Genomic DNA, 141329 nt, shown 5'->3' on the forward strand with positions numbered 1-141329 from the left:
TCAGGAGTGTAATCAAAGTGAAATGATATGAACACTAAACAACACCAAAAAGAAAGGGTTTCTTTTTTTCCACGTTATTTTTCTGCTTATACATGAATTGATATCAGCAAACTCTAACTGATATTGATCCTGTGCATATCCTAAAGCAGTCTGAATAGATGTGAAAATCCTGAGCCTTCATGTTCCACAACCTATGGTCAGTCTTCATCCCTACCCCCAACCTACCATGTCTCTCATCAGCCACCTGGGACTTGGAGCAGCCCTGTTCCAATCTGAGCTTTTGCCACTGAAGGCTGCAGCTGCGTGTTTCAGCCTGTTGGCACCAATTCCCAGCTGTTTTACTTGGAGAATGAGTGACACACAGACACAAAAGGCTGTTTCTTAACTGCCAACAAGCAAAACCAAAAGAAGGCATAGTTCAGTAAAAACTAAAAGCCATTCCTCAGCTAAGTATTAAGTCCGCATTACCTCCACTGAAACCTGCTTCCTACAGAGAAAGAACTTAGACCAACAGGAAACACATTTTTTGTTTAGTCACAGATGCCAGGACCTCCCCAAAAGTTCCCTGTCCTTGATTTTTTTTGTTTGTTTGTCCATGTTCGCTCTTTTGCAGACAGCGTGTCACACACTGAAGTCACGAGCTCCCTCAAGGCTCAGAGGAAAGCAAAGAGACAAAGGGAATGAAAAGCTCCCTTCTGAACAGCCAAATCTGCACCAACCAACCTCGACGTGTCTGGGTTATAGGCATGTCTTTAAGCAGACTCTGCATCATCTAGACACGCTTATTTTCCATTCACTGCTTGGAAAATTACAGGTGACTCCCTTGTAGGTGAAGGCAGGGATGAGAGTGATCACCTCTAAAACTAGACACCTTGGGTGCAATTGCCCAGGCTTCCCTTTCCAGTCAAGGGAGAGAAATCACTTGTCTCAGCCAAGAGGCTTTGATGCAACCTGCCTGTCCACCAGCTCATGCTCCAGGTATTCTGCCATTGGTCCTGCCTCACGTTTCTCTGTTCCATGAGAGGTCTTCAGCTACCTCAGGGTATCTTGCAGGCAGTGGCCACCCCCAGGTCAGCAACTGCATCAACCCGTGAGTGGAGATGATAGGTAGATGTTGAAACATATGCAGAAAAGTGCTTGGTGTAATAAGTGTGTAAGAAGTCATCATTTTCAGAGTTTTGAGAGTTTTCTATAAATCCTCATCGTTGTTTTCTCTATTGTCCATTGGTGTGGAAGAGCAAGCTGATTACCCTTTCTCTCCCTCTACATAAATCTAGATTTATACAGTCATTTCTGAAATGCATTACCTATGAAGACTTTGAATGGTGCAGCTGTTCTCAGGACAAGTTTATATTAAAACATTTGACATCTGCATTTTATATCTAAACAGAGCTGAGAGCAATGGAGGTTGGGTACAGTCCACTTTATTTCTTTGCTATCAAGCAATGTCCAAAATTGGTAGCACTTACCACCTATCATCCCTTTTTTGAGGTGGCCAGATCACTATGGGCTCTACAGCGGCATAACATCATGGCCCTCCAAGTGCCAGACCCCAGCTGATACACCACAGAGGCCCAGAGCGCAGCCGATGAAAAGAAATGCCATTCCTATTTGATAACCTGATAAACTTCTCCAATGCAATGGCTGCCTTGGTAGATGAGTAAGGCTTTTGACACTGTCTCCCATAAAATCCTATAGAGAAGCTGCTGAAGCAGATACTGGATGAGCAGACAGTGAGGTGGATTGCAAAACTGGCTGAATGGCCGGCCCACAGAATGGTGATCAGTGGCACGAGGTCTCCGTGCAGGCAGGTTACCAGTGGTGCACTGAAGGGGTCAATACTGGGTCCAGTCCTGTCCCTTTAAACCTCTACTGTAGTTTTGAGGTCCTGTGATACTCTTTCAGTAAAATCAGTGCTGCCGGGCACCTCTCTGAAGTGTCAGTGCCCATGAATCAGCAGGCATTCTCCATCTCCTAGGCATGCACACAACATGGAAAAATCTCTTTCATCCCTGACTTGCAGAAGAGGGGTCTTCCTTCCTGACATCTTCCCAAGACACACCTCCTCCTCTTCCCCATCCACAGACATCCACTGCTTTCCATGTCTGGCCTCAGAGAGGGTTTCAGGATTTGCTAAAGCCATGTGCCACCTCCTTGTTTCTCACTGGCATCCCTCAACCCTCTCTCTGAGCCCTACATATAGCCAATCACTGCTGCTCAGAGCCACTCACTCTTCAGAAGAGGCCTTGAGATTCTTACATATTCTTGGTGCTTATTAACTATCTTCCTGAATCCCTCCAGAGCTCATGGCAAATGTTGTTGTCTACAACAGGGCCTTTATGCCCATCTTTTATGAAATCATTCTCTTTTTAAGATCTTCTTTGCAGAAAGAGTAGTTACAGAAAAACACCAAATACAGAAAAACAGAGTCTGAGTAAAGTGCCAGTAAGAAGCAGCTGAGCAACACCCAAAGCTCTGGCTTCCTGGCAAGGAGTCTCTCCTGTTTGTCACCTCTTCTCATGAAAGGAACAGGAAAACTGTCCATCTCACAGAGCTCTGCAGAAGGAAGTTGGAGCTGTGCGTTGTGTGAGATGATACAAGGAGGATCAGCAGGTAGAGAAGACTTTTGTAGGGAAGGCTTTATGAGGGAGCACCCTGACTTCACCCAGGTAAAAAAGAGACCAAGTAGTCCGCTGACATGATGGTTAGAAGTGTCCTGGGATAAAAGAGTGTGGATGAAAGAAGGTGGGAGAGATTTGGTTTGCAGAGCTTTGAGGTAGCACTTTCCGTGTCTGAGCAGCCTGAGGTTTGGAACCAAGGAAAAATATCAAAGCTCTCAAGGACATTTTGGAATTAGTGGAACTATCACTACTACCATTAACAAGACAGTGCTGAAAGAGAACTCCTTTGAATTCTCAAAGATGAACTAAAACTTTATAATTTTCTTTTTACTTGACAAAATAGCTATAAGTTCTCAGTGATGAGCCTCTGGTATGCAACTGTGAGAACAAGTGTCCATGATGGCACCTCCTGGCAGCTGCTTCATGGCCCCTGTCAGCGCTCTGTCCCTGTACTGGACCAGCCCTGCTGCCCATACATGGTCCCACAGCCCCACTCTGCAGGCACAGCATGGGCAAGGGTAGAGTCAGGGGCAGGGAAAGTTCCCCCATTTGTGATCCCAATTGTTGAGGATTTCTTGGCTGCGCAAAGGCATGTGAGCAATCCAGCCTTTAGCTGGGAACAAAGCATAAGTTTACAAAGTGCTGAAGCAGACAAGGACGCTGTGCCCTTGTACACTGGGAAAAAGGAAGATAAGAAGAGCCTGACAAACAACACCTGGATGCTGAAGAATGAGATAAGTAACTGCTGGACACCTTGTGAAGAAGCTTGCACAGCCAATAGAGAATAAGGTAGTGTCACGTGAAACGGGGTATTGTACCAATTAGAGTATTGTATAAGGCGCGTGGACAAGTCAGTCTTGTCAAGACATCTGAACAGTAAACGAGCAAGATGTTAACTCATACTGAGTGTGATTCTTGACTCCTGCTGTTCTTCCCGACATTTGGCACCCGAACAGGGACCCTCAAATCTGTTATAACTGGGCCAAGAACAGACGGAGGGCTTCTCAAATCTTCTCACAAGACTCGGCGGAGCAGACGGAGGCGGGAGGAGTGGAGCAGGAGGCATCTGCGAGAATTTGGCCAGAAAGCTGGATCCAACTGCGTGCACCAGTTTGGACCTGCATCGGTAAGACCGCTTTTATTTACTTTGGATCGAGAAGTGGCACTCACACTGTTAATGGAAATTCTCGCAAAGCGAGAGGCCAGTGTGAGCACACGAAAGCTCCAAGAGCTCTGTCATTGGGGAAAAGAGAGAGGATGTTTTAAGACTCCTGAGACTATGTTCAGTGTCACAGAGTGGCGTGAACTGGGAGATAAATTGTGGGATGAGACGATTAAGGGGAGTCGTACCACAAAAGCTTTCGGACAGACTTGGCGAGAAGTAATGAATCACCTTCTACAAATGGTAGCAGAAAAAAAAATGGCCTAGGCTGCCTCCACAATGTTGGGCACTGAGACTACTATTCCTGAGTCCACACGTATTTTCAACTTGGAAACCACGAAAACCGCTAGAGGGGTTGTTGCCCCTATGAAAGCGTCAGCTACTGAGCTTTTAAGTAATTCACCTGGCGACCCGGAAACAGGACAGTGCGATCCTAAACAAGGGAGTGCCAATTGCGGCCCGAGGGAATCTCAGCCCCGATCAGTATCGGCAATAGACACTGAGCCTTCCTCCTCTGAGGACGAGGGAAGCCCGGGAGACGATCAAGAACCGCCGCGTTCCTCCCCTCCCTCCTCCCCCCTCTTTCCGCCCCCCCGCCTCCTTGCAGCGGCGCATGTCAGCTGGCCATGGAATGGCCACCGCCAGCTGCGGCCACGGCCAGCCCTGGGCAGAACCACCTGCGCCCCCGCCACCGCCCTTTAATCCATCCTGCCTCTCGGAACCACAGATGGTGAAACCAACAGCACCAGCTGCGCAGAAGGATGACTCATACTCCTGACTTGCACGATCACTTCAGAAACTGCAGATATCTGACTCCGTCCCTGTGAGAGATGTACAAATCACGGCTGCTGGGGGGGTAACAATGCGACCCGCTGCTCCACAAAGCCGATGGCATGCACTTCTCCAAGATGATATCTTAGAAGGGGATTGGGAAGCTGCCTCTGCAGTAGCATGCCCCGTTGTGGTAACACGATTGCCAAATGGCCGGCCAGGGGCAGAATGGAAGCCATTTGATTGGAAACTCATGCAGCAAGTTTGGGCTACAGTTACTCAATATGGGTTATTCTCCGAAGCATCTAGACATTTGATAACATACGTGTTTGGGGCCAATGTAATGACCCCTAGCGATTGTATGTCTGTGGTGAGATTGATTTTATCCCCATCCCAGTATTTGTTGTGGGAAAAGGAGCGGGAACAACAATGCCAGCGAGTCGTGGCGAAACTGCGAGCCGCCGGAGATCCCCTTCACGGGGTACAAATAGATATGCTTCTAGGCCAAGGGCCGTATGCGGACCCGAACATACAACTCACTTTTCTGACAGAAATGCATAACACTGCAGCAGATGCTGCCCGACAGGCATTGTTCCTCGTTCCCTATGAAAAGAGACCACCTTCTTTTACGAGCATTAAGCAAGGGGTGCAAGATCCCTATGGGAATTTTGTTAATTGTTTGGTGCAGGCATTAGAACGGGCTCCTGATTTAACCGATGAGATGAGGGCACAATTATTGCACATGTTAGCACATGAAAATGCCAACTCAAAGGCAAAATTTTTTTATCAACCTTACCTAAGGCTGCGCCGATAGAAGAGATGTTAGAGAGAGTATCCAATAGTGAGGTAGGGCAACAGGCTGCCTTTGCCACTGAAGCATTAAAGGAAACAGTGCAAGCACAAACCAAAAGCCTTGGCAGCCACATTAAAACCTGTTTTAGGGAGTTCAAAGCCCTGTAGTCGAAATGGGAATGCACGACCACCAAACAATAATTGGGGGGGGTGTTACCGATGCAGACAGTCAGGACACATGCGTCGTGCCTGTCGCGCATCCATATGGTGTAAACGTAGCCAATCTGGAACACACTCTAGTATTGTTTGTAAGCAGTCGGGAAACGGGAAAATGAGCGTGGAGGGGAGCTGCGTGCAGACAACAATGGCAGCCCCACAAAGCTTGAACAATCAGACACAAGGGGGAGCCTGGGTGTTGACTTGGCAACAGCAATAGACGTTACATTAGTTAATAATCGGCCAGTCAAGATCCCTACGACCACTCATGGTCCTTTACATAGCTCGCATTACAAGCTAGGAGCCCTGTTAGTAGGGCGCTCATCCTCGGGGCTAAAAGGTATCCTAGTACTCCCAGGTATTATTGATGCAGATTTTACAGGCATAGTACAAATAGTTGCCTATACCTTATATCCACCATTGTTTATCCCTAGTGGTAGTAAAATTGCACAGCTTGTACCCTTGGCTAATCTCACCCAACAAATTACAGGAGAGACACAGATATTCCAGCCACTCAGAAGTAACTCTGGCTTTGGCTCAACGGGAGATATTGTATGTCTTACATTAAACATGTCACAATGGCCTGTCACGACGGTTACCTTATCAAGCAGCTCAGACACTCTTAGATTAAAAGCCTTGCTAGACACAGGAGCCGATGTTACTATTGTTTCTATTAGAGTATGGCCTTCACACTGGCCAATGAAACCGAGCCTTAGCGGAGTGGATGGAATAGGAGGAACATCAACGGCAATGGTCAGTGCACAACCTGTCAAAATTAGTTCGGAAAAAAGGACAGCCACCCTGTCAGTAATGATTTTACCTCTTCCTGACGGCGTAAATATGTTGATTGGCAGAGAGTGTATGACCCAGTGGGGGGTGATACTTACTACCCCCGATACGGTTGTCTGGCAGCGGCCCCTGCACGGCAGCCCCCCACCCTGAAATTGGCCTGGATTACGGATGAGCCTGTATGGGTGGAGCAGTGGCCGCTAAGCCAGGAATGGCTGCTTATAGCACATCAATTAATACAAGAGCAGTTAGCTGCACATCATATCAAACCCTCTACCAGCCCCTGGAATACTCCCGTTTTTGTCATACCAAAAAAATCGGGCAAGTATCGGCTGTTACATGATTTGCGCAAGGTTAATGAAAAGATGCAAGCCATGGGTGCCTTGCAACCAGGTTTGCCGTCTCCCTCGACGTTACCGGAACATTGGCCACTGTTAATAGTAGATTTGAAAGACTGTTTTTTCACCATACTCCTGCACCCGTCTGACACACAACGCTTTGCTTTTACATTACCTGCCACCAATAAGGATAGACCAGCCAAGCGCTATGAATGGGTTGTGCTCCCCCAGGGCATGAAAAATAGTCCAACAATGTGTCAACTTTTTGTTGCCTCAGCACTACTACCGTTAAGACAATTATGGCCTGCTGCGATGATTTATCATTACATGGATGATATCCTTGTAGCATGAGAACAACCATTTTCAGAGCTAGACTTGCAACAGCTATCCGCCGTTTTAATAAAAGCTGGGTTGCAAGTGGCACCCAAAAAGGTACAGCGTCAAGCCCCTTGGAAGTATCTGGGATGGCAATAACAGACAGTATTATCACACCTCAGAAGGTTACAATTATGACAGACATTCATACACTTACGGACGTTCCAGCCTTGATGGGTGATTTGCAGTGGATTTGACCCGTTACGGGCATTACAAATGATGACTTAGCTCCGTTACGCACATTACTTCGCGGTACTGATGCTGCACAGAGAATCCATCTCACCACTGAACAGCAGGAGTGCGTTTGGCAATTGGGTGAAATGATTGCCTCACGGTGGGCTTCACGAACACGACTAGATATACCGATCCAATTATTAATTATCTCCTGGTCCCGCTCTATTTTTTCAGTCATCACGCAGTGGAAAAAACAAAAAGGGGAAGGAGGAGCGGTTAAAGAGAGACTTCGAATCTTAGAATGGGTATTTTTGGCCAGTCAACCCAGAACAAGTGTACAACCACGGCTGGAAGCAGTAGGAGAGGCTATCAAGAAAGGACGTACTAGGGTCCTAGCTATGACAGGTGCTGAACCAGATAGTATACATGTTCCTATGTCAGCAGCCAACTGGGAGTGGGCCTTGCGTCATTCCACTCCATTGCAATTGGCATTTCTGGATTATTCTGGCATTCTTTTGACCGATATGCCAACGGGCAAGAATGGTCACATGTTTGTAAACTATACATGGGTTCCAATACCTCGATGTTCAGAAATACCTGTTAAAAATGGTCTGACTGTATTCACCGATGCAGGGCGGGCCTCTCAACAAGCCGCGGCAACATGGTACAAAGGTGGACAGTGGCATGAACATATATGATTGTTGCCCAGTCAAGTGACACCCTTCAAACATTAGAATTAGCAGCTGTATGTTGGACATTGACAAACTGGATGGCCATGCCACTAAACATAGTGACAGACTCTTTACATGTAGCCGGGGTGGTTCAGCGAATCGAGGATGCCTTTTTGCGGGAAATACAAAACCAACGACTTTTTAAGCTTTTTCAACACCTTCAAAGAGCCCTTATGCAAAGAACAGCACCATATGGTGTCATCCATATTCGTAGCCACAAATGGCAGGAGGGCCTTGGTGAAGGCAACTATCGAGCAGACCAACTAGTCAGTGTGTCTCGACTACGTGCTCCTTTGAATCAGTTTGAAGCTGCTAGAACAATTCTACCAGAATTCAAAAGGCCTGCACCACCAATTTAACATTTCTGTGAATGAAGCACAGGGTATAGTGTGTAGCTGTCCCCAGTGTAGCCACCACGGGCCAGGTCTTGGAATCAGAGTAAACCCTAGGGGACTAAAGGCCTTGGAATTATGGCAGATGGATGTTATTCATGTGCTTGAGTTTGGACGGTTAAAATATGTTTCAGTGGATACCTTTTCAGAGTTTGTATGGGCCACAGCTCAACCAGGAGAACGAGCTATACATGTGTGTCGACATTTAATTGCTTGTTTTGCGGTGATGGGTGTACCAGAGGCAATAAAACCAGACAATGGCCCAGCGTATAGCAGCAACAGCTTTCGACAATTTATGACAACCTGGGGAGCTGAGCACGAAACAGGTCTCCCCAACTCTCCAACAGGGCAGGTGATTGTAGAAAGAACGAAGAGAACATTGAAGGACTATCTGCACAAATATATGAGTTATACTGGCCCTAAAGAGTGTTTACATAAGGCATTATTTGTAATGAATCACTTATGTGTTCTGGGGGATAGTAATGAGCCACCAGCAATTGTACACAACACTTGTGCAAACACAGACCTTCCCAAATTGGATATGTCAGTATACTATCGTAATCCTAAAACGGGCATATGGGAGGGTCCTGCACCAGTAATGTTTAATGGCCATGGTTATATGTGTGTCTCTACTCCAACAGGACCGCTGTGGGTGCCTAGCAAGTGGACGGCGTGAGTCCATCTGGCGGGGCAGGACCAGCAACCAAAGATGGAGAAAGATAAAGGTCTATGGTGGTTGATTGGATGGTTAGGGCTGTGTAGTATAACAAGCGGGAAAGTTTTAGACTTGTTTTCACGCAAATTACATGGTCCTAGAGAAAATGTGTGGGTATCCTTGGCACGAGCTCTTAATACAACCAAGCTTAGCCACTCCTAGTACCCCTTTTTTGACATGTTTGGTGGGTGTGCCATTGACTAGTGAGGCATGGGGGAATTTTGTAGATGCCGCAAACATTTCCCAGCTTGCTCTCAAACCCACCATGAGCAAGGCCATGGAGGATTATGATAAGTGGGATGGTAGACTTCCTATTGGACCAGAGCCACAAGAAATAGAATTATGGGACTCGCTAAATGCCAGTTTTTGCCTCTTTATAAATGCATCATCGCCCAACTGTCAAGAAGGCTCGCAAAAGGGATGTGTAGATAACATCACAGTAGCTACACGGGTTAGTCCGAGAGGTAGCGATAGTTTTTGGCAAAATGCTTGGTGTTCAATCAAGTCTAGAAATAGCTCTAATCCTGCCCCAGGTACAAGATATCCCCGACAATTGCCCTCAGGTAATCGGGCATGGTCTGGAATACCCTCTGTCCCTGTAGGTGGTCCTTGTACCATTGGGAAATTAAGCTTGGCTCTCCCTCACCATCGCCTGAATAGTTCGCATCACATTCGCTGGAAGCGCGATGTTGCCCAGACGTTGTCTAATAACTGTAATGATACAGTAAGCCTGTGGGGTCAATTTGAGGTCTGGGCTGCCTCCTTCTTCACACCAGGAGTTGCAGCAGCGAAAGCACACAGTACCCTGGCTCGACTTGTCTGTTGGGTGATAAAGCAAGCGAATGGGACCAGTCAAGTGCTGTCTGCGCTCACAGAAGATCTTTCGGCAACGCAACATGTGGTATTGCAGAATCAGGCTGCTATCGGCTTTCTCTTATTAGCACACGGTCATGGTTGTGAAGATTTTGATGGACTCTGTTGTATAACCATAACAGACCACTCACATTCTATTCATAAGGAAATACAAGGTTTGATAGAACACACAAAAAAGATCCAGCAAGATGTCGGATTTTTTGGGTTGGAAGCTTTGACAAATTGGTTAGGATTATCAGGTTGGTTTAAAGGGCTGCTACAATCTGGCCTTATCATTATTTTCATGGTATTAATTTGGCTTTGTTTAGTGGGATGTGTGATGTCTTGTATTAAGCAATTGATATTCCGCCTCACCAGCCAGGCTTGGATAGTGCAAAAACAAAAAGGGGGAGTTGTGGAGAGTTGGTTGATAGAAAGAGGACATGGACTTCCCATGGGAACACATAACACAGGTTTGGAAATAGAATAAGAGTGTCCTTGAGCTCTCCCTGACATAAGTAAAACAAGAAACTTGGCATTAAGAAAATCCATTTTCATTAACAACCTGGGGGCGAGATTATGCTTGTGTTTCCACAGATGCAGGCCCACAATGGACTTCCGTTCGATCTGTACGACCATCATCATCTGGAACATCATAGATGGTGTGGCAATATGAATACCACGTCAGTCAAAAACTAACGTATAGGTCACCTTGGCTAACATAACAGGTCAAGATTCTCTGTGCATTGCAACCGCATCACAAAGCCCATGAACCAATAGACAAGATGGCTATGACTCGTGCAGCGCGCCTGGCCAGCGAGCGCATGCGTCATAGATTGCAACCGAGGCGGACTTTTGGCACCCGCTGGCCACGTGTGCTAAAACCTGTTCCTCTGCAAATGTATAAATACCGGGATTTTCCGAAGAGCATCGGGCTGGTGTACGGTGAGGCCATCATTGCCTCTGTGGGGACGCCCACGGAAAGCTGGCACCTACCGATTGCTGGGCTGAGTTTGCGGAGCAAGATGGCACAAGAATGTATGGATGGTTCATCTTCCTCATAGTCCTCATGGTCTGGGTCATTAGGGGTAACGGGTTGGCTCAAAGAATTATGGGCATTGTTGTAGATATTGTGATTTTAGCTATTGTAATAATTTTACCTTGTTCAGCTTATTAAGGAAAATGGCATCCCAAGTTATTAAGCAAGCCTGGACTACTCAAAAACAAAAAGGGGGAATTGTTGAGGATTTCTTGGCTGGGCGAAGGCATGTGAGCAATCCAGCCTTTAGCTGGGAACGAAGCATAAGTTTACAAAGTGCTGAAGCAGACAAGGATGCTGTGTCCCTGTACACTGGGAAAAAGGAAGATAAGAAGAGCCTGACAACACTTGGATGCTGAAGAATGAGATAAGTAACTGCTGGACACCTTGTGAAGAAGCTTGCACAGCCAATAGAGAATAAGGTAGTGTCACGTGAAACGGGGTATTGTACCAATCAGAGTATTGTATAAGGCGTGTGGACAAGTCAGTCTTGAGTCTTGTCAAGACGCCTGAACAGTAAACGAGCAAGATGTTAACTCATATTGAGTGTGATTCTTGACTCTGGCCGTTCTTCCCGACACCAATGATGGCCTTCAGATCACAGTTCCCCCATGGCCCTCCTACTTTGCAGCTGCCCCAGCACCTGAACCCTCCCCTGCCCCAGCCTTGTCCCAGGTGGGGCTTTGCAGAAAGCTCTGCTCCAGGGTCTGCCAGAGTCTGGGGAAGGAAGGAAGCTGGGGAGGGCTGTCTGTTCCCCCAAACCAGCCCTTGGCCCAGGAGGAAGGTGGAGATGGCCTAACAGCAAAACTCACTTGCAAACCTGGGACGACCAGCAAGTGCTGGAAATGGACAAAAATTGGGGTGACGAAGGCCCCGAGCCACCTTCCTCATCTGTCCACACCACCAAGGGCACAGACCAGCCTCCTCCTCTCTCCTGCACCTGCATGTCTTCCATGTTTGCCACAAGCCCTGGCTCTGCACCACAAACCCCCGGAGTCAGTCCTTGCCCTGCATGGTCACACACTACAAGCTATACACTGATATTTTTCTCTCCTGGGGGCTTTCCAGCCCAGCACAGCCCCCCTAAACTCTTCCCACTGTTAGGGATGCGCAACTAACCATATCCAATAGGCGTTAAAGCTCAGATTTATTCTTCAGCAAAAGTCAGAAGTCCGGTAACATTTTATAAAACCACAGGCTCGATGTAAAGAGAATTAATACTACATGGCCGACTTAAGAATCCCCAAGATTTAAAGCGATGGCTCAAAATGTGCATATCACTCACCGAAAAACTGAGGGCTCTCTCCCTCAAGGAGTAACCTCGGGCAGTGCTGAGGTTGCAGGATGTTTTTCTGAGTACAATGGCCTTGCTGTTTCTTTGACCGATTGTTTGCTGATCAGTGGTGGATGGGGGTTCTGTATGTTGCAAAATATGTGACAAATTGCTTTTGGATGGCCTTGCAGTTTCTGAAGAAGATAAGTACTTTAGCCCTCTTAGGTAACTGAGCTTAGAAGTATCCATATGGATTATGTCAAAATGCAAGCATAGATAATAGAAGCACTAACAAGCATTCTTTAGGATAAGATGTATCAAACATGCAGAAGATCACACTGCACAGAATCATCTGAGAAGGGTCAAGTAGCAGACAAGAGAGGAAGACTATGGAAGACCACCAGAGGACTCTTGAAGACCACCAGAGACCTTCAATATGCCTGCATAATGGACATTTGCATATGCTAATATTTTCCCCAGAAAACTAATGAATATGTATAACATTTCTCAGAAATCTAGTGAATATATATGTAGAACATGTACTTAACCTGCACAATTAGGCCTGACAGTGTGCATGAAAGGTGGAGCAATCCCCCGTGCACCCAGTGCTGCAATAAAGAATGCCTGCTTTCTAAAACTCCAAAATTGAGTCTTAGAGAGTTTCTTTGACTGGCTTTTTCGGTATCACACTCACCCAAAAGCGGAGGGCTCTCTCCCTCGAGGAGTTACCTTGGGTGGTGCCCTGACCCGATGGGGAGTCCCTGACTGCAGACCCACTGCTCCGAGGAGGAATGTTTCCAACATGTCCTCCAGCAGGACCCTGTTTATACCCCTGTTGAATCTGACCTGTGGTCATTCAATTCTATTGGCTAGGAGGGCCACCTCGGTGTACCTGGCACGTCTCAATTGGCCAGTTCAAATTTCAACATGCAGCTTCCAGGGTTTCCTTTCCCTTCTCCCTTCCTGGAGAAGTTCTGTTTCCTGCTGGCAGGATGGGGGTGGGGGGAATGTACTACCACATTGGGTTAAACAATGACAAACTAACAGTGCTGTGTTCACCAATGAACCATATCTCTAAGTGCCACATCCACACATCTTTTAAGTAACTCCAGGGATGGTGACTTAAACACTTCCCTGGGCAGCCTGTTCTCATATTTGATAACCCTTCCACAGAAGAAATTTTTCCTAATATCCAAGCTAGAATCATGAAATCACAGAATCATAGAATGGTTTGGGTTGGAAGGGACCATAAAGTTCATCTAGTTCCAACCCCCTTGCAATGGGCAGGGACACCTTCCACTAGAGCAGGTTGCTCAAAGCCCCATCCAACCTAGCCTTGAACACTTCCAGGGAGGGGGCAGCCATAACTTCTCTAGGCAACCTGTTCCAGTGTCTCACCACCCACACAGTAAAGATTTTTTCCTAATAGCTCATCTAAACCTACCCTCTTTCAGTATAAAACCAATACCCTCCATCCTATCACTACATTCCCTGTTAAAGAGTCCCTCCCTCCCTTTTCTGTAGGCCCCCTTTAAGTACTGGAAGGCTGCTATAAGGTGTCCCTGGAGCCTGCTCTTCTCCAGGCTAAACAACCTCTACTCTCACAGCCTGTCCTCATAGGAGAGGTGCTCTAGCCACCCAGTCATCTTTGTGGCCCTCCTCTGGAACCCTTCCAACAGGTCTATGTCTTGCTTCTGTTGGGGGTCCAGAGCTGAAAGCAGTACTCCAGGTGGGATCACAGCAGAGCAGAGTAGAGGGGGAGAATCCCCTCCCTGGACCTGCTGGCCACACTTCCTTTGATGCAGTCCAGGATGCGATTGGCTTTCTGGGCTGTGAGCACACATTGCTGGCCCATGTCCAGCTTTTCACCCAGCAGTATCCCCAAGTCCTTCTCCACAGGGCTGCTCTCAGTCCCTTCATCCCCCAGCCTGTATTGATACCAGGGATTCCCTGACCCCGGTCCTGCACCAATGTTCAACACGTGGTCTTGTCGAACTTCATGAGATTTGCACAACATCACTTCTCAAGCCTGTCACGGTCCCTCTGGATGACATCTCTTCCCTCCAGCATGTCCACCGTACCACACAGCTTGGTGTCGTTGGCAAACTGGCTGAGGGTGCACTCAGTCCCACAGCCCATGTCACCGGCAAAGATTATAAACAGCACCAGGGTTGATTGTGCCTGGCCAACCTTTTTCTTTTCTCTGATGTAAGGACAGAATTGCTGGACTTAGGGAGAGCAGTGGTGGCTTTTTACCTGGAAGTCATGTATTCAGCAATATCCCCCACAATATTCTTGTGTCCAAGATAGGCTAATATAGTCTTCATGTGTGTTTAAGTAGATGGGTAAAAAACAAGCTGCATGGTTGGGCTTGGAAGGATGCTAGATAAAGGGAGAAACTTTTCAATCATGAGCACAGTAGCCCACTGGAAGCTGTTTACCAGGGAGCATCCACCAGCTCTATCCCAGAAAGTGACCAAGGCATGTTTGGATAAAGCCCTGAGTGAGCTGGTCGGATCCTGCTTTGTGCAGGAGGTTGCTTGAGACACTTCCCAAGGCCCCTTCCAGCCTGAACAATCCTGTCCTTCCTTCCCCTTCATGTTTTCAAATTAGAGAAAGCTCTCAGGCTCTCCCTGAACACAAAAATAATTCACATCAGGTGAGTTTACAAGTATTTACAAGTATTCCCAAACAGCCCTGACCACATCCTCTGCTTCTCTTTTCATTTGCCACAACCCAAGGTCTTTCTTCCTATCTTAATACCTTTCCAAAAAGAACAGCCTACCTTGTTAATCCTTTCAGAGCAGGGTGCTCAATTACTGTCACCTTCTTTGTACGGAGTCTGCACATGAACCAGAGCTCTGTTTCATTGCAGAAACAGAGATGAGGCATTTGACCAGCTCCTTGAACTCAGGAATCTGTATGCCGTGCACCCTGAGATTCCTGGGAACACCTAAGCTTTTGTCCAGAGAAGTGGGATTCCCTCTTAGGTGTCCTCACCTGTCTCCTGGCCCATGTGGTACTTCTGGCTCTGAAGAGAATCAAAACACACTTTTTGACTAGGTTCGTTTCATTTTACGTGCTGACATACAGGGCACATGAAGGGAGCTCACAACTCCGGGCTCTTTGCTGAACAGTTAGGACTTGGGACACTGGAAATGCAGGTAACGGTGCTGTGTCCGTGTACACCACATAAAAATCCTGGCTTCCTTTGTTCCTAACCTGGGATGTGTCCCTTGGCCTTCTCTGGCCAAAAAAGAAACAACTCCCCTATGCCACGTCCCCCTCGCCCCTGAGAAAAGGGAGAAAATATATGGAAGAGGGGTGATTTGGGGGCAATTCTGTCTAAGAGGTGTAATCTTTAAATGACAGCAAAGAGGTAGAAGTGAGAGAAAAAACACTGTTCTAAAACTTCATGGAAGAGGCTAACTACTGAAGTGTAGTAGCCCTTTTGCCAAGTAAGAATGACCGTTGGGGATGAAATTAAAGAGCTTTAATTCATCATCATCATCATCATCGAGAATGAGAAGGAATTCCCTTATAGCACTGTCATGTTACTGTTATCAGTGATAGTACCACTAATTCAAAAGCATCCTTGAGAGCGTCTCTGTTTTTCCTTGGCTCCAAAGCTCAGCCCGCTCAAATTTTAGAAAGACTACTTCAAAACTCTGCAACCCAGATCTCTACAACCTTCTCTCCTTGAAGGTCTTTTACCCCAGAATGGGGAAAACTTCCAATTCAGGCATCAAACCATTGCCCAACCTGCCTGGAGAGCCAGGACAGTTGTGCCACACAGCAGCCAGCCTCAGAGGGAAGCTGGATGTAGTGTGAAGTGGTTCTGACTCAAATGGAAGCTGAAATCCTGAGCTGGCAAGCCAACACTGGCTGCAGTTAGACATCAGATACTTGTCATGACTGTGAGTTCTGACCTCGTTGGCAGAGTTTCTCACACCCCTCACCGAGGAGGGCAGGGTGTTGGGGAGATGGGAGCTTCAGTTTCCCAGATGCCAGGACAGTCCCCAGACCATCCTCCCCTTGGCCACTGGTGTCCCATTTCCTGAGATGTAAAGCTGGTGGACCTTCTGTTGATAATCATGTTAAAATGCATCAATAATCCTTCAAGTATTTGCATGAGTTGCCTAAGGGTATCAGTATTTAAAAAAAAAAAAAATGTTTAATCTGCCTAAATATAAATATCTGCAACAAAGGAGTCCACATCAGTGGTGGCCATTCTGGGCAGTGCCAATTATATAGGTGCTTGCACTATAAAGGCATGATACCCTATCAACAAGTACATAATCTAAGTGGTTCAGATGAAGGGTGGTCTTGCAAAAGTTACCTTTTTTCTCCAAAGGTGACATGGACACTGCTGGTTTCCGTCTCCAGAGAGTGGCACAGGCTGGATCCCTTTCTCATGACAGACCCTTTGCCAGACAGACACAGCCTCGAGGGTACCTCATCAGGTTTTTAGGGCATTTCACTCAGCATCCATTTTGATGTATTTGGTGCTTTTCTGAGTCTACTCTTTCTGCACACATAATCATAAAAAGACAACCATTTCATAAGAAATTGTCATAAAAGCCCTATTATGGCCAGGAAAGCCCATCATGAGCTCTGGAGGGAGCAAGGAAGTTTATAATAAGTGCCAGGAAGAACCAAGAAGCTCAAGGCCTCTTCTGAAGAGCGAGAGGCCCCGAGCAGCAGTGATTGGTCATGTGTAGGTCTGGGAGAGAGGGTCGAGGAGAAACAAGGCGATGGCAGATGGCTTAGGAAAATCCTTACAATCATGTCTGAGCCCAGAAATGGAAAGGGTTGATGTCTGTGTGTGGAGCAGGAAGAAGAGGAAGATCGTCCTGGGAAGATGGCAGAAAGGAAGGCCCTTCCTCTGCTAACAGCGATGATAAGAGACTTTTCCATCCGGTGTGCATGGCTCAGCCTGGCAGAAGGGCAATGCCCACTGCTGGGGGTGAATGTGCTCAGTAATGACCCATGAGCTGAATTGCTTTCTTTTCTTCCTTCACTTCCCACATTTGGATTGACCTCAGGAAAACATCCATGAGCCTGGAGAATGCACAGACCTCCTGGGCTGATGTCCCATCACTGCAGGAGAAGAGGAAGGGTTTCTGAGACACAAGGGCATGCAGAGAGGGGGGGGGGGGGAGGGGGGAGGGGGTGGTGTTAAAGGCAGGAAGATGATGTGAAACAGCAGGGAGTGGGAGGGTATCATGCTGTAGTGAAATAGGTTGAGTTGCTGAAGTGAAATAGGTTGAGTTTTGATTTTGAGGCAGCAGAAGGAGGAGGATGTGCAGTTTACTGCTGGGATGTGGAGATAAAAAGAGGATTCAACTGGGCTTGGGGGCTGGGACATCTTGAGTGACTGAGGAGCATTAACAGGGCTCTGGAAGAAGCTGCACAGGTTATCAAGAATGCACAGCCTTTGGCAAAACCTCAGAAAACTACAGCTTTCCGTTTGAAGGAGTCATCCATAAAGCTTGGGACATCATGGGGTCAGAATGCGGTGAGGAAGCAGGAGTGGTGGTTAAAATCTGCAGAGAAAGAGGCACGGGCATAGAACTGTGTAGGTCAGGCTGTGGTGGGGATGGCCACTTTGCAAGGTCAGGCATCCCCCAGCAGAACTGAAATCCTTGTCCTTTTGCCTATGGCTGCTGTCTCTTCCACTGTAGCCCCTGAGAGGACACCAGTTCCTTACAACCCCAGCGCTTTGTTGCCTCCTCACCCAGCTACCATAGAGCCTGGGAAGAGTCTTATCACTGTCCTGCACTTGGCCTCATCGCACAACCCCACATCTCACTGCTCCCTGGAAGAGTCCCGAGCATGCCATGAGGGAAAGGATCCCCATTCCTAGGGTATGGGGGTCAGCACTTGAACATCCTGCTTGATGAAACACATCAAGGCCATTCACAGCTGCTTGCACGGTTGATTTTCAACCTCTAACCAGTGCCTCTGCGTCCCTGCTTCACCAGCCCCCAGGGACAGTCACCTTGTCATCTCATTCCCTCCATGATCACTTCACTATGGCCCTCAGTGGGACTAAATAACACCTTCAGAAACTTGGAGACGTGCTGCTGACTTGTACTTCTCTAGAGCCCAGTGAAATTTTCTTTCAGTATCTGCAGTTCAGGAACTTGGCACCAGAGGGCTCATTAACATGCCAAATGCCCTAACAAGCCAAGCCTCTGGGCATAACTTTCCTTCCTTCCTCAGTTCTTAGGTGGTTAGTTTGAGTGGTTTCAGGAGTGCAGTCCAACTGAAAACTTTTCAGTACCACATACCAGTAAGAAACAATTTCATCTTTTTCGACTTCTTATTTTTCTGTTTACACATTAAGGGATACCAGCAAACTCCAACTGATACCAACCCTCAGCATCTCCTAACGCAGTCTGACTATGCAGAGAAGCCAAGACCCTGTATGTCAGACACTCTATGGGCAGTCTTTGTCCCTACCTCCAACCCCACCACTTCTCTCATCAGCCACCTGGGACTTACAGCACCTTTGTTCGATTCTAAGCTTTCTCCACTACAGTCTGTAGCTGCATGTTTCAACCCCTTGACACTAGTTGCCACCTGCTACACTTGGAGAACAAGCTGCACACAGACACAGAAGCACGTTTCTTAATTGCCAAAAACCAAAACCAAAGGGAAGCATGGTTCACTAAGAAATAAACCACCCTCCTCTGACCTAGATTAAGTCCACCTTACCTTCTCTGACGGCTGCTTTCCACAGTGGATAGTCTCAGAGGAATAGAAAACACATTTTTGTGTCAAGCACAGATCCCAAGAACCCCAGAAGACCTCCCTGCCCCAGGCTCTGTTTGTCCATATTCACTCACAACGAGTCACACGCTGAAGTCAGAAGCTCCCTCCATTCACAGAAGGAAGCAAAGAGACAAAGTGAACTAAATGCTCTCTTTTGAAGAGCCCAATCTGCACTAAAACCAATATATCTGGGTTACAGAAGCATCTTCAAGTAGACTCTGCAGCATCTAGACCCACTCATTTCTCATTCTCCTCCAATGCTGGACACCTTGGGTTGAATTCTCCAGGCTTGCCTTTCTATTCACAGGAAAGAAATCAGTTGTGTCAACTGAGATGCTTTGGCCTACCCTGCCTGTCCACCAGCTCTTCCAGAAAGGTTCCTGACAGCCCTGGGTCACATTTCCCCATGCCATGTGGCATCTTCAGCTACCCCTGGGAACCCTGGAGGCTGTGGCCATCTTTATGTGGGCAACTGCATCAACCCCTGAAAGAAGATGTCAGGTAGAATTTGAAACATACACAGAAAAGACCTCGGTGTAATAAGTGTGTAAGAAGTCTTCATTTCCAGAACTTTGATGTTGGTCTGTAAAATATCCTTTTTTTTTCATAGGCCATGGACATGGATTAGCAAGCTGATGGAATTTTCTCTCCCTCTATGTAAATACACATTTATACTTCCGGTCCCTTTTGACTGGTAGCATTTGAGGTTGCCCAAGTAGCCCCTGATTTGATTCCTATCCACCGTTGCTTGTTTTCCTCTAGAGTCCTGCCTTGAGGCACCAAGGCCTGGGAGACCTTGCCGGTGATAACCAAGTCAAAGAGCACACAAAAAATGTCAGGTCTACCTATATCTAGTCGTTAGGAGTGATCACATATTGTCTTTGCTTTTTCTTTAACTGTCCCTGAAGTAGTAACAGCTCATTATGGTGGCCTTGAATTTACTTTCAAGTTTCAACTCAGTCTTGATACAGGTCATTTCTGTGCTTGGAGGATGCTGTCCTTGAAGAGCACTCTATGAAGTTCTGCTGCCTTTCAATGCTGATGACCATGCGACCCCACTAAAAGTCCCCAGAATAGGCCAAAGTCTGCTCTCCTAATGTCTGGCATCTGCAGTCTTCTGTTTTCCTTCCTCACTCCCCTCGGGAGCTGGGAACTCACTAGTTCATTTTCATCACAGAAAAGGCTTGCACTGACCTTCACTTCCCTGCCCAGCTCTGCCTTGCTGGCAAGTATCAGAGCCGAGTTTGCATTACCCTTGTTGGCCCATCTGGCAGCTGTGTGAAGATGTTCTCCGAAGACACTTCAGAAACTGCCTGGACTGTTTGCATGCTGCAGTGTTCCCCGTCCAGAAAATGCCAGGGTCCTTAAAGTCCCCAGTGAGGCCCAAGCTTCTAAATCAAGAGACTTCCTTGGGGTGCTTAGAAAAGACTGTGACCACTTCCCCACCCTGACTGTGGGTTCCTCAACTCCAACCACAATGTCACCTTTACTGGCCCCTCCTCTGACCCTCACTCACAAGGGCTGGCCCAACTTCTCACTGGCCCCAGTAAGGAGCTCCATACATCCAAGCAACTTCTTCACTTTGAGGGAACCCCACTCCTGATCCTTCCAGCCTGTCTCTCCTGAGAACCAATACCCATCCATTGCAGCACCCCAAGCTGTGTCACTTGTCCCGCCATGCCTTGGCATGTCAAAAAGCACAGGCTCCAGCTCGTCCTTGTTATGCCCCTGGCTGAGGGCATCAGTGCACATTTGGGCTGTAGCACCTCAGTTGTAACAGCAGACGAGGCTCTGACTTGTCTTAGAGCAGCTGGTCCAAGCATCTAAGACCCCCTGTGTGCAAAGACTTGGCTTCAGAGCAGTGCCAGAGTGGTTGGCGGATGGAAACATAAAGCTGAAACTGGATGCCAAGACAGTGAGCAAACTCTGCTATCGCCAAGGACAGAAAAAAAAGGGCTGGGAAGGGCAGCCCTGCCAGGGAATGGGGTTTTGTCAGTGGTGGCTCTGCTGCCCGTGAGGGCCTGTGGTCGAGGTGAAGCTGATCTCTAGGAATGACAAGGTGTTACAGACAGGCTGACTGTCAAAACTAGTGGTCATATCCTCGACTATATTTTCAAGGGGGTAAATAAAGGTAGGTGGAGAGGAAAAAACAGAAATCTGAAAGTGTAGGCATTTGCATGGTGACCCCAGTGTGATGTGCTTACTCTCTAAAGATGGGACAATGAAAAGGGGATTCATGGACCTCACTCTTTCAGATAGGAGAAATATCACTGCTGAAAGAAGTGTCCCCTACCCAGCTGAGAGAGGGAACATGAGCGATTTCTTCAGCCTGTTTCACAACATGTTACCCCAGAGGCCCAGGGACACCTGGAGGGAGCCCAGAGGGGGCAGAGAAAGGGCTGCCTTGGGCTGGTCCTCTGCTGCTGAGCTGGGCTGGGCTCCTGGGCTGCAGGGAGCTCATGGCAAGCAGGCAGCACTGCCGAGAGACAGCTCTGCCCAGGAGCAGCTCCTCTGCAAAGCGCAGCAGGGCTGAGGGCACTGCCTGCAGGCACCGAGGTGACAGAAGTGAGGCAGAGAGAGATGCTAAAGGCAGCCTGGGGTGGGAGGACAGAGAAGTGTTGACTTGGAGACAATTTTTCATCGCCCTTAACAGGGTAAGTGTCTTGCTTCAGGGCAATGCAGCTGTGGTTCCTGGAATGACCTCCTAAAGCTGGCACACCCCACAGCCTATGGGATCTCTCAGGAAAACTCTCACAGTTTCTCCAGTGTAGAGAAAAAGGCCGTGCTTTGGAGCACAGCTTCCCTGCTGCACCCTCAGAGGGACAGGGCATGTCAGCTGCCTTCACCCGGGGATGGCTGCAGAGTGTGAAGGTGGGTGTGCAGCCAGGGGTGCCCAGGGCTGTCCTTCTGAGCAGGGTCCTTGCGGCCAGGGGGCTGTGTGCTGGGACAGGGACTCTGCTGCTGGTCAAAGTACTCTGCCTTCCTGGGGAACTCCAGCAGCAGAGTGGGGAGAAGCTGTGGGTGGAAAACCAACTTGCAGTAGGGGAGGGTCCTTCTGCTGACAAGAGGGTGCTGTGTGGATCGGGGCTGCTCACAGCTCCAGATCATCCCCAGGAGATTTCCAAGGGCACTTTCCAAGGGCAAGGTCAAAGTAGGGATTACTATGAATTTAAGGAGCTTTCCTGAGTTTGGTTTTCTGTTTCCTACTCTTGGAGAATTTTCAGGGGAAATGGAAAATGAGCTGTCGTGCTTGAACAAGTCAGAGACTCCTGAGGTGACACTCTGAGGGATCAGTAAGTCTGACAGGAGCCTCCTGAAGTAGAGCACAGGGACTGAGAAGAACTGCCTGGCTGTGTTGGTGCCTGGGAGGTGGCATGTACAGCTGGGTAAGGGTAACTCTTTCCTGACTGCCCAGCTGCCTCTTGCATCTCTGAGCCAGTCAGTCACTGCATTTTTTCTTGATTCTCCACTAGTGTGTTATTGCTACTATTGCCTTATTCTGGCTGTTTCTCTTGGCTGGGAGTTTCAACTGCAGAGTCACAGGCTGATCTTTGGGTCCTCCCATGCAGCTGTGTCCATGGGAACAAGATTACAGGTGTCCAAGCTTTCCTCCAAGCTGTGGGGCTGTGGGCAATGCAGCCTGTGTCATTCCCTAGGAAATGAGCTGACTCTCCCTTCCTGAGATACCATCATCAGGACACTTGGCTATTTTCTTGGGGTGTCCTTCCAAGCTGTGAGCTGCCCTCCAGAATGCAGGTCTGTCCCATAGCATCTTGGTGTTACCTGAATGCCCCATGGAAAAGCACAGAGACTCCATGAGCGAGGAAATGCTGCTGGGTTTGTGAAATGAACCATGTGTGTCCTTGGCAAGAGGTGGGGTGCAGAGACATTCAGGAAGGGGGAGTCACTTGGTGCTGGGCAGTGGATCTCTCTGCGCTCAGTAGTACCTGGAGTCTCTTCAGGTTAACACAGGAGTGTTATTACCCTCCATCTCAGAAAGTTAAGAGCTAAGGGTAGCTAGAAAGAAGACAGAGTGACGGATCAGCTCTCCTCACACTGCACTATGCCACAGGCAGTACTTTTTCCCCGCAGGACCCACTTTGTTTTATCTGAATGCAGCAGAAATGATGAGGATTTCTGAAGTGCAAGAATATTACCCAGTAATGCAAGAATATTACCTCTCAGGGGGAGAGCTTTAACCCCCCCCTCTCTCAATCAATGCTTTGATTGTGTTTCTTAGCCCTGGCAGTGCAGATGTTGACAAACACTTTTACATTAGGAGTAGTTTCATCTGACCAATTCAAACACCAGAACTAACTGGCACCATTCCCAGAAAGCCACTGCTGCAGAGCAGGGCTGACTCTTTGGCAGCCAGTAGACAGAGGTCCTGCTAGTCATGGCACACCCAGCCAGCACCAACCAGAGCTCCATCCACACAGCTGAACAGAGATCTCGTTGAAATGGTAAAAATCTGGTGAACATGTATTATGAGAAATGGATTTGATTTTGGTCAGAGAATAATACCCTAACTTGTCACTGCCCTTGCCTCCTTGTTCAGTGCTCCACAGTCAGAGGCAGCAGATGTCCAACAGCAGCTCCATCACCCAGTTCCTCCTCCTGGCATTTGCAGACACACGGGAGCTGCAGCTCTTGCACTTCTGGCTCTTCCTGGGCATCTACCTGGCTGCCCTGTTGGCCAACACCCTCATCATCACCACCGTAGCCTGTGACCACCGCCTCCACACACCCATGAACTTCTTCCTCCTCAACCTCTCCCTCCTTGACCTGGGCTCCATCTCCACCACTGTCCCCAAAGCTATGGCCAACTCCCTCTGGGACACCAGGGCCATCTCCTATGCAGGATGTGCTGCACAGGTCTTACTGTTTGTCTTTTTGATGTCAGCAGAGTATTTTCTTCTCACTGTCATGGCCTACGACCGCTACATCGCCATCTGCAAACCCCTGCACTACGGGACCCTCCTGGGCAGCAGAGCTTGTGTCCACATGGCAGCAGCTGCCTGGGGCAGTGGGTTCCTCTATGCTGTGCTGCACACTGCCAATACATTTTCACTACCCCTCTGCCGAGGCAATGCGGTGGACCAGTTTTTCTGTGAAATCCCCCGGATCCTCAAGCTCGCCTGCTCAGATGCCTACCTCAGGGAAGCTGGGGTACTTGTAGTTGCTGTCTGTTTAGCTGTTGGGTGTTTTGTTCTCATTGTGCTGTCCTATGTGCAGATCTTCAGGGCCGTGCTGAGGATCCCCTCTGAGCAGGGACGGCACAAAGCCTTTTCCACCTGCCTCCCTCACCTCGCCGTGGTCTCCTTGTTTGTAAGCACTGGAATAATTTCCTACCTGAAGCCCCCCTCTATCTCCTCCCCATCCCTGGACCTGCTGGTGGCAGTTCTGTACTCAGTGGTGCCTCCAGCCTTGAACCCCCTCATCTACAGCATGAGAAACCATGAGATCAAGGATGCCCTGAGAAAACTAATCACTGGATGTTTTTCCAAAGAAGTAAACTGCCTCTTGTCTTCTGCATAGTACTTATCTCATTATAGGCCCAGCCTTTCTTCTGGTTTCTTTTACGGTGATTTCAGGGTTTGAATCTCATTTTTCTTTGCTCTTCTTGCTTTCTTTTATTTATTTGAATGCTTTCCACAAAGAAATGTCTGTCTTTCTCTGGATTCTAATTCACAATATACCCAGGCTTTCTGTGACCTGGAAGATGTGCAAATGAAGAGCTGTACTCTCTGTGAGTTTAAGCAAAATAAAGGGCCCTGCAGAGACTTGTTTTTCTGAGATCCTCCCTCCAAGACCTGCTCTGCAGCTGCAGGGAGCAGTGCCTGTGTGCAGAGGGGAAGAAGAAAAGAGTCCTGGCACAGCAGCACTGCCAGGGAGCACCAGCGCTTGGTCTTTCCCGAGCTGCTCTCTTCCCACTTCCATGCTTTCCTTCTGAACCCTTTGGTTGGTGGAAGGCCTGAGTGCTCTTCAAGCATGGTTAGAGTCCTGCTGTGTGGCAGGCCTGTGGTCGCAGGCAAGGACAGGCAGTGGGCACTTGTGTGACACAGAGCTGGCGTCCATTGCAGCATTTCCATCATAGATGGGGGTCTTCTCAGGCTTTGTGCCTCGGATGCCCCTACATCCTGAGCTCACCCCTCTCCACTCCCGAGGAGCTGCTGTGCCCTTCAGTGGATCTGGGGCTGTGGGGTGAGTGCCCAGAGCTCTGCCGCACCCTGTGGTGGGCACTGCTGTGGGGCCATGCCAGACTGGGCCACATTGGGAAAAGGGCAGGGGAGGTGCAGCAAAGTCAAGGGAGGTGTTAAGAGTTTAGGGGGAGCTGTGCTGGGCTGGAAAATGACCAGTAGAGAAAAATACCACTGTATAACTAGCAGTGTGTGACCATGCAGGGCAAGGACTCACACTGAAGATTTGTGGTGCAGAGGCAGAGCTTGTGGAAAGCATGGAAGACATGCAGGTGCAGGTGAGAAGAGGAGGCCAGTTTTTGCCCTTGGTGGTGTGGAGAGACAGGGGAGGTGGCTCAGGGTCTTTGTCACTCCCAGTGTCTCTCACTGGCCAGTTCCAGCACCTGCTGGTCACCCCAAATTTACAGGTGAGTTTTGCTGTGAGGCCATCTCCATCTTCCTGCTGGTCCAAGGGCTGGTTTGGGGGAATGGACAGCCCTGTCCAGCCTCTCTACTTTCACAGACCCTGGAGCAGAACTATCCGCAAAGTGCCATCTGGTACAAGACTGCAGCAGGGGTCAGAACAGGTAGAAAGCATGAATTTCTATTGTCTTTGTTGTGGAGGTATGTGTGTAGGAAAAGAAAAGCTTACCTGGACATGGTGCTTGCAAGGGAATTCAGAAGCAAACAGAAGACCTTTGGTCACTTCTGAGAGACCAAGGCTGAACAAGGGAAATGCAGGGCTGCTGCTGAATGGGGAAGGTGATTTAAGAACAGCAGACACAGCTGGGGCTGAAGGAATGAATGCCTGCTGTGCCTGAGTCTTTCCTGAAATGGTCTCCAGGCCCCTGTGCTCAGGGAAAGGCTTCAAGGGAGAGGAGAGCATGCGTTGGCATGAAAGTCAGGAATTCCCACAAGGACTGATGCCAGTTTCTGCCCCTGCAGGGGATGAACCCTGGCAGTGACACAGGCTGGGGGCTGCCTGGCTGGGAGGAGGCCTTTTGGAAAGGTCTTGGTGGGCAGCGAGATGGACAGGAAGCAGCCTTGTGCCTTGGAAGAAAGGAAGGACAGGAGCACCCTGGGCTTTATGAACAGGACCATGGGCAGGTGATGGAGGGAAGGGATTATAGAAAACACTGTGTCCAGATTTCAGATTCCAATATAGGAACGAAACACTTTAGCGAAGGGCCCCAATAATGGTCCGAGGCAGGAAGACTTTGCCTGTGAGGAGAGGCTGAATGAGCTGGGCTTGTCCAGCCTGGAGAAAAGAAGATCTTGGGCAAAACATGTAGCAGCATTGCAGTGTTCCCTGGAAGACTGAGTCAGGCTCGTGTCCATGGTACAAGACACAAGGACAAGAGGCAACGGGCTGAACGAAGGGGGTTAGTGCACATATTTTTCCAACGTGAGGATGGCCAAATGCTGGAAGCTGTTTCCCAGGGAGTTTGTGCCAGCTCTATCCCAGAAAGTGAGTAAGGTGCCTTTGGATAAAGCCCTGAGTAATTTGGTCTGGCCCTGGTTTGAGCAGGAGGTGTTTCAAAAAACTCCTGAGGTCCCTTCCAGCCTGAATGATGCTGCCCTTCTTTCCCCTTCATGCATTCAAATGAGGGAGAGCTCTAAGCATCTCCCTGACCATAGAAATAATTCACATCAGGTGCAGAGATGATTTATATGTGCCCCCATACATACAGCCCTGACCATATCTGGTATCCATCAATATGTGTTTTTGAGATTTCCCCAGGTCTATCAGTATCTATTAAAAAAAAAAAAAAAGGAAAAAAAAAGAAGCATTGACTCTTCCAAAACATAAATATATGCAACACAGCAGTCCACATCTTTGGTAGCAGACTGGAAGTGGTGGCAGGGGTAGCGGGGCATCCTGCTGAAGTGAAATAAGTTGAGTTTTGATTTTGAGGTGGCAAAAGGAGGACAGGTATTTTAGTGCTTGCATACAGAGAGAAATAGAAGATTCAAGCAAGTGTGGGGTTGTAATAGTTTGGGTGCAGGAGGAGCATGATCAGTGTATTGGAAGAAGGCAGACAGGTTGTGGGCAACTCACAGGCCTTGACCAATCCTTGCTTAACCACAGCTTTGTGTTTGAAGCAACAGCCAGTAAGGACAGAAGGGCATCAGTATGGCTTGGGAGTTCCCAAGGTCCAAGTGTGGTGGGGAAAAGGGGATGCAGCTAAAGTCTGCCGGGAAACCAGCACAGGCATAGGACAGTGTAGGACAGCCTGCAATGGGGATGATCAAGGACATTGCTGAGCTCTGGTGCTGCAATGGAGGATACAGGGTCTGCCCAGGGAGCAGCCGGGAGGATGAGGACTATGTCCCCTGTATGAAGGGGAAGCTTGGATTTGTTGGGGTCCTCTATGTGACAGACAACAGGTTGGACTAGCTTTTGTCATTTAGGATCAGAGGAGTCAGCAAGAGCTGTGACCTTGTGTTGGAAGTTGTAAACTGCTTGCTCAGGGAGAGGAAACAGAAAAAGTCTTTTGTCAGCAACCCCAGGAAGTCTCCAGGTTCATGAGCAGGCTCTGTGGAGGGTGGGTGAGGAGGCAACGAGGCACTGGAGGTGTAAGGACCTCATGTCCTTTTGCATGTACAGAGTGTTTACTGCTGGTGACCACATCCTATGATCAGTACTGGGCTGTGTGCCACCTCCTGCCCTCTACAAGACTCAGGAACTGACAGCTCTATCTCCTTTGCTAGGGGGATTTCTGTCAGCTACAGTAATCATTTCAGTCATGACCCAGATACTGTTCTGTGGCCCCAGTGGAGTGGACCATTTCTTCTGTGATTTCACCCCATTGCTGGAGCTTTCACACGCTGGCAATATGACACTCATGCTCTTTGTTATCATGACCTGCTTTTTAGATCCCATTTTCCCCTTCCTGTTCACATGGTCATCCTGTGTGCATCAGAGCTGCCACCCTGAGGAACGTCTCCCATCCAGCACGGGCAAGCAGAAAGACTTCTCCACCTGCTCCTGCCACCTCACTAGTGCCACGCTTTTCTACGACACCCTCATCCTTGGGTGTGTGATGCCCAGAAGAACCCTCCTGAGAGAGGCTGACAAAGCCCCTTATCTACACCATCCTCACATCCCTGTTCAATCCTCTCATCTACAGCCTGTGGACTAGAAAGTTTGGGGGAGGGGGACACTGAGAAAAATGCTCAGGGAAGCTGTGAGCTGCACGGAGAGCCCATGGGAGTTGCTGGCCTGCAGGAAGAGATCACTTCTGGTTCTCTTTTGAACCAGCCCAGAGGACCTGGCCTGGCATGTGTGGTGTCCTGGGCACTCCCCAGCAAGTGTGGGATATAGAGACAGCTTTTGGTGTGCGATGCAGCAGAGAGGTGCTGGTGGAGCTGGCTGGTGTCATCCTGAGGCCTCTCTCAAACATCTTGGAAGGGGCAGAGAGAGCAGGGTGTTTCCAAGATCCTCAGAAAAGGCAAATCTCAAGCCCATCTTCAAGAAGGGCAAAAAGGAGGATTGGGAGTGTTACAGGTTGGCCAACTTCATCTCAGTCCCTGGCAAGGTGACAGGGAAAATGATCTTGCAGCCATCTCCATTGCTTGAAGAACAAGAAAAGGATTGCTGAGTCCATGTGGGAGGGGAAAGGAGGGCATGCTGTGTATGTGGACTTTTGCAAGTCCTTGGTTTCCTATAGTCTCCTTAGAGCAGATTGTTGACATCTTGACTGAAGACTTTGACGATGCAGTGCATGGGAAGTTGGCCGGACGATCAGGAATGAATTCCATCAGTGGTACAAAGTCCTCTGAGAAGCCAGCAGCATCCCTCCGTGATGAGCAAAATTTCATAAAATATCTTTAAAAGCTGGAAATCAAGACTTTTTCTGCTATTACATAGATTTCTTTTTGTGCATAGGCTTCCACATTGTTTTAAAATTTACATTCTGCTCTTGATTCAGTTGTCTGCACAGAGGTGGCCATGGCATCCAAGCTGTCCTGTGGTAACTAAAGCAGCCATTTGGGAAAAGTGATGCAGGAATCCTTCGGATGTATAAGTGGGTTTGCAGGCAGGGAACCTCGAGGGTGGTGCAGGGCATCACCTTCCTCCAGTGCTGCTGGGTAGGCTGTGAAGAGGTCTCTCAAGCACGGCAGACAGTATATCCCCTTGGATGGTGGCTGTGAGGTCACTTCTGACTGGTCAGCAGCAACAGGGAGAGAGATACTCTGAGGTCATGAAGGTCATCAGGAAGCTGCCCTCAACAAGATGACTCATTTGGGGAGGGCAGGAGGAGCCTGGGCAAAAGAAATGGGAGATTTGGGGCAGGGAAGAGGACCTTGACCAACAGACATGAAAGATTTTGAAGAGGTAAAATGGGTTAAGGACGTTGCTGTGAAAACACTGACTGTGAAAAAGTTCCTGCTAAGCCTTTACGCTATCTCTACCTAGTAGCCTTAAGCCCTAACCCTACGCCTAAACACAACTTCTTCCCATGACAGTAATCCACTGTTACTAACCTAACTGAGCTTAGGCTATCCCTAACCTCAAAGCTGACATCTAAGCCAAATCCCAAACCCATAAACCCTTACGCTTACACCTACCAGGTTGCTCAGCCTAGTCCCTAGCCTCTACCCCTAGTCTTAACATGTTGGCCTTAATCCTAGCCCTCACCCCAGACCTAAACAAAACCCTAACCCACCATGCTAGCCCGCACCTTAATCACTAGCCAGGGAACCTCAGCAGAACACCAACCTCTCTGCCTAAGCTTTTGCCTGATCCCCAACCCTGAAAGGTAAGCTCTAATCCCTAAGCTCCAACCTGAACACTGAATCCCTGAAGCTCACTTTCCCATGCTCTACTGCCCTCATCTTGGTCACCTCTCCTCAACCTTACTTAAGCTGTTTGGACCCGTGGGACCGGGAAAGGGATTGTGAGGTCCCAGAAGAGTTGCATGGCATTGGGAGAGGAATGTGAGGTGACCTGTATCTGATGAGCTCGTAGGCCACAAGGAGGAGATGGGTGGGAATGGCTTTGGTGAGGTCAGCTGTGCCTCAGGATCTCATGGGACAGCAGGAGGCACAAGGCTGGGAAGGTGGCTGGGAGGTCCCTTCTGTCCTTGAAGTTGATAGGCCAGCAGCAGGAACAAGGCTGGGAAAGGGACTGTGAGGTCACTTCTTTCTGAAGGAGCTGATAGGTCAGCCCTTGACTCATGGCTGGGATATGTGCTTTTATGCTCACATCTGCCAGTGCCTCTGGCAGACCAGCAGAAGCATGTTGATTGTGAGAATCCCTTTCCGTAAGTACCTGGTAGGCCCGTCCAGGACAAGGCCTCGGATATGGGTTCTCACACCTCTTCTGCCTGAGTACATGACGGGACAGCAGCAGGCACGTGGCTTGGTGGTTGTTCTGTACCTGGAGGTTCTGGTTTCTTACGTCCCCAGTAAGAAAGGCACACAGCCTCTGTGCAGTATCATTTGAAATGCCGTTTGATAGAGCAAACACTACAAACAGTGAATAAGGCCAACTGCATACAGGGCTGTATTAGTAGGAGTGTGGCCACCCAGACAAGGGTGTTCTCATCCCTCTGGCCTCAGCACTGGTGTGGCCAAATCTGGAGTAGTGTGCCTGGGTGTGGAGTTCTTACCCAGTCTGTAGGAGCGCGGAAGAACTGGAGTGGTCCCAGAGGACATCTGCCAGGATGGGGCCTCTTTGGAGAGGCTGAGGGACTTGGGCTTCTTTCGCCTGGTAAAACGGAGGCTCAGGACACTATAGTAGTAGAGTGAAGCTGCTTGAAGGGTGGCTTCAGAGATGATGGAGCTTTTCTTGGTAGTGGGAAGAGAAGGAAATTTGCGCAAAGTGCAGCTTGGAAGGTTCAGACTGGATGTGTTGAGAAAGAAATGCCACTCAAAGGGTAGCCTTGTGGTGCAAGAGGTCACCCAGAGAGAGCCCAGATCAGCCCATGGCCTTGTGTTTCAAGGAAAATCCAGCCAGGCTGGAGAGACATCTGTGAAGGAACAGAAATGCTGGGGTGAGACCTAGGTGGGAAAGCAAGATGGACATCAACAGCCTGAAGGGAAGGAGGTAAGGCATGGGACAGATTATGACAGCCTGCAGGAGAGATGGCCAAGTGCTCTGGCAAGGCTGAGAGGCCAAACAGGTCCAAGGGATTTGTCACCTTGGATTTGACAGTAGCTTCTGCCACTGAGGCCTACCAGGTAAAACTTGTTTTGAGGCTCTGGACTTAGTTTCTTCCTCACCACTGCTTGGGGAAACCAGGATACACTGTGCAGTTTTCCTACACTTGGCATTGCTCACCCTCACATCCTGCTGCCCCCAGGAAGAGCCCTGACACACCTGTGAGGGACAGGATCTGTCTTCCCAAGGCCTGCAGATCAGGGTTGGCCTTTCTGCTTCATAAAACAAAGCAAATCTTTTCTCAGCATTGTAGCCACCTTCACAGTGCTTTTGCCTACCTGCAATCACAGCCTCCAAGTATCTGCTCTAACGAGTCCCTGGGGAGGCTTTGTCAGGAATGGCCCTCAGTGGGGTCCATTAATGCTTCAAGGTACTTTGTTTCTGACTTTGACTTCTTGAGAAGTTTCTTTCAGTCTGCTCTCAGTATCTTAGGTTCATGGACTCAGCCTCAAATACACCATGGGGCTCATTAGGATACAGAAAGTTTTAACGAGCCTTGTTTCTTCCTGAAATTTTCTCCTAGTCTGCAAGACTTGTACAGCTAATTAGAAAAATTTCATAGTGTAGTTAAGGAGGAAGATTTCAAACTACACCTATACCCATGGTTTTGGTTTTTTTTTAAAGAACAGTTTTTGTTACTCTTCAGTTTAGAGAAGAGGTGATAGAAGCATTCTCCAAGTGATAATGATCCAGAGTGTCTCCTCAGGAGGTCTGGACAGCTACAAAAAGCAGTCCCTTGAGGTCTGACACTGTATGGACACCCTTGCTCCTCACCTCTCAAACCTCAGCACTTCTGACATTGGCCACCTGGGGCTTACATCTCTGTTCCTTGCCTCAGACTTCTCCACTGATCTCTACAGCTGGAGGTTACAGCTCCTTTGCACCATCTCCCCCCTGCTCTCCTTAGAGAACTGGCTGCACACAGGCCCAGAATAAATATTCCTATTTGCAAGCAAAGCAAAGAAAATCATGAAGAAATTTCATAAACAATAAGTCGCACTCCTCAACAACTTGGGAAGTACAAGCTGCCCCTAATGAGGCTGCCTTTCTACACGGGCTAATCTTATGAGAAATGTTTGTGTTGGAGATGAAAAAGTTAGATATAAACACAATTAAAGAATTGGCTAAAGAGACTATTAGACTACTGGTAGACAGGCAAGCTTGTAACTCCCTGAAGCTCAAAGCAGCTGCATAGCGGGAGAGGTATCTGAATAAACAAAGAGCAAGGGAAGGAGAGAAGTGGAGCATCATGGAAAGGGCCTTTGCCTAGGCAGTCTGCATCTGAAAAGATGACTTTCACAGATGCTCATTTTGCCACGACAGCTGCAACTACATGAAAGACTAAAGAAACTAAATACACCGAAGAACAGGCAGAATAGTGGTAACAAAGTTACATGGGAGGACTAATATTTCTTTGGAATGTCCTCTGTAAAGGGTCATGGAATTGGTAGGGGCCTCTTGAGAGTGAGGACAAACCAAAGTTGCACCCATCTTCTAAAGAGGCCAGAAGTGCAACCCAGGGAGCCACAGGCTGTACAAGGTCACTTGGAGATGGAGGGATCTCAGAGCTGCCAGGTTCCTCTGAAGATTTAAGGCCTCTGAGACAGCAGCAGAAGATAACAGTTTTGAACTGGCCTAGCCTTTAGATCCTTTCACATGTAATGGCTATGCTCCCCCAGTTCAATCATTGGCACCTGGAAACCAGCCCTGCTTTTCCTTCCTCTCCTCCCAAAACCTGACCAAGGGATGAAAGGAAGGAAGGAAGGAAGCAGAAAGGCCCTAGGCCTCCATGAATCAGCTCGGTTCTGGCACTTGGAGGGCCACGGAGTCCTTCCATTGTGCAACCCATAAAGAATCAAGGTGGGAAGTGAGCCTGCAAATCTGAATCAACAAGGTCCATGGACAGGCAAGGCTGCGTCTATGGTTGTGTCTGGAGACCAGTAGCCCTACAGCATAGATCAAGCTGGGGCTGAAACTCAGGCCTAGGCTTCAATCGTCTCCTGGGCCCATGCACACAGGTGTGGGTGGAGGCCGCAGGTGATGCTGCTCAGGGCCCTGACACTGCCATCTTAGACCCCACCTGCCAGTGCCCTCAATAGGCCAAATTCTCATTCCCTGATGTGCAGGGTCTGCTCTCTGCTACTCTTCTTTTCCCATCTCTGGGGATCTGGGGGACCAAAATTTCATGGTCACTATGGCCAAAGCTGACAATGGACTTCACATCCCTGACCAGCTCTTCCTCTTCTGGGACTTGCAGGTCCAGGTGAGCATCAGACTGGATGGCCTACTTAGAAGCTGACCCACAAGGAAGCTCCCACCTAATCAGTTGCCTGTCCCGCATAGAATGTCCACACATATCTGACCTGCCCTGACATCACACAAGGAATCCCCCACTTCTCCTCTGTCAGTATCTCCGAAGCATGTTGTGTCTCCATTCACCAATTAACCCATGGGAGCTATCCTTCCTCACCTCAGGTTATACCACTTATCTCACAGCTCTGCCATGGTATGCAGAGCTCTCCCTGTCCACGCCCAAGGTGTTAGGAATTGATGCCCATTAGGACTGCAGCACCTCAGATGTGGCACCAGGGCCAAGGGCAGACTTGTAACAAGGAAAGCTTCTACCATGTGATGGGAGCCCTTGTCTAGAAAGGCTTTGCTTCTCAGCAGAGGCATGCTGGAGTAGATGGCAGGTGGCAACATCATGATGAATGAGGTTCCCATAAAGAGCAAAATCTGCAGTCCCCATGGCCAGAGAGAAAGACACCTGGGTTATGCAGCCCTGGCAGGAGAGGGGTTTGCTGTCCCAGGCAACTCTGCAGCACTGTGGGACTTGTGCCAGTGGTGAAGGTCATCTTCAAGAAAGACAAGTCCCACGGAGAGGACAGCCTGTGATCCAACCACACTGTGGACATCATGCTGGAGTCAACCACCTAGATAGCAGCTCCACAGAGAAGGACCTTGAGGTCCCAGAGGACCCAAGCTGTTGAGCATGATCATGCAATGCACCCTCATGGTGAAGGCCAACAGCCTCCTGGGTTGCATTAGGAAAAGCATTGCTGGCAGATGGATGGAAGTGATCCTTCCTCTCTACTGAGCACTGCTGAGGCCACAGCTGGAATTCTGTGTCAAGTGCTGGGCTGTCCATGCATCGTACTTGTTGACCTACTCAAGCAAGTCCAGCAAAGGGCCACAGAGCTGGTTTACGGGACTGAAGCATCTTTCCTAGGAGGAAAGGCTGAGAGATGTGGGACTGTTCAGCCTGGAGAAGAAAAGGCTGAGGAGGATCTTATTGATGTGTATAAAATTCCATCTGAACCCAAGGAAAAACTATTTGACCGTGTGGGTGGTTAAACACTGGAACAGGCTGCCCGGAGAGGTTGTGGAGTCCCCCTCCATGAAGTTATTCCATACTCACCTAGATAAAGTGCTGAGCAACATACTCCAGCTGAGCCTTCCTCAGCTGAGGGGGTTGAACTGGAGGGTCTCCAGAGGTCCCTTCCAATCTCAACATGTCAGTGATTCTCTGAGTATAAAGGAGAAAGGTAATACAGAAAGAAATGAACACCACTTAGCCTTGACCACAACTATTGTGGGATCCCGTGGAGGAGACCCAAGCTTGAACAGGGGGAGAACTGTGAGGAGGAAGAGTTGTTCTTTTGTGACTGTTAACCCCCTCTTCACCATCACCCATGCTCCTCTTGGGTCTGGGATGATTAGAAGAATTTGAAGCAAGGGAGTAATTTGAGCCTGGGGGAAAGTGTGAGGGCAATGGACTTGAATAAGTTTGCCATGGTTTCTCACAATCCAAACCTTTTTTACATGGCATAAATTAAATTGATCTTCCCCAAGTCAACTCTTCTTTGCCTGTGACAGTAATTAGTAAGTGATGTCCCTGTCTTCATGGTGACCCATGAGCTATTCCATCTTATTTTCTCCCTTCGTCCTTGTAAGTTGGAGGTGTGACTGGGCAGCTGGGTGGGGGTTAGGGTACTGCGCAAGGCTAACCCACTACAGGATGACCACCTCAGGACTGCTGTGTCCAGTATGGGGTCACCACCACAAGGAAAACCCTGACAGAGTGGAGAGAAAGTTGCAGAGGCCAGAAGGATGGTTGGGGCCCGGAGCACATTGTGTACAAGGAGAGGCTGAGAATGCCGGGGTTTGGAAAAATCCCTCAGAGCCAAACACTGGAGGAAGGACCCAGGCCAGGTGGTGAGAACTCTGTCAGTGGAGATTTTCAACATCTGTCGAGACAAGCACCTGATCTAGCTGGAGGTGTCTGAGAATGGGCTTGGCTGAGAGTCTCGCTGTGGCAAGAGCTATGGGACTTGATGTGTAATGAGTGTTGGTAGGAAACTGGTTCCCTTTGTATGTATAATGGCAGTAGAGCTGGGTATCCTAGAGACCTGGAGGAAGACAGGGGTGACCATGCAGCAAAGGTCCTTCCTCAGGGTTGGGCTGTATGGCCACTCACTCTCTGGCTCTTCTTTGTTCATACAATAGGTGATCCCAAACACTGACTGCATTTGCCCCTTCTCTGTCCCCACCAGCCCCCACGACCCAGGGCAGCATGACAGTCCTGGCCCTGGAGCTCCTCAGCCAGCTCTTGCATCTCTTCAGCCTCTTTCCCTTGTGCCAGATGGGTTCCCGCTGCCTGTCCTGTGATTGCAGAGTCCTCCTTTCCCTCTGAATACTTGGAATTAACACTTTTGTGTGATTCCACCTGGGCAATCTCTCACTTTGTGGAGCTCCAGTCACAGGCCAGGCTCACGCTGCCCATGGAGATCACCTGGGATATCCAGGCAGCTACAGATTCCCCTCCTGGAGGATGGCTTCTGCCCTGTCACATGTGGGAAAGGGCTGGGCTTGTATCTCAGTGACCGTTCACCATCTCCTCTGTTACCAGGCACCAACAGGTGAGTCCTAAGTCCACGCCTCTAGCAGGTCACAAGATGACAATGAGTTTTTTGCCCTTGAAAACATGGATCAATAGGCCTTTTTGAAGTGCAGTATCTCGGGCCTGTTCCTGACACGAGGCTTGGAAAAACACCCCTACTATCAGGCAGTGCACAGGGAAGATCCCTTTTTATTACAGAGATGCTGTGAGGGAGTCAGCTTGGACCCAGTGTTACAAAGACACATTTTTCTGTGGTCCTCCAGGTGAGACAGAGGAGGTTCATGCTTCACATGAAGTACGGGAAGTCCAAGTATTGGTCTACGAACATGAAACCCCAAAGAGCAATAACAGCAACAATAATGAAACAAAGCATGGGCCTAGTATGGGAGTCACTTGTGGAAAAAGACTGGAAGTTTACTGGTATTGAAAAATGTCCATGAAATCACTTTCCTCAGGGCATTTTTGAGCTCCCTGTTCCTCCTGCTATTGATGAGGGAGTTCACAACTGGAGGCACCAGCGAGCACAGCACTGCCACCGCTAGATCCAGGGATGGGGAGCAGATGGATGGGGGCTTCAGATAGGCAATCATGCCAGTGCTGACATACATGGAGACCACTCAGCCCACAAGGCAACAGCCCTAGCCAAGAGAACAAGGACCTCAGTTCTGGGTCCCAGCCCTACCAAAGCCCTTGGCTTTCCCCACCACAGGCTGTCCTATACTGCCCTATGTCAGTGAATATTTCTCTGCAGATTTTAACTCTCCTCCCTGCTTCCCCAACTCACTCTGACCCCATGATATCCCAAGGTTTACTGAAAACTCTCTGTCCTCACTGTTCTTCAAACATAAAGCTGCAGTTTTCTGAGGGTTAGACAATGTCTCTGAGTTCCCCCAAACCCATCTGTCTTCTTTCAAAGCCTTGTTTATGTTCCTCTAGCACCCAAGATGTGCTCCTCTAGCCCCAGGCTCGCCTGAATTCTTACATGCACAGCTCTCTCCCCTCACTACCTCGTGTCTCACAAACCCTTCCTTCTTCCCCCGCAGTGATGAATCTTCACCCCAGGAGGTCTGTGCATCCTCCACACTCATAGATGTTTCCTGAGGTCCACCCAAGTCTGGGAAGTGAAGCAGGAAAAGAGCAAGGTCAGCTCATTTGGCATGATAGCCACCCTCAGCAGCGGGCATTCTCCATTTTCTAGGCATGCACATATGATAGAATAATCTCTTTCATCCCTGACTTGCAGAAGGGTCTTCCTTCCTGACATCTTCCCAGGACACACCTCCTCCTCTTCCCCATCCACAGACATCCACTGCTTTCCATTTCTGGCCTCAGAGAGAGTTTCAGGATTTGCTAAAGCCATCAGTCACCTCCTTGTTTCTCACTGACATCCCTTGACCCTGTCTCTGAGCCCTACACATCGCCCATGACTGCTGCTCAGACCTGCTCACTCTTCAGAAGAGGCCTTGAGATTCTTGCATATTCCTGGAGCTTATTAACTCTCTTCCTGGCTTTCTCCAGAGCTCACGGCAAACGTTGTTGTCTACAACAGGGCCTTTATGACCATCTTTTATGAAATCATTCTCTTTTTAATATATTCTCTGCAGAAAGAGGAGCCAGAGAACAGCACCAAAGACACCACAACAGAATCTGAGTGAAGTGCCAGTAAGAAGCAGCTGAGCAACACCCAAGCCTCTGGTTTCCTGGCAAGGAGTCTCTCCTGTTTGTCACCTCTTCTCATGAAAGGAACAGGAAAACTGTCCATCCCATGGAGCTCTGCAGAAGGAAGATTGAGCTGTACATAGTGTGAGGCATTACAAGTGGGATGAGCAGGTAGACATGAATTTTGTAGGAAAGGCTTTGCGAGGGAGTACGCTGATGTCACCCAGATAAGGAAGTGGAGGCTGGGTCGTCTGCTGATGTGATGGTTACAAGTGTCCTGGGATAAAAGAACGTGGATGAGAGCAGGTGGGAGAGATTTGGTTTGCAGAGATTTGAGGTAGTACTTTCCGTGTCTGAGTAGCCTGAGTTTTAGAGCCAAGGAAAAATATAGAAGCTCTCAAGAACCTTTTGGAATTAGTGGAACTATCACTACTAGCAGTAAGAGGACAGTGCTGAAAGGGAACTCCTTTGTATTTAAAATTATGAACTAAAGGTTTTTAATTTTCTTTTTACATGACAAAAATAGCTATGCGTTCTCAGTGATTAGCCTCTGGTGTACAATTCTTAGAACAAGTGTCCATGATGGCACCTTCTGCAGCTGCTTCATGGCCCCTGTCAGCATGCTGTCCCAGTGCTGGCCCAGCCCTACTGCCCATAAATGGACCCACGGTCCCACTATGAAGGCACAGCACGGGATAGGGGAGAGTCAGGGTTGTAGACCTTCCCACCATTGTGACCCCAATGATGGCTTTCAGATCACAGTTCTGCCATGATCTTCATACTTTGCAGCTTCCCCAGCAGCCGACCCATGCCCTGCTGCAGCATTGTCCCAAATGGGGTTTTGCAGACAGCTCTGCTCCAGGGTCCACCAGGGTCTGGGGAAGGAGAGAAGCTGGGCAGGTCTGTCTGTTCTCCCAAACCAGCCGTTGGATCAGCAGGAAGATAGAGATGGCCTCAGCAAAACTCACCCGTAAACCTGGAGTGACCAGCAAGAGCTGGAAATGGCTAATGAGAGATGCTTGGGGTGACAAAGACCCTGAGCCAAATTTGCCGTCTGTCCACACCACCAAGTGTACAGAGCAGACTCCTCTCCCAAACACCTGCATGTCTTCCATGCTTTCAGTAAGCCCTGCCTGTGCACCAGAAAAACCCAGTGTCAGTCCTCACAATGCATGCTCACACACTACAAGCTATACACCTATATTGTTCTCTCCTGGGCACTTTCCAGGCAAAAAGGCTCAACCTAAACTCTTCCCACTGTTCTTGACCTCTCTCTACCTCCACCGCCCTCTCCCCACCACAGCCCAATCTGTGCTGGCCCCACAGCAGTGCCAACCACAGGGTGCGGCAGAGCTCTGGGCACTCACATCACAGCCGCAGACCCTCTGAAGGGCACAGCAGCTCCTCGGGAGTGGAGAGAGCTGAGTCCCAGGGCTGGGGGCATCTGTGGCACAAGGCCTGAGGAGATCCCCTTGTATGATAGAAATGCTGCAGTGGAGGCCAGCTCTGTCACACAAGTGGCCACTGCTTGTCCTTGCCTGTGGTCACAGGCCTGCCACAAAGCAGGACTGTAGCCATGCTTGAAGAGCACTCAGGCCTTCCACCAACCAAAGGGTTCAGAAGGAAAGCATGGAAGTGGGAAGAGAGCAGCTCAGGAAAGACCAAGCGCTGGTGCTCCCAGGCAGTGCTGCTGTGCTGGGACTCTATTCTTCTTCCCCTCTGCACATGGGCACTGCTCCCTGGAGCTGCAGAGAAGGTCTTGGAGGAAGGATCTCAGAAAAACAAGTCACTGCAGGGCCATTTATTTTGTTTAAACTCACAGAGGGTACGGTTCCTCATTTGCACAGTGTACAGGTCACACAAAAGCTGGATAGGCTGTGAAATAGAAACCAGTAAAAAGAGAGACATTTCTTTGTGGAAAGCATTCAGATAAGTAAACTAAAGCAAACCAAACCAAACCAAAAAAAACCCCCAGAAGAATTAAAGAAGCCACTAAAACCAAAATCTTTGTAAAAGAAACACCAGAAAGACTAGGCCTGTAGTGAGATATTTTATGAGTCCTATGAAAAGGACAAGTAGTTTATTCCTACTCAAAAGCATCCAGTGATTAGTTTTCTCAGGGCATCCTTGATCTCATGGTTTCTCATGCTGTAGATGAGGGGGTTCACAGCTGGAGGCACCACTGAGTACAGAACTGCTACCGCCAGGTCCAGGGATGGCGAGGAGATGGAGGGGGGCTTCAGGTAGGCAAACATGCCAGTGCTTACGAACAAGGAGACCACGGCGAGGTGAGGGAGGCAGGTGGAAAAGGATTTGTGCCGTCCCTGCTCAGAGGGGATCCTCAGTACCGCCCTGAAGATCTGCACATAGGACAGCAAAATGAAAACAAAACACCCAAATCCAAAACAGACAGCAACTACAAGTACCCCAGCTTCCCTGAGGTAGGCATCTGAGCAGGCAAGCTTGAGGATCTGGGGGATTTCGCAGAAGAACTGGTCCACAGCATTGCCTCGGCAGAGAGGTAGTGAAAATGTACTGGCAGTGTGCAGCACAGCAGCGAGAAACCCACTGCCCCAGGCAGCTGCTGCCATGTGGACACAAGCTCTGCTGCCCAGGAGGGTCCCGTAGTGCAGGGGTTTGCAGATGGCAACATAGCGGTCATAGGCCATGACAGTGAGAAGAAAATACTCTGCTGAGATCAAAAAGATGAACAGAAAGACCTGTGCAGCGCATCCTGCATAGGAGATGGCCCTGGTGTCCCAGAGGGAGTTGGCCATGGCTTTGGGGACAGTGGTGGAGATGGAGCCCAAGTCAAGGAGGGAGAGGTTGAGGAGGAAGAAGTTCATGGGTGTGTGGAGGCGGTGGTCACAGGCTACTGTGGTGATGATGAGGCCGTTGGCCAGGAGGGCAGCCAGGTAGATACCCAGGAAGAGCCAGAAGTGCAAGAGCTGCAGCTCCCGTGCGTCTGCAAATGCCAGGAGGAGGAACTGGGTGGTGGAGCTGCCATTGGACATCTCCTGCCTCTGGGTGTGGAGCACTGAACAAGGAGGCAAGGGCAGAGACAAGTTAGGGCATTATTCTCTGACCAAAATCAAAGCCATTTCTCATAATACATTCACTGCCTTTTTTCCATTTCAATGAGATCTCTGTTCAGCTCTGTGGATGGAGCTCTGTTGCTGGCTGAGTGTGCTGTGAGGAGTAGGACTGCCTAATGGGTGCCAAGGAATCAGACCTGCTCTGCCGCAGTGGGTTCTGGGAATGGTGTCAGTCAGTCCTGGTGTTTGAATTGGTGAGATGAATCTGCTCCTAAAGTAAAAGTGCTTGTCTACATCTGCACTCCCAGGGCTAGGAAAACACAACTAAAGCATTGTTTGAGAGAGAGGGGAGTTTTTACAGCTCTCCCCCATCACACCTCGTAATATTCTTGGATTTCAGAAAACCTCATCATTTCTGCTTCACTCAGAGAAAACAAAGTGTGTCCTGCGAGGAAAGAGTACTGCCTGCAGCTTAGTGCAGAGTGAGGAGAGCTTTTCTGTCACTCTGTCTTGTTGCCTGCTACCCTGAGCTCTCACATTACTGAGTTGGAGTGAATTCACACCCTGTGTTAACCTGAAAAGACTCTGGGCACTACTGAAATCAGTGATACCTACTGTCCAACAACAAGTGGCTCCCTCTTTCTCAAGGACTCCGCACCCCACCTCTTGCCAAGGACACACATGGTTCATTTAACAAACCCAGCAGCATTTCCACAACCATAGTGTGTCTGTGCTTCTCCATGCGGCATTCAGAAACACCAAGACGCTATGGGACACATCGGCATCCTGGAGGGCAGCTCACAACTATGAAGGCCACCCCAAGAAAATAGCCAAGTGTCCTGATGATGGTAACTCAGGAAGGGAGAGTCAGTTCATTTCCTAGGGAGTGACACAGGCTGCATTGCCCACAGCCCCACAGCTTGGAGGGAAGCTTGGACACCTGTGACTTTGTTCCCATGGACACAGCTGCATGGGAGGACCCACAAGATCAGCCTGTGACTCTGCAGCTGAGACTCAAACCCCACAGAAACAGACAGCCAGAACAAGATAACTATAGCAATAACACACTAGTGGAGAATCAAAAAAAAAATGCAGTGACTGACTGGCTCAGAGAGGCAAAGGCAGAGGCAGCTGGGCAGTCAGGAAAGAGTTACCCTTACCCAGCTGTACATGCCACCTCCCAGGCACCAACACAGCCAGGCAGTTGTTCTCATTCCCTGTGCTCTACTTCAGGAGGCTCCTATCAGACTTACTGATCCCTCAGAGTGTCACCTCAGGAGTCTCTGACTTGTTCAAGCAAGACAGCTCATTTTCCATTTGCCCTGAAAATTCTCCAAGAGTAGGAAACAGAAAACCAAACTCAGGAAAGCTCCTTAACTTTATAGCAATCCCTGCTTTGACCTTGCCCTTGGAAAGTGCCCTTGAAAATCTCCTGGGGATGATCTGGAGCTGTGAGCAGCCCCGATCCACACAGCACCCTCTTGTCAGCAGAAGGACCCTCCCCTACTGCAAGTTGGTTTTCCACCCACAGCTTCTCCCGACTCTGCTTCTGGAGTTCCCCAGGAAGGCAGAGTACTTTGACCAGCGGCAGAGTCCCTGCCCCAGCACACAGCCCCCTGGCCGCAAGGACCCTGCTCAGAAGGACAGCCCTGGGCACCCCTGGCTGCACACCCACCTTCACACTCTGCAGCCATCCCCGGGTGAAGGCAGCTGACATGCCCTGTCCCTCTGAGGGTGCAGCAGGGAAGCTGTGCTCCAAAGTGCATCCTTTTTCTCTACACTGGAGAAACTGTAAGAGTCCTCCTGAGAGGTTCTCTAGGCTGTGGGATGTGCCAGCTTTAGGAGGTCATTCCAGGAACCACAGCTGCATTGCCCTGCATCAAGACACTTACCCTGTTAAGGGCTGTGAGGTTTTTTTCTCCAGGTCAGCTCTCCTCTCTACTCCCACCCCACAATGCATTTAACAGCTCTCTCTGCCTCACTTCTCTCACCTCGGTGCCTGTGCTTTGCAGAGGAGCTGCTCCTGGGCAGAGCTGTCTCTCGGCAGTGCTGCCTGCTTACTATGAGCTCCCTCCAGCCCAGGAGCCCAGCCCAGCTCAGCAGCAGAGGACCAGCCCAAGGCAGCCCTTTCTCTGCCCCCTCTGGGCTCCCTCCTGGTGTCCCTGGGTCTCCAGGGGAACCTGCTGGGAAACAGGCTGAAGCAAACACTGGTGTTGCCTACCTCATCTAGGGAGAGACACTTCTTTCCTGAAATAAAATTCTCCTCTCAAAGTTACATGTACATGCCACATTTTTTGGTTGTATTGTTAGACAGGATACCCAGAGAGAGGCAGACAGGGATCTCCTTTACCCCTGCTGAGGGAAGGGATCCATGGGTCAATGGAGGCATCTCATCCTGCATTTCTACTGAGGGCATTTGAAGGAGGTTCAACTCCCTCCCATGCACACTACAAAGCCACAGGAGGTGGGATTCCTCTTGCCTCAGTTCAGGTGTGAGCAAAATAGACACCTGCATGGGAGCTCCTTGTCTCAGCTCCCATCTGAATTAATGGAGAGCAAAGGCAGGAGTCAGGTGTTCAGACAGAAATACCTGGTGACATTTGAACTGCCAGAGATGGTCCAAGATACAAGTAGGTAACAGCAAAGTGTAATGGAGAAGTTCATTGACACAGGGCAACCTCTTGGGAATCCTGTATGATTCTGGTGGGAAATTGCCTTGGCCAAGTGACAGGGCAGCTTATGCCCAACTAAAGGCCAAAAGTACCTTCTCCTACTCCTTATCTTCATGGCACTTGATACAGGTATTCATATGAACGACTGCAGTCAAGTACTGTTGGAGCGGCGGAGGAATGCACATAAGTTGACCCAATATGAGTGATAGAAGTGATTCAACTTTATTTGCATGGATAGCTCATGTTTATACAGTTTGCGATAATTATGCCTACTAGTCCTAATATGATTGGTACATTGCTAATGTTTATTCATTACTAAAGCACACCCACTTGTGATTTGCAGCTATGCGTGTTCTGTAACTTTCTCATGGGGAACTTCTTCAAAAGTTACTTGTGAAGTTATGCCAAGGTCACACCGTCCCTGTCTTTCTCCTGATAACAGCAAGACCAGCTGTTGTTTTTCTCCTGATATCAGTAAGGCCAGCTATTTTCGGCCAACGCCTAATCTTGCTGCTCAAACTGACATTCTTTCACACAGAACTCTGCTCGCACAACTTTTCTATAGACCCATGTCCTTTTTCATCAAGCCAATTCCCAACAATTCCCCCTTTTTTCTTTTTGTGCGAGTAGAGCTTGGTGCGTCAGCTTTGAGACTCCTTTTATCATGCGCCCATACACAATTCTAACTATTACACAGATTAATATCAATATACCCAACCACCGTAAGGCTTCTTTAATCCATGCCATTAGCCATGGTGTTATTCCGCCGAATAGTCATGACATACGGACACGTCGTAATGTGTTCACCATCGGGGAACACAAATGTAATCGGTAGCTGACTTACTAAGGTGGCTTGTGTGCCCCCTATCCCTGCAATACCAAAGTTTGGATTGATCGATGGCCATGATGGAGGCCAAATGCATTGTGAAATAATCATAACATCAGCACCTGTATTGATTGTCATCGGTTTCTTGACAACAACTCCATCGGGCCTTTCCAATTGCACTACCTTTTCTGGTTTACCTCTTGTTGTGTCCATGGCAAAGTATACCTGCGGTTTCCCTGTGGAGCCGAATCCACCATCTCCATGTTGTACTTCACCTGGGTTCGGAACACATGACCTGAATGGAACTAATTGTGCTATTCTGGTACCTTTAGGAATAGAAACAGGAGGGATTGAAACATGAATCATAATTTTCACAGTCCCACAATAATCTGCATCAATAAGCCCTGGGAGCACCAGAATTCCTTCTAGAGCTGTTGAAGATTGCCCCATTAAAAATGCACTAAGTCCAAACCCCAATGGTCCCTTTATGTTGACTGCGGTTTCCACATCCACTCCGGAGCTTCCTGCGGTGGCGGATCTGGTGGTTGCGAGGCTGCCTGAGGGCTGGCAGCTCAAGCCCCTTGCATTCGTGTCATCGCGCGAGGGGCCTTCGCGGTCGGTGTAAAGTTTCCCTTCTTCCTGTATTCTTGGTGGTATGGTTATCTTTCTTACACTTGTTGCAGCACTTACTGTTAACAGTACCTGTACATTTGCTCCTAATGTGTCCACGTTTGCCACAGTTAAAACACTTGTCCAAGGGTGTCTTACTGGCCTTGTGTTTCTTTGTAGCTCCTTGGAGAGCTGTGGCAGCGTAGGCTACTTTCTGTGAGTCCACTGATCAATCCATGTATTCTATCATATCAACGACGTCTGCATTTTTCGGCAAATTACACAATGCTTTGCGTGTCTTTTCAGTAGCATTTTCAAAAGCGAGTATTTTGAACATGTTTTCTTTCATGCCCTCGTTCATGTCAGGGTGGTCATAAATTGTATTCTCCTGTTTCACCTGGGTAAAAGCATGGCTGTACATATTGTCTGGTATGGTAAGAAAAGCTTGATACGCCAAGATCTGTGATTGATGATGAACCTCAGTGACACATTGTAACTGAGCGTTCCCTGATGCGAAGGGTCCAGTACCCATCAGCATCTGCGTGTTTACTCCCCATAGGGGATCTGTTTGTTGTTGTGATGTTGCTTGTTCCTTATCAATGCTTCTCCCACTGCCGGAAAAACACTAACATTTGGGCGGGTGTCAAAATCAACTGTGCTAGCTGTTTAATATCTTGAGGTATCAGCGTATCAGCAGAAAAAATGAATTGCAGTATTTGGTGAGTTAACGCAGATTTGATTCCGTACTGACTCACAGCATTCCTTAATTTCTCAATGACCTTCCAGTCAAACACCTCCCATTTTTTCTGTCCATTTGATGCAATAACTGGGAATGCTTGGAGCATAGTGCCTTCTATAATGGCCTCTTTTATTACTCCCCTCCGATGTCTCTGCCTTTCTGACATCTGCCGATGTCTCTGCAGCGGCTATTACAAGCGGCTCCACGTCTATCACGGGTGCGGTTGGTTTCCCCGTCTCTTTTCCCCATTTCCTTTAACAATTCTAACATTGTCTCTTTTTTGTTCTATTATTAGAGTAGCCAAGTCCTTGTTTGCATTATTTGAATCAGGGTATATGCTAGGTATAATTTGTTCATGTTGAACGGTGGTATCTGAGGGCTGGTTTTTCGTAGGCGGATTTTTACTCACTTCCTGATTCTGTAGAGTTTCCTTTAATCGTACGGTTACGGAGGCTTAGGAACTGTCAGATGGCTGATTAATAGCGGCAGTTTTAGGGAGTTGAGCAGAAGTCAAGGGCACAAGAGCAGGCAAACAAGCTCCAAAAAGTCTCGCTGCATTATGTTTTTCTCCCCGCTTTTCCCTTTTGCTTGCGGTTGGAGAAAGAGCAGCAAAAGCAGACACAGACGCTTTACAATCTGCTTTCATTTCCTACAGAGTTGTCTTAATCAATTTCCATAAAGTTGCAAGACCTTTAACTTCTTTAGACCCGTCACTAATTTCATCCCATAGGGAGGTTCCGATAGCATTCCAGGTACTAAGCTCAAAAGCTGTACCCACACTAATTGAAAGGTTTCTGTCCTTGCTTCATTAGTTTTTTAGCTGATTTATCATCGTCAATTACCATGTCACACAATACGTCTCCTAATCTACGCCATTCACTCTCCTCAAATAATAAATGCGGATTCTTAAAGCATCCCTTAACACGACCTAAAGCAACTAATCCCGAAACTTGCTTAACGAAATTTACCCCCCGCTTTTCTAAAAAGCACTGTAATAATTTTAGGGCTACCTCTTGATCCATTGCCGGCCGGCTTCTTGATACTCCTGGGTGCTACCTTGATTAAGGCACCTCGGTTAAAAAGTCTTTGCAGCCTTTTTCCAGTAGCCCTCACTGACGGCGAACCCCTTTTGGACGGTCCAGGCACAAGAGTTAACACACCAACCAAGACGATCAGCGTTCGGTTAATCTTTTGCCCCCCGGTCGCTGCTACCGGTGCTTCTCAGTGTCCGTCGCTCCAATTCCCCTTTCTTCGGTCCCCGTTCGGGCGCCATTTGTTGGAGCGGCGGAGGAATGCACATAAGTCGACTCAATATGAGTGATAGAAGTGATTCAACTTTATTTGCACGGATAGCTCATATTTATACAGTTTGCGATAATTATGCCTACTAGTCCTAATATGATTGGTACATTGCTAATGTTTATTCATTACTAAAACACACCCACTTGTGGCTGGCAGCTATGCGTGTTCAAGTAACTTTCTCATGAGAACTTCTTCAAAAGTTACTTGTGAAGTTATGTCAAGGTCACACCGTCCCTGTCTTTCTCCTGATAACAGCGAGACCAGCTGTTGTTTTTCTCCTGATATCAGTAAAGCCAGCTATTTTCAGCCAAGGCCTAGTCTTGTTGCTCAAACCGGCATTCTTTCACACAAAACTCTGCTCGCACAACTTTTCCACAGGCCCCTGTCCTTTTTCATCAAGCCAATTCCCAACAGTGAATGGTCACTGAGATACAAACCCAGTCCTTTCCCACGTGTGACAGGGCAGAAGACATCCTCCAGGAGGGGAATCTGTAGCTGCCTGGATATCCCAGGGGACCTCCATGGGCAGCATGTGCCTGCGGTGTGACCGGAGCTCCACAAAGTGAGAGATTGCCCAGGTGGAACCACACAAAAGTGTTAATTCCAGGTATTCACAGGGAAAGGAGGACTCTGCAATCACAGGACAGGCAGTGGGAACCCATCTGGCACAGGGGAAGGGGGCTGGAGAGATGCAAGAGTTGGCTGAGGAGCTCCGGAGCCAAGACTGTCATGCCGCCCTGGGGTGTGGGACTGCAGGGGGCAGAGAAGGGGCAAATGCAGTCAGTGTTGGGGATCACCTATCATAGGAACACAGAAGAGCCAGAGAGTGAGTGGCCATACAGCCCAACCCTGAGGAAGGACCTCTGCTGCATGGTCACCCCTGTCTTCCTCCAGGTCTCTAGGATACCCAGCTCTTCTGCCATTATTCATACAAAGGGAACGAGTTTCCTACCAACACTCATTACACATCAAGTCCCAGAGCTCTTGCCACAGCCAGACTCTCAGCCAAGCCCATTCTCAGACACCTCCGGCTAGATGAGGTGCTTGTCTTGACAGATGTTGAAAATCTCCATTGATAGAGATCTCACCAACTGGCCTGCGTCCTTGCTGCAGTTAGTGTCTCTGAGGCTTTTTTCCAAACCCCGGCTTTCTCAGCCTCTCCTTGTACACAATGTGCTCCAGGCCCCAACCATCCTTCTGGCCCCTGCAACTTTCTCTCCACTCTGTCAGGGTCTTCCTTGTACTGGTGACCCCCATACTGGACACAGCAGTCCTGAGGTGGTCGTCTTGTAGTGGGTTAGCCTTGCGCAACACCCTGACACCCACCCAGCTGTCCAGTCACACCTCCAACTCAAAAGGTTGAAGGGAGAAAATAAGATGGAATAGCTCATGGGTCACGATAACGACCGGGACATCACTTACTAATTACAGTCACAGGCAAAGAAGGGTTGACTTGGGGAACACCAATTTAATTTATGCCAAGTTAAAATGGTTTGGATTGTGAGAAACAATGACAATATTATTTTGAAGCTGGGACTCTAACCCAGAATCCTCAAAAGTTGTGGGACTCTAACCCACTCCCAAATTGTCCAACCCAGCAATAGCTTTTGCTTATGTCTTACGGGCAGACGCCTAGGCTTCCACTTTAGGATCCTTTAGTCCAACCCTGCGCAGGTTTCGCCGCGTCTGACAGGCAGATGATATGGTGGGACTCTAACCCACTCGGTGGGTCTCTAAACCACTTTAGTGGGACTCTAACCCACTATCCCTAATATTTCAGAAAAAAAGAAGTGTCTTACCAAAATCCAGGGGACGTCGCAAAGAGCCTTCTGGATCGGGGATTGATGGGTATCCCCAAGAAATCTCGGTGCCGGCTGGAACCGATCAGTTCCCCGACTCCTCCGGTCTCTCTCAGCGAGGTCCCATCTGGGTCGCCAGAAACTGTTGCCGAAAAACTCGTAATAAAGATCTTATCAACACCAATTTAGTGTAGATAAGCAGACACTTCTTTATTGATGGCCAGGTGCACGGGTGAGTTCTCTCAAAAAAACCACGCACACCTGAACACCAAAATCATACACCTTATATCAAACTTATTCACTCATATTCATCAGGTTTCCGAGAAAGGTTATGCATATTCATTAGATTTCTGGGACGTTATTAGCATATGCAAATGTCCTTCTATGCAGGCGTGATGAACCCTCTGGTGGTCTTCAGAAGCCCTCTGGTGGTCTTTCGTAGTCTTCCTCGCTTTGTCCGATAGTTGACCTCTCAGGTGATTCTGCGCTTCTCACCATCTTTTACATAAAAATGCATACTATGTCCATTCTTAAATATAACCTTTCTAATGATTGGTCTTTCTGTCACACCATCTCATTAATATTCTTATGTTAAAACAATCATTGGTTAATCTCACTTAACTCTACTGATTGGAATCCTCAATAATTAGATCAAGGTGGGAAGGGTAAGGGGTTTCCAAGCAGCAAACTGGTGTCCATAACGGTTTCCTTAATTTCCTAAAACAAAACACTACTGATCAACAAATCTTTCTCAAAGTTTCTGTGCTTAAATGATTTTAGACAATACTTGAATTCTTATGGTTACACACAATACATTTTCTAAAGTTCCCAAGTTCCTATGACTATATCTCAAACCTAACACTCCCATGGTTGAATGTGTAAAATGAAATAGATATGTATAGCTTTGTTAAAATATTTCTTATAATTCTACATTCTTATTAAAATTGAATATGATTAATTCTAACTAATAACAAATCAATAACAAATCAGTAACATTGCTGCCTCTATCCTCCCCTGCATCTCTCAAGACAATGGGACTTCTGGCTTTGGCATCATGCCTACATCCTGGGACAAGGTTTGTACATTCTGTCGGCAGCTTTCCCTGCTTCCACCTCCTGCCTGCTGCCTTTTTGCCCTGGAGTTCAGTCAGCTCACACAAGCAGCCTCCAGAGATGGTTGCTTCTCTTCAAGGGTATTTGGGGAGATCCTTCTTGTGCTTGGAAGTGGCTGTCCTGTAAGGCCTATCAGACTTCCCATGCTTCTTCACCCAGCAAAGCTGCTTCCCATGGCACCACTTGTCTCAGTCTCCTGAGTGTGTCCAAGTCTTCTCCTCTGGAGTCCCAGGTCTGTGCCCTGCTGCTGGCCTTGCTCACTGCCCTTTGGTGTCACATCCCCCACTAATTCATGGCCATGACAGCCAAGGGTGACACTGAACATCATCACATCCCTAACCAGCTGTTCCTTCTTGGCCAGGATCAGGTCCAGGTGAGAAGCACCCTTGGTGGCCTACCTGGCAGCTGCCTGAAGAATTTGTCCAAATAGCCAACTTCAGGCTGTTGGCACCCTGTTGCTTTGCCTTGCCAGGGAATGCCAGGGCACTTGAAGTTGTTCACCACAGGAACCTGCTCGTGAACCTGGAGACTTCCTGGGGTTGCTGACAAAAGACCTTTTCTGTTTCCTCTTCCTGAGCAAGCAGTTTGCAACTGCAAACACAAGGTCACTCCTGCTGACTCCTGCTCTGATCCCAAATGACAAAAGCTAGTCCAATCTGTTGTCTGTCACATAAAGGACCTCCACAAATCCAAGGTTCCCCTTCATACAGGGGGCATAGTCCTTGTCCTCCCTGCTGCTCCCTGAGCAGAGCCTGGATCCTTCCATTGCAGCACCACAGCTCAGCAAGCTGTCTCACCATGTGTAATTTAATCCAAAACCATCACAATTCTGTGACAAGCCATGGGTCTCCAGCTCCTCCTGGCAGTGCACATTTGGGCCACGGCATCTCAGCTGTGGCAGCGTACTGGACCACAGACTTCTCACAGGGAAACCTGAACACTGGTCCTGACCAGGAAAATATTGTATATCGAGTTATTAGGGCTGCGCTGCGCTGCACCCTGCTGCACGTACAGCACAGCCATCAAACCTGTGTTATGCTGCACAGATCCCTTGGCCACAGGAGAATCTCAGCAGGATATTATCACACAACAGCCGGCAGGCAGGTCGCACTCTGTACTGGACATCATGCCTCCTGCGTGGCCTTGCCTGTATCTAACAGTGCAACAAAACATTCCCATGAAAATGACACCTCTGTTTGACTGTTGAGACAATGAGTAGAGTTGTTCCCTGTAAGAAAATCCTACAGTAGCTTGAATGACCAAAACAGGAGACTGTCTTCTACAGATGGGGTGTGCATGGTTTCCTGCATTCACCTAGAAGGCCTGTTCAGTGCTACACCACCTGGGGTTCCCACCATCTAAAGAGGCCTAAGATGATCTGCAAGATTCTCTTATAGTGTTAACGACGATGAACATAATTTTAAAACACAGCTCACAGTATCCGAGTTCCTTTCTTACTGGTGTCGTAACAGACCAGCACCTCCTCGAGAAAAAAACAACTCTCTCGGCACCCTTGGATGCAGCCCCTATGGTTCCCATGGACTGGTAAGGGTGTAGTTTGCTTGAGTAACCCCGCACTTGATCCCCATCCACTGCTGGTTGTTCTCCTCCAGAATCCTGCCTCACAGCTCAAAGGCCTGGGACACCTTGCTGGTATTAACCGAGGCTGTGATCCAGAGTACCTCAGATCTATGTAGACCTACTCTTCTTCATTTCAGCAGTGGTCCTACCTTATCTCTTTTTCTTCTGTAACAGTTCCCGAAGTATCAAAAGTTCATCCTGGTGCCCTTGAAATCCTTTTTGAGCCTCCACCAAGTTTTGATATGGACTATTGCTGTTCTTGGAGGATGATGTGCTTGAGGACAAGACCACAGTCTGAAAATTCTTGGTCTTTTCATTGATTGGATCATTAAGGGAGTGAGTAAAAACCCCTGTGTGACATGCTTCCTCTTCATGCATTTCCTGCAGCTCTTGGGTGGAGAAGGAGCAGACCTTGCCTCTCTGTTGACTGATGCCTCTGACTGATGGCTTTAGTGTATGGCAAACGGGCACCAAATCACACTCTCTGTGATGCCGTCTGGAGTGTTTGTGATATACCACCCACCCTGAACGGGAATTGCTTTCCTGTAGCTCCTGTGAGGTCCCTGCCAGCCTTGTCATCTCATATACCTCTGTGGCCCTGGAGTTGGACATTAAATAGAGGACAAGCCCTGAATTCTGTTAGGCAGTGTGGGAATGAACATGGGGCACATGCCATTATAGTCAGTGGAGGTATAAAAATTTCAGATGACGGAAAATAGAGAGACGCAGCTCTCGCTATGGTACATGCCTGCAATTGTTCATATGACTACCTGTATCAGGTGCCATGGAAATAAGGAGTAGGAAAAGGTTCTTTTGGCCTTTAGTTGGGCATAAGGTGTCCTGTCACTTGGCCATGGCAATTTCCCAGCAGGCTCATACATGTTTCCCAAGATGTTGCCCTGTCTCTATGAACTTCTTCATTACAGTTTGCTGTTACCTACATGTACCTTGGACCACCTCTAGCAGTTCAAATGTCACCAGGGATTTGAATCTGAACACCTGACTCCTACCTTTCCTCTCCTTTAATTCAGATGGGAGCTGAGACAAGGAGCTCAGCTGCAGGTGTCTATTTTGCTCACACCTGAAGTGAGGCAAGAGGAATCCCACCTCCTGTGGCTTTGTGGTGTGCATGGGAGGGAGCTGAGCCTCCTTCAAATGCCATGAGTAGAAACGCAGGATGAGATGCCTCCATTGACCCATGGATCCCTTCTCTCAGCAGGGGTAAAGGAGATCCCTGCCTGCCTCTCTCTAGGTATCCTGTCTAACAATAACACTAAAAACTGTGGAATATAGATATAACTTTGACAGGAGAATTTTATTTCAGGAACGAAATGTCTGTCCCTAGATGAGGTAGTCAACACCAGTGTTTGCTTCAGTCTGTTTCCCAGCAGGTTCCCCTGGAGCCCCAGGGACACCAGGAGGGAGCCCAGAGGGGGCAGAGAAAGGGATGCCTTGGGCTGGTCCTCTGCTGCTGAGCTGGGCTGGGCTCCTGGGCTGGAGGGAGCTCATGGCAAGCAGGCAGCACTGCCGAGAGACAGCTCTGCCCAGGAGCAGCTCCTCTACAAAGTGCAGCAGGGCTGAGGGCAGTGTCTGCATGAATCGATTTGAGAGAAGTGAGGTAGAGAGAGATGCTAAAGGCAGCCTGGGGGGGGAGGACAGAGAAGAGCTGACTTGCAGAAAAATCTTCACAGCCCTGAACAGGGTAAGTGTCTTGCTGCAGGGCAATGCAGCTGTGGTTCCTGGAATGATCTCCTAAAGCTGGCACATCCCACAGCCTATGGGATCTGTCAGGAGGACTCTCACAGTTTCTCCAGTGTAGAAAAAAGCATGCGCTTTGGAGCACAGCTTCCCTGCTGCACCCTCAGAGGGACAGGGCATGTCAGCTGCCTTCACCCGGGGATGGCTGCAGAGTGTGAAGGTGGGTGTGCAGCCAGGGGTGCCCAGGGCTGTCCTTCTGAGCAGGGTCCATTCAGCCCAGGGGGCTGTGTGTTAGGGCAGGAACTCTGCCGCTGGTCAGGGTAAGTACTCAGCCTGCCTGGGGAACTCCAACAGCGGAGTGGGGAGAATCTGTGGGTGGAAGAAGCAACTTGCAGCATGGCAGAGTGCTTTTGCTGACAAGAGGGTGTTGTGTGGATCAGGGCTGCTTGCAGCTCCAGAACATCCCCCAGGACATTTCCGAGGGCACTTTTCAAGGGCAAGGTCAAAGCAAGGATTGCTATAAAGTTAAGGAGTTTTCCTGCATTTGTGTTTTCTGTTTTCCTACTCTTGGGGAGTTTTCGGGAGAAATGGAAAAGGGGCTGTCTTGCTTGAACAGCTCACTGAGACTCCTGAGGTGACACTCTGAGGGGTCAGTAAGTCTGATAGGAGTCTCCTGAAGTAGAGCACAGGGACTGAGAACAACTGCCTGGCTGTGTTGGTGCCTGGGAGGTGGCATGTACAGCTGGGTAAGGGTAAGTCTTCCCTGACACTTCAGCTGCCGCTGCCTTTGCCTCTCTGAGCCAGACTCCCACAGCATATTCTTTTGATTCTTCACTAGTGTGTGTTATTGCTATAGTTCTCTTGTTCTGGCTGTCTGTTTCTCTTGGATGGGAGTTTCAGCTGCAGAGACACACACTGATCTTGTGGGTACTCCCATGCAGGATCTGTCCATGGGAACAAGGTTACAGGTGTCCAAGCTCTCCTCAAGGCTGTAGGGCTGTGGGCAATGCAGCCTGTGTCATTCTCTAGGAAATGAGCTGACTCTCCCTTCCTGAGATACCATCATCAAGACACTTGGCTATTTTCTTTGGGTGACTTTCAAATATATGTGCTACACTCTAGGATGCAGCTCTGTCCCATAGCCTCTTGGTGTTCCTGAAAGCCCCATGGAAAAGCACAAACACATCATGAGTGAGGAAATGCTGGTGGGTTTGTGAAATGAACCATGTGTGTCCTTGACAAGAAGTGGGGTGCAGAGACCTTGAGAAAGGGGGAGGCACTCACTGTTGGACAGTGGTTCTCTCTGCTTTCAGTTGTGCCTGGAGTCTTTTCAGGTTAATATGGGAATGTGATACCTGCCATCTCGGAATGGACCAAGTCCAGGTTAGCTGGTAACATGACAGAGTGACAGATCACCTCACTCTGCACTAAGCCACAGGCCATACTCTTTCCTCACAGGACTCACTTTATTTTCTCTGAGTAAAGCAGAAGTGATGAGGGTTTCTCAAATCCAAGAAAATCTCTCGGTGAGAGAGTGGAGAGTTCTAACCCCCCCACCTCTCACTCAAACACTGTTTTCATTGTTGTTTCTTAGCCCTGGCAGTGCAGATGCTGACAAGCACTTTTACATTAGGAGCAGTTTCATCTGACCAATTCAAACACAAGGACTGAGCCCCCTGGTCGACAAGAAACCCACTGCTACAGAGCAGGGCTAACTCCTTGACAGCCAGTAGGCAGAGGTCCTCCTCCTCATGGCACACCGAGTCAGGACCAGCCAGAGCTCCAACAATGGAGCTGAACATAGATCTCTTTGAAATGAAAATGGTTCAGTAAGCATGCAGTGTGAGAAATGGCTTTGGTTTTGGTCAGAGAATAATGCCCTAACTTGTCACTGTCCTTTCCTCCCTGTTTAGTGCTCCACAGCCAGAGGCAGCACATGTCCAACAGCAGCTCCATCACTGAATTCCTCCTCCTGGCATTTGCAGACACGCAGGAGCTGCAGCTCTTGCACTTCTGGCTCTTCCTGGGCATCTACCTGGTTGCCCTCCTAGCCAACGGCCTCATCATCACCGCCATAGCCTGTGACCACCGCCTCCATACACCCATGTACTTCTTACTCCTCAACCTCTCCCTCCTTGACTTGGGCTCCATCTCCATCACTGTCCCCAAAGCCATGGCCAACTCCCTCTGGGACAGCAGGGCCATCTCCTACCCAGGATGTGCTGCACAGTTCTTTCTGTTTCTGATGTCAGCAGAGTATTTTCTTCTCACTGTCATGGCTTATGAACGCTACGTTGCCATCTGCAAATCCCTGCATTACGGGACCCTCCTGGGCAGCAGAGCTTGTGTCCACATGGCAGCAGCTGCCTGGGGCAGTGGGTTCCTCTATGCTGTGCTGCACACTGCCAATACATTTTCACTACCCCTCTGCCAAGGCAATGCTGTGGACCAGTTCTTCTGCGAAATCCCCCAGATCCTCAAGCTCACCTGCTCAGATGCCTACTTCAGGGAAGCTTGGGTACTTGCAGTTGGTGTCTCTTTTGCATTTGGGTGTTTTGTTTTCATTGTGCTATCTTATGGGCAGATCTTCAAGGCCGTGCTGAGGGTCCCCTCTGAGCAGGGACAGCACAAACCCTTTTCCACCTGCTTCCCTCATCTCACCGTGGTCTCCTTGTTTGTAAGCACAGTCATGATTGCCTACCTGAAGCCCCCCTCCCTGTCCTCCCGATCCCTGGACCTGGCAGTGGCATTGCTATACTCAGTGGTGCCTCCAGCCTTGAACCCCCTAATCTAAAGCATGAGAAAGCATGAGATCAGGGATGCCCTGAGAAAACTAATCACTGGATAATTTTCAGTAGAAATAAACTGCCTGTTGTCTTCTGCATAGTACTTATCTCATTACAGGCCCAGCCTTTCTTGTGATTTTTTTAGTGTGATTTTGGGGTTGGAATGTGATTTTTGTTTGCTCTTTTTGCTTTGTTTTACTTATTTGAATGTTTTCCACAAAGAAATGTCTGTCTGTCTCTGGTTTCTAATTCTCAACCTATGCAGCTTTTCTGTGACCTGGAGGCTATGCAAATGAAGCGCCGTACCCTCTCTGAGTTTAAATAAAATAAAGGGCCCTGCAGTGACTTGTTTTTCTGAGATCCTTCCTCCAAGACCTTCTCTGCAGCTGCAGGGAGCAGTACCTGTATGCAGAGGGAATGAAGAAGAAGAGTCCTGGCACAGCAGCACTGCCAGGGACCAGCAGAGCTTGGTCTTTCCTGAGCTGCTCTCTTCCCACTTCCATGCTTTCCTTCTGAACCCTTTGGTTTGTGTAAAGCCTCAGTGCTCTTCAAGCATGGTTACAGTCCTGTTGTGTGGCAGGCCTATGAAAATGGGGATGTAGCTAAATTCTGCAGGGAAACCAGCACAGGCATAGGACAGTGTAGGACAGCCTGCAATGGGGATAATCAAGGGCATTGCAGCTGCTGTGACCACCACCAGCCAACACAACTGAGATCCTTATCGTCCCCACCCTGGCTTCTGTCTCTTCCACTGAGGCCCATGAGAAGACACCAGGTCCTTACAGCCCCAGGGTATTCTTGCCTCCTTACCCACCTTCTGTCGAACCTGTCCTGCACTCAGCATTGCACACCCCCACATCCCACTGCTTCTTTGAGAAGCTGCAAGCATTCTGTGAGGTAACATGTCCCCTTTCCCAGAGGATGGGGGTCAGGGCTTGGCTGTCCTGCTTTCTGAAATACATTAAGGGTTTTCACAGCCACATTCCAAGCATGATTTTCCACCTCTAAGCAGTCCCTGTGACTTTGTCCTTCACCACCTCCCAGGGATGGTCCCTTTTCTGGTCATTCCCTTCATGACCTTTTCAGGAATGGCCCTCGCTGGAGCCCACTAACATGCTCGGAAACTTGGAGGCCTGCTGCTGACTTTTAATTCTCTAGGGGCTTCTTCAATCTTTGAGGATCTGCAGTTCGGGAAGTCAGCACCAGAGGGCTCATTAACATGCAAAGCACCCTGACAAGTCCAGTTGCTGTGCATCATTTTCCTTTAAGTCTTCAATTCTGATGTGGTTAATTAGAGCAGTTTCAGGAGTGTAATCAAAGTGAAATGCTATGAACACTAAGCAACACCAAAAAGAAAGGGTTTCTTTTTTTCCACGTTATTTTTCTGCTTATACATAGAATCACAGAATCACAGATTTCTAGAATCATTTAGGCTAGAAAACACCTTCAAGATCATCGAGTCCAACCAACCATCATCCATGCCCATTAAACCATGTTATGGAGTACCCCATCTACACGCTCTTTCAATACCTCCAGGGATGGTAAGTCAAACGCTTCCCTGGGCAGCCTATTCCGATGTCTGACAACCCTCTCAGTAACGAAATTTTTCCTAATATCTAACCTAAATCTCCCTTGCTACAACTTGAGGCCATTTCCTCTCATCCTATCTCCAGCCACCTGACAGAAGAGATCATCACCCACCTCACTACAATCCCCCTTTCGGTAGTTGTAGAGAGTGATAAGGTCTCCCCTCAGCCTCCTCTTCTCTAGACCAAACAGCCCCAGCTCCCTCAGCCTCTCCTCATAAGACTTACGCTCCAGACCCCTCACCAATGTGGTTGCCCTCCTCTGAACACACTCCAGCAACTCAATGTCCTTCCTGTAGTGAGGGGCCCAAAACTGAACCCAGTACTCAAGTTGCGGCCTCACCAGTGCCGAATACAGGGGAACAATCACCTCCCTGCTCCTGCTGGCCACACTATTTCTGATACAGGCCAGGATGCCGTTGGCCTTCTTGGCCCCCTGGACACACTGCTGGCTCATATTCAGCTGGCTGTCAACCAACACCCCCAGGTCTTTCTCTGCCGGACAGCTTTCCAGCCACTCTTCCCTAAGTCTGTAGCGCTGCATGGGGTTGCTGAGACCAAAGTGCAGGACGTGGCACTTGGCCTTGTTGACTTCATACAATTGGCCTTGGCCCATCGATCCAGCCTGTCCAGATCTCTCTGTAGAGCCTCCTTACCCTCAAGCAGATTGACCCTGCCTCCCAGCTTGGTGTTGTCTGCAAACTTTCTGAGGGTGCACTCAATCTCCTCATCCAAATCACTGATAAAGATATTAAACAGAATGGGTGCCAACACCGAGACCTGGGGAACACCACTTGTGACCTGGAGCCAGCTGGATTCCACCCCATTCACCACAACCCTCTGGGCTCGTCGATCCAGCCAGTTTTTCACCCAGCAAAGAGTACACTTGTCCAAGCCATGAGACACCAGCTTCTCTAGGAGTTTGCCATGAAAGACAGTGTCAAAGGCCTTGCTGAAGTCAAGGAAGACAACCTCCACAGCCTTCTGCTCATCCACTAGGCAGGTCACCTGCTCATAGAAGGAGATCAGGTTGGCCAAGCAGGACCTGTCTTTCATAAACCCGTACTGACTGGGCCTGATCCCCTGCTTGTCCTGGACTTGCCATGTGAGTGCTCTTAAAAAAATCCCTTTCCATAATCCTCCCCGGTACCGAGGTCAGGCTGACAGGCCTGTAGGTCCCCGGATCCTCCCTCCGACCCTTCTTGTAAATGGGAGTCACACTGGCAAGCCTCCAGTCCTCTGGGACCTTCCCTGTTGACCAGGAATGCTGATAGATGATGGAGAGTGGCTTGGCAAGGACCTCTGCCAGTTCCCTCAGTACTCTTGGATGGATCCCATCAGGTCCCATAGATTTGTGAGTGTCCAGATGGCGTAGCAGGTCACTAACTATTTCCTCCTGGATTAAGGGGGGTATATTCTGCTCTTCATCCTCACCTTCCAGCTCAGGGGGCAGAGTACCCTGAGGATAACTGGTCTCCCAATTAAATACTGAGGCAAAGAAGGCATTAAGTACCTCGGCCTTTTTCTCATCTCTGGTGGCTACGTTCCATGCTGTATCCATTAAAGGATAGATCTTCTCCTTGGGATTCTTTTACTGTTAACATATTTGTAAAACCATTTTTTGTCGTCCCTTACAATAGTGGCCAAATTGAGTTCTAGCTGAGCTTTTGCCTTTCTAATTTTCTCCCTGTATGATCTAACAAGATCCCTGTACTCCTCCCAGGATGCCCGCCCTTTCTTCCAGAGAAGGTAAACTTCTTTTTTTCTTGATTCCTAGCAAAAGCTCCCTGTTCAGCCAGGACGGTCGTTTTCCTCGGCGGGTCGACTTGTGGCACACGGGAATAATCTGGTCCTGAGCCATTAAGATTTCCTTCTTAACAAATGTCCATCCCTCCTGGACCCCTTTGCCCTTCAGCACCGTCTCCCAAGGGACTCTCTCAACCAGTGCCTCAAAGAGGCCAAAGTTTGCCCTCCAGAAGTCCATAGCAGTGGTTTTGCTGACCACCTTCCTTGCCTCACCAAGAATTGAGAATTCTATCATTTCACTGTCGCTAAGCCCAAGATGGCCTCCGACCATCACACCTCCCACCACTCCTTCCCTGTGCGTAAGCAATAGATCTAGCAAGGATCCTCCCCTGGTTGGCTCACCTACCACCTGTGTCAGGAAGTTATCTTCCACACACTCCAGGAACCTCCTAGATTGTTTACTCACCGCTGTGTTGTATTTCCTGCAGACGTCTGGAAAGTTAAAATCCCCCACGAGGACAAGGGCACACGATTCTGAGACTACTGCCAGCAGCTTGTAGAATGATTCATCCGTCTCTTCAACCTGGTCAGGTCATCTACAACAGACTTCCGGTACAATATCTGCCTTATTGGCTTTCCCTCTCATCCTCACCCATAAGCACTCCACCTTGTCATCAGAATCGTGTAGCTCTGCACATTCAAAACATTCCCTAACATAGATGGCACCCCACCACCTCTTCTACCTTGCCTATCCCTTCTGAAGAGCTTGTAGCCAGCCATTGCAGCACTCCAGTCATGGGAGTCGTCCCACCATGTTCCCCTGATAGAGACTAAGTCATATCTATCCTGCTGCACGATTTCCAGCTCCTCCTGTTTATCACCCATGCTGCGTGCATTGGCATAGATGAATTTGAGCTGGGTTATCGAATCCACCCCTAACATTGGCATTCTGCCCTCAGGCTCACCTCTGGTGCATCTAGTTTTATTCCTTACCCCCTTCAAACCTAGTTTAAAGCCCTCTCTATGAGTTCCACCATCTCATGAACGAGAATTCTTTTACCCCTGTGAGTTAACTGGAAACCATCTGTCACTAGCAAGTCTGGCACCATGTAGACCTCCCCATGATGAAAAAAAACCAAAATTCCACCAATGGCACCACCTTCTGAGCCACGTATTAACCAGGTGTGTTTTCCTGTTCCTTTCAGTGTATTTCCCTGCCCCTGAAGGGATTGAAGAAAACACTACCTGTGCTCCTGATACTGCCACTAATCGCCCCAGTGCCCTCAAGTCCCTTTTGATGGCCTTTGGATTTCTCTCTGCAATCTCATCACTGCCAACCTGCACAACCAGCAATGGGTAATAATCAGAGGTCTGAAGCAGACCAGGGAGTGCCCTGGTAATGCCTTTTACCCAGGCACCAGGAAGACAGTAGACTTCCCTGTGGGATGGGTCAGGTCTGCATATTGGGCCCTCTGTCCCCCTCAGAAGGGAGTCACCTATGACAATTACCCTCCTTTTCCTCTTTTTTTCCTTTTCTTTTGCCTGACTGAGCCTAGGCACCTCCCTAGATAGGGCTTCATCTACACCCTGATCTTCACTGACCTAGTCCTCAAGTTCCAGAGCCCCATACCTGTTGTGTAGTGGCAACTGCGAAGGTGAGGGAGACCGGGAGGGGATTCGCCTGTGTCCCCAGACAGGGACCTGTATCCATTCCCCTCCATCTCTTAGGTCCCCTCCTGCCTGGTGGCAAGATGGCAGGGGAACCTCCACTTCTTGTGGAGCCTCCATCTGCTGCCTCTGCCTCGGGCATGGTAGGGTGTGGGCCCACCAATCTATCTCCCTCTCACAATCCCTGATACTCCTCAATCTTTCCACTTCCTCCTTCACCTCTATCACCAGGCTGAGCAGATCATTCACCTGGTCACATCTCACACGACGCTGCCCTCCGTCGTCAGTGATAGACTCAGGCAGTTCCTGCAGCCAGAGACCTGGACAGATGCATGTTTGCATGGGAGCTCTGCGTCGCCACATTTTTCCTAGCAATGGCTTTCATCCGAGTGGCAACCATACTTGTGTCTCCCTCTGGGCTGATGCCCACTGCTTGAGTAGCCTTCTCGAGCTGGGAAGAGGGGGGGGCTGTGACCCACCTGCACGCCCTGCCTGCACAAACAGATGCACAAACTGCCACGCCACACCCTTTCTGATGTGCCACGCCCTGTTCGCCACACTTCTGGTCTCTGGTGCTCTTCAGGGCCATTCAAATCTCCCACAGCTCCCCTGGCAATGCCCACACTGCGTCAACCTCTCTCGCAAGAGCTGCCAGCTCTGGATGGGTCCATCTGCTCTTCCCTGGGGGTCCTGGGCCTAGTGAACCTCCCAGTCCACCTCAATCTACTGCTTAGCCGCAGACTTACCATTGCCTCTGGTGACCTCACCGCTGACTGAATGCTGCTGACGGTTACGCTGGTATCCTGTGACCCGGCCTGGGAGGCCCCCACATCCCAGCCCAGCCCAGCAGGATGGCCATGCAGAGTTACTGGGGAAGACTCTGAGATTTCCTCAGAGATGCAAGACACAGGCAACGCCATCTGCAAACATGGAAAGGTAGGACAAAATGCCAACTTCAGAAGAATACGTGCATGGGGACAATATGGAAAAGACCCAAAGAGGATCTCAAAAGAGACCATGTGGATGAGAAGAACTAGCCAGTGAGCCCAGGAACTGCAAAGTGGCTTTTGAGGTTCCAAGCAGAGAGGGAGGGTGGTAGTGGGGAACTCCCTTTCCCCATGGGGTTGTGGGGGATCTCACAGCTACCTGTAAGACCACTGTGGGGTGCAGACTGGTGCTATACACATTTTCTTGTCCTTTAGGTCGACAACCTGATTGAATGTTTCAAACAGCTCTGGCTGACTGAGAGGGAAGAGGTCAGGAGTGTGCTGGCACTTGTCCAGGTTCACCTGAGCCACCCCAGCAAAATCCAGTATGCTGCGGGTACGTCCTGTCAAAGGGTGGGGAAGGGGGTGGTGGCAGTGGATGTAAATGTATGGAATCCTGTAGGACCTGAGCAGGATGTAAATGGGAGGGAATAAGGTGTGAAAATTGTACTGGGTCTGGCTGGGATGGCGTTAATTTTCTTGTTAGCAGCCCCTATGGTGCAGAGCTCTGCCTTGGTGGTCAAAAGAGTGTTGATGGATAACACACTGACATTGTAGCTACTGCTGAGCAGCGCTTGCACAGCATCAAGGCCTTCTCTGTTTCTCACTCTGCCCCTTCTTGACAGCAAGGAGGCTGGGGGTGGCAAGAGGCTGGGAGGGGACAAAGTCAGGACAGCTGACCCCAATGGACCAAAGGGATATTCCACACCATATGACATCATAGTCAGCAATAGAACTAGGGGAGTGCTGGGCATTCTTCAAAGTAGAAGGAGTAATCCACTTATTGAACTGTCTTTTTCTCGGCCCATGAGATATTTTTCTTGGTTTTGTCCTTCCACTTTCCTCCGCCATCCCACCGGTGGGGAGTGAGCAAGTGACTGGGTGGAGGCTGCCACATGGGGTCACCCCACCAGACGAGCACATAGGAAATAAGTTGGTATGTGCTTATGAGGTCACTGGTGCCTGAGTAGACCATAGGCTGGGAGCTGGCACAAGGCTTGTGTAAGTCGTTGTGAGATTACTGATACCTGAGTAGCTGATAGGCCAAGAGTAGGGGTGTGGCTTGTGTCAGAGCTTGCGAGGTCACTTGTGCCTTTGCATCTCTCAGGCAAGCACATAGCAATTAGGTGGATATTTGGTGGTCAGCTCACTGGTGCCTGAGTAGCTGATAGGCAAGAGGAGACATGCGGCTTGGGTATGTACTTGTGTTGTGACTTTCGGATGAAGATCTGATAGGCCAGGACCAAGTGCATGGCCCTTATAGGTTCTTGTAAGGCCACCGGAGACAGATTACTGCACCAGAAAGTACCTGGCAAATGGGTGTACACGTACATGGGAGGTCATTGGTGCCTGAGTAGCTGATAGAGCAGGAGCTGGCCCATGGCTTGTGTCTGTGCTTAGGAGGTCACTCCTGCCTGAGTAGCTCATAGGCCTGGAGTAGGCCAATGGCACGTGTAGGTGCTTCTATTGTCACTGCTGCCTGAGTAGCTGACAGGGCAGGAGCAGGCCCCTAGTTTGTGTTGGTTGTTTTGAGGTCATTGTTGTCTGAATAGCCGATAGGCCAGGAACAGGCCCATGTCAGATGCAGATACTATGACGTCACCTGTGGCTGATTAGCAGATAGGCTAGGAGTAGGCACATGGCTGTGTATGGATGAACTTGTGATGTCACTGGTGCCTGGATAGCTGATAGACCAGGAGCTGGCACATAGCTTGGGTAGGTGCTTCTGGTGTCACCAAAATAATATTCAGACCACAACCAAACACGGCTTTTTGGAAGAACCATCATTAGCAGAAGTCCATCCACCGCGCACACACGTGTGGCACTGTAACTCAGGCACACACAGTGGTGGCAGTAGGAGGAGTGTGAGGTCACCATCAGTATAAATCATGAGCACACAGCAGTGGGCGTGGGAGGATGGCAGTGTTCACGTCACTGACGGCACCCCATGGCTGCAGGGCTCGGTGCAGGGTGTCCGTGTGCTGTCACAGGGGCATTAGAGGGGACGGGATCCTCCTGGCCCCGTCTCTGCGAGGCTGAAGGAGCAGCCCCTGCAGCCCTGGCTGGAGCAGTCGGGGTAGGGCTGGCTCAGGGGCACCGCAGGGATGTGCCTGGGCATGGCGCCAGGAGGAAACCACAGGCTTCTTCCGGAGCGCGGGGAGCGCTGCGAGGCCACACGGGCTGTGGTTTGTGCACCTGCAGGCTGCAGCTCCCGACTCACCTGCAGGGAATAACGGCCCCTCAGTGACATGCCGAGAGTCAGGGATGTGTCTGAGCCTCTGGGCTGCATGTCTGCTTCTGGGACAGAGACATGTCCCAGCTCCAGCTCATTGGAAGGGATCTTCTGTGGGGCTCTCCAGGGAGGGACGTGCAAGCCAGCACTGCTGGGATGGGGCTCTGGCCTGGGCTAAGGCCCTTTCCCAGCTGCTTCTCCCAGCAAAGCGGGGTCTGAAGCAGGGGCAGGGGCTGTCTCCTTCCCTTCCTGACACAGCCCCCACTGCAGTGTCAACCCTGTGATTCCCATGGCACAGGGGTGGCTGGACACTCACACCTGGGGCTCTTGGATGTGCCTGGAATAGGAGATGCTCAGTGCTCCTAGACCACACGGCACGGTTCAGGGGGTGAAAAGCCTGTTTCCGCCCCACAACGGGCCCTGTCTTGTGACGGCCCTCTGCCACAGTGACGTGACACCTGTAGCGGAGCCATCTCTCATATATGGTCATGAACAGTGCTGGAGAAGTTCATTGGAGGGCTGGGCTGTGTCGGAGGGGAGATCGCTCCCGATAATGTCTAAAAAGGTGCTGCTGCTTCGATTGGCTCCTCCTGTAGCTGGGCTGGCATCTGCAGATATATATTGCCCTCCCGTCGTCATTGTCTCCATGAGTCCCCAGGAGCCGTGGCAGGGAATGTAACGTAGCAGGGATGTTCTGGCAGGGCAGGAGGCTCAGAATGGGCACCGAGGGACTCCTGTCCCCTCAGATGCTGTGGCTGCTCCTCTGGGTACAGCTGTGCAGGGGTAAGTGCCGACTCCTTTGTCCCACAGCCCAGGGCCTGCAGGTACCAGTGTGGTCATTGGCATTTCTCTGGGAATGAGGTTTCTTTGCAGCTGCTACTGAGATGAGGGGCAGAAGGTGCTCAGGTCCATGGACCCTGTGCCTTTCCCTGTGCCCATCTGGGTGGGTGAGAATATCTCCTTTTCCAGGGCTCCAGTGTTCAGGGCAGCCTGTGCCTGCCTTGATTGATAGACACCCTGTCCTGGGGTACCCTTCTGGGATCCCCTTTTCCCCAGCACTGTACCTCTGGAGCTGGTGGTGGCCTAGCTGGTGTTGGCAGCACCCAGAGATGCCCAGGGCACTGCTGAGCTCTAGGGTACCTCAGAAGGATTGTGTGCTGCTCACTGCCCCCTTGGTCCAGGGGACCCCTGACCCCCTGAGAGCAGTTTGGACCCCACAGAGAGAAGGGGACCGGGGCATCTACAGTAGAGAGACATTCTTCCTGGGGACCTTGGCCCAGTGTAGGGAGTGGGCTGACACCAGGGGCGAGGAGGGGACGTGGGTTGGGGGATCCTCAGAATCATCTCAGTGCTCCCTGGGAACCCAGAAGGCCCTGGGGTTGGGGGTGAGTTTGGATGGTGCTGGGGCAGGAGCAGGCTGGTGCTGGAAGCTGCAGGCCTGCATACATGGAGCTGTTGAGGGGGTGCTGGGCTAGGGAGTAGTGGGTTCTCAGTGCAGCGTTGGGCAGTGTGGGTGTGGGTGTGGATGCGGGGGCAGGTGTCTGGGAGTCCTTGTGCAGTGGGACGGCGAGTGACCCAACTGGGCTGGAACTGTACACCCACAGCCTTGCAGAGACCATGGGGATAGAAGGGACACCTGCTCTGCACCAGGGACAGCCTGGAGGGGAGAGGGCTCCTGCCCCTGTACCTTTGAATCAGCCCAGGTCTGGGGTTGCCCCAGACCTGCAGTGCTGGGGTTTAGCACTCTCCTGACCCATCCCATGTTGGTGTTTGAAGGGGCTGCGGAGGTGAGGCTGGTGAATGGCGGCAGGCGCTGTGCTGGAAGAGTGGAGGTGAAACATGGTGGCAAGTGGGGGACCGTGTGTAGTCACTACTGGAGCATGAACGATGCAGTTGTGGTTTGTAAGCAGCTGGGCTGTGGGTCTGCTGTTGGAGCTCCTCAGTATGGATACTTTGGAGCAGGATCTGGCCCCATTTGGATGGATGCTGTTGACTGTAAAGGCACCGAGTCTGCCCTGTCTGACTGCAAACACAGAGGATGGGGTAAACACTACTGCATTCACACTTACGATGCTGGCGTGATGTGTTCAGGTAAGGGGACAAGCTGCTGCCTACCTTTGGGACTGGGATGGGGGAAGGGGCCTTGGCTGTGCCCTCGGGGAGCAACGAGTGGACACCGGAGTAGGGCCCAGTGATGCTGGTCTAACTGCCAGGCTGGGACTGTCATTGCTGTTTGCCCCAGTCCTTCGGGAAGGCCCAGAGGGAGCCTACTATAGGGTGAACTGTCCTTGCCAGAGTGTCTCAGTCACCCTCAGGCAGTGTCTTTGGCCGCAGATGAATCCTCCATCCCTGCCCTGGGGTGTCCATTGGGCTTCATTGGTCTCCACCCATTCTGCCAGTTTTCAGCCAACAATGTTGAGGGTCCCTGTGCTGGAGACACCCGGGGGTACTTGCTCGGCACTCCATGCTTTGGAGGAATGGCATGAGATGGCTGATCCTCCTGGGTCATTCCCCTTCACAGGCATGAGTACCTCAACTGAATGAAATGGGCTTTTCAGAAAGGATGAGTGCTGGGCCCTGGGGAATGGAGCAGGGTGGCCACAAATGCCTTTGTTGCCTGTGCCCAGGGCTCGGCTGTGTGGACCAGCATTGTGAGGCCTCAGGGCTTGGTGGCTGCTTGACCCTGGCTGCTCCCTCCTGTACCCCCACAGTGACAGGCTGGCACTGAGAAATCCCTGGGGCTGTGACAGCCCCATGGGGACATGACACCATGCAGGCAGTGCTGACCTACTGCCCAATCTCTCTTGCCTGCTCATGGCTCCCCACACTGCCCCATGACATGGGGGCTTTGGCAGCAGTTACTGATCCTCATCTGTGCCTGCTGGTCTCTGAGAGGCAGTATGGGCCCAAGGGGTCATGCGAATTTCCTGCCCCTCTGTCCGGCCATCTATCTGGGTTGTAGACACCTCCAGGCATAGCACTGTGTCCCTGGCTGAGGATACCCTCCCCTTGAGCAGACATCAGAGTGGTCTGGACAGGCACCAGGCATGATGGCAGCTGCACCATTTCCATGCTCTGTGACATCTTCCACCTAAAATGAACCTTCCAACACCCCAGGAACACCCCTGGGATCAAGGGGTGCTTCTGGTTGCATCAGGGTGATGGTCCTGCCTGGTCCCAAGCTCTGCAGGGGCTGAGCAGGCTGCCGCAGTCATTATCATCTGGGCCAGTTCTCCTGGATCCAAACTGCTCACACTTTTGCAGTGCTGGGGAGACCACACCAGGCAACGCAGGGGACCTTGGGCGGGAGCAGTTTGTCTAAGCAGGACCTGTGGCTGTGAGTCTGCGACAGACACATACCCACAAGTGCTCTTATGGTGTAGAGATGGGGTGCATGGGGGTCTAGATGTGCCTGTGTCACCAACACTCCCACAACAACTTCCTCTGGAATGTGCAATGGGCAGTTTGGTCATGGCTTGCTTGGAGATGATGCAGGATGTGGGCATTTAACTGCCAGAGGTCTCTGGGAACTCCCAGTTGTTTTGTTTTTTTCCAGGATTTGTCCAGCTGGTGGAAGGGAAGAGCCATTGCTCAGGACGTGTGGAGATCCATGATGAGGACCAGTGGAAAACTGTCTGTGATTCACATTTTAGTCCCAACGCTGCTGATGTTGTCTGCAGGGAGTTGCAGTGCGGCGTGGCCCTGCCTGTCACTGGGCCAGCTCACTTTGGAGAAGGGGTCAGTCCCATCTGGGATGGAGAGCTGCAGTGTGTAGGAAATGAATCCCGCCTCATGTCCTGCCACAGAGGGTCCTCCAGGGACCAGCCCTGCACCCATGTGAACAGCGCGGTTGTCACCTGCACACGTAAGGACTCAGGGAGGGGTATTGAACACCAGGTCTGTGCCAGGGGTTGGGGAACAGAGCAAGGACCGTGCTGGGACAGGTGTGAGGACAGGAGGGAAGATGGGATTGTGTGCAGCATGAAAATAGTGCAGAAGGCGAACAAAGGCATGCTGTCCCTCTGGCGTCTCTGCCAGCTACTGACGGTACGTGAGCACCAATCCAACCTCTCTTCTCCTCTTCTGTCCCCAGAATACACAGGATTCAAGCTGGTGAACGGCAGCACAGCATGTGCAGGGAGGGTAGAGGTCCAGGTGTCGGGGACCTGGGGGACTCTCTGTGCCTCCCACTGGGATCTCTCGGATGCCCATGTTCTCTGTCGTCAACTCAACTGTGGGTTTGCTGAGTCCATTCCTGGAGGAGAGCATTTTGGGAGAGGAACTGTCCCTGTCTGGAGAGACTCATTCCACTGTGACGGGACAGAAACCCATCTGGGACAGTGCCCAGTGATCACCCTGGGGGCCTCACCATGCTCCCACGGGAACAGCGCTGCTGTCGTTTGCTCAGGTAAGTGCTGGAAAATTGCTGCATAACTCCTTTTGCCCTTTGTGAGTGACACGGACACCCAAAGCAGGGGTCCCGCGGCAGTGCAAGGCTGAATTTCTCCCTGGAGAAAACCTGGCTTCCCCAGGAGCCATCTGGAGGGCTTTACCTGCTCAGAGTGACCAATCTACTTTGGGAGAGCTGAGGGCTGAACGGAGGCAGGCATCTGCCCCCAGGGCAGTGGCTTAGGCTCCAGCACCACCACCAGGCCTGGGCTCCTCCATTCTCCTACTGTGGGTCAAGCCCAGAGCAGGGCTGCAGGGCTGTGCTCCATCCCTCTGGCTGCAGACAACTGCATCCCATCCCCAGAGAGAGCTCTGCAGAGCCTCATCCCACCACCCAGGGAGCAGGTGCCTGGGTGCCCCCACCAACAGCAGACCTGGGTGTGAGCTGCAGAGAGGATTTTGCCCTCGCTTCTCATCAGCAAAAGGCTCAATCTTGCCATGTTTGGTCGGAAAATCTGCCCTCGCCCTCATCCCTGAAGGATGCCATGCTCCCCGGTACCACCAATGTCTGTGGCATCTCTGCTCTCCCCAGGCTCAGCCGGCTTTGCATCCCTGCGGCTGGTTGGTGGAGAGACCCGGTGCGATGGACAAGTGGAGATCTTCCAGAATGGGACATGGGGCAGAGTCCTGGATGACCAGTGGGACGTGCAGGAGGCCAGCGTGGTGTGCCGGCAGCTGCGGTGCGGAGACGCAGGGACAGCCTACAACCCCCCAAAGCCTGAGCGAGGGACGGGTCCCGTGGGGCTGCGAGGGGTCCGGTGCACAGGGCATGAGGCCAGCCTGGCCCTCTGCAACACCTCCCTGCCCGAGAGTGCACCAGCGGCAGGGGTTGTGGAGGACGTGGGAGTCATTTGCTGGTGTAAGTGGCGCTGCATGGGCCCCCCAGGTGATGGGGTGGGTGGGCAGCCAACCCCTGACAGCAACTGGGATTTCTACCCACTACAGGGAGCCAAAGGGTCCGGCTGGTGAACGGGTCCGGGCGCTGTGCTGGGAGAGTGGAGATCTACTACCAGGGCATCTGGGGGACTGTCTGTGACGATGGCTGGGACCTGTCTGATGCCACCGTCGTTTGCCACCAGCTGGACTGTGGAGGGGCAGTGGAGGCAGCTGGCTCCGCTCAGTTTGGGGAAGGCTCCGGGCAGATCTGGCTGGATGGCGTGAACTGCTCTGGGGCTGAAGCTGCTCTCTGGGACTGCCCTGCCGGGCCCTGGGGGCACCACGACTGCGGGCACAAAGAGGATGCGGGAGTCGTCTGCTCAGGTCTGTGCCGGGAGCTGTAGTGGGAGCTTGGCTCCCGTGGAGACCAGGACACAAGGAGAGGCGGGCATGGCCAAGGCTGTCCCTGGCTGCCTCTGAGCTCCTGCCCAAGCATGTCCTGTGGACACCCATGCACGGGTACCCTCAGTCCCACTGTGGGTCCCTGGGGAGCTCAGCCGTCCCCGAGGACTAGCAGGAAGGGCAGGGGTGTCTGTCCATCAGGGGCTTCTCTCTACCCTTGGGTGCAAGGGGGACGTACTGGCCATGGCCCTACCCAGCTGTGGGCCTGGGGGGTGCAGAGGTGTCCTGGCTCCCACAGCCCCAGACCAGCCTGTTTCCCCTTGGTGCCTTTCCTCCCAGAGTTCGTGGCCCTGAGGTTGGAGAACAGTGATGGCTGCTCCGGGCGCCTGCAGATTTTCTACAATGGAACGTGGGGCAGCATTTGCTCCAACTCAATGGCTCTTGACACGGTGTCGCTGGCATGCAAGGAGCTGGGCTGTGGGGATGGAGGAACCCTGGAAACACCCCTGTCTTATGGAAGGGTGTCTGGCCCTACATGGCTGGATAACGTGCAGTGTGGGGAGAAAACCAGCTCCTTCTGGCAGTGTCCCTCTGCTCCCTGGAACCCACAGTCATGTGAAGACTCACGAGAGGAGATCCACATCACCTGCAATGGTAACTCTGAGCCACCTGGGCACCCCAGTGTCACTCTAGCTCCTGCTCCCTGTTGAGCACAGCCAAATGCAGAAAAAGAGCTTGGAGGGGCTTTTCCTTTCCATGTCAGTCCCTTCTGCTGCTGGTGGCAGAAAAGCCATCACAGCCACACAGGTCCAGCAGCAGTTGCCACCCAGGTTGCCAGCAGCACCTGGGGGAGGCAGAGGCATCTCCAGGTGAGGTCTCAGAAGAGACCAGACAGGGTTCAGAAGAGCCTCCCCTCCATAGACACGTTCCCGCTGCTCTGTTAAACAGGGACCTTTTGGGGCTGAGCAGTTGGAGTCCCCCCACGGTCCTGGACATGTCCCATGAATGACCAGGGTTCAGTTGCTGGCGTGATCGAGATGGCAGAGGGAGGCACAAGCAGAGATCAGTCCTGCTCTCTTCTGCACGATCTCCCAAACCAGCCCTTTCACCACAGTGTTTCCTTCTTCAGGGAGACGCCCAGAAATGCCCTCGGTCCCGCTGGCCCCGTGCCCCAACTCCACGACATGCACAGGTAGGGAGCTGCTCCTCTGTGGATGCTTCTTGTCTGGCAGGGCTCTGCCTGCTCTCTCAGTGCCATGGGAGGTCTTTGCCTTCTCCAGACAGGGAGAAGATTCGTGCCGTGGGAGGTGAGGGCAGGTGCTCGGGCAGAGTGGAGGTCTGGCACCGTGGCGCTTGGGGGACGGTGTGCGACGACTCCTGGGACATGCGGGATGCTGAGGTGGCGTGCAGGCAGCTGGGCTGTGGCCCGGCAGTGTCTGCCCTGCATGAGGCTGCGTTTGGGATGGGGACGGGCCCCATCTGGCTGGAGCAGGTGGAGTGCCGTGGGACAGAGCTGTCTCTGCAGGACTGCTGGGCTCGGCCTGGGGATGGTGGTGCTTGCCGGCATAAAGAGGACGCTGCCGTGAACTGCTCAGGTGAGTGGCAGGTCTGGGACCCCTTGCTCGGGTATTGGCAGGGAGCTGGGAAAGGCCTTTTGCCCCCTTGGTCCTAGCATGGCCCCTGACCTCCCAAGAGCAAGAATGTTCCTGCAGAGTGCAGGACCCTGGTGCCAAGTGGGGAGCAGCCTTGGTGGAACTGGATGTGTTCTGGCCATTGCCCGCGGGGCCCTGCAGACCCAGGATTATCCCCTGGGCTGCCTGTGCCATCCTGCCTGCCACCCGGAGCAGAGGCACTGAGCCCTTTCCCAGCCTCTTTCTAGCACTATAGGAGGGGCAATTTGGGTAGGATGTGTCAGGGACATCCACAGACACACACACGGTGTGTTGGGGAGGAGGCTCCCTGGTACCCGCACACCCACCCTCTCTGCCCAACTCTCCTTTTTCTCCTCTGCAGCTACACCCAGGACAGCAGCATCCCCACCCCAAGCAGGTAACTTGTCTTCCCCCCGGGGCTGGGTATCCCCAGGGCCAGACTGTGACCCACAGCTGGGTGGAAGGGGCTCCTTGCTGAGGGGTGAAACTCCCAGGAGAAGGCACTGGTCTGGTGGTGAGGGGGCTAGGGAAAGTTGTAATTTACTCATCAGGGTAGGAGCTTCTCCATCGCTCATCCCTGGGGCCCTCCACCCCCTGCTGCTTTGTTTGATGGGGGTCAGGAATGGTGCTTTTTTCCACCTCACCTAGGCCTGCTGCTGGCCTTTCCATATTCTTGCCCACACAGATTCCCCCCGGGGCCGTCCGACTGTCAGCGGGAGAGTCTCAGTGCCCGTCATCATCTGCATCATCCTGGGGGTCCTTCTTTGCCTGCTCCTGGCCCTCCTGGCTGGGCAAGCGCTAAGCACCAGGGCTGGGCGCAGAGGTTGGTCTTTCCACAGCGGTCCCAGGGGAAGATAGATACCTCCTGGAAGGGCTGCAGGGTGTCAGTGAGGGGCACAGGCAGAGCTGGGGGGATGAGACCGTGGGCTTCCACCTGTCCCATGCACCACACCATTGACTGGCTGGCCGTGGGGCACCAGCAGCAAGGGGTGGAGAGAGCCCAGAGGTGGGGGGAGGTAGCGATGGGGCAAGGAGAGAAATGGCAGAGTAGAGCTGGGATATATGTGAGCAGAGAGGAGATGGCCAAGGCTGGCAGTGCTCTGGGTAGTGCTGGGGATGCTCTGGGACAAGGGAGATGATGGAAGGAGTGCAGGGTAGCATGGTCTGTCCCCATGGTGTCAGGCCCCCAGGCTGTCCCCTCTGCCCAGCCCTGTGCAGACCCTGGCAGGACATGGGCCCTACCCTAGACCCATGGGACAGTTAGGGGAAAGCTCCAGGTGGAGAGAAAACATGGGAGCTGCTCCAGGGTCAGAGAAGGGTTGCATGACCCTGGGGCCAGAGGGGCATGAGCACTGTCTCTGATGGGATGATGCAAGGGTGACGCTGCCCCAGATAATCTCCACAGCGATGTTGCCCTCACTGGGGATGTGGCAGCTGTGCCTGGACCGTGCAGTGGGACTGTGCTGTCTGGCCAGTGCTGGGCTGGCCCAAGGAACAGGTTTGGGGGAGCGCAGTGTGATCCCATTGCCCCTCTGCCTGTCCTTGTGCCAGCCCTACCTCTGTCCCCAGGCTCCAGGAGTGCTCAGGAGATGTTCCCTGAGGCTGTGTACGAGGAGATTGGTTACAGCCCAGTGTGGGAGAAGCAGGCGAGGTTTGGTCGCTCAGGTGGGTGTGGGTCCTCCCTGGACGTACATCTGCAGGACCCTTTCCACTGGCCCCAACCCAGGGCTGATTCCCTGAAGACCCCAGCCCATTGTGATGCTGGGACCATGTGGTCTGTGGGGACAGCATCCAGGTCCTGGCCTGGGAGGGGAGCTTCCTCCCAACCAGCTTTGCCTGTCCCAGCTGGACAGCCCCTCTCTTCCTGCCCCTCCACCCCATGTGACATGCGTGGAGTGAAGGAAAGGGCTGTCCTAGGGCAGCTCTGGGAGCACCTTTGAGACAGGGTTTGCCCCAGGGAGGCAGGGTGATTTCCCAGCCCTCCTCCCCATGCAGCCCCAGCTCTGTGGGTCCCCCTGCCCCAGCAGCACTGACCACGAGGCAGGTCAGTGGGGCTCACTTCATAATACCCACTGTGCATCTCTCCAGGCTCCTATTCAGAGGAGACCCTGACCCAGCTGCAGCCCTACCCTGGGGTCAGCAAGGAGGAGGATGGTCTGGGATCAGCAGCAGGTAACAGAGGCAAGAAGGAGTTGATCTCCCTGAAGACATGTGATGGACAGAGGTGTCACTCCGTGTCACCTCTGGAGATGGGGAGGACATGGGGGGCTCCTGTGGTGCTGCCAATAGCAGTGTCTCAGCCCTGTGTCCCTGCACATCTTCTCTCTGCTCTGCAGGATGTATCTTCTGACTGTCACCAGCTCCCCTCTCTTTTCAGATGTTCTTGTCCCGCCTGGAGGTGACCCAGCAGATGGTTATGATGATGCCAGGGAGGTTTCTGGTCCAGAGGAGGATGTTGCCCCTGGGCAGGGAGAGAGGGAAATGCCCAGGGAGCCAGCGGAAAGAGCAGAGCCCAGGGATGCACCCGGAGGTGAGAGGGAAATTTAGCACTGCTGGTTCCTGGGGTGCCATCCCTGGTGCTACCCAAGTCACTGCTGTCCTGAGCCCCCAGCCTCCTGGGAAGGGGGAACCTGTCCCAGGAGTTTTCCTTGGAGGTACTAGGGGAGGGAGAAGGAGCTGAATGTGGTGAGGAGCAGGGAGGAAGGTGATGTAGAGACCCCATGGGGCCAAACTGCAATGTTCTGCCTTGCTGCTTGCAGGGACCAGCCTGCACTCCTGGAGAAGAGCTGGGGTCCCTGGAGCTGAAGGAGGCACGTGGCCCTTGTCCCTGGGGAGCATGGCCTATGATGATGCTGAAGAGGTGTCTCCGGCACATTTCCCTGAGGACACAATGGCTGTGACACCAGAGCTCTGTGCACAACAGTCCAGGAGCCCCAGGCCATGAGAGCCCATCCCTGCTGTGCAGCTGGGTGCAGCCAGGAGGGAGAAGAGGTCTGTGGAGCTGGGATAGCCGTGAGCACCAGGGAACCATGTCCCTTGGCTCAGGGGCAACAGAAACCGCCTGGAGTTTCCTCTATTTTTATTCCCCTTTTTATGCTGTGCATCATCTTTGTTCATAATAGAACAGCTGTGTTCAGCTTTGACCCGGAGCTGGTGCTTGCCTGCCCAAGTGTCAGAGCATCTTCCTGAGGCTGAGAAGGAGGAGCAGAGAACAAAGGCATGGAGGTGGGGAAATGGGCATTTCTCAGGGCCAGCAGGCTTGGGGTCAGGCTGTGGGGCTGTGAGAGCCCACGGTCACTGGGGAATAATCCTGCTGACAGAGACATTTCCATCCTACTGGCCACAGGCAGTTTCTAGTCAAAATGGCTCTCTGATAGGTTCTGTGATGCACCTCAGTGAGAGCACCCATTTCCTTGCCCTAGGGTTTCCCAGCTGCTCTTTGCCCCAGGCAGGGCCTGGGCCAAGCTGGTCCCACAGTGCAGAGGCCATGACAGAACTGCCATGTCAGGGTAAGCCCTGGGCTGTGGCCCCACAGAAGTGAGCCCTGAGGTGGCTGCAGTGCCCTGAACATCCCAGCCAGCCCCAGGGGGGAACATGGCCTATGGATTACCTCCCACAATGGTTAGGAGGCAGCTCTGCTCCCCACTGCCCCAGCACAAGGTAGAGAGCCGCTTTCTGGGACACACGGGGCTGGGATTCCCTTTCCTCATGCTCTGTCAGGACCCCAGTCTCCATGGGCTGCCTCTGCTGCCTTGGGCCCTTGCAGACCCTGAGCACTCTTGTCAAGGCACTGAGCTGCTTTCTTCCTGAGCAGAGGCTGTAAGGTGCCACGGCAGACCTGGGACCCCTCCTCCTGCTCTCCTCCAGCCCCCACCCCTGCCCTCCTGCTGCCTCGAAAGGGATGTCAGTTTGGGTTTGTGTCAGGGTGGTGCTTGTGTGCAGGTACAAGAGGGATGGGAGCAGGGGGGATGGGAGCACCTTTCCCCCAGCACTGTTGGAGGGCAAGGGGGAGAAGAGAAGATCCCCAGGAGATGTGTGCTACATTCAAAAGCCGTGGTCCAGTCTCTGGCTTGGAGAAGGGCTCATCTGAGAGGATGCTCACATGGGCACATTTCCATGGCAGAGGAGATTTTGTGTGTTCCCCCCCCAAAAAAAGAGGCACTGCTGGGAGCTGAGCCAGGGTCCCTCTCCCTTGGCTGTGGCTTTCAGCTTCCCAGCGCCCATGGGCAGAGAAACTTCTTATGTAGCAGCCAGGCGGGGAGAAGGGTTTGACACCTGGGCAGGACCTGGCACCCGAACTGCCCTTCCTCCTCCTGCTGGTGGGTCTCCACACCCCTCTGGCACTTCCCCAAAAGGCTCCTCTGCTGTGGGCTGGAAGGTGCCTTGGCTGTCTGTGGCAGGGTTCCATGTGGGAAGTTGCTGGAGCTCAGTACTGCTGCAAACAGCAGGATCTGGCCCTAGAGGGGAAGCAGAGAGCAGGTGCCTGTCACCAACATCCTCTCCCACTTCAGCATTGCCCCATTCCCTGCTGAGAGCTCCTCCACCCCTGTGGTGATCCTGGGGGGATCTGGGAGAAGCCCAGGCACACACATCCCTCTGCCCCATACCCCAGAGCTTTCCTGCTGGCAGACCCCACGGGAGAGCAGCGTTCCCAGGGTGAGACCCCCACGGTGAGGGGTGACAGAAATGGGCACTACAAACACAGCCTCCATTCCCTGGAAAACTCCCATGGGGGCAAGCTCCAGCCGTGCACCTCAGAGAAGGAAGGTATAAAAGTGAAGTAAAGAAGAAGGGGGGAGTGTTATCTTCTGAACACAGGATGGTGGGGGCTATGGACAGTATGGACACTGATGTGCAGACTCAAGGTGCTCCAAGTGGGCACTGGGGAGAGGAACCCAGCGCCTGTCCTGTGCCACCTGGCTGCCAGATCTGCCCTCCCACAGGTGTAATATTTCTCCCTTACTCTGGCACCTGGCAGATATTTTCCTCTTCTTCCTGGGGGAGATGAGCCACAGGCCTGTGTGTGCTTGAGGGGGGCAGCACACCTGAGCAGGAAGAGCCTGTTTCATGGCATTTGGGGACCTGAACAGTCTGGCCCTGCAGGCTGGGTCCATTCTCTGCAGCAAAGCAAGATTGTTGCTGTACCCCAGACCTGTGGTTGTTCCTGCAGCTCCCGAGGACCTGCCTGAGGGGGTGTCACAGTGAGACCCCCAAGTCTCAGCACTGCAGCCCCCATACTGGGCAGAGCTGGGCTGTTTAAAGCCCATAGGAGAGCAGCCTTATTTCTCTGAGTTTTGGCTCACCAGGGTGCTGGGCACCCTGCGGTGAAAATCCATGTCTCATGCCCCATTTTGGTTGTGCGGGTTATTGCCAGGGAGCAGCCGAGGCACCATCTCCCGGCCCTCACTGCCTGTGCATGGCTGGGGACAGACCTGTGACTCCCTGATCATACCAGCACAGGGTGGATGGAGTCACCAAACACCCCAGGAAGAAGAGGTGGGCACTGGCCCTACCAGTCCCACCTCTGCAGGGCTGTGCCTGACCTTAGCAGATCCAGGTTCCCTGAGCTGAGGCTCTGCTCAAGCCAGTGGTGATGGTGGAAGAAAAACTCCAGCTGAGAATCCCACAGCCCTGCCCAGCTCACAGCCAAGCCCTGGGTGGGCAGGGCAGGCCCACAGGACCTGGAGAGGAGCAGTGCCCAAGCTCCAGCCCACACCTCCCTGAGGCCGGGCAGTCAGGGCAAAAGCACCACCCCTGGAGATGCCAGGGATTGAACCCAGGACCTCCCACATGCGAAGTGGGTGCTCTTCCACTGAGCTACATCCCCTTGATGCCTGCCAGCAGGAGAGACGCTCTTCTCCCGTGATGTGTCTATGGCAAGGGGAGCAGTCTGTGCACCATTGAGAATGGCAAAGAGGAGAGAGACAGGGTCTTTGCAGAGACCCCTCAAAGGAGAGATGCCAAGTGCTGTGGAGCAGGGAAGAAGGGACATCTGGAGACTCCCCCAAAGAAGCACTGAATGGAGAGTCCTGTCCAGGGGAAGTCTGGGGGCTTGCAGTGCAAGAGGAAGGCTCATTCTAACCTGCAGATCTGCAGCTACAGTGCAGGGCAGTGCTCTGGCAAGGGGTGAAGGAGCAAGGAGGGCCAGGGCAGGCTGGAAGAAGACAGGCAGGCAGTCTCTGCAAAAATCTACAGGAGAAAAATCGTTGCTGAAGCCCGGGGTTGAACCAGGGACCTTTAGATCTTCAGTCTAACGCTCTCCCAGCTGAGCTACTTCAGCCCTGGTCCCAGTCCCACCCCTGCCAGGGCACAGGCTGACGCACACATGAAGAGAGCTCCCTGGGGACATTCACAGGGAAAAGCTGTGCCCAGTGTTGGGCAGAGGGGACCTGGCCTCTCCATGCCACCATGGCCAGGTCGACTCCAGGTGTGGGGTGGGTGCCAGCTTACAGTGGGAGTGCCAAGATATGTGTCATGACTCAGTTACAAAGGTGAGTGGTGAAGGCAAGTGGGCAGGCCAGGCACAGGCAGCTGCCAAAGCTGAAGGTGGAAGAAGGGTGGGGTTGGTGGAAGACCTCTCTCACAGGGAAGAGAGGGCCCAGGGGAGGCAGAGCTTTTGCTGGTGCCTTAGGCTTTTGCTTCCTTATTGCACGAGCAAGAGTGTTCTGTTCAATGTTTGGAGACCATATGTAGGGGGAGAGAAGGCTTGAAAACCTCCAAGGTTTGGGACTGCACAACCTCTCAGGGCAACCTCTTCCAGTGCATAAGTGACCTTATGGTTATGACGTCATGGACCTCACCTCCTGCCTGAACATTCTTTCAACTTTTGTCCCTTGCCTCTCATTTTCCCACCATACACCATGATGAAGAGCCTGGCTCTGTTTTCTTAACTGCCTGATAGGTACTGAAATGCTCCCATGAAGTTTCCCAAAGCCATCTCATCTCCGTACTGAACAGTGTTCCCTCACCTATCCTCAGGTGGAAAGTTCTCAAGCCCCGTGCACACCCCCACACACCTGACCGTATTGGTGCCACTTCACTGAACTTGCTCCCGTTGATCAATGTCTTTCCTGTGCTGGGGGCAGGAGGCCCCAAACTCAGTGCAGTGCTGTGCATGTGGTCTAGCAAGCAGTGAATGGAGGGGGATAGTCCCTCCCCCTCATCTCCTGGCCATGCTTCTCTTCATACAGGCAGGCTGGTCTTGGCCTTCGTGGCCACAGGGGCTCACTGCTGACTCATGTGCAGCTTGTCCACCATGACCCCCAGGGCCTTTTAGGGGCACCCCAGGGGTAGGGCTTGGCATTTCTTCTCTTTGAAATCTGGAAGGGTGTTTTTGGCCCACTCTGCTGACAGGTAGAACAAAGTTTACAACTCGGAGAGTGAGTTATGAAGCAGGCATGTTTATTCCGGCACCGGGGTGCAAGGGGATTTCTCCTCAAAGCTTGCACACTGTCTCAGCAAGCAGCCAGATATTTATTACACCAGAGCATACATATTCATAGGGTCACACAATACAAAATATTCATATGTATAAGTTGGGGTGGGGTTAGTTCAAAACCTTGCGTCAGCAGTTCTAAATCGTTTATGTCATCTTGCATAGGCTCAGATCTGTCTCTGGTGGTCATTTACTTCTTCAGGGGTCTTATCTTCCTCTTCTTCTTTTGTCCTCTAGTGAACTTTAGTCATTCATGCATGCTCTCTTCTTGGTGATTTCAGCAGTTTTTAACAAGTCCTAACAAGTTCTGTGGTAAGACTAGCATTGCAGTTCCCCTTATCACGCCCTTTGTCTGGCATGTCAGTCCTTGAGGAATACCAGTCCCTGATAAGCTTAACCCTTGACAGACCCCACAGGCGCCAGGCCCTGGCAAGCGAACAGGAAAAGAAGAAACAAGGCCAACAGAATTATTAAACATTTAAGTGGTCAAAAGGCAGATGGTTATTTCCCTGTATCAATTCCCCCCTTTTCTTTCCCCTAAGCAAATTCTTTTGCTTTTTAAAAGTGGTTCATTATGTTTCATCATTATGTATTACAACAGTTGCCAAATTCATCCCTTTTAGATCGTTTCCCGCATTTCCCGTATACCTAAAATAAGCATTTGTCCAAGGCCACTCCCAAGCACTTATTAAGTTACCGTTCAGCAGAGACATAAGAACCTCTATCATCGTTTTTGGATACGAAGCTTCAATGGTCCCACAGGTGTCGATTTCCATTTTGGCTTAGGGGCTTTCTTCACTCTCGTGTGATGTAGCCATGAGGTCTGTTCTTTCATCTTGATCGCTGTATGGGATGTCAGCAGCACCTGGAAGGGGCCCTCCCACTTCGGTTCCAGAGGTGGATCTGTAAAGGACTTCACATACACATAATCACCAGGCTTAATATCATGCACCGGTCCACCAAGACCTTGGGCTCTAGTTCCTAAGACCAGTTTCTCTATCTCCCAAAGTTGTTTTTGCAGGCTTATTACATACTCAGATAATGTTTCATCCCCAATCTGGGTTGATATTCCTGCCTGTACGATATAGGACCTCCCATGCAATATTTCAAAAGGGCTCAACCCTGTTGGGAAGTGGCTTGCTGAAAAAGGACATGGGCCTGTGGAAAAGTTGTGCGAGCAGAGTTCTGTGTGAAAGAATGTCAGTTTGAGCAACAAGACTAGGCCTTGGCCGAAAATAGCTGGCTTTACTGATATTGGGAGAAAAACAACAGCTGGTCTCGCTGTTATCAGGAGAAAGACAGGGACGGTGTGACCTTGGCATAACTTCATAAGTAACTTTTGAAGAAGTTCCCATGACAAAGTTACGGAACACGCATAGCTGCAAATCACAAGTGGGTGTGTTTTAGCAATGAATAAACATTAGCAATGTACCAATCATATTAGGACTAGTAGGCATAATTATCGCAAACTGTATAAACATGAGCTATCCGTGCAAATAAAGTTGAATCACTTCTATCACTCATATTGGGTCGACTTATGTGCATTCCTCCGCCGCTCCAACAAATGGCGCCCGAACGGGGACCGAAGAAAGGGGAATTGGAGCGACGGACACTGAGAAGCACCGGTAGCAGCGACCGGGGGGCAAAAGATTAACCGAACGCTGATCGTCTTGGTTGGTGTGTTAACTCTTGTGCCTGGACCGTCCAAAAGGGGTTCACCGTCAGTGAGGGCTACTGGAAAAAGGCTGCAAAGACTTTTTAACCGAGGTGCCTTAATCAAGGTAGCACCCAGGAGTATCAAGAAGCCGGCCGGCAATGGATCAAGAGGTAGCCCTAAAATTATTACAGTGCTTTTTAGAAAAGCGGGGAGTAAACTGCATTAAGCAAATTTCGGGGTTAGTCGCGCTGGGTCACGTTAAGGGATGCTTTAAGAATCCGGATTTATTATTTAAGGAGAGTGAATGGCGTAGATTAGGAGACGTATTATGGGATATGGTAACTGACGATGATAAATCAGCTAAAAAACTAATGAAGCAAGGACAGAAACCTTTCAATTAGTGTGGGTACAGCTTCTGAGCTTAGTACCTGGAATGCTATCGGAACCTCCCTATGGGATGAAATTAGTGACGGGTCTAAAGAAGTTAAAGATCTTGTAACTTTATGGAAATTGATTAAGACAACTCTGTAAGAAATGAAAGCAGATCGTAAAGCGTCTGCGTCTGCTTTTGCTGTTCTCTCTCTCCAACCGCAAGCGAAAGGGAAAAGCGGGGAGAAAAACATAATGCAGCGAGAGAGACTTTTTGGAGCTTGTTCACCTGCTCTCGTGCCCTTGACTTCTGCTCCACTCCCTGGGACTGCCGATATTAATCAGCCATCTGACAGTTCCCAAGCCTCCCTAACCGTATGATTAAAGGAAACCCTACAGAATCAGGGAGTGAGTAAAAATCTGCCTACGAAAAACCAGCCCTCAGATACCACCGTTCAACATGAACAAATTATACCTAGCATACACCCTGATTCAAATAATGCAAACAAGGACTTGGCTACTGTAATAATAGAACAAAAAGAGACGATGTTAGAATTGTTAAAGGAAATGGGGAAAAGAGACGGGGAAACCAACCACACCCGTGATAGACGCGGAGCCGCCTGTAATAGCCGCTGCAGAAGAAAGGCAGAGACATTGGAGGGGTGTAATAACAGATGCCATTATAGAAGGGACTATGCTCTAAGCATTCCCAGTTATTGCATCAAATGGACAGAAAAAATGGGAGGTGTTTGACTGGAAGGTCATTGAGAAATTAAGGAATGCTGTGAGTCAGTAAGGAATCAAATCTGCGTTAACTCACCAAATACTGCAATTCATTTTTTTCTGCTGATACGCTGATACCTCAAGATATTAAACAGCTAGCACAGTTGATTTTGACACCCGCCCAAATGTTAGTGTTTTTCCGGCAGTGGGAGAAGCATTGATAGGGAACAAGCAACATCACGACAACAAACAGATCCCCTGTGGGGAGTAAACACGCAGATGCTGATGGGTACTGGACCCTTCGCGTCAGGGAACGCTCAGTTACAACGTATCACTGAGGTTCATCATCTATCACAGATCTTGGCGTATCAAGCTTTTCTTACCATACCAGACAATATGTACAGCCATGTTTTTACCCAGGTGAAACAGGAGAATACAATTTATGACCACCCTGACATGAACAAGGGCATGAAAGAAAACATGTTCAAAATACTCGCTTTTGAAAATGCTGAAAATACTGAAAAGACACGCAAAGCATTGTGTAATTTGCCGAAAAATGCAGACGTCGTTGATATGATAGAATACATGGATTGATCAGTGGACTCACAGAAAGTAGCCTACGCTGCCACAGCTCTCCAAGGAGCTACAAAGAAACACAAGGCCAGTAAGACACCCTTGGACAAGTGTTTTAACTGTGGCAAACGTGGACACATTAGGAGCAAATGTACAGGTACTGTTAACAGTAAGTGCTGCAACAAGTGTAAGAAAGATAACCATACCACCAAGAATACAGGAAGAAGGGAAACTTTACACCGACCGCGAAGGCCCCTCGCGCGATGACACGAATGCAAGGGGCTTGAGCTGCCAGCCCTCAGGCAGCCTCGCAACCACCAGATCCGCCACCGCAGGAAGCTCCGGAGTGGATGTGGAAACCGCAGTCAACATAAAGGGACCATTGGGGTTTGGACTTAGTGCATTTTTAATGGGGCAATCTTCAACAGCTCTAGAAGGAATTCTGGTGCTCCCAGGGCTTATTGATGCAGATTATTGTGGGACTGTGAAAATTATGATTCATGTTTTAATCCCTCCTGTTTCTATTCCTAAAGCTACCAGAATAGCACAATTAGTTCCATTCAGGTCGTGTGTTCCGAACCCAGGTGAAGTACAACGTGGAGATGGTGGATTCGGCTCCACAGGGAAACCGCAGGTATACTTTGCCATGGACACAACAAGAGGTAAACCAGAAAAGGTAGCACAATTGGAAGGGCCTGATGGAGTTGTCATCAAGAAACCTATGACAATCAATACAGGAGCTGATGTTATGATTATTTCACGATGCATTTGGCCTCCATCATGGCCATCAATCAATCCAAATTTTGGTATTGCAGGGATAGGGGGCACACAAGCCACCTTAGTAAGTCAGCTACCGATTACATTTGTGTTCCCCGATGGTGAACACATTACGACGTGTCCGTATGTCATGACTACCCTAACTGAATTGTTTGGCCTCGTAGGCCGTGATTTATTGAGCCAAATGAAGGCAATGTTAGTGACGCATCCTGTTTAGGAGCAGTCACTGAGGGGTAGCCAATTCTGAAAATTAACTGGAAAACAGATGAGCCTGTTTGGATTGATCAGTAGCTGCTAAATTCTGAAAGGTTGCTAAAAATAAAAGGGTTAGTTGAAGACCAATTGAGAGCGGGACATGTTGTTCCTTCTACTAGTCCATGGAATAAATCAATATTTACCATTCCCAAGAAAAGTGGGAAGTGGAGACTGTTGCATGATCTCAGAGCTGTGAATGTGGTGATGCACAGTATAGGAGCCCTGCAGCCAGGTTTGCCATCTCCAGTTATGCTTCCAGAAGAATGGGATTTGTTAATTATAGATCTAAAAGATTGCACCTAGATGGCGCTGAATGGTTCGCCTTTTCGGTACCATCAATTAACAAGGCAGAACCCTATAAGAGATACCATTGTGTCGTGTTACCACAATGAATGCACAATTCCCCCACGATGTGTCAGGTGTATGTGGCCTGGGCATCAGAGCCTGTAAGAAAGCAGTTACCTCAGTAACTTGCCACAGGATGAGATTTTAACTCAATTGCAGGACATCTTAAGCCATCGCGGAGTAATAATCACTCCTGAAAAAGTGCAAGAGGCAGCACCTTGGAAGTATTTGGGGTGGCACATAGATGCTAGCAATGTTAAACCTCAGAAGGTTCAAATAACATGAGAAATTTCAACATTACATGATGTCCAGAAGCTTGTGGGAGATATCCAGTGGGTGCGGAATCTTTGCGGTATCACTAATGGCGATATGACCCCTCTGGTAGAACTCTTGGGTATGAGAACACTGTGCAGATGAGAAACGGGAAATGGCAGAGCTGACCAATTGGTTGCAGCGCCATGGGAGCCTCCTCCAGGGAATCATTTTCAACAAAGCACGGCAATCACATGCGTTCTTGCACCAACCCGCTAGGATGTTAACAAAGCAATTTGACTTACCACTTACTGATGCCCAAGGTATCGTTAAAGCATGCCCATATTGTCAAAAGGAAGGGCTGGGCTTGGGCTGTGGGGTTAACTGATGAGGCCTTTTGCCATTGCAGTTGTGGCAAATGGATTTCACCCATGTCACGTGGTTTGGTGCAAAGCGTTCTGTGCACGTGTGTATTGATACCTATCCTGCTGCCATGTGGGCCACGGCACAAACTGGAGGAAAAGCCTTACATATTGAATGACATCTTCACGCTTCTTTTGCAGTACTGGGTGTGCCTAAAGAAATTAAGATGGACAACGGCCCAGCCTATGGTTCTACACGATTTGCTCGATTTTGTAATTTGTGGGGAATTCAAAATGGTACCGGTATTCCACATCTTCCCACAGGACAGGCTATTGTCGAATGGGCCGACCAAACCCTAAAAGAACATGCTGCAAAAACAAAAAGGGGGAACCCAGGGCTTACTCCCAGAGGAACGATTGGCCAAAGCCTTATTTGTGCTAAATTATCTTAGATTGACAGGTGATCACAAAGACCCACCAATGGTAGTGCATCATGTTCTTTTACAGGCAGAAAGGATGCAACAAAGTACAGGAATCATGGTAAAGTATAAGGACCCAGAATCTGGGAAATGGTGCGGATCAGCAGAAGTAAAACTTACTGGGAGATCCCGGCTAAGTGGGTCAAGCCATGGCTTCGCACTGATGCTGGACCAAGAATTGTCCCAATGGCGACTGGCACAGCACCGGCGGGTGCTGAAGCCACTGATCTGACAGATTCTAACTAATAGTGTATTACTAGCGGACACCGAGTCCTTCAGAGAGGTTTTTAGAACAGCGTGCCTTATTGTATATAGAACTTGCTTTAGGTAAAAAGTGTGTTAAGCATAATTTGATTAAACATAGCGTGATTATGGAAAGACAGTGTGGGGTAAATGTAAAAGTTAGTTAAAGCCAAAATTAGGGGTAAGGTCTATTTCCATTAATAACCTGGGAACGAGGTTGATTGCGTTTCCACAGATACAGGCCCACGACGGACTCCTGTTCGATTTGCACGACCATCATCATCTGGAGCATCATAGATGATGTGGCAATATGAATACTACCTCAGCCGAAAACTAATGTATAGGTCACCTTGGCTAACATAACAGGTCAAGATTCTCTGTGCATCGCAACTGTATCGTAAAGCCCATGAACCAATAGACAAGATGGCTATGACTCGTGCAGCGCGCCTGGCCAGCGAGCACATGCGTCATAGATTGCAACTGAGGTGGACTTTTGGCACCCGCTGGCCACGTGTGCTAAAACCCGTTCCTCTGCAAATGTATAAATACCGGGATTTTCCGAAGAGCATCGGGCTGGTGTACGGTGAGGCCGTCGTTGCCTCTGTGGGGACGCCCACAGAAAGCTGGCACCTACTGATTGCTGGGCTGAGTTCGTGGAGCAAGATGGTACAAGAATGTATGGATGGTTCATCTTCCTCATAGTCCTCATGGTCTGGGTCATTAGGGGTAACAGGTTGGCTCAAAGAATTATGGGCATTATTGTAGTTACTGTGATTTTAGCTATTGTAATAGTTTTACCTTGTTCAGCTTATTAAGGAAAATGGCATCCCAAGTGATTAAGCAAGCCTGGATTGCTCAAAAACAAAAAGAGGGAGAAAGATTTAAACGGAGACCTACAGTGGATTCGACCTTGTTGTGGTATTACAAATACAGACTTACAGCCCCTGCTGGATTTATTGAGGGGCAGCGACAGCTTAACTTCTACAAGACAACTAAGTGCACCGGGACGGCAAGCCTTGACAGCAATTGGACAAAAAAAATCACATCATCCATGTCTGGCAGATACGTTCCTGATTTAACCATAAAGTTGAAACCTTATGCTGAGATTGATATGGAACACACTGACTGTAGTAAGCAGCATGACAGTGACACCGGTGATTGATCCACATCGGTTAACGCCATGGGACAGTAAGAATGTTTGGGTGTCACTAGCTAAAGCTATTAATCAAACCTCTTTTTCTGTGCTTATGTATTTTATTAGGTATAATGTTGTTTCTACTGTGTTTAATTAATTGTGTTCATAGATCTTTGCAAAGGGCAACACAGCAGGTGTTAAAATTTTACCTCAATCTATACACAAACAGATAAATTGGCTGAAGAAACATACACAAAGATCCAGCAAGAAACTAAATGGTTTGATGGGGTGTTACAATCAATATTCGGCGGAATAACACCATGGCTAATGGCATGGATTAAAGAAGCCTTACGGTGGTTGGGTATATTGATATTAATCTGTGTAATAGTTAGAATTGTGTATGGGCGCATGATAAAAGGAGTCTCAAAGCTGACACACCAAGCTCTACTTGCACAAAAAGAAAAAAGGGGGAATTGTTGGGAATTGGCTTGATGAAAAAGGACATGGGTCTATAGAAAAGTTGTGCGAGCAGAGTTCTGTGTGAAAGAATGTCAGTTTGAGCAGCAAGATTAGGCGTTGGCCGAAAATAGCTGGCCTTACTGATATCAGGAGAAAAACAACAGCTGGTCTCGCTGTTATCAGGAGAAAGACAGGGACGGTGTGACCTTGGCATAACTTCACAAGTAACTTTTGAAGAAGTTCCCCATGAGAAAGTTACGGAACACGCATAGCTGCAAATCACAAGTGGGTGTGCTTTAGTAATGAATAAACATTAGCAATGTACCAATCATATTAGGACTAGTAGGCATAATTATCGCAAACTGTATAAACATGAGCTATCCATGCAAATAAAGTTGAATCACTTCTATCACTCATATTGGGTCAACTTATGTGCATTCCTCCGCCGCTCCAACAGTACTTGACTGCAGTCGTTCATATGAATACCTGTATCAAGTGCCATGAAGATAAGGAGTAGGAGAAGGTACTTTTGGCCTTTAGTTGGGCATAAGCTGCCCTGTCACTTGGCCAAGGCAATTTCCCACCAGAATCATACAGGATTCCCAAGAGGTTGCCCTGTGTCAATGAACTTCTCCATTACACTTTGCTGTTACCTACTTGTATCTTGGACCATCTCTGGCAGTTCAAATGTCACCAGGTATTTCTGTCTGAACACCTGACTCCTGCCTTTGCTCTCTATTATTTCAGATGGGAGCTGAGACAAGGAGCTCACATGCAGGTGTCCATTTTGCTCACACCTGAACTGAGGCAAGAGGAATCCCACCTCCTGTGGCTTTGTAGTGTGCATGGGAGGGAGTTGAACCTCCTTCAAATGCCCTCAGTAGAAATGCAGGATGAGATGCCTCCATTGACCCATGGATCCCTTCCCTCAGCAGGGGTAAAGGAGATCCCTGTCTGCCTCTCTCTGGGTATCCTGTCTAACAATACAACCAAAAAATGTGGCATGTAGATGTAACTTTGAGAGGAGAATTTTATTTCAGGAAAGAAGTGTCTCTCCCTAGATGAGGTAGGCAACACCAGTGTTTGCTTCAGCCTGTTTCCCAGCAGGTTCCCCTGGAGACCCAGGGACACCAGGAGGGAGCCCAGAGGGGGCAGAGAAAGGGATGCCTTGGGCTGGTCCTCTGCTGCTGAGCTGGGCTGGGCTCCTGGGCTGGAGGGAGCTCATAGTAAGCAGGCAGCACTGCCGAGAGACAGCTCTGCCCAGGAGCAGCTCCTCTGCAAAGCACAGGCACCGAGGTGAGAGAAGTGAGGCAGAGAGAGCTGTTAAATGCATTGTGGGGTGGGAGGAGAGAGGAGAGCTGACCTGGAGAAAAAAACCTCACAGCCCTTAACAGGGTAAGTGTCTTGATGCAGGGCAATGCAGCTGTGGTTCCTGGAATGACCTCCTAAAGCTGGCACATCCCACAACCTAGAGAACCTCTCAGGAGGACTCTTACAGTTTCTCCAGTGTAGAGAAAAAGGATGCACTTTGGAGCACAGCTTCCCTGCTGCACCCTCAGAGGGACAGGGCATGTCAGCTGCCTTCACCCGGGGATGGCTGCAGAGTGTGAAGGTGGGTGTGCAGCCAGGGGTGCCCAGGACTGTCCTTCTGAGCAGGGTCCTTGCGGCCAGGGGGCTGTGTGCTGGGGCAGGGACTCTGCCGCTGGTCAAAGTACTCTGCCTTCCTGGGGAACTCCAGAAGCAGAGTCGGGAGAAGCTGTGGGTGGAAAACCAACTTGCAGTAGGGGAGGGTCCTTCTGCTGACAAGAGGGTGCTGTGTGGATCGGGGCTGCTCACAGCTCCAGATCATCCCCAGGAGATTTCCAAGGGCACTTTCCAAGGGCAAGGTCAAAGCAGGGATTGCTATAAAGTCAAGGAGCTTTCCTGAGTTTGGTTTTCTGTTTCCTACTCTTGGAGAATTTTCAGGGGAAATGGAAAATGAGCTGTCTTGCTTGAACAAGTCAGAGACTCCTGAGGTGACACTCTGAGGGATCAGTAAGTCTGATAGGAGCCTCCTGAAGTAGAGCACAGGGACTGAGAAGAACTGCCTGGCTGTGTTGGTGCCTGGGAGGTGGCATGTACAGCTGGGTAAGGGTAACTCTTTCCTGACTGCCCAGCTGCCTCTGCCTTTGCCTCTCTGAGCCAGTCAGTCACTGCATTTTTTTTTTGATTCTCCACTAGTGTGTTATTGCTATAGTTATCTTGTTCTGGCTGTCTGTTTCTGTGGGGTTTGAGTCTCAGCTGCAGAGTCACAGGCTGATCTTGTGGGTCCTCCCATGCAGCTGTGTCCATGGGAACAAAGTCACAGGTGTCCAAGCTTCCCTCCAAGCTGTGGGGCTGTGGGCAATGCAGCCTGTGTCACTCCCTAGGAAATGAACTGACTCTCCCTTCCTGAGTTACCATCATCAGGACACTTGGCTATTTTCTTGGGGTGGCCTTCATAGTTGTGAGCTGCCCTCCAGGATGCCGATGTGTCCCATAGCGTCTTGGTGTTTCTGAATGCCGCATGGAGAAGCACAGACACACTATGGTTGTGGAAATGCTGCTGGGTTTGTTAAATGAACCATGTGTGTCCTTGGCAAGAGGTGGGGTGCGGAGTCCTTGAGAAAGAGGGAGCCACTTGTTGTTGGACAGTAGGTATCACTGATTTCAGTAGTGCCCAGAGTCTTTTCAGGTTAACACAGGGTGTGAATTCACTCCAACTCAGTAATGTGAGAGCTCAGGGTAGCAGGCAACAAGACAGAGTGACAGAAAAGCTCTCCTCACTCTGCACTAAGCTGCAGGCAGTACTCTTTCCTCGCAGGACACACTTTGTTTTCTCTGAGTGAAGCAGAAATGATGAGGGTTTCTGAAATCCAAGAATATTACCAGGTGTGATGGGGGAGAGCTGTAAAAACTCCCCTCTCTCTCAAACAATGCTTTAGTTGTGTTTTCTTAGCCCTGGGAGTGCAGATGTAGACAAGCACTTTTACTTTAGGAGCAGATTCATCTCACCAATTCAAACACCAGGACTGACTGACACCATTCCCAGAACCCACTGCTGCAGAGCAGGTCTGATTCCTTGGCACCCATTAGGCAGTCCTACTCCTCACAGCACACTCAGCCAGCAACAGAGCTCCATCCACAGAGCTGAACAGAGATCTCATTGAAATGGAAAAAAGGCAGTGAACATGTATTATGAGAAATGGCTTTGATTTTGGTCCGAGAATAATGGCCTAACTTGTCTCTGCCCTTGCCTCCTTGTTCAGTGCTCCACACCCAGAGGCAGCAGATGTCCAATGGCAGCTCCATCACCCAGTTCCTCCTCCTGGCATTTGCAGACACACGGGAGCTGCAGCTCTTGCACTTCTGGCTCTTCCTGGGCATCTACCTGGCTGCCCTCCTGGCCAACGGCCTCATCATCACCACAGTAGCCTGTGACCACCGCCTCCACACACCCATGAACTTCTTCCTCCTCAATCTCTCCCTCCTTGACTTGGGCTCCATCTCCACCACTGTCCCCAAAGCCATGGCCAACTCCCTCTGGGACACCAGGGCCATCTCCTATGCAGGATGCGCTGCACAGGTCTTTCTGTTCATCTTTTTGATCTCAGCAGAGTATTTCCTTCTCACTGTCATGGCCTATGACCGCTACATCGCCATCTGCAAACCCCTGCACTACGGGACCCTCCTGGGCAGCAGAGCTTGTGTCCACATGGCAGCAGCTGCCTGGGGCAGTGGGTTTCTCGCTGCTGTGCTGCACACTGCCAGTACATTTTCACTACCTCTCTGCCGAGGCAATGCTGTGGACCAGTTCTTCTGCGAAATCCCCCAGATCCTCAAGCTCGCCTGCTCAGATGCCTACCTCAGGGAAGCTGGGGTACTTGTAGTTGCTGTCTGTTTTGGATTTGGGTGTTTTGTTTTCATTTTGCTGTCCTATGTGCAGATCTTCAGGGCGGTACTGAGGATCCCCTCTGAGCAGGGACGGCACAAAGCCTTTTCCATGTGCCTCCCTCACCTCGCTGTGGTCTCCTTGTTTCTCAGCACTGTCATGTTTGCCTACCTGAAGCCCCCCTCCATCTCCTCGCCATCCCTGGACCTGGCGGTAGCAGTTCTGTACTCAGTGGTGCCTCCAGCCGTGAACCCCCTCATCTACAGCATGAGAAACCATGAGATCAAGGATGCCCTGAGAAAACTAATCACTGGATGCTTTTGAGTAGGAATAAACTACTTGTCCTTTTCATAGGACTCATAAAATATCTCACTACAGGCCTAGTCTTTCTGGTGTTTCTTTTACAAAGATTTTGGGTTTAGTGGCTTCTTTAATTCTTCTGGGTTTTTTTTTTTTGGTTTGGTTTGGTTTGCTTTAGTTTACTTATCTGAATGCTTTCCACAAAGAAATGTCTCTCTTTTTACTGGTTTCTATTTCACAGCCTATCCAGCTTTTGTGTGACCTGTACACTGTGCAAATGAGGAGCCGTACCCTCTGTGAGTTTAAACAAAATAAATGGCCCTGCAGTGACTTGTTTTTCTGAGATCCTTCCTCCAAGACCTTCTCTGCAGCTCCAGGGAGCAGTGCCCATGTGCAGAGGGGAAGAAGAAAAGAGTCCCGGCACAGCAGCACTGCCTGGGAGCACCAGCGCTTGGTCTTTCCTGAGCTGCTCTCTTCCCACTTCCATGCTTTCCTTCTGAACCCTTTGGTTGGTGGAAGGCCTGAGTGCTCTTCAAGCATGGCTACAGTCCTGCTTTGTGGCAGGCCTGTGACCACAGGCAAGGACAAGCAGTGGCCACTTGTGTGACAGAGCTGGCCTCCACTGCAGCATTTCTATCATACAAGGGATCTCCTCAGGCCTTGTGCCACAGATGCCCCCAGCCCTGGGACTCAGCCCTCTCCACTCCTGAGGAGCTGCTGTGCCCTTCAGAGGGTCTGCGGCTGTGATGTGAGTGCCCAGAGCTCTGCCGCACCCTGTGGTGGGCACTGCTGTGGGGCCAGCACAGATTGGGCTGTGGTGGGGAGAGGGCGGCGGAGGTGGAGAGAGGTCAAGAACAGTGGGAAGAGTTTAGGTTGAGCCTTTTTGCCTGGAAAGTGCCCAGGAGAGAACAATATACGTGTATAGCTTGTAGTGTGTGACCATGCATTGTGAGGACTGACACTGGGTTTTTCTGGTGCACAGGCAGGGCTTACTGAAAGCATGGAAGACATGCAGGTGTTTGGGAGAAGAGTCTGCTCTGTACACTTGGTGGTGTGGACAGACGGCAAATTTGGCTCAGGGTCTTTGTCACCCCAAGCATCTCTCATTAGCCATTTCCAGCTCTTGCTGGTCACTCCAGGTTTACGGGTGAGTTTTGCTGAGGCCATCTCTATCTTCCTGCTGATCCAACGGCTGGTTTGGGAGAACAGACAGACCTGCCCAGCTTCTCTCCTTCCCCAGACCCTGGTGGACCCTGGAGCAGAGCTGTCTGCAAAACCCCATTTGGGACAATGCTGCAGCAGGGCATGGGTCGGCTGCTGGGGAAGCTGCAAAGTATGAAGATCATGGCAGAACTGTGATCTGAAAGCCATCATTGGGGTCACAATGGTGGGAAGGTCTACAACCCTGACTCTCCCCTATCCCGTGCTGTGCCTTCATAGTGGGACCGTGGGTCCATTTATGGGCAGTAGGGCTGGGCCAGCACTGGGACAGCATGCTGACAGGGGCCATGAAGAAGCTGCAGAAGGTGCCATCATGGACACTTGTTCTAAGAATTGTACACCAGAGGCTAATCACTGAGAACGCATAGCTATTTTTGTCATGTAAAAAGAAAATTAAAAACCTTTAGTTCATAATTTTAAATACAAAGGAGTTCCCTTTCAGCACTGTCCTCTTACTGCTAGTAGTGATAGTTCCACTAATTCCAAAAGGTTCTTGAGAGCTTCTATATTTTTCCTTGGCTCTAAAACTCAGGCTACTCAGGCACGGAAAGTACTACCTCAAATCTCTGCAAACCAGATCTCTCCCACCTGCTCTCATCCACGTTCTTTTATCCCAGGACACTTGTAACCATCACATCAGCAGACGACCCAGCCTCCACTTCCTTATCTGGGTGACATCAGCGTACTCCCTCGCAAAGCCTTTCCTACAAAATTCATGTCTACCTGCTCATCCCACTTGTAATGCCTCACACTATGTACAGCTCAATCTTCCTTCTGCAGAGCTCCATGGGATGGACAGTTTTCCTGTTCCTTTCATGAGAAGAGGTGACAAACAGGAGAGACTCCTTGCCAGGAAACCAGAGGCTTGGGTGTTGCTCAGCTGCTTCTTACTGGCACTTCACTCAGATTCTGTTGTGGTGTCTTTGGTGCTGTTCTCTGGCTCCTCTTTCTGCAGAGAATATATTAAAAAGAGAATGATTTCATAAAAGATGGTCATAAAGGCCCTGTTGTAGACAACAACGTTTGCCGTGAGCTCTGGAGAAAGCCAGGAAGAGAGTTAATAAGCTCCAGGAATATGCAAGAATCTCAAGGCCTCTTCTGAAGAGTGAGCAGGTCTGAGCAGCAGTGATGGGCGATGTGTAGGGCTCAGAGACAGGGTCAAGGGATGTCAGTGAGAAACAAGGAGGTGACTGATGGCTTTAGCAAATCCTGAAACTCTCTCTGAGGCCAGAAATGGAAAGCAGTGGATGTCTGTGGATGGGGAAGAGGAGGAGGTGTGTCCTGGGAAGATGTCAGGAAGGAAGACCCTTCTTCTGCAAGTCAGGGATGAAAGAGATTATTCTATCATATGTGCATGCCTAGAAAATGGAGAATGCCCGCTGCTGAGGGTGGCTATCATGCCAAATGAGCTGACCTTGCTCTTTTCCTGCTTCACTTCCCAGACTTGGGTGGACCTCAGGAAACATCTATGAGTGTGGAGGATGCACAGACCTCCTGGGGTGAAGATTCATCACTGCGGGGGAAGAAGGAAGGGTTTGTGAGACACGAGGTAGTGAGGGGAGAGAGCTGTGCATGTAAGAATTCAGGCGAGCCTGGGGCTAGAGGAGCACATCTTGGGTGCTAGAGGAACATAAACAAGGCTTTGAAAGAAGACAGATGGGTTTGGGGGAACTCAGAGACATTGTCTAACCCTCAGAAAACTGCAGCTTTATGTTTGAAGAACAGTGAGGACAGAGAGTTTTCAGTAAACCTTGGGATATCATGGGGTCAGAGTGAGTTGGGGAAGCAGGGAGGAGAGTTAAAATCTGCAGAGAAATATTCACTGACATAGGGCAGTATAGGACAGCCTGTGGTGGGGAAAGCCAAGGGCTTTGGTAGGGCTGGGACCCAGAACTGAGGTCCTTGTTCTCTTGGCTAGGGCTGTTGCCTTGTGGGCTGAGTGGTCTCCATGTATGTCAGCACTGGCATGATTGCCTATCTGAAGCTCCCTTCCATCTGCTCCCCATCCCTGGATCTAGTGGTGGCAGTGCTGTGCTCGCTGGTGCCTCCAGTTGTGAACTCCCTCATCAATAGCAGGAGAAACAGGGAGCTCAAAAATGCCCTGAGGAAAGTGATTTCATGGACATTTTTCAATACCAGTAAACTTCCAGTCTTTTTCCACAAGTGACTCCCATACTAGGCCCATGCTTTGTTTCATTATTGTTGCTGTTATTGCTCTTTGGGGTTTCATGTTCGTAGACCAATACTTGGACTTCCCGTACTTCATGTGAAGCATGAACCTCCTCTGTCTCACCTGGAGGACCATAGAAGAATGTGTCTTTGTAACACTGGGTCCAAGCTGACTCCCTCACAGCATCTCTGTAATAAAAAGGGATCTTCCCTGTGCACTGCCTGATAGTAGGGGTGTTTTTCCAAGCCTCGTGTCAGGAACAGGCCCGAGATACTGCACTTCAAAAAGGCCTATTGATCCATGTTTTCAAGGGCAAAAAACTCATTGTCATCTTGTGACCTGCTAGAGGCGTGGACTTAGGACTCACCTGTTGGTGCCTGGTAACAGAGGAGATGGTGAACGGTCACTGAGATACAAGCCCAGCCCTTTCCCACATGTGACAGGGCAGAAGCCATCCTCCAGGAGGGGAATCTGTAGCTGCCTGGATATCCCAGGTGATCTCCATGGGCAGCGTGAGCCTGGCCTGTGACTGGAGCTCCACAAAGTGAGAGATTGCCCAGGTGGAATCACACAAAAGTGTTAATTCCAAGTATTCAGAGGGAAAGGAGGACTCTGCAATCACAGGACAGGCAGCGGGAACCCATCTGGCACAAGGGAAAGAGGCTGAAGAGATGCAAGAGCTGGCTGAGGAGCTCCAGGGCCAGGACTGTCATGCTGCCCTGGGTCGTGGGGGCTGGTGGGGACAGAGAAGGGGCAAATGCAGTCAGTGTTTGGGATCACCTATTGTATGAACAAAGAAGAGCCAGAGAGTGAGTGGCCATACAGCCCAACCCTGAGGAAGGACCTTTGCTGCATGGTCACCCCTGTCTTCCTCCAGGTCTCTAGGATACCCAGCTCTACTGCCATTATACATACAAAGGGAACCAGTTTCCTACCAACACTCATTACACATCAAGTCCCATAGCTCTTGCCACAGCGAGACTCTCAGCCAAGCCCATTCTCAGACACCTCCAGCTAGATCAGGTGCTTGTCTTGACAGATGTTGAAAATCTCCACTGACAGAGTTCTCACCACCTGGCCTGGGTCCTTCCTCCAGTGTTTGGCTCTGAGGGATTTTTCCAAACCCCGGCATTCTCAGCCTCTCCTTGTACACAATGTGCTCCGGGCCCCAACCATCCTTCTGGCCTCTGCAACTTTCTCTCCACTCTGTCAGGGTTTTCCTTGTGGTGGTGACCCCATACTGGACACAGCAGTCCTGAGGTGGTCATCCTGTAGTGGGTTAGCCTTGCGCAGTACCCTAACCCCCACCCAGCTGCCCAGTCACACCTCCAACTTACAAGGACGAAGGGAGAAAATAAGATGGAATAGCTCATGGGTCACCATGAAGACAGGGACATCACTTACTAATTACTGTCACAGGCAAAGAAGAGTTGACTTGGGGAAGATCAATTTAATTTATGCCATGTAAAAAAGGTTTGGATTGTGAGAAACCATGGCAAACTTATTCAAGTCCATTGCCCTCACACTTTCCCCCAGGCTCAAATTACTCCCTTGCTTCAAATTCTTCTAATCATCCCAGACCCAAGAGGAGCATGGGTGATGGTGAAGAGGGGGTTAACAGTCACAAAAGAACAACTCTTCCTCCTCACAGTTCTCCCCCTGTTCAAGCTTGGGTCTCCTCCACGGGATCCCACAATAGTTGTGGTCAAGGCTAAGTGGTGTTCATTTCTTTCTGTATTACCTTTCTCCTTTATACTCAGAGAATCACTGACATGTTGAGATTGGAAGGGACCTCTGGAGACCCTCCAGTTCAACCCCCTCAGCTGAGGAAGGCTCAGCTGGAGTATGTTGCTCAGCACTTTATCTAGGTGAGTATGGAATAACTTCATGGAGGGGGACTCCACAACCTCTCCGGGCAGCCTGTTCCAGTGTTAAACCACCCACACGGTCAAATAGTTTTTCCTTGGGTTCAGATGGAATTTTATACACATCAATAAGATCCTCCTCAGCCTTTTCTTCTCCAGGCTGAACAGTCCCACATCTCTCAGCCTTTCCTCCTAGGAAAGATGCTTCAGTCCCATAAACCAGCTCTGTGGCCCTTTGCTGGACTTGCTTGAGTAGGTCAACAAGTACGATGCACTGGACAGCCCAGCGCTTGACACAGAATTCCAGCTGTGGCCTCAGCAGTGCTCAGTAGAGAGGAAGGATCACTTCCATCCATCTGCCAGCAATGCTTTTCCTAATGCAACCCAGGAGGCTGTTGGCCTTCACCATGAGGGTGCATTGCATGATCATGCTCAACAGCTTGGGTCCTCTGGGACCTCAAGGTCCTTCTCTGTGGAGCTGCTATCTAGGTGGTTGACTCCAGCATGATGTCCACAGTGTGGTTGGATCACAGGCTGTCCTCTCCGTGGGACTTGTCTTTCTTGAAGATGACCTTCACCACTGGCACAAGTCCCACAGTGCTGCAGAGTTGCCTGGGACAGCAAACCCCTCTCCTGCCAGGGCTGCATAACCCAGGTGTCTTTCTCTCTGGCCATGGGGACTGCAGATTTTGCTCTTTATGGGAACCTCATTCATCATGATGTTGCCACCTGCCATCTATTCTGTCATGTCTCTGCTGAGAAGCATAGCCTTTCTAGACAAGGGCTCCCATCACATGGTAGAAGCTTTCCTTGTTACAAGTCTGCCCTTGGCCCTGGTGCCACATCTGAGGTGCTGCAGTCCTAATGGGCATCAATTCCTAACACCTTGGGCGTGGACAGGGAGAGCTCTGCATACCATGGCAGAGCTGTGAGATAAGTGGTATAACCTGAGGTGAGGAAGGATAGCTCCCATGGGTTAATTGGTGAATGGAGACACAACATGCTTCGGAGATACTGACAGAGGAGAAGTGGGGGATTCCTTGTGTGATGTCAGGGCAGGTCAGATATGTGTGGACATTCTATGCGGGACAGGCAACTGATTAGGTGGGAGCTTCCTTGTGGGTCAGCTTCTAAGTAGGCCATCCAGTCTGATGCTCACCTGGACCTGCAAGTCCCAGAAGAGGAAGAGCTGGTCAGGGATGTGAAGTCCATTGTCAGCTTTGGCCATAGTGACCATGAAATTTTGGTCCCCCAGATCCCCAGAGATGGGAAAAGAAGAGTAGCAGAGAGCAGACCCTGCACATCAGGGAATGAGAATTTGGCCTATTGAGGGCACTGGCAGGTGGGGTCTAAGATGGCAGTGTCAGGGCCCTGAGCAGCATCACCTGCGGCCTCCACCCACACCTGTGTGCATGGGCCCAGGAGACAATTGAAGCCTTGGCCTGAGTTTCAGCCCCAGCTTGATCTATGCTGTAGGGCTACTGGTCTCCAGACACAACCATAGACACAGCCTTGCCTGTCCATGGACCTTGTTGATTCAGATTTGCAGGCTCACTTCCCATCTTGATTCTTTATGGGTTGCACAAGGGAAGGACTCTGTGGCCCTCTAAGTGTCAGAACCCAGCTGATTCATGGAGGCCTAGGGCCTTTCTGCTTCCTTCCTTCCTTCCTTTCATCCCTTGGTCAGGTTTTGGGAGGAGAGGAAGGAAAAGCAGGGCTGGTTTCCAGGTGCCAATGATTGAACTGGGGGAGCATAGCCATTACATGTGAAAGGATCTAAAGGCTAGGCCAGTTCAAAACTGTTATCTTCTGCTGCTGTCTCAGAGGCCTTAAATCTTCAGAGGAACCTGGCAGCTCTGAGATCCCTCCATCTCCAAGTGACCTTGTACAGCCTGTGGCTCCCTGGGTTGCACTTCTGGCCTCTTTAGAAGATGGGTGCAACTTTGGTTTGTCCTCACTCTCAAGAGGCCCCTACCAATTCCATGACCCTTTACAGAGGACATTCCAAAGAAATATTAGTCCTCCCATGTAACTTTGTTACCACTATTCTGCCTGTTCTTCGGTGTATTTAGTTTCTTTAGTCTTTCATGTAGTTGCAGCTGTCGTGGCAAAATGAGCATCTGTGAAAGTCATCTTTTCAGATGCAGACTGCCTAGGCAAAGGCCCTTTCCATGATGCTCCACTTCTCTCCTTCCCTTGCTCTTTGTTTATTCAGATACCTCTCCCGCTATGCAGCTGCTTTGAGCTTCAGGGAGTTACAAGCTTGCCTGTCTACCAGTAGTCTAATAGTCTCTTTAGCCAATTCTTTAACTGTGTTTATATCTAACTTTTTCATCTCCAACACAAACATTTCTCATAAGATTAGCCCGTGTAGAAAGGCAGCCTCATTAGGGGCAGCTTGTACTTCTGAAGTTGTTGAGGAGTGCGACTTATTGTTTATGAAATTTCTTCATGATTTTCTTTGCTTTGCTTGCAAATAGGAATATTTATTCTGGGCCTGTGTGCAGCCAGTTCTCTAAGGAGAGCAGGGGGGAGATGGTGCAAAGGAGCTGTAACCTCCAGCTGTAGAGATCAGTGGAGAAGTCTGAGGCAAGGAACAGAGATGTAAGCCCCAGGTGGCCAATGTCAGAAGTGCTGAGGTTTGAGAGGTGAGGAGCAAGGGTGTCCATACAGTGTCAGACCTCAAGGGACTGCTTTTTGTAGCTGTCCAGACCTCCTGAGGAGACACTCTGGATCATTATCACTTGGAGAATGCTTCTATCACCTCTTCTCTAAACTGAAGAGTAACAAAAACTGTTCTTTAAAAAAAAAACCAAAACCATGGGTATAGGTGTAGTTTGAAATCTTCCTCCTTAACTACAATATGACATTTTTCTAATAAGCTGTACAAGTCTTGCAGACTAGGAGAAAGTTGCAGGAAGAAACAAGTCTCGTAAGAACTTTCTGTATCCTAATGAGCCCCATGGTGTATTTGAGGCTGAGTCCATGAACCTAAGATACTGAGAGCAGACTGAAAGAAACTTCTCAAGAAGTCAAAGTCAGAAACAAAGTACCTTGAAGCATTAATAGGCCCCACTGAGGGCCATTCCTGACAAAGCCTCCCCAGGGACTCGTTAGAGCAGATACTTGGAGGCTGTGATTGCAGGTAGGCAAAAGCACTGTGAAGGTGGCTACAATGCTGAGAAAAGATTTGCTTTGTTTTATGAAGCAGAAAGGCCAATCCCTGATCTGCAGGCCTTGGGAAGACAGATCCTGTCCCTCACAGGTGTGTCAGGGCTCTTCCTGGGGGCAGCAGGGTGTGAGGGTGAGCAATGCCAAGTGTAGGAAAACTGCACAGTGTATCCTGGTTTCCCCAAGCAGTGGTGAGGAAGAAACTAAGTCCAGAGCCTCAAAACAAGTTTTACCTGGTAGGCCTCAGTGGCAGAAGCTACTGTCAAATCCAAGGTGACAAATCCCTTGGACCTGTTTGGCTTCTCAGCCTTGCCAGAGCACTTGGCCATCTCTCCTGCAGGCTGTCATAATCTGTCCCATGCCTTACCTCCTTCCCTTCAGGCTGTTGATGTCCATCTTGCTTTCCCACCTAGGTCTCACCCCAGCATTTCTGTTCCTTCACGGATGTCTCTCCAGCCTGGCTGGATTTTCCTTGAAACACAAGGCCATGGGCTGATCTGGGCTCTCTCTGGGTGACCTCTTGCACCACAAGGCTACCCTTTGAGTGGCATTTCTTTCTCAACACATCCAGTCTGAACCTTCCAAGCTGCACTTTGCGCAAATTTCCTTCTCTTCCCACTACCAAGAAAAGCTCTATCATCTCTGAAGCCACCCTTCAAGCAGCTTCACTCTACTACTATAGTGTCCTGAGCCTCCGTTTCACCAGGCGAAAGAAGCCCAAGTCCCTCAGCCTCTCCAAAGAGGCCCCATCCTGGCAGATGTCCTCTGGGACCACTCCAGTTCTTCCCCGCTCCTACAGACTGGGTAAGAACTCCACACCCAGGCACACTACTCCAGATTTGGCCACACCAGTGCTGAGGCCAGAGGGATGAGAACACCCTTGCCTGGGTGGCCACACTCCTACTAATACAGCCCTGTATGCAGTTGGCCTTATTCACTGTTTGTAGTGTTTGCTCTATCAAACGGCATTTTAAATGATACTGCACAGAGGCTGCGTGCCTTTCTTACTGGGGACGTAAGAAACCAGAACCTCCAGGTACAGAACAACCACCAAGCCACGTGCCTGCTGCTGTCCCGTCATGTACTCAGGCAGAAGAGGTGTGAGAACCCATATCCGAGGCCTTGTCCTGGACGGGCCTACCAGGTACTTACGGAAAGGGATTCTCACAATCAACATGCTTCTGCTGGTCTGCCAGAGGCACTGGCAGATGTGAGCATAAAAGCACATATCCCAGCCATGAGTCAAGGGCTGACCTATCAGCTCCTTCAGAAAGAAGTGACCTCACAGTCCCTTTCCCAGCCTTGTTCCTGCTGCTGGCCTATCAACTTCAAGGACAGAAGGGACCTCCCAGCCACCTTCCCAGCCTTGTGCCTCCTGCTGTCCCATGAGATCCTGAGGCACAGCTGACCTCACCAAAGCCATTCCCACCCATCTCCTCCTTGTGGCCTACGAGCTCATCAGATACAGGTCACCTCACATTCCTCTCCCAATGCCATGCAACTCTTCTGGGACCTCACAATCCCTTTCCCGGTCCCACGGGTCCAAACAGCTTAAGTAAGGTTGAGGAGAGGTGACCAAGATGAGGGCAGTAGAGCATGGGAAAGTGAGCTTCAGGGATTCAGTGTTCAGGTTGGAGCTTAGGGATTAGAGCTTACCTTTCAGGGTTGGGGATTAGGCAAAAGCTTAGGCAGAGAGGTTGGTGTTCTGCTGAGGTTCCCTGGCTAGTGATTAAGGTGCGGGCTAGCATGGTGGGTTAGGGTTTTGTTTAGGTCTGGGGTGAGGGCTAGGATTAAGGCCAACATGTTAAGACTAGGGGTAGAGGCTAGGGACTAGGCTGAGCAACCTGGTAGGTGTAAGCGTAAGGGTTTATGGGTTTGGGATTTGGCTTAGATGTCAGCTTTGAGGTTAGGGATAGCCTAAGCTCAGTTAGGTTAGTAACAGTGGATTACTGTCATGGGAAGAAGTTGTGTTTAGGCGTAGGGTTAGGGCTTAAGGCTACTAGGTAGAGATAGCGTAAAGGCTTAGCAGGAACTTTTTCACAGTCAGTGTTTTCACAGCAACGTCCTTAACCCATTTTACCTCTTCAAAATCTTTCATGTCTGTTGGTCAAGGTCCTCTTCCCTGCCCCAAATCTCCCATTTCTTTTGCCCAGGCTCCTCCTGCCCTCCCCAAATGAGTCATCTTGTTGAGGGCAGCTTCCTGATGACCTTCATGACCTCAGAGTATCTCTCTCCCTGTTGCTGCTGACCAGTCAGAAGTGACCTCACAGCCACCATCCAAGGGGATATACTGTCTGCCGTGCTTGAGAGACCTCTTCACAGCCTACCCAGCAGCACTGGAGGAAGGTGATGCCCTGCACCACCCTCGAGGTTCCCTGCCTGCAAACCCACTTATACATCCGAAGGATTCCTGCATCACTTTTCCCAAATGGCTGCTTTAGTTACCACAGGACAGCTTGGATGCCATGGCCACCTCTGTGCAGACAACTGAATCAAGAGCAGAATGTAAATTTTAAAACAATGTGGAAGCCTATGCACAAAAAGAAATCTATGTAATAGCAGAAAAAGTCTTGATTTCCAGCTTTTAAAGATCTTTTATGAAATTTTGCTCATCACGGAGGGATGCTGCTGGCTTCTCAGAGGACTTTGTACCACTGATGGAATTAATTCCTGATCGTCCGGCCAACTTCCCATGCACTGCATCGTCAAAGTCTTCAGTCAAGATGTCAACAATCTGCTCTAAGGAGACTATAGGAAACCAAGGACTTGCAAAAGTCCACATACACAGCATGCCCTCCTTTCCCCTCCCACATGGACTCAGCAATCCTTTTCTTGTTCTTCAAGCAATGGAGATGGCTGCAAGATCATTTTCCCTGTCACCTTGCCAGGGACTGAGATGAAGTTGGCCAACCTGTAACACTCCCAATCCTCCTTTTTGCCCTTCTTGAAGATGGGCTTGAGATTTGCCTTTTCTGAGGATCTTGGAAACACCCTGCTCTCTCTGCCCCTTCCAAGATGTTTGAGAGAGGCCTCAGGATGACACCAGCCAGCTCCACCAGCACCTCTCTGCTGCATCGCACACCAAAAGCTGTCTTTATATCCCACACTTGCTGGGGAGTGCCCAGGACACCACACATGCCAGGCCAGGTCCTCTGGGCTGGTTCAAAAGAGAACCAGAAGTGATCTCTTCCTGCAGGCCAGCAACTCCCATGGGCTCTCTGTGCAGCTCACAGCTTCCCTGAGCATTTTTCTCAGTGTCCCCCTCCCCCAAACTTTCTAGTCCACAGGCTGTAGATGAGAGGATTGAACAGGGATGTGAGGATGGTGTAGATAAGGGGCTTTGTCAGCCTCTCTCAGGAGGGTTCTTCTGGGCATCACACACCCAAGGATGAGGGTGTCGTAGAAAAGCGTGGCACTAGTGAGGTGGCAGGAGCAGGTGGAGAAGTCTTTCTGCCTGCCCGTGCTGGATGGGAGACGTTCCTCAGGGTGGCAGCTCTGATGCACACAGGATGACCATGTGAACAGGAAGGGGAAAATGGGATCTAAAAAGCAGGTCATGATAACAAAGAGCATGAGTGTCATATTGCCAGCGTGTGAAAGCTCCAGCAATGGGGTGAAATCACAGAAGAAATGGTCCACTCCACTGGGGCCACAGAACAGTATCTGGGTCATGACTGAAATGATTACTGTAGCTGACAGAAATCCCCCTAGCAAAGGAGATAGAGCTGTCAGTTCCTGAGTCTTGTAGAGGGCAGGAGGTGGCACACAGCCCAGTACTGATCATAGGATGTGGTCACCAGCAGTAAACACTCTGTACATGCAAAAGGACATGAGGTCCTTACACCTCCAGTGCCTCGTTGCCTCCTCACCCACCCTCCACAGAGCCTGCTCATGAACCTGGAGACTTCCTGGGGTTGCTGACAAAAGACTTTTTCTGTTTCCTCTCCCTGAGCAAGCAGTTTACAACTTCCAACACAAGGTCACAGCTCTTGCTGACTCCTCTGATCCTAAAGGACAAAAGCTAGTCCAACCTGTTGTCTGTCACATAGAGGACCCCAACAAATCCAAGCTTCCCCTTCATACAGGGGACATAGTCCTCATCCTCCCGGCTGCTCCCTGGGCAGACCCTGTATCCTCCATTGCAGCACCAGAGCTCAGCAATGTCCTTGATCATCCCCATTGCAGGCTGTCCTACACTGTCCTATGCCTGTGCTGGTTTCCCGGCAGACTTTAGCTGCATCCCCTTTTCCCCACCACACTTGGACCTTGGGAACTCCCAAGCCATACTGATGCCCTTCTGTCCTTACTGGCTGTTGCTTCAAACACAAAGCTGTGGTTAAGCAAGGATTGGTCAAGGCCTGTGAGTTGCCCACAACCTGTCTGCCTTCTTCCAATACACTGATCATGCTCCTCCTGCACCCAAACTATTACAACCCCACACTTGCTTGAATCTTCTATTTCTCTCTGTATGCAAGCACTAAAATACCTGTCCTCCTTTTGCCACCTCAAAATCAAAACTCAACTTATTTCACTTCAGCAGGATGCCCCGCTACCCCTGCCACCACTTCCAGTCTGCTACCAAAGATGTGGACTGCTGTGTTGCATATATTTATGTTTTGGAAGAGTCAATGCTTCTTTTTTTTTCCTTTTGTTTTTTTTTTTAATAGATACTGATAGACCTGGGGAAATCTCAAAAACACATATTGATGGATACCAGATATGGTCAGGGCTGTATGTATGGGGGCACATATAAATCATCTCTGCACCTGATGTGAATTATTTCTATGGTCAGGGAGATGCTTAGAGCTCTCCCTCATTTGAATGCATGAAGGGGAAAGAAGGGCAGCATCATTCAGGCTGGAAGGGACCTCAGGAGTTTTTTGAAACACCTCCTGCTCAAACCAGGGCCAGACCAAATTACTCAGGGCTTTATCCAAAGGCACCTTACTCACTTTCTGGGATAGAGCTGGCACAAACTCCCTGGGAAACAGCTTCCAGCATTTGGCCATCCTCACGTTGGAATAATATGTGCACTAACCCCCTTCGTTCAGCCCGTTGCCTCTTGTCCTTGTGTCTTGTACCATGGACACGAGCCTGACTCAGTCTTCCAGGGAACACTGCAATGCTGCTACATGTTTTGCCCAAGATCTTCTTTTCTCCAGGCTGGACAAGCCCAGCTCATTCAGCCTCTCCTCACAGGCAAAGTCTTCCTGCCTCGGACCATTATTGGGGCCCTTCGCTAAAGTGTTTTGTTCCTATATTGGAATCTGAAATCTGGACACAGTGTTTTCTATAATCCCTTCCCTCCATCACCTGCCCATGGTCCTGTTCATAAAGCCCAGGGTGCTCCTGTCCTTCCTTTCTTCCAAGGCACAAGGCTGCTTCCTGTCCATCTCGCTGCCCACCAAGACCTTTCCAAAAGGCCTCCTCCCAGCCAGGCAGCCCCCAGCCTGTGTCATTGCCAGGGTTCATCCCCTGCAGGGGCAGAAACTGGCATCAGTCCTTGCGGGAATTCCTGACTTTCATGCCAATGCATGCTCTCCTCTCCCTTGAAGCCTTTCCCTGAGCACAGGGGCCTGGAGACCATTTCAGGAAAGACTCAGGCACAGCAGGCATTCATTCCTTCAGCCCCAGCTGTGTCTGCTGTTCTTAAATCACCTTCCCCATTCAGCAGCAGCCCTGCATTTCTCTTGTTCAGCCTTGGTCTCTCAGAAGTGACCAAAGGTCTTCTGTTTGCTTCTGAATTCCCTTGCAAGCACCATGTCCAGGTAAGCTTTTCTTTTCCTACACACATACCTCCACAACAAAGACAATAGAAATTCATGCTTTCTACCTGTTCTGACCCCTGCTGCAGTCTTGTACCAGATGGCACTTTGCGGATAGTTCTGCTCCAGGGTCTGTGAAAGTAGAGAGGCTGGACAGGACTGTCCATTCCCCCAAACCAGCCCTTGGACCAGCAGGAAGATGGAGATGGCCTCACAGCAAAACTCACCTGTAAATTTGGGGTGACCAGCAGGTGCTGGAACTGGCCAGTGAGAGACACTGGGAGTGACAAAGACCCTGAGCCACCTCCCCTGTCTCTCCACACCACCAAGGGCAAAAACTGGCCTCCTCTTCTCACCTGCACCTGCATGTCTTCCATGCTTTCCACAAGCTCTGCCTCTGCACCACAAATCTTCAGTGTGAGTCCTTGCCCTGCATGGTCACACACTGCTAGTTATACAGTGGTATTTTTCTCTACTGGTCATTTTCCAGCCCAGCACAGCTCCCCCTAAACTCTTAACACCTCCCTTGACTTTGCTGCACCTCCCCTGCCCTTTTCCCAATGTGGCCCAGTCTGGCATGGCCCCACAGCAGTGCCCACCACAGGGTGCGGCAGAGCTCTGGGCACTCACCCCACAGCCCCAGACCCTCTGAAGGGCACAGCAGCTCCTCGGGAGTGGAGAGGGGTGAGCTCAGGATGTAGGGGCATCCGAGGCACAAAGCCTGAGAAGACCCCCATCTATGATGGAAATGCTGCAATGGATGCCAGCTCTGTGTCACACAAGTGCCCACTGCCTGTCCTTGCCTGCGACCACAGGCCTGCCACACAGCAGGACTCTAACCATGCTTGAAGAGCACTCAGGCCTTCCACCAACCAAAGGGTTCAGAAGGAAAGCATGGAAGTGGGAAGAGAGCAGCTCAGGAAAGACCAAGCGCTGGTGCTCCCTGGCAGTGCTGCTGTGCCAGGACTCTTTTCTTCTTCCCCTCTGCACACAGGCACTGCTCCCTGCAGCTGCAGAGCAGGTCTTGGAGGAAGGATATCAGAAGAACAAGTCTCTGCAGGGCCCTTTATTTTGCTTAAACTCACAGAGAGTACAGCTCTTCATTTGCACATCTTCCAGGTCACAGAAAGCCTGGGTATATTGTGAATTAGAATCCAGAGAAAGACAGACATTTCTTTGTGGAAAGCATGCAAATAAATTAAGGAAAGCAAGAAGAGCAAAGAAAAATTACATTCAAACCCCCAAATCACCGTAAAAGAAACCAGAAGAAAGGCTGGGCCTATAATGAGATAAGTACTATGCAGAAGACAAGAGGCAGTTTATTCGTTTGGAAAAACATGCAGTGATTAGTTTTCTCAGGGCATCCTTGATCTCATGGTTTCTCATGCTGTAGATGAGGGGGTTCAAGGCTGGAGGCACCACTGAGTACAGAACTGCCACCGCCAGTTCCAGGGATGGGGAGGAGATAGAGGGGGGCTTCAGGTAGGCAAACATGACAGTGCTGATAAACAAGGAGACCACAGAGAGGTGAGGGAGGCAGGTGGAAAAGGCTTTGTGCTGTCCCTGCTCAGAGGGGATCCTCAGCACAGCCCTGAAGATCTGCACATAGGACAGCACAATGAAAACAAAACACCCAAATGCAAAACAGACAGCAACTACAAGTACCCCAGCTTCCCTGAGGTAGGCATCTGAGCAGGCGAGCTTGAGGATCTGGGGGATTTCGCAGAAGAACTGGTCCACAGCATTGCCTCGGCAGAGAGGTAGTGATAATGTATTGGCAGTGTGCAGCACAGCATAGAGAAACCCACTGCCCCAGGCAGCTGCTGCCATGTGGACACAAGCTCTGCTGCCCAGGAGGGTCCCGTAGTGCAGGGGTTTGCAGATGGCAACGTAGCGGTCGTAGGCCATGACAGTGAGAAGGAAATACTCTGCTGAGATCAAAAAGACAAACAGAAAGACCTGTGCAGCACATCCTGGGTAGGAGATGGCCCTGGTGTCCCAGAGCGAGTTGGCCATGGCTTTGGGAACAGTGGTTGAGATGGTGCCCATGTCAAGGAGGGAGAGATTGAGGAGGAAGAAGTTCATGGGTGTGTGGAGGCGGTGGTCACAGGCTACGGCAGTGATTATGAGGTCATTGCCCAAGAGGGCAGCCAGGTAGAGTCCCAGGAAGAGCCAGAAGTGCAAGAGCTGCAGCTCCCGCGTGTCTGCAAATGCCAGGAGGAGGAACTGGGTGATGGAGCTGCTGTTGGACATCTGCTGCCTCTGGGTGTGGAGCACTGAACAAGGAGGCAAGGGCAGAGACAAGTTTGGGCATTATTCTCTGACCAAAATCAAAGCCATTTGCCATAGTACATGTTCACCGCATTTTTTTCCATTTCAAAGAGATCTCTGTTAAGCTCTGTGGGTGGAGCTCTGGTTGTTGCTGGCTGCATGTCTCATGAAAAGCAGGACCTCTGTGTACTGGCTGCCAAAGAGTCAGCCCTGTTCCGTAGCAGCGGTTTTCGTGGAATGGTGTCCATTAGGGTGTCAGTCCTGGTGTTTGAATTGGTCAGATGAAACTGCTCCTAATGTAAAAGTGCTTGTCAGCATCTGCACTCCCAGGGCTAAGAAACCACAATCAAAACAGAAGAGTGAGAAGTGGGTGGGTTAGAGCTTTCCCCTATCTCACCTGGAGTTTTTCTTGTATTTCAGAAACCCTCATCATTTCTGCTTCAGTCGGAGAAAATAAAGTGTGTCCTGTGAGGCAAGAGGATTGCCTGTGGCTTAGTGCAGACAGAGGGTAGCTTTTCTGTCACTCTGTCTTGTTGCCAGGTACCTTGAGATAGCTCCTTTCTGAGATGGAGTGTATTCACACCCTGTGTTAGCCTGTAAAGACTACAGGCACTCCTGAAAGCAGAAAGACCCACTGTCCAACACCAAGTGACTCCCCCTGTCTCAAAGTCTCTGCACCTCATCTCTTGCCAAGGACACACATGGTTCATTTCACAAACCCAGCAGTATTTCCTCACTCATGGTGTCTCTGTGCTTCTCCATGGGGAATTCAGAAATACCAGGACGCTATGGGACAGAACTGCATCCTGGAGGGCAGCTCAGAGCTTGGAAGGACACCCCAAGAAAATAGCTAATGTCCTGATGATGGTATCTCAGGAAGGGAGAGTCAGCTCATTTCCTAGAGAATGACACAGGCTGCATTGCCCACAGCTTGAAGGAGAGCTTGGAGACCTGTAACCTTGTTCCCATGGACACAGCTGCATGGGAGGACCCACAAGATCAGTGTGTGGCTCTGCAGCTGACACTCCCACCCCAGAGAATCAGACAGACAGAACAAGATTACAATAGCAATAACACAGACTAGTGGAGAATCAAGGAAAAATGCAGTGATTGAGTGGCTAAGAGAGGCAAATGCAGAGGCAGCTGGGCAGTCAAGAAAGAGTTACCCTTACCCAGCTGTACATGCCACCTCCCAGACACCAGCACAGCTAGGCAGTTGTTCTCATTCCCTGTGCTCTACTTCAGGAGGCTCCTATCAGACTTACTGATCCCTCAGAGTTACAGCTCAGGAGTCTCAGTGAGCTGTTCAAGCACGGCAGCACCGTTTCAATTTCTCCTGAAAATTCCCCAAGAGTAGGAAACTGAAAACACAGGCTCAGGAAAACTCCTTAACTTTATAGAAATCCCTGGTTTGTTCTTCCCCTTGAAAAGTGCCCTCAGAAATGTCCTGGGGGTGATCTGGAGCTGTGAGCAGCCCTGATCCACACACCACCCCCTTGTCAGCAGAAGGACCCTGCCCTGCTGCGAGATGCTTCTTCCACCCACAGCTTCTCCCCACTCCACTGTTCGAGTTCCCCAGGCAGGCTGAGTACTTACCCTGACCAGCGGCAGAGTCCCTGCCCCAGCACACAGCCTCCAGGGGTGCAGGGACCCTGCTCAGAAGGACAGCCCTGGGCACCCCTGGCTGCACACCCACCTTCACACTCTGCAGCCATCCCCGGGTGAAGGCAGCTGACATGCCCTGTCCCTCTGAGGGTGCAGCAGGGAAGTTGTGCTCCAAAGAGCGTCCTTTTTCTGTACACTGCACAAACTTTAAGAGTCCTCCTGACAGATCCCATAGGCTGTGGGATGTGCCAGCTTTAGGAGATCAGTCCAGGAACCACAGCTGCTTTGCCCTGCAGCAAGACACTTACCCTGTTAAGGGCTGTGAAGATTTTTCTCCAGGTCAGCTCTCCTCTCTCCTCCCCCCCGAGACTGCCTTTAGCATCTCTCTCACTTCTGTCACCTCTGTGCATGCAGGCAGTGCCCTCAGCCCTGCTGTGCTTTGCAGAGGAGCTGCTCCTGGGCAGAGCTGTCTCTCGGCAGTGCTGCCTGCTTGCCATGAGCTGCCTCCAGCCCAGGAGCCCAGCCCAGCTCAGCAGCAGAGGACCGGCCCAAGGCAGCCCTTTCTCTGCCCCCTCTGGGCTCCCTCCAGGTGTCCCTGGGGCTCCAGGGGGACCTGCTGGGAAACAGGCTGAAGCAAACACTGTTGTGGCCTCCCTCATCTAGGGAGAGACACTTCTTTCCGGAAATAAAATTCTCCTCTCAGAGACAAAGTTACACCTACATGCCATATTTTTTGGTCCTACTGTTACACAGGACAGCCAGAGAGAGTCAGGGAGCGATCTCCTTTCCCCCCGCTGAGGGAAGGGATCTAGGGGTCAATGTTGGCATTTCATCCTGTGTTACTACTGATTGTATTTGAAGGAGGCTCAGCTCCATCCCATGCACACCACAAAGCCACAGGAGGTGGGATTCGTCTTCCCTCAGTTCAGGTGTGAGTAAAATAGACACCGGTATGGGAGCTCCTTGTGTCAGCTTCCATCTGAATTAATGGAGAGCAAAGGCAGGAGTCAGGTGTTCAGAGGCAAAACCCTGGTGACATTTGCACTGCCAGAGGTGGTCCAAGATACATGTAGGTAGCAGCAAACTGTAATGCAGAAGTTCATAGACACAGGTCAACATCTTGGGAATCATGTATGACGCTGGTGGGAAATTCCTTTGGCCAAGTGACAGGACAGCTTATGCCCAAATAAAGGCCAAAAGAATCTTTTCCTACTCCTTATCTTCATGGCACTTGATACAGGTATTCATATGAACGATTGCAGTCATGTACCATAGTGAGAGCTGGGTCTCTCTCTCTTTTCCATCAGCTGAACTTACTATACCTCCACTCACTGTACTGACATGTGTCCGAAGTTCATCCCCACATTGCCTAAAAGAATTCAGGGCAGGTCCTCTATTTAATGTCCAAATCCAGGGCCACAGAGCTACACGAGATGCCAAGGCTGGCAGAGAACTCACAGGACCTACAAGAAAGCAATTCCCATTCAGGGTGGGTACATCCTAGACATCCCAGATGGAATCACAGAGAGTACGATTTGGTGCCTGTTTGCCATACACTAAAGCCATCAGTCAGAGGCATCAATCATCAGAGAGGCAAGGTCTGTTCCTTCTTCACCCAAGAGCTGCAGGCATTGCATGAGCAGGAAGCATGCCACACAGGGGTTTTTACTCACTCCCTTGATGATCCAATCAATGAAAAGACCAAGAATTTTCAGAGTGAGCCTGGATACATCTTGTCTTCAAAGGCAACATCCTCCAAGCACAGCAATGGTCCATATCAAAACTTAGTGGAAGCTCAAAAAGGATTTCAAGGGCACCAGGATGAACTTTTGATACTTCAGAAACCGTAACGGAAGAAAAAGAGATAAGGTAGGGCCACTGCTGAAATGAGGAAGAGTAGCTCTAAATAGATCTGAGGTACTCTACATCACAGCCTTGGTTAATACCAGCAAGGTCTCCCAGGCCTTTGAGCTGTGAGGCAGGACTCTGGAGAAGAACAACCAGCAGTGGATGGGGATCAAGCGCGGGGTTACTTAAGCAAACTACACCCTTACCAGTCCATGGGAACCATAGGGGCTGCATCCAAGGGTGCTGAGAGAGTGTTTTTTTTCTCAAGGAGGTGCTGGTCTGTTATGACCCCAATAAGAAAGGAACACGGCCACGGTGAGCTAACTTTAAAAATTATTTAAACATTTTAAAAATCGTTAACACTATAAGGAGAGAACCATGCAGATAATCTCAGGCCCCTTTAGATGGTGGGAACCCCGGGTGGTGTAACATTGAACGGTCCTTCTACCTGAATGCAGCAAACCATGCAGATCCCATCCATAGAAGACAGTCTCCTCTTCAGGTCATCCAAGCTACTACAAGATTTTCTTACAAGGAACAACTCTACTTATCATCTCAACAGTCAAACAGCTATGATGTTTTCATGAGAATGTTAGATACAGGCAAAGCTACGCAGGAGGCATGATGTCCAGTACAGAGTGGGACCTGCCTGCCGGCTGTTGTGTGATAATATGCTGCTGAGGTTGTCCTGTGGCCAAGGGATCTGTGCAGCATAACACAGGTTTGATGGCCGTGCTCTACGTCCAGCAGCCCTAAGAACGCGACGTTCAATATTTTCCTGGTCAGGACCAGTGTTCATGTTTCCCTGTGAGAAGTCTGTGGTCCACTACACTGACACAGCTGAGATGCCATGGCCCAAATGTGCACTTCCAGGAGGAGCTGGAGACCCATGGCTTGTCACAAACTTGATGGTTTTGGATTATATTACACATGGTGAGACAGCTTGCTGAGCTGTGGTGCTGCAATGGAGGGATACAGGCTCTGCCCAGGGAGCAGCAGGGAGGATGAGGACTCTGCTCCCTATATGAAGGGGAAGCTTGGATTTGTTGGGTCCTCTATGTGACAGACAACGGGTTGGACTAGCTTTTGTCATTTCATATCAGAGCAGGAGTCAGCAAGGGTGACCTCGTGTTTGCAGTTACAGACTGCTTGCTCAGGAAGAGGAAACAGAAAAGGTCTTTTGTCAGCAACCCCAGGAAGTCTCCAGGTTCATGAGCAGGTTCCTGTAGAGAACAACTTCAAGTGCCCTGGCATTCCCTGGCAAGGTAAAGCAACAGGGTGCCAACAGCCTGAAGTTGGCTATTGGGACAAATTCTTCAGGCAGCTGCCAGGTAGGCCACCAAGGGTGATTCTCACCTAGACCTGATCCCGGCCAACAAGGAACAGCTGGTTAGGAATGTGATGATATTCAGTGTCTGTCTCGGCTGTCCTAGCCATGAATTAGTGGGGGATGAGACACCAAAGGGCAGTGAGTAAGGCCAGCAGCAGAGCACAGACGTGGGACTCCAGAGGAGAAGACTTGGACACACTCAGGAATCTGAGACAAGTGGTGCCATTGGAAGCAGCTGTGAAGTGTAAAGAAGCATGGGAAATACGATAGGCCTTATAGGACAGCCACTTCCAAGCACAAGAATGATCTCTGAAAATACCCTTGAAGAGAAGTGACCATCTCCGGAGGCTGCTTGTGTGAACTGAGCTCCAGGGCAAAAAGGCAACAAGCAGGAAGTAGAAGTAGGGAAAGCTTGCGAGGACACCATTCCTTACAGCCCTAGGCCCTTGTTCCCTCCTCACCGACCACAAAAGAGCTTGGGAGGTGTCCTACTGCTGTCCTTCACTCGGCATCACACCCCCCACATCAAACTGCTCCCAGGAAGAGCTGTGAGCACCCCATGAAGGAAAGGATCCCCCTTTCCAGGGGGATGGGACTCAGGGCTTGGCCATCCTGCTTGGAGAAACACATTTAGGGCTTTCACAGCCACATCCACAATTAATCTTCCACCTGTAACCAGTGCCTCTGACTTCCTGTTTCACCAGCACCCAGGTGAAACCTCCTTGTCTGGGCATTCCCTCCACGGTCTCTTCAGTGATGTTCCCCATTGGAGCCCACTAAAACCCTCAGAAACTTGCAAGTTTGATGCTGACTTTCACTTCTTGAGAGGCTTGTTCAATCTTTCAGGATGTGCAGTTCAGGAACTTGGCACCAGAGGGCTCATTAATGTAAAGACTCCCTAACGAGACAAGGCTCTGTGCATAATTTTCCTTTAGGTATTCAATTCTTATGTGGTTAATTAGAGACATTTCAGGAGTGTAGTCAAAGTGGAAAGATGACAATACTAAACAATAAGAAGGAATTCTCCCCACACACACACACTTTTCTTTATTTTTCTTCTCTTGCACCATGTGATATCAGAAATCCTCAATTCACATTGATTGTCCTAATGGAGTTTGAATGATTACAAAAATCAAGACCCTTTACGTTTTTAACAATCTATAGTCATTCTTCATCCCTACCCTCAGCCCCAACTTTTCTCCCAACCACCTGGCACTTACAGCAGCCTTGTTCAAATCTGAGCTTTCTTCACTGAAGGCTGTAGCTGCGTGTTTCAGCCCGTGCGCACCAACTCCCTCCTGCTTGGAGAACGAGCTGCACACAGACATGCAGTGACGCAGTACACTCAACGGCTGTATATTAAGTCCACGTTACTTCCTCTGAAGTCCACTTCCCACAGCGGATAGCCTTAGATGAATAAAACCTACATTTTTGTGTAAGCAGAGATCCCAGGCCCCCCCCCCAAACACTCCCTGCCCTGCACTCTATCTGTCCATATCTGCTCTTTGCACACAGCAAGTCACACATTGAAGTCATGAGCTCCCCTGAATCACAGAGGGAAAAAAGGGGACAAAGTGAATGCAATGCTGTCTTTTGAGTAGCCAAATGGGCACTAAGCCCAATGTATCTGGGACACAGTAGCATCTTCAAGCAGACTCTGCAATACCTAGACCCACGCATTTTTCATTCCCTGCAGGTTAAAGTACCTGTGACTCCATTGTCAGTGAAGGCAGAACTGAGAGTGATACCCTCCAATGTTGGACACCGTGGTTGTCCATGATTCATGGACATACACCATGAACCACCCTGTGTAAATCCATGCTGGCCATGCCCCGTCACCTTCCTCTTCATCTTCCCAGAAATACATCCAGGAGGACATGCTCAGAGACACACTGCTCTCCAATACGAGGTTAAACAGCCTGTTGTTCCCTTGGTCATCCTCTGGCCTGTGTTGGAAGAGAGCTGTCAACCTTTTTGGAAGTCATCAGGGACTTGTCCTGATCTCCAGGATCTGTCAAAAGTGATGCAGAGTGAGCCTCACTACAAAATTGGCTTCCTCCCTCCCCAGCCTTGGATGATTCCCCTCTGCTCCCAGGAGCTGTTCAAGGCTGATGTTGCTCAAGTAACCTCTGACTTGATCCCCACTCACTGCTGGTTGTTTTCCTCCAGGGTCCTGTTGCCAGTCACAAAGGCCTGGCAGAAGTCACAGCCAAAGAAGTCATTCAGTTCCTCAGCCTTACCTGCTCCTACACTTAGGAAGTTCAGCAGCAGGCCCACATGATCCCTGTCTAGTCTTTTACTGTTAATGAACCAGCATCAGCTCATCTTGCTGCCTCTATCCTCCCCTCTCAAGACAATGGGACCTTTGGCTTTGTCATCATCCCTACATCCCAGAACAAGGTTTCTATATTCTGTCTGCAGCTTTCCCTGCTTCTAACTCCTGCCTGCTGCTTTTTTGTCTTGGAGCTCAGTCAGTTCACACAAGCAGCCTCCAGAGATGGTTGCTTCTCTTCAAGGGTATTTGGGGAGATCACTCTTGTGCTTGGAAGACGCTGTACTGTATGGCCTGTCAGATTTCCCGTGCTCCTTAACCCAGCAGAGATGCTTCCAATGGCACCACTTGTCCCAGTCTCCTGAGTATGTCCAAGTCTTCTCCTCTGGACTCCCAGGTCTGTGCTCTGCTGCTGGCCTTACTCACTGCCCTTTGGTGTCTCATCCCCCACTAATTCATGGCCATGACAGCCAAGACTGACACTGAATATCATCACATCCCTAACCAGCTGTTCCTTGTTGGGCAGGATCAGGTCTAGGTGAGAATCACTCTCATTGGCCCACCTAGCAGCTGTCTGAAGAAGTTGTCCCAATAGCCAAAGTCAAGTTGTTGGCACCCTGTTGCTTTGCCTTGCCAGGGAATGCCAGGGCACTTGAAGTTGTTCACCACAGGAACCTGCTTGTGAATCTGGGGACTTCCTGGGGTTGCTGACAAAAGACTTTTTCTGTTTCCTCTTGAGCAAGCAGTCTGTAACTACAAACACAAGGTCACTCCTGCTGACTCCTGCTCTGATCTGAAATGACAAAAGCTAGTCCAACCTGTTGTCTGTCACACAGAGGACCCCACAAATCCAAGCTTCCCCTTCATACAGGGGGCATAGTCCTTATCCTCCCTGCTGATCCCTGGGAGAGACTGTATCCCTCCATTGCAGCACCACAGCTCAGCGCGCTGTCCTACCACATCTCATTTAATCCAAAACCATCACAGTTCTGTGACAAGCCATGGGTCTCCACCTGCTCCTGGCAGTGCACATTTGGGCTACGACATGTCAGCTGTGGCAGCGTACTGGACCACAGATTTCTCACAGGGAAACATGAACACTGGTCCTGACCAGGAAAATATTGAACGTCGCGTTCTTAGGGCTGCTGGACGTAGAGCACGGCCATCAAACCTGTGTTATGCTGCACAGATCCCTTGGCCACAGGACGATCTCAGCAGCATATTATCACATAAGAGCCTGCAGGCAGGTCCCACTCTGTACTGGACATCCTGCCTCCTGCGTGGCCTTCCCTGTATCTAAGAGTGCAGCAAAACATTCCCATGAAAACATCATTTCTGTTTGACTGTTGAGATGATGAGTAGAGTTGTTCCTTGTAAGAAAACCCTACAATAGCTTGAATGACCAAAACAGGAGACTGTCTTCTATGGATGGGGTCTGCTTGGTTTGCTGCATTGAGGTGGAAGGCCCATTCAGTGCTACACCACCTGGGGTTCCCACCATCTAAAGGGACCTAAGGTGATCTGCATGATTCTCTCCTTATAGTGTTAACGATGATGAACATAATTTTACAAAGTAGCTCACCGTGTCCGAGTTCCTTTCTTCCTGGGGTCAAAACAGACCAGCACCTTCTCAAGAAAAAACTACTCTCTCAGCACCCTTGGATGCAGCCCCTATAGTTCCCATGGACTGGTAAGGGTGTAGTTTGCTTGAGTAACCCCGCGCTTGATCCCCATCCACTGCTGGTTGTTCTCCTCCAGAATCCTGCCTCACAGCTCAAAGGCCTGGGACACCTTGCTGGTATTAGCCAAGGCTGTAACGTAGAATACCTCAGATCTATTTAGAGCTACTCTTCCTCATTTCAGCAGCGGTCCTACCTTATCTCTTTTTCTTCCGTTACAGTTCCCAAAGTATCAAAAGTTCATCCTGGTGCCCTTGAAATCCTTTTTGAGCTTCCACTAAGTTTGATATGGACCATTGCTGTGCTTGGAGGGTAACGTCCTTGATGACAAGATGTATCCAGGCACACTCTGAAAATTCTTGGTCTTTTCATTGATTGGATCATCAAGGGAGTGAGTAAAAACCCCTGTGTGACATGCTTCCTGTTCATGCAATGCCTGCAGCTCTTGGGTGAAGAAGGAACAGACCTTGCCTCTCTGTTGGCATCTGATGACTGATGCCTCTGACTGATGGCTTTAGTGTATGGCAAACAGGCACCAAATCACACTCTCTGTGATGCCATCTGAGATGTCTAGGATGCACCCACCCTGAATGGGAATTACTTTCCTGCAGCTCCTGTGAGGTCCCTGCCTGTCTTGGCATCTCGCGTAGCTCTGTGGCCCTGGATTTGGACATTAAACAGAGGACCTGCCCTGAATTCTGTTAGGCAATGTGGGGACGAACCTGGGACACATGCCATTATAGGCAGTGGAGGTATAGTAAATTCAGCTGATGGAAAAGAGAGAGACCCAGCTCTCGCTATGGTACGTGATTGCAATCGTTCATATGAATACCTGTATCAAGTGCCATGAAGATAAGGAGTAGGAAAAGGTTCTTTTGGCCTTTATTTGGGCATAAGCTGTCATGTCACTTGGCCAAAGGAATTTCCCACCAGCGTCATACATGATTCCCAAGATGTTGCCCTGTGTCTATGAACTTCTGCATTACAGTTTGCTGCTACCTACATGTATCTTGGACCACCTCTGGCAGTGCAAATGTCACCAGGGTTTTGCCTCTGAACACCTGACTCCTGCCTTTGCTCTGTACTAATTCAGATGGGATCTGAGAAAAGGAGCTCCCATGCAGGTGTCTATTTTGCTCACACCTGAACTTAGGCAATAGGAATCCCACCTCCTGTGGCTTTGTGGTGTGCATGGGAGGGAGCTGAGCCTCCTTCAAATACAATCGGTAGTAACACAGGATGAAATGTCAACATTGACCCACAAATCCCTTCCCTCAGCAGGGGTAAAGGAGATCACTTCCTGCCTCTCTCTGGGTGTCCTGTCTAACAATAACATTAAAAACTGTGGAATATAGATGTAACTTTGAGAGGAGAATTTTATTTCCGGAAAGAAGTGTCTCTCCCTTGGTGAGGTAGGGAACAACAGTGTTTGCTTCAGCCTGTTTCCCAGCAGGTTCCCCTGGAGCCCCAGGGACACCAGGAGGGAGCCCAGAGGGGGCAGAGAAAGGGCTGCCTTGGGCTGGTCCTCTGCTGCTGAGCTGGGCTGGGCTCCTGGGCTGGAGGGAGCTCATGGCAAGCAGGCAGCACTGCCGAGAGACAGCTCTGCCCAGGAGCAGCTCCTCTACAAAGCGCAGCAGGGCTGAGGGCACTGCCTGCAGGCACCGAGGAGAGAGAAGTGAGGCAGAGAGAGATTTTAAAGGCAGCCTGGGGTGGGAGGACAGAGAAGACCTGACTTGCAGAAAAATCTTCACAGCCCTTAACAGGGTAAGTGCTTGCTGCAGGGCAATGCAGCTGTTGTTCCTGGAATGACCTCCTTAAGCTAGCACATCCCACAGTCCATGGGATCTGTTAGGAGGACTCTGACAGTTTGTGCAGTGTAGAGAAAAAGGACGGTCTTTGGAGCACAGCTTCCCTGCTGCACCCTCAGAGGGACAGGGCATGTCAGCTGCCTTCACCCGGGGATGGCTGCAGAGTGTGAAGGTGGGTGTGCAGCCAGGGGTGCCCAGGGCTGTCCTTCTGAGCAGGGTCCCTGCACCCCTGGAGGCTGTGTGCTGGGGCAGGGACTCTGCCGCTGGTCAGGGTAAGTACTCAGCCTGCCTGGGGAACTCGAACAGCGGAGTGGGGAGAATCTGTGGGTGGAAGAAGCATCTTGCAGCAGGGCAGGGTCCTTTTGCTGACAAGAGGGTGCTGTGTGGATCAGGGCTGCTCACAGCTCCAGATCATCCCCAGGAGATTTCCAAGGGCACTTTTCAAGGGGAAGGTCAAAGCAAGGATTGCTATAAAGTTAAGGAGCTTTCCTGAGCCTGTGTTTTCAGTTTCCTACTCCTGAGAAATATTCAGGAGAGATCGAGAAACTGTTGTCATGCTTGAACAGCTCACTGACACTCCTGAGCTGTAAGTCTGAGGGGTCAGTAAGTCTGATAGGAGCCTCCTGAATTAGGGCACAGGGACTGAGAACAACTGCCTGGCTGTGTTGGTGCCTGGGAGGTGGCACATACAGCTGGGTAAGGGTAACTCTTTCCTGACTGCCCAGCTGCCTCTGCCTTCGCCTCTCTGAGCCAGTCAGTCACTGCATTTTTTTTTTTGATTCTCCACTAGTGTGTTATTGCTATAGTTATCTTGTTCTGGCTGTCTGTTTCTGTGGGGTGGGAGTCTCAGCTGCAGAGTCACAGGCTGATCTTGTGGGTCCTCCCATGCAGCTGTGTCCATGGGAACAAAGTCACAGGTGTCCAAGCTTCCCTCCAAGCTGTGGGGCTGTGGGCAATGCAGCCTGTGTCACTCCCTAGGAAATGAACTGACTCTCCCTTCCTGAGTTACCATCATCAGGACACTTGGCTATTTTCTTGGGGTGGCCTTCATAGTTGTGAGCTGCCCTCCAGGATGCCGATGTGTCCCATAGCGTCTTGGTGTTTCTGAATGCCGCATGGAGAAGCACAGACATACTATGGTTGTGGAAATGCTGCTGGGTTTGTTAAATGAACCATGTGTGTCCTTGGCAAGAGGTGGGGTGCGGAGTCCTTGAGAAAGAGGGAGCCACTTGTTGTTGGACAGTAGGTATCACTGATTTCAGTAGTGCCCAGAGTCTTTTCAGGTTAACACAGGGTGTGAATTCACTGCAACTCAGTAATGTGAGAGCTCAGGGTAGCAGGCAACAAGACAGAGTGACAGAAAAGCTCTCCTCACTCTGCACTAAGCTGCAGGCAGTACTCTTTCCTCGCAGGACACACTTTGTTTTCTCTGAGTGAAGCAGAAATGATGAGGTTTTCTGAAATCCAAGAATATTACGAGGTGTGATGGGGGAGAGCTGTAAAAACTCCCCTCTCTCTCAAACAATGCTTTAGTTGTGTTTTCTTAGCCCTGGGAGTGCAGATGTAGACAAGCACTTTTACTTTAGGAGCAGATTCATCTCACCAATTCAAACACCAGGACTGACTGACACCATTCCCAGAACCCACTGCTGCAGAGCAGGTCTGATTCCTTGGCACCCATTAGGCAGTCCTACTCCTCACAGCACACTCAGCCAGCAACAGAGCTCCATCCGCAGAGCTGAACAGAGATCTCATTGAAATGGAAAAAAGGCAGTGAATGTATTATGAGAAATGGCTTTGATTTTGGTCAGAGAATAATGCCCTAACTTGTCTCTGCCCTTGCCTCCTTGTTCAGTGCTCCACACCCAGAGGCAGGAGATGTCCAATGGCAGCTCCACCACCCAGTTCCTCCTCCTGGCATTTGCAGACACACGGGAGCTGCAGCTCTTGCACTTCTGGCTCTTCCTGGGACTCTACCTGGCTGCCCTGTTGGCCAACGGCCTCATCATCACCACAGTAGCCTGTGACCACCGCCTCCACACACCCATGAACTTCTTCCTCCTCAACCTCTCCCTCCTTGACTTGGGCTCCATCTCCACCACTGTCCCCAAAGCCATGGCCAACTCCCTCTGGGACACCAGGGCCATCTCCTATGCAGGATGCGCTGCACAGGTCTTTCTGTTCATCTTTTTGATCTCAGCAGAGTATTTCCTTCTCACTGTCATGGCCTACGACCGCTACGTTGCCATCTGCAAACCCCTGCACTACGGGACCCTCCTGGGCAGCAGAGCTTGTGTCCACATGGCAGCAGCTGCCTGGGGCAGTGGGTTTCTCGCTGCTGTGCTGCACACTGCCAGTACATTTTCACTACCTCTCTGCCGAGGCAATGCTGTGGACCAGTTCTTCTGCGAAATCCCCCAGATCCTCAAGCTTGCCTGCTCAGATGCCTACCTCAGGGAAGCTGGGGTACTTGTAGTTGCTGTCTGTTTTGGATTTGGGTGTTTTGTTTTCATTTTGCTGTCCTATGTGCAGATCTTCAGGGCGGTACTGAGGATCCCCTCTGAGCAGGGACGGCACAAATCCTTTTCCACCTGCCTCCCTCACCTCACCGTGGTCTCCTTGTTCGTAAGCACTGGCATGTTTGCCTACCTGAAGCCCCCCTCCATCTCCTCGCCATCCCTGGACCTGGCGGTAGCAGTTCTGTACTCAGTGGTGCCTCCAGCTGTGAACCCCCTCATCTACAGCATGAGAAACCATGAGATCAAGGATGCCCTGAGGAAACTAATCACTGGATGCTTTTGAGTAGGAATAAACTACTTGTCCTTTTCATAGGACTCATAAAATATCTCACTACAGGCCTAGTCTTTCTGGTGTTTCTTTTACAAAGATTTTGGTTTTAGTGGCTTCTTTAATTCTTCTGGGGGTTTTTTTTGGTTTGGTTTGGTTTGCTTTAGTTTACTTATCTGAATGCTTTCCACAAAGAAATGTCTCTCTTTTTACTGGTTTCTATTTCACAGCCTATCCAGCTTTTGTGTGACCTGTACACTGTGCAAATGAGGAACCGTACCCTCTGTGAGTTTAAACAAAATAAATGGCCCTGCAGTGACTTGTTTTTCTGAGATCCTTCCTCCAAGACCTTCTCTGCAGCTCCAGGGAGCAGTGCCCATGTGCAGAGGGGAAGAAGAAAAGAGTCCTGGCACAGCAGCACTGCCTGGGAGCACCAGCGCTTGGTCTTTCCTGAGCTGCTCTCTTCCCACTTCCATGCTTTCCTTCTGAACCCTTTGGTTGGTGGAAGGCCTGAGTGCTCTTCAAGCATGGCTACAGTCCTGCTTTGTGGCAGGCCTGTGACCACAGGCAAGGACAAGCAGTGGGCACTTGTGTGACAGAGCTGGCCTCCACTGCAGCATTTCTATCATACAAGGGGATCTCCTCAGGCCTTGTGCCACAGATGCCCCCAGCCCTGGGACTCAGCTCTCTCCACTCCCGAGGAGCTGCTGTGCCCTTCAGAGGGTCTGCGGCTGTGATGTGAGTGCCCAGAGCTCTGCCGCACCCTGTGGTTGGCACTGCTGTGGGGCCAGCACAGATTGGGCTGTGGTGGGGAGAGGGCGGCGGAGGTGGAGAGAGGTCAAGAACAGTGGGAAGAGTTTAGGTTGAGCCTTTTTGCCTGGAAAGTGCCCAGGAGAGAACAATATAGGTGTATAGCTTGTAGTGTGTGAGCATGCATTGTGAGGACTGACACTGGGTTTTTCTGGTGCACAGGCAGGGCTTACTGAAAGCATGGAAGACATGCAGGTGTTTGGGAGAGGAGTCTGCTCTGTACACTTGGTGGTGTGGACAGACGGCAAATTTGGCTCAGGGTCTTTGTCACCCCAAGCATCTCTCATTAGCCATTTCCAGCTCTTGCTGGTCACTCCAGGTTTACGGGTGAGTTTTGCTGAGGCCATCTCTATCTTCCTGCTGATCCAACGGCTGGTTTGGGAGAACAGACAGACCTGCCCAGCTTCTCTCCTTCCCCAGACCCTGGTGGACCCTGGAGCAGAGCTGTCTGCAAAACCCCATTTGGGACAATGCTGCAGCAGGGCATGGGTCGGCTGCTGGGGAAGCTGCAAAGTATGAAGATCATGGCAGAACTGTGATCTGAAAGCCATCATTGGGGTCACAATGGTGGGAAGGTCTACAACCCTGACTCTCCCCTATCCCGTGCTGTACCTTCATAGTGGGACCGTGGGTCCATTTATGGGCAGTAGGGCTGGGCCAGCACTGGGACAGCGTGCCGACAGGGGCCATGAAGCAGTTGCCAGAAGGTGCCATCATGGACACTTGTTCTAAGAATTGTACACCAGAGGCTAATCACTGAGAACGCATAGCTATTTTTGTCATGTAAAAAGAAAATTAAAGACCTTTAGTTCATAATTTTAAATACAAAGGAGTTCCCTTTCAGCACTGTCCTCTTACTGCTAGTAGTGATAGTTCCACTAATTCCAAAAGGTTCTTGAGAGCTTCTATATTTTTCCTTGGCTCTAAAACTCAGGCTACTCAGGCACGGAAAGTACTACCTCAAATCTCTGCAAACCAGATCTCTCCCACCTGCTCTCATCCACGTTCTTTTATCCCAGGACACTTGTAACCATCACATCAGCAGATGACCCAGCCTCCACTTCCTTATCTGGGTGACATCAGCGTACTCCCTCGCAAAGCCTTTCCTACAAAATTCATGTCTACCTGCTCATCCCACTTGTAATGCCTCACACTATGTACAGCTCAATCTTCCTTCTGCAGAGCTCCATGGGATGGACAGTTTTCCTGTTCCTTTCATGAGAAGAGGTGACAAACAGGAGAGACTCCTTGCCAGGAAACCAGAGGCTTGGGTGTTGCTCAGCTGCTTCTTACTGGCACTTCACTCAGATTCTGTTGTGGTGTCTTTGGTGCTGTTCTCTGGCTCCTCTTTCTGCAGAGAATATATTAAAAAGAGAATGATTTCATAAAAGATGGTCATAAAGGCCCTGTTGTAGACAACAACGTTTGCCGTGAGCTCTGCAGAGAGCCAGGAAGATAGTTAATAAGCTCCAGGAATATGCAAGAATCTCAAGGCCTCTTCTGAAGAGTGAGCAGGTCTGAGCAGCAGTGATGGGCCATGTGTAGGGCTCAGAGAGAGGGTCAAGGGATGTCAGTGAGAAACAAGGAGGTGACTGATGGCTTTAGCAAATCCTGAAACTCTCTCTGAGGCCAGAAATGGAAAGCAGTGGATGTCTGTGGATGGGGAAGAGGAGGAGGTGTGTCCTGGGAAGATGTCAGGAAGGAAGACCCCTCTTCTGCAAGTCAGGGATGAAAGAGATTATTCTATCATATGTGCATGCCTAGAAAATGGAGAAGGCCCGCTGCTGAGGGTGGCTATCATGCCAAGTGAGCTGACCTTGCTCTTTTCCTGCTTCGCTTCCCAGACTTGGGTGGACCTCAGGAAACATCTATGAGTGTGGAGGATGCACAGACCTCCTGGGGTGAAGATTCATCACTGCGGTGGAAGAGGGAAGGGTTTGTGAGACACGAGGTAGTGCAGGGAGAGAGCCGTGCATGTAAGAATTTAGGCGAGCCTGGGGCTAGAGGAGCACATCTTGGGTGCTAGAGGAACATAAACAAGGCTTTGAAAGAAGACAGAAGGGTTTGGGGGAACTCCAAGACATTGCCTAACCCTCAGAAAACTACAGCTTTATGTTTGAAGAACAGTGAAGACAGAGAGTTATCAGTAAACCTTGGGATATCATGGGGTCAGAGTGAGTTGGGGAAGCAGGGAGGAGAGTTAAAATCTGCAGAGAAATATTCACTGACATAGGACAGTATAGGACAGCCTGTGGTGGGGAAAGCCAAGGGCTTTGGTAGGGCTGGGACCCAGAACTGAGGTCCATGTTCTCTTGGCCAGGGCTGTTGCCTTGTGGGCTGAGTGGTCTCCATGTATGTCAGCACTGCCATGATTGCCTATCTGAAGCCCCCTTCCATCTGCTCCCCATCCCTGGATCTGGTGGTGGCAGTGCTGTGCTTGCTGGTGCCTCCAGTTGTGAACCCCCTCATCTATAGCATGAGGAACAGGGAGCTCAAAAATGCCCTGAGGAAAGTGATTTCATGGACATTTTTCAATACGGGTAAACTTCCAGTATTTTTCCACAAGTGGCTCCCATACTAGGCCCATGCTTTGTTTTATTATTGTCGTTGTTATTGCTATTTGGGGTTTCATGTTCGTAGACCAATACTTGGACTTCCCGTACTTCATGTGAAGCATGAACCTCCTCTGTCTCACCTGGAGGACCATAGAAAAATGTGTCTTTGTAACACTGGGGCCAAGCTGACTCCTTCACAGCATCTCTGTAATAAAAAGGGATCTTCCCTGTGCACTGCCTGATGGTAGGGCTGTTTTTCCAAGCCTCGTGTCAGGAACAGGCCCAAGATGCTGCACCTCAAAAAGGCCTATTGATCCATGTTTTCAGGGGCAAAAAGCTCATTGTCATCTTGTGACCTGCTAGAGGGGTGGACTTAGGACTCAGCTGTTGGTGCCTGGTGACAGAGGAGATGGTGAATGGTCACTGAGATACAAGCCCAGTCCTTTCCCACATGTGACAGGGCAGAAGCCATCTTCCAGGAGAGGAATCTGTAGCTGCCAGGATATCCCAGGGGATCTCCGTGGGCGGCGTGTGCCTGGGACGTGACTGGAGCTCCACAAAGTGAGAGATTGCCCAGGCGGACTCACAAAAGTGTTAATTCCGGGTATTCTCAGGGAAAGGAGGACACTGCAATCACAGGACAGGCAGCAGGAACCCAGCTGGCACAGGGGAAGGGGGCTGAAGAGATGCAAGAGCTGGCTGAGGAGCTCCAGAGCCAGGACTGTCATGCTGCCCTGGGTCGTGGGACTGGAGGGGGGCAGAGAAGGGGCAAATGCAGTCAGTGTTGGGGATCACCTATCATAGGAACACAGAAGAGCCAGAGAGTGAGTGGCCATGCAGCCCAACCCTGAGGAAGGACCTTTGCTGCATGATCACCCCTGTCTTCCTCCAGGTCTCTAGGATATCTAGCTCTACTGCCATTATTCATACAAAGGGAACGAGTTTCCTACCAACACTCATTACACATCAAGTCCCATAGCTCTTGCCACAGCCAGACTCTCAGCCAAGCCCATTTTCAGACACCTCCGGCTAGATGAGGTGCTTGTCTTGACAGATGTTGAAAATCTCCACTGACAGAGATCTCACCAACTGGCCTGTGTCCTTGCTGCAGTTAGTGTCTCTGAGGCTTTTTTCCAAACCCCGGCTTTCTCAGCCTCTCCTTGTACACAATGTGCTCCAAGCCCCAACCATCCTTCTGGCCTTTGCAACTTTCTTTCCACTCTGTCAGGGTCTTCCTTGCGCTGGTGAGGCCCATACTAGACCCAGCAGTCCTGAGGTGGTCATGCTGTAGTGGGTTAGCCCTGCCCAACACCCAGACCCCCACCCAGCTGCCCAGTCACACTTCCAACTCAAAAGGACGAAGGGAGAAAATAAGATGGAATAGCTCATGGGTCATGATAAAGACAGGGAGGTCACTTACTAATTACTGTCACAGGCAAAGAAGGGTTGACTTGGGGAAGACCAATTTAATTTATGCCAAGTAAAATGGTTTGGAGTGTGAGAAACAATGACAAAATTGTTCAAGTCCATTGCCCTCACACTTTCCCCTAGGCTCAAATTACTCCCTTGCTCCAAATTCTTCTACTCATCCCAGACCCAAGAGGAGCATGGGGGATGTTGAAGAGGGGGTTAACAGTCACTAAAGAACAACTCTGCTGCTCCTTCCTCCTCAAACTTCTCCCCCCTGTTCCAGCTTGAATCCTCCAGGGGATCCCACAATATCTGTGGTCGAGGCTATCTGGTGTTCATTTCTTTCTTTCTTATCTTTCTCCTGTATACTCACAGAATCACAGACATGTTGAGATTGGAAGGGATCTCTGGAGACCCTCCAGTTCAACCCCCTCAGCTGAGGAAGGCTCAGCTGGAGTATGTTGCTCAGCACCTTATCTAGGTGAGTATGGAATAACTCCATGGAGGGGGACTCCACAACCTCTCCAGGCAGCCTGTTCCAGTATTTAACCACCCACACAGTCAAATAGTTTTTCCTTGGGTTCAGATGGAATTTTATACCCATCAATAAGATCCTCCTCAGGCTTTTCTTCTCCAGGCTGAACACTCCCACATCTCTCAGCGTTTTCTACTAGGAAACAAGCTCCAGCCCCATAAACCAGCTTTGTGGCCCTTTGCTGGACTTGCTTGAGTAGGTCAATAACTATGATGCACTGGGCAGCCCAGCACTTGACACAGCACTCCAGCAGTAGCCTCAGCAGTGCTGAGTAGAGGGGAAGGGTCACCTCCCTCGCTCTGCCAGCAATGCTTCTCCTAATGCAGCCCAGGAGGCTATTGGCCTTCGCCATGAGGGTGCATTGCTCGCTCATGCTCAGCTGCTTGTCCTCTGGGACCTCAAGGTCCTTCTCTGTGGAGCTGCTGTCTAGCTGGTCGACCCCAGCATGATGTCCACAGTGTAGTTGGATCACAGGCTCTCCTCCCCCAGGGACTTGTCCTTCTTGAAGATGACCTTCACCACTGGCACAGGTCCCACAGTGCTGCAGAGTTGCCTGGGACAGCAAACTCCTCTCCTGCCAGGGCTGCACAGCACAGGCCTCTTCCTCTCTGGCCTTGGGGACTGCAGATTTTGCTCTTTGTGGGAACCTCATTCATCATGATGTTGCCACCTGCCATCTACTCCAGCATGCCTCTGCTGAGAAGCAAAGCCTTTCTAGACAAGGGCTCCCAGCACTTGGTAGAAGCTTTCCTTGTTACAAGTCTGCCCTTGGCCCTGGTGCCACATCTGAGGTGCTGCAGTCCTAATGGGCATCAATGCCCACCACCTGGGGTGTGGATAGCAGGAGCTCTGCATACCATGGCAGAGCTGTGAGATGAGTGGTATAACCTGAGGTGAGGAAGGATAGCTCCTATGGGTTATTTGGTGAATGGAGACACAACATACTTCGGAGAGACTGGCAGAGGAGAAGTGGGGGATTTCTTGTGTGATGTCAGGGCAGCTCAGATACATGTGGACATTCTATGCGGGACAGGCAACTGATTAGGTGGGAGCTTCCTTGTGGGTCAGCTTCTAAGTAGGCCATCCAGTCTGATGCTCACCTGGACCTGCAAGTCCCAGAAGAGGAAGAGCTGGTCAGGGATGTGAAGGCCAGTGTCAGCCTTGGCCATAGTGACCATGAAATTGTGGTCCCCCAGATCCCCAGGGATGGGAAGAAGAAGAAGGAAAGCAGAGAGCAGACCCTGCACATCAGGGAATGAGAATTTGGCCTATTGAGGGCACTGGCAGGTGGGGTCTAAGATGGCAGTGTCAGGGCCCTGACCAGCATCACCTGCGGCCTCCACCCACACCTGTGTGCATGGGCCCAGGAGATGATTGAAGCCTTGGCCTGAGTTTCAGCCCCAGCTTGATCTATGCTGAAGGGCTACTGGTCTCCAGACACAGCCATAGACACAGCCTTGCCTGTCCATGGACCTTGTTGATTCGGACTTGCAGGCTCACTTCCCACCTTGATTCTTCATGGGTTGTACAACGGAAAGACTCTGTGGCCCTCCAAGTGCCAGAACCCAGCTGATTCATGGAGGCCTGGGGCCTTTCTGCTTCCTTCCTTCTTGTCACCACTTGGTCAGGTTTTGGGAGGAGAGGAGGGAAAAGCAGGGGTGGTTTGTAGGTGCCAATGATTGAACTGGGGGAGCAGAGCCATCACATGTGACATGATCTAAAGGCTAGGCCAGTTCAAAACCGTTATCTCCTGCTGCTGTCTCAGAGGCGTTAAATCTTCAGCAGGAACCTGGCAGCTGTGAGATCCCTCCATCTCCCTCTCTTGTAGCAATTAAGCTGATAGTGCCCCAGTCACAGGCTTGCTTTCATTTCTGTTTGCAGCCTAACGCACCCCATTGGTCTGCAGATATGCCAGAAAACTTGCATAAGGAACCCACTCCTGTGGACAAGAAGGTGGATGTTCCCAGGATTCTCAGGAGGTGTGGCATACCCATAGCTGTGTTCAGGGAGCTGGTCAAATGCCTCGTCTCCATTTCTGTACTGGTGACCTAGATGCCTGGTTCATGTGTCAGCTCTCTGTGTGGATGCTGACATTTACTGAGCAACCTGGTCTGACCTCAGTGCTGGCCCTGCTTGGAGCTGGGCATTGGACTAGAGGCCACCTGCACTTCCTTCCACCCTGAATTGTTCGATGAGCATATGTTGTAGAGAGCCTTGCCTCCAACTCGATCTCTTCTTGTACAGCGTGTGTCAAGGCACAGACTCCTGGAAGGGCTGGTGGGAAAGAGACTATTGGGGAGTGTCTAGTCCAGCCTCCAGGCCAGCTGTGACTTTGAGCAACAAAGAAGAGCTCTGAAGGTGGAGATCACAACAACACTCCTCCTAGTCCATTTTATTTTTCCTAAGGCTCAGCCTAAAGCTCCAAAGAGGCAATTTGTGGCTGTTGCCTCTGTCATATCATTTGCCACTGCAGAAAAGAACTTGGGTCCACCATCTCTCCAGGCAGCTGTAGGCTCTTCTTAGGTGGCCCCATGCCTCCTTCAGCAGGCTAGAGAGGCCCAGTGTGGGAACATGTTTAGCTAATGCGCACAAGAGCATTCCAGAGGATGTTAGAAGACCATGAAAAGAATAAACAAGAAGACAACAAAAAAAAGATGGCAATTAGAAGAAAACAGGTGTGCATCCCACGATAAAGGGAACTTGGCACAAAGAACCTCAAATTCGGCAGTTTATCTTGACCAATTAGACTGAGAGAAGTTTTGCATGGTTTAGTTGGTATAACCATTTATGTTCTATGTTTATGCACGTGTACAGAGTTGGTATAACCAATTATGCCTTATGTTTATGCTTTGTTGAGGATTTCTTGGCTGGGCGAGGGCATGTGAGCAATCCAGCCATTAGGTGGGAATGAAGCATAAGTTTACAAAGTGCTGGAGCAGACAAGGATTCTGTGCCCTTGTACGCTGGGAAAAAGGAAGATAAGAAGAGCCTGACAAGCAACTCCTGGATGCCGAAGAATGAGATAAGTAACTGCTGGACACCTCGTGAAGAAGCTTGCACAGCCAATAGAGGATAAGATAGTGTCGCGTGAACCGGAGTATTGTACCACTTAGAGTATTGTATAAGGCGCGTGCACAAGCACATAAGGGGTATAACTGTGCTAAAAGTTGTAGTAAATGGACTTCACTTGATCACATTGGTCTGTGCGTGATTTCCCCTGTGGCTCCTCCGCAACAGGTGACTTTGCTCAAGTAACCTCTGACTTGATCCCCACTCACTGCTGGTTGTTTTCCTCCAGGGTCCTGTTGCCAGTCACAAAGGCCTGGCAGAAGTCACAGCCAAAGAAGTCATTCAGTTCCTCAGCCTTACCTGATCCTACACTTAGAAAGTTCAGCATAAGGCCCACATGATCCCTGTCCGTTCTTTTACTGTTAATGAACCAGTATCAGCTCACCTTGCTGCCTCTAGCCTCCCATGCATCTCTCAAGGCAATGGGACCTTTGGCTTTGGCATCATCCCTACATCCCGGGACAAGGTTTGTACACTCTGCAGCTTTCCCTGCTTCCAACTCCTGCCTGCTGCTTTTTTATCTTGGAGCTCAGTCAGTTCACACAAGCAGCCTTCTGAGAAGGTTGCTTCACTTCAAAGGTATTTGGGGAGATCCTTCTTGTGCTTGGAAGAGGCTGTCCTGTAAGGCCTATCAGATTTCCCATGCTTCTTCACCCAGCAGAGCTGCTACCCATGGCACCACTTGTCTCAGATTCCTGAGTGTGTCCAAGTCTTCTCCTCTGGAGTCCCACGCCTGTGCTCTGCTGCTGGCCTTACTCACTGCCCTTTGGTGTCTCATCCCCCACTAATTCATGGCCATGACAGCCAAGACTGACACTGAATATCATCACATCCCTAACCAGCTGTTCCTTGTTGGCCAGGTTCAGGTCTAGGTGAGAATCACCCTTGGTGGCCCACCTGGCAGCTGCCTGAAGAATTTGTCCCAATAGCCAACTTCAGGCTGTTGGCACCCTGTTGCTTTGCCTTGCCAGGGAATGCCAGGGCACTTGAAGTTGTTCAACACAGGAACCTGCTTGTGAACTGGAGACTTCCTGGGGTTGCTGACAAAAGACTTCTTCTGTTTCCTCTTCCTGAGGAAGCAGTCTGTAACTGCAACACGAGGTCACCCTTGCTGACTCCTGCTCCGATCCTAAATGACAAAAGCTAACCCAACCCGTTGTCTGTCACATAGAGGACCCAACAAATACAGGCTTCCCCTTCATATAGGGAGCAGAGTCCTCATCCTCCCTGCTGCTCCCTGGGCAGAGCCTGTATCCCTCCATTGCAGCACCACAGCTCAGCAAGCTGTCTCACCATGTGTAATATAATCCAAAACCATCACAGTTCTGTGACAAGCCATGGGTCTCCAGCTGCTCCTGGCAGTGCACATTTGGGCCATGGCATCTCATCTGTGTCAGTGTAGTGGACCACAGACTTCTCACAGGGAAACCTGAACACTGGTCCTGACCAGGAAAATATTGAACATCGAGTTCTTAGGGCTGCTGCAAGTAGAGTATGGCCATCAAACCTGTGTTGTGCTGCACAGATCGCTTGGCCACAGGACAACCTCAGCAGCATATTATCACACAACAGCCAGCAGGCAGGTCCCACTCTGTACTGGACATCATGCCTCCTGCATGGCCTTACCTGTATCTAAGAGTGCAGCAAAACATTCTCATGAAAACATCACTTCTCTTTGACTGTTGAGACGATGAGTAGAGTTGTTCCTTGTAAGAAAATCCTATAGTAGCTTGAATGACCTGTCGTGGTTTAACCCCAGCCAGCAACTAAGCACCACGCAGCCGCTAAGTCACTCCCCCCATCCAGTTGGATGGGGGAGGAAATCGATAAAAAAAAAGTAAAACTTCTGGGTTGAGATAAGAACGGTTTAATAGAACAGAAAAGAAGAAACTAATAATGATAATGATAACACTAATAAAATGACAACAGTAGTAATAAAAGAATTGGAATGTACAAATGATGTGCAGGGCAATTGCTCACCACCCGCCAACCGACACCCAGCTAGTCCCTGAGCGGCGATTCCCTGCCCCCCACTTTCCCAGTTCCTAAACTAGATCAGACGTCACATGGTATGGAATACACCATTGGCCAGTTTGGGTCAGGTGCCTTGGTTGTGTCCTGTGCCAACTTCTTGTGCCCTGGCTGGGCATGAGAAGCTGAAAAATCCTTGACTTTAGTCTAAACACTACTGAGCACCAACTGAAAATATCAGTGTTATCAACATTCTTCACATACTGAACTCAAAACATAGCACTGTACCAGCTACTAGGAAGAGAGTTAACTCTATCCCAGCTGAAACCAGGATAGTATCCACCCCTTATTCTATACCATTGACGTCATGCTCAGTTCCCATACCTTTAGTTACATCCTGATTAATCATCACCACCTTTCCATCCCTTTGAGACATATGAACAATGCGGTGTATATATATATATGTATGCACACACGGAGATATCATGCCTTTAGTTCATGAGTTATGTTCATAAAACATTTGTTGAGTTCAATTAGTTTCTGACTCTGGGCTCCATCTGTCATACCAGTCTGTCTGGGCAGGAGGAATGGTGCAAAGTCCTCTCTGTCGGTAGAGCAGATTTGGGCTTCAGTGCAGTGTGATGAGCAGATGACATCTGACGCAGCAGGAGGATGGTGTGCACCGTTGGATTGTTGCATGCTGGACTCAGTTCTGGTTCCATCACTACTACGCTTTGCTCAGTTTTATCACAGTTCTTTCTTGCTTGATCCAAGTGATTCTTACTATAGTACTATGGATATAGCATAGAACAATTATCGTAATGATAACATACAGTAGCAGGGTTATATAGCAACTAATATCATACAGTTTAATTCTGGCTATTTTCACCTAAAATCAAATCCCCTTGAGGCACACATCGGACTTCTCCATCTTCTTGCATCACCCACCAAGTGCACCCAGGCCCTTGAGCAAAAGCAATCCCACGAATGGGTTTAACTTTGCCTGAGGCAGGAGTAACCCAGACTGTCTTCCCTAACATATTTTTTATGTGCACTACAGGGACTTTATCCCCTTCTACAGTATGTAAAAATTCTGATTGGGCAGGGCCACTCTGATTGGCAGATCCTCTGGTGTTGACTAACCAGGTGGCTTTTGCTAAATGTGTATCCCAATGTTTGAAGGTTCCACCCCCCATTGCTTTCGATGTAGTCTTTAACAGTCCATTGTATTGCTCAATTTTCCCAGAGGCTGGTGCACGATTGGGGATACGATACACCCACTCAATGCCATGCTCTTTGGCCCAGGTGTCTATGAGGTTGTTTCAGAAACGAGTCCCGTTGTCTGACTCAATTCTTTCTGGGGTGCCATGTCGCCACAAGACCTGCTTCTCAAGGCCCAGGATAGCGTTCTGGGCAGTGGCATGGGGTACAGAATATGTTTCCAGCCATCTGGTGGTTTCATCCACCATTGTCAGCACATAGCACTTGCCTTGGTGAGTTTGTGGGAGGGTGATATAGTCAGTCTGCCAGGCTTCCCCAGATTTCTATTTCAGCCATCACCCTCCATACCACAGGGGCTTTAACCGCTTGGCTTGCTTAATTGCAGCACATGTTTCACATTCACGGATAACCTGCATGATAGTGTCCATGGTCAGATCCACCCCGTGATCTCGAGCCCATCTATATGTTGCATCTCTTCCCTCATGGCCTTAAGCGTCATGGGCCTACCAAGCCATAAGTAGCTCACCCTTATGTTGCCAGTCCAGGTCCACCTAAGCCACTTCAATCTTGGCCACCTGATCCACCTGTTCGTTGTTTCGATATTCTTCAGTGGCCTGACCCTTGGGTACGTGGGCATCTACATGACGTACTTTTACAACCAGATTCTCTAGCCGGGACGCAATATCTTGCCACAGTGTGGCAGCCCAAATGGGTTTACCTCTGTGCTGCCAGTTGCTCTGCTTCCATTGCTGTAGCCACCCCCACAGGGCATTCGCCACCATCCATGAGTCAGTATAGAGATAGAGCACTGGCCACTTTTCTCTTTCAGCAATGTCTAACGCTAGCTGGATGGCTTTCACCTCTGCAAACTGACTCGATTCACCTTCTCCTTCAGCAGTTTCTGCGACTAGTCGTGTAGGACTCCATACAGCAGCCTTCCACCTTCGATGTTTTCCCACAATGCGACAGGACCCATCAGTGAACAGGGCATATTGCCTCTCATTTTCTGACAGTTTATTATACAGCGGGGCTTCTTCAGCACATGCCACCTCCTCCTCTGGTGACATTCCAAAATCTTTGCCTTCTGGCCAGTCCATGATCACTTCTAAAATTCCTGGGCGACTGGGGTTTCCTATGTGAGCCTGCTGTGGGATCACTGCAATCCACTTACTCCACGTGGCATCAGTCACGTGATGTGTAGAGGAGACCCTCCCTTTGAACTTCCAGCCCAGCACTGGCAGTCGAGGTGCTAAGAGGAGCTGTGTTTCAGTACCAACCACTTCTGAGGTGGCTCGAACTCCTTCATACGCTGCCAATATCTCTTTTTCAGTTGGAGTATAGCAAGCCTCGGATCCTCGATATCTTCGACTCCAAAACCTCAGTGGTCACCCTCGGGTCTCCCCAGGTGCTTTCTGCCAGAGGCTCCAGGTAGGGCCATTCACCCCAGCTGCAGTGTAGAGCACATTTTTAACATCTTGTCCTGCCCGGACTGGTCCAAGGGCTACTGCATGAACAATCTCCTGTTTAATTTGTTCAAAGTCTTGTTGCTCAGGGCCCCATTTAAAATCATTGTTCTTCTGGGTCACTTGGTAGAGAGGGCTTACAATCAAACTGCAATTTGGAATATGAATTCTCCAAAATAACACCTAAGAAGGCCTGTGTGTCCTTTTTATTAGTCGGTGGAGACATAGCTGCTATTTTGTTTATCACGTCCATTGGGATCTTTCGATGTCCATCCCTCCATTTTATTCCTAAATCTGGATCTCCTGTGCAGGTCCCTTGACCTTACTTTCTTTCATGGCAAAACCAGCTTTCAGAAGGATTTGGATTATTTTCTTCCCTTTCTCAAAGACTTCTTCTGCCATGCTGCCCCATACAATGATGTCATCACTGTATTGCAGGTGTTCCGGAGCTTCACCTTTTTCCAGTGCAGTCTGGATTAGTCCATGGCAAATGGTGGGGCTGTGTTTCCACGCCTGGGGCAAGCGATTCCAAGTGTACTGGACACCCCTCCAAGTAAAGGCAAATTGTGGACAACACTCTGCTGCCAGAAGGATTGAGAAAAACGCATTAGCAATGTCAGTTGTGGCATACCACTTGGCTGCCTTTGACTCTTGTTCATATTGAAGTTCTAGCATATCTGGAACGGCATCACTCACCGTGCTGTAACTGCATTCTGGCCACAATAGTCAACTGTTAGTCTCCACTCCCCATTAGACTTTTGCACCGGCCATACGGGACTGTGAAAGGGTGAGCGAGTATTGCTGATCACTCCTTGGCTCTCCAGTTAGCGAATCAATTTGTGGATGGGAATCAGAGAGTCTCGGCTGGTGCGATATTGCCGCCGGTGCACCGTCGTGGTAGCAATTGGCACTTGTTGTTCTTCAATCCTCAGCAACACCACAATTGAAGGGTCTTGAGAAAGACCAGGCAGGGTAGACAGCTGTTCAGTGCCCTCTGTCTCCAAGGCAGCTATACCAAAAGCCCATCAATACCCCTTCAGGTCCTTAAAATAGCCCCTCCTGTGACAGTCTATGCCAAGGATACACGGAGCTTCTGGTCCAGTCACAATGGGGTGTTTCTTGCCATTCATTTCCAGTTAGGCTTACTTCAGCTTCCAATACAGTTAACTCTTGGGACCCCCCTGCCACACCAGAAATACAAATGGTTTCTGCCCTTTTATAACTTGATGGCATTAGAGTGCACTGTGCGCCGGTGTCTACTAGAGCCTTATACTCCTGTGGGTCTGATGTGCCAGGCCATCTAATCCACACAGTCCAATAGACCCCATTATCCCTTTCCTCCACCTGGCTGGAGGCAGGGCCCCTCTAATTCTGGCCAGAGTATCCAGTATTCACTTCTTGTAAAATTGGCTCAGAAGTCCCTTCAAGAGGATCAGAAATAATATCATCCCTTCTACTCTGTTTGGAAACTGGAGCGGCATTTTTCCTGGTAGAATCCCCTTTTGTGGTGGTTGTTTTTCTGTATGGGGGCAACTGATACTGGTCCAGGTTGGTCCGCTGGTTCAGTTGAAGTATCTCTCGCCGGGTTTTGGATAACCACAGCGGCTGTCGCTGAGCTTTGGGTAGCAGCAGTGCTCGTCGCTGGGGCTGGAGGGACCACAGTGCCCATTGCCAAGGTTTTGGTATCTGCTGTGCTTGTTGCTGGGGCTGGAGGGGCTGCAGTGCCTGTTGCTGAGATTTGGGTAGCCACAGTTCTCATCACCGGGGCTGGTGGGGTCGCAGTGCCTGTCACCATGGTCTGGGTGGCCGCAATGCTCGTCGCCAGGGCTGGAGGGGCCGCAGTGCCCATTGCTGGGGTTTGGGTGATGGCAGTGCTCATCGTTTTGTTGTTAGGTCCAGAGACCTCTTCCCCTTGAGGGTACTGAGTGGTGTCGAAAAGGGCTCGATAGGAATGGGCCAGGCCCCAGCATGTTGCAGTGATTTGTATCTCTCTGGAGCTGCTGGGGTGACGGCATATCTTTTCCAAATATCTTACTAGTTCTTCTGGATCCTGCACTTGTTCGGGGGTGAATTTCCAAAACATTGGAGGTGCCCACTTTTCTAGGTACTTGCCCATACTACCCCACACACCCTGCCACTCATAATTATCCACCCTCGGGGCAGATCTCTGGGTGATCTTAAACAGTTGTTTAACCTTAAACAAGAGCTGAACCACATTCAGAAGTATGCTAATTCCTAGCAGTAGGGCTAGGACCGTGCTGGTCTCAACATCCCAAGAGTATTCAAATTTTTCAAAATTCTCCAACACCATTGTAACTGGACTGATGGAGAAGAGAAAAGGGAAGAGAAGTACCCCTCCCATAGACTGGTTTTCCATGGAGGAAAGGTAAATGGTATAATTATTAATAGTTTCCCACAGATGGCTCCCGCAGTATAAAGGTGACAATGCTAAGTGCAAATATCGGATGAATCCCACAACCGATGAGTTTACCATACCTTAAACCAGTGTTATACAATACATCAAAGCGAAAACTTTAATCCACCTCCCATGGATGACAAGCAGCAGAAGAGGAACTACATACAGCAAGCGAGGTGATACATAACAGAACTTTATACATGGCCTGCCTATACCACGTGAGCAGTGTAGACCTGGCCTCCCTAGCCGAGCGGGCGGGTTAGACCAGGCCTCCCTACCAGCAAGGGCGGGTAGACTTGGCCTCCCTAGCTGAGTGGGCAGGGTAGACCAGGCATCACTAGCACCCCTGGCAGGGTAGATTGCCTACCCTAACGGCGCCAATGGGGTAGATGTGGCCTCCTTGCTGCACCGGTGGGGTAGACCTGCTCTCCCTAACCGCGCGGGCGGGGTACACCTGGGCTCCTGAAAATTGCCGGTGGGGTATACAAAGCCTTCCTAACTGCAAGGGCGGGGTGGACTTGGAGGCCCTAACCCCGTGGGCATGGTGGACCAGGCCTCCCTTATCGCGCGGGCTAGGTGGACCTGGCCTCCATAACCGCGTGGGGGGGTAGACCTGACTTCCCGAACCGCGCGGGTGGGATAGACCTGGCCTCTATAACCGCGTGGGTGGGTCAGACCGGGCCTCCTTACCGGCAAGGGCATGGTAGATGTGGCCTCCCTGCCCGAGCGCGTTGGGAAGACCTGGCCTGCCTAACAGCTAGGGAGGGGTAGAACTGGCCTCCCTAACTGTGCAGGCGGGGTAGACCTGGCCTCCCTACCCACGCAGGCAGGGTAGACCAGGCTTCCCTAACGGCAACGCGGGGTAGACATGGTCTCCCTGATGGCGTGGGTAGGGCTAGACCTGGCCTCCCGAACAGCGCCGGTGGGGTAGACCAGGCGTCCCTAACCACGTGGTTGGAGTAGACCTGGCTCCCTAGGGCGCTGGTGGGGTAGACATGGTCTCCCTATCTGTGTGAGCGGGGTAGACCTGGCCCCCCGAATGGCGCTCGTGGGGTAGACCTGGCTTCCCTAACCACGCAAACGGCGTACATCTGGCCTCCCTACCTGCACAGGCGGGGTAGACCAGGCCTCCCTAACAGCAAGGGCAGGGTAGAGGTGGCCTCCCTAACTGCGTGGGCAGGACAGACCTGGCCTCCCGAACAGCACCGGTGGGGTAGACCAGGCCTTCCTAACTGTGTGGGCGAGGTAGGCCTGGTCTCCCTACCCACGCAGGTGAGGTAGACCAGGCCTCCCTATCGGCTAGGTCGGGGTAGAGATGGCCTCCCTAACCGCGTGGGAGGGGTAGATCTGGCCTCCCTACCTGCACAGGATGGGTAGACCTGGGCTCCCTACTGGCAAGGGAGGGGTAGACGTGGTCTCCCTGATCGCGTGGGCAGGCTAGACCTGTCCTCCTGAACAGCGCCAGTGGTTTAGACCAGGCCTCCCTAACGGCATGTGTTGGGTAGACCAGGCATCCCTAGGGCGCCAGTGGGGTAGACATGTTCTCCCTACCCGAGCAGGCGGGGTAGACCTGGCCTCCCGACCAGCGCCAGTGGGGTAGACCAGGCCTCCCTGCCTGCACGGGCTAGGTAGACTTGACCTCTTTTAACACACAGCCAGGGTAGACCTGGCCTCCGTAACGGCGCTGGTGGTAAAGACCTGGCCTCCCTAATGGCGCCAGTGAGGTAGACCTGGCCTGCGTACTGGCACCGGTGGGGTAGACCAGGCCTCCCTAACCACATGGACAGGGTAGACCTGGCCTCCCTAACGGCGCCAGTGAGGTAGACCTGGCCTCCCTAATTGCGTGGGTGGGGTAGACCAGGCCTCTCAGCTGGCACCGGTGGGGTAGACCTGGCTTCCCTACTGTCACTGGTGGGGTAGACATGGTCTCCCTACCCGAGTGGGCCGGGTAGACCAGGCCTTCCTACCGGCAAGGGCGGCATAGACCTGGCCTCCCTGCTGGCGCCAGAGGGGTAGATTTCCCTCTCTAACCTTGTGGTCGGGGTAGACCTGGCCTGCCTGCTGGCACTGGTGGGGTAGACCTGGCCTTTTATCCGAGCGGGCCAGGTAACATGGCCTCCCTAACCACAAGTGTGGGGTAGACCAGGCCTCCTGAATGGCGTCAGTGGGGTAGACCTGGCCTCCCTACCTGTGTGAAACAGGTAGACCAGGCCTCTTTAACCACGCAGGCAGGGTAGACCTGGCCTCCCAATTGCTGCCGGTGGGGTAGACGTGGCCTCCATAACCGCGCGAACAACGTAGACCTGGCCTCCCGACCGGCTCTGGTGGGGTAGAAGTGGCCTCCCTAACCGTGTGTGCGGGGTAGGCCATGCCTCCCTAACTGTGAGGGCGGGGTAGACCTAGCTGCCATACCAGCAATGGTGGGGTACATATAGCCTGCCTGGCCGAGCGGGTTGGGAAGACCTGGCTCGTCTAACCGCGAGGGCAGGGTAGAACTGGCCTCCCTACAGGCAAATGCAGGGTATAGATGGCCTTCCTAACCGCGTCGGTGGGGTAGACCTGGCCTCCTTAATCGCATGGGTGTGGTAGACCTGGCCTCCCTACTGGCAAGGCAGGGTAGACCTTGCTTCCTTAACTGCGCGGGTGGGGAAGACCTGCCCTCTAACTGCACAGGCAGTGTAGACCTGGCCTCCCGACCAGTACAGGTTGGGTAGAGCTGGCCACCCTGTCTGCATGGGCCTGGTAGAGCAGGCCTCCCTAAACGCACGGCCAGGTTAGACCTGACCTCCCTAACCTCACGGGCAGGGTAGACTTGGCCTCCCTAACGGTGCGGGAGGTATAAGACCATGTCTTACTAGCTGAGCGGGTGGGGTAGACCTGGCTTCCCTAACCAAGCAGAGGGGTAGACCTGGCCTCCCTACCCGCGCAGACGGGATAGACCTGGCCTCCCTAACTGCGCAAACAACGTAGACCTGACCTCCTGACAGGCGCCAGTGAGGTAGAAGTTGCCTCAGTAACTGCATGGGTGGGGTAGACGTGGCCTCCCTGGCCAAGTGGGTTGGGAAGACCTGGCCTGCCTAACTGCGAGGGTGGGGTAGAACTTGCCTCTCTAACTGTGTGGATGGGGCAGACCAGGCCTGCATACGGGCAAGGGCAGGCAAGACCAGGACTCCATTACCGGCAAGGGCGAGGTAGACCTGGCCTCCCTACCCACACGAACGGAGTAGGCTAGGCCTCCCTACCCACGCAGGTGGGGTAGACTTGGCCTCCTGACCTGACCATCTGGGATAGGCCTCCCATCCCTACCTGATCCTGCACGGTAGTACTGGTACCCCTACCAGTACACCTACTTGTACCTTGGGGTACACCTGCTACCCCTACAGGGGCACGGAAGTAGACCCACCCTCCCTACCTGACCCTCTGGGGTTGGTGTGGTATCCCTACCTGATGTTCCAGGGTAGGCCTGGCTTTCCAGCCTGCATGGATGGGGTAGACCAGGCCTCTCAGCCGGCAAGGGTTGGGTGGAACTGGCCTCCCTACCCGTGCAGATGGGGTAGACCTGGCCTCCATACCAGCAATGGCAGGGTAGACCTGGCCTCCCTGCCAGCATGGGCGCAGTACAACTGGCCTCCCTACCTGACCATTGGGGGTAGGCCTGGAGTCCCTACCTCATCCTCCAGGGTAGTATTGTTACCCTTACTGTTACTCCAGAGTAGCACCAGTACCCCTATTTGTACCCTGGGGTACACCTGCTGTCCCTTCTGCCGCTCTGGGCTAGACCAGGCCTCCCTTACAGGCATGGGCGAGGTAGACCTGACCTCCCTACCCGCGTAGGTGCTACCTGATGCTCCGGGCTCAGCCTGGCATCCCTACCTGACACTCTGGGCTAGTACTGGTACCTCTACTGGTACTCCAGTGTAGTACCTGTGCCCCTCCTGGTACTCTGGGCTACACCTGCTGTCCCAATGGGCTATCAGGGGTAGACCTCCCTACCTGATCCTCTGGGGTAGGCCTGGTGTCCCTACCTGATGTTCCGGGATAGGCCTGGGTTTCCAACCCACGCAGATGGGGTAGACCAGGCATCCCATCCGGCAAGGGCGGGGTAGACATGGCCTCCCTACCCTTGCAGACATGGCAGAACTGGCCTCCCTACCCAGGCAGATGTGGTAGTCCAGGCCTCCATACCAGCAATGTCAGGTAGACCCAGCCTCCCTGCTGGCCTGGGCACAGTACAACTGGCCTCCTTACCTGACCATCGGGGGTAGGCCTGGCATCCCTACCTCATCCTCTGGGGTAGTATCATTACCCCTACTGGTACTCCAGGGGAGCACCAGTACCTTTACTTGTACCCCGGGGTACACCTGCTCTCCCTACTGCCGCTCCAGGCTAGACCAGGCCTCCCTTACGGGCACAGGTAAGGTGTTGGAGCGGCGGAGGAATGCACATAAGTCGACCCAATATGAGTGATAGAAATGATTCAACTTTATTTGCACGGATAGCTCATATTTATACAGTTTGCGATAATTATGCCTACTAGTCCTAATATGATTGGTACATTGCTAATGTTTATTCATTACTAAAACACACCCACTTGTGGTTGGCAGCTACGCGTGTTCAGTAACTTTCTCATGAGAACTTCTTCAAAAGTTACTTGTGAAGTTATGCCAAGGTCACACCGTCCCTGTCTTTCTCCTGATAACAGCAAGACCAGCTGTTGTTTTTCTCCCAATATCAGTAAAGCCAGCTATTTTCAGCCAAGGCCCAGTCTTGCTGCTCAGGCTGACATTCTTTCACACAGAACTCTGCTCGCACAACTTTTCCACAGGCCCATGTCCTTTTTCAGCAAGCCACTTCCCAACAGTAAGGTAGACCTGTCCTCCCTTCCAGCACTAGCAGGGTAGACCTGGCATCCCTATCAGCAAGCGTGGGGTCGACCTGGCCTTTCTACCGATGCGGTCGGGGTAGAGCTGGCCTCCCTACCCACAAGGGTGGGGTAGACCTCGCATCCCTACCTGATCCTTTGGGGTAGTACTGTAACCCCTACTGGTACTCCGGGGTAGTAGCAGTACCCCTACTTGTACCCCAGGGTATACCTGCTGTCCCTACGGGCGCTCCGGGCTAGACATGGCCTTCCT

The 141329-nt window shown here is 50.6% G+C and overlaps 7 protein-coding genes and 2 non-coding genes across 9 annotated transcripts; 5 read left to right on the forward strand and 4 right to left on the reverse strand.

Annotated features, from left to right (window-relative positions):
* The first annotated feature begins 21316 nt into the window (after nucleotides 1–21316).
* On the forward strand, nucleotides 21317–24555 carry LOC126036827 (olfactory receptor 14C36-like). Its single transcript, XM_049797036.1, has 2 exons — nucleotides 21317–21479; nucleotides 23576–24555. The coding sequence occupies exons 1-2, from the start codon at nucleotides 21329–21331 to the stop codon at nucleotides 24553–24555; spliced, it is 1131 nt and encodes a 376-aa protein (XP_049652993.1). The 5' UTR covers nucleotides 21317–21328.
* Nucleotides 24556–40011: 15456 nt separating this feature from the next.
* Nucleotides 40012–40938, reverse strand: LOC126036841 (olfactory receptor 14C36-like). Its single transcript, XM_049797057.1, has one exon. It carries the CDS (start codon nucleotides 40933–40935, stop codon nucleotides 40012–40014), a length of 924 nt encoding a protein of 307 aa, XP_049653014.1. The 5' UTR covers nucleotides 40936–40938.
* A 14292-nt stretch (nucleotides 40939–55230) lies between these two features.
* Nucleotides 55231–56088, forward strand: LOC126036820 (olfactory receptor 14C36-like). The gene has a single exon (XM_049797028.1). The coding sequence runs from the start codon at nucleotides 55231–55233 to the stop codon at nucleotides 56086–56088; it is 858 nt and encodes a 285-aa protein (XP_049652985.1).
* A 5889-nt stretch (nucleotides 56089–61977) lies between these two features.
* On the forward strand, nucleotides 61978–74622 carry LOC126036871 (antigen WC1.1-like). The gene is made up of 16 exons (XM_049797084.1): nucleotides 61978–62016; nucleotides 62283–62403; nucleotides 66076–66390; nucleotides 67856–68164; nucleotides 68393–68707; nucleotides 69281–69607; nucleotides 69694–70008; nucleotides 70366–70680; nucleotides 71156–71218; nucleotides 71307–71625; nucleotides 72050–72075; nucleotides 72364–72501; nucleotides 73248–73343; nucleotides 73767–73850; nucleotides 74056–74208; nucleotides 74438–74622. The coding sequence occupies exons 1-16, from the start codon at nucleotides 61978–61980 to the stop codon at nucleotides 74620–74622; spliced, it is 3120 nt and encodes a 1039-aa protein (XP_049653041.1).
* A 2811-nt stretch (nucleotides 74623–77433) lies between these two features.
* TRNAA-CGC (transfer RNA alanine (anticodon CGC)) lies at nucleotides 77434–77505 on the reverse strand. Its single transcript has one exon. It is a non-coding gene; the product is annotated as a tRNA-Ala (tRNA).
* A 380-nt stretch (nucleotides 77506–77885) lies between these two features.
* Nucleotides 77886–77958, reverse strand: TRNAF-GAA (transfer RNA phenylalanine (anticodon GAA)). The gene has a single exon. It is a non-coding gene; the product is annotated as a tRNA-Phe (tRNA).
* Nucleotides 77959–87820: 9862 nt separating this feature from the next.
* On the forward strand, nucleotides 87821–90976 carry LOC126036828 (olfactory receptor 14C36-like). The gene is made up of 2 exons (XM_049797037.1): nucleotides 87821–87968; nucleotides 90030–90976. Coding segments are annotated over exons 1-2 (948 nt in total). The 5' UTR covers nucleotides 87821–87967.
* Nucleotides 90977–106440: 15464 nt separating this feature from the next.
* LOC126036834 (olfactory receptor 14C36-like) lies at nucleotides 106441–107442 on the reverse strand. Its single transcript, XM_049797045.1, has one exon. The coding sequence runs from the start codon at nucleotides 107395–107397 to the stop codon at nucleotides 106441–106443; it is 957 nt and encodes a 318-aa protein (XP_049653002.1). The 5' UTR covers nucleotides 107398–107442.
* Nucleotides 107443–119832: 12390 nt separating this feature from the next.
* LOC126036840 (olfactory receptor 14C36-like) lies at nucleotides 119833–120759 on the forward strand. Its single transcript, XM_049797056.1, has one exon. It carries the CDS (start codon nucleotides 119836–119838, stop codon nucleotides 120757–120759), a length of 924 nt encoding a protein of 307 aa, XP_049653013.1. The 5' UTR covers nucleotides 119833–119835.
* The last annotated feature ends 20570 nt before the right edge of the window (nucleotides 120760–141329 follow it).

The sequence above is a fragment of the Accipiter gentilis genome, unplaced genomic scaffold (genome assembly GCF_929443795.1).
Source record: "Accipiter gentilis unplaced genomic scaffold, bAccGen1.1, whole genome shotgun sequence".
Classification (NCBI taxonomy): domain Eukaryota; kingdom Metazoa; phylum Chordata; class Aves; order Accipitriformes; family Accipitridae; genus Astur; species Astur gentilis.

Bases quoted from the DNA above. Each gene is read 5' to 3' on its own strand.
- LOC126036827 (XM_049797036.1), top strand. From the start codon at position 21,329: ATGAGCGATTTCTTCAGCCTGTTTCACAACATGTTACCCCAGAGGCCC. The intron at 21,480-23,575 runs GCAAGCAGGCAG...CTCCTTGTTCAG, and splicing joins TGGGCTGCAGGGAGCTCATG to TGCTCCACAGTCAGAGGCAG.
- LOC126036841 (XM_049797057.1), bottom strand. From the start codon at position 40,935: ATGTCCAATGGCAGCTCCACCACCCAGTTCCTCCTCCTGGCATTTGCA.
- LOC126036820 (XM_049797028.1), top strand. From the start codon at position 55,231: ATGTCCAACAGCAGCTCCATCACTGAATTCCTCCTCCTGGCATTTGCA.
- LOC126036871 (XM_049797084.1), top strand. From the start codon at position 61,978: ATGCAAGACACAGGCAACGCCATCTGCAAACATGGAAAG. The intron at 68,708-69,280 runs GTAAGTGCTGGA...TGCTCTCCCCAG, and splicing joins CGCTGCTGTCGTTTGCTCAG to GCTCAGCCGGCTTTGCATCC. The intron at 70,009-70,365 runs GTCTGTGCCGGG...CTTTCCTCCCAG, and splicing joins TGCGGGAGTCGTCTGCTCAG to AGTTCGTGGCCCTGAGGTTG.
- LOC126036834 (XM_049797045.1), bottom strand. From the start codon at position 107,397: ATGTCCAACAGCAGCTCCATCACCCAGTTCCTCCTCCTGGCATTTGCA.
- LOC126036840 (XM_049797056.1), top strand. From the start codon at position 119,836: ATGTCCAATGGCAGCTCCACCACCCAGTTCCTCCTCCTGGCATTTGCA.